The sequence below is a fragment of the Tenrec ecaudatus genome, chromosome 16, assembly GCF_050624435.1.
Source record: "Tenrec ecaudatus isolate mTenEca1 chromosome 16, mTenEca1.hap1, whole genome shotgun sequence".
Lineage (NCBI taxonomy): Eukaryota > Metazoa > Chordata > Mammalia > Afrosoricida > Tenrecidae > Tenrec > Tenrec ecaudatus.
This window is the reverse complement of record NC_134545.1, coordinates 51011211-51153809: the sequence shown is the minus strand read 5'-3', so window position 1 is coordinate 51153809 and position 142599 is coordinate 51011211. Positions and strand designations below refer to the sequence as shown.

At 44.0% G+C, this 142599-nt stretch overlaps 1 protein-coding gene and 1 non-coding gene across 2 annotated transcripts; both read left to right on the top strand.

Moving 5' to 3' along the window:
• The first annotated feature begins 76950 nt into the window (after positions 1–76950).
• MACROH2A2 (macroH2A.2 histone) lies at positions 76951–136656 on the top strand. Its single transcript, XM_075533981.1, has 9 exons — positions 76951–77112; positions 104018–104246; positions 119345–119451; positions 121740–121937; positions 123955–124065; positions 125820–125919; positions 132512–132601; positions 133930–134104; positions 135913–136656. Exons 2-9 carry the CDS (start codon positions 104075–104077, stop codon positions 136076–136078), a joined length of 1119 nt encoding a protein of 372 aa, XP_075390096.1. The 5' UTR covers positions 76951–77112; positions 104018–104074; the 3' UTR covers positions 136079–136656.
• On the top strand, positions 116290–116393 carry LOC142429992 (U6 spliceosomal RNA). The gene has a single exon (XR_012780486.1). It is a non-coding gene; the product is annotated as a U6 spliceosomal RNA (small nuclear RNA).
• Positions 136657–142599: the final 5943 nt, after the last annotated feature.

Sequence of the window (142599 nt, the reverse complement as noted above, 5' to 3'; positions counted from 1 at the left end):
CACACATTGGTGCAGATATGGGCTCTTGACACATTGAATCCAGGACAGATAAGCCCTCCAGAACAGTAGTGGGAGTAGCGATATCACAAGGGTAGGGGGATGGTTGGGGAAAGGGAAGAGGGAGAAAGGGGGAACCCATCACAAAGTTAGATATACAGCCCCCACCCCAAAGGGGATGAATAACAGAAATGTGGGTGAAGGGAGACAACATACAGTGTAAGATATGAAATCATAATAACAATATATAATTGATCAAGGATTCAGGACGGTGGAAGGATGGGAGAGAGGGAGGGAAAAAGAGGAGGGCTCAAGTAGAAAATGTTTTGGAAATGATGATGGCAACATATGTACAAATATGCTTGATACAATTGATGTATGGAATGTTATAAGAGCTGTAAGAGCCCCCAATAAAATGATCTAAAAAAATAGAAATAATAGAGTTGGTCTTCATGACATGAATGGAGTAAAACTTTTAAGAGTTTCCTTCCCTGGTGTGGCATGGCTCAATGAGAAGAACAGCTGCCAACTTCCACGAATAATCTGAACATGGCAAGTGTGGAGTATCAATCGAGGACAATTGGAAGTCAACAGAAATCACATGAAATGTATAAAGATCCTCGGCATTATTGAGCTGAAATGAACTAGTATGCCATTTTTTCATCAGACAGTTAAACGGTCTTCTTTGCTGAGAAGGACAATTTAGAGAGGAGTGGTGCAAGATCCATCACCAAGAAGAACATTTCAAGATCTCTCCTGAAGTACGCCACTGTCAGGGGCGAGATAAATATCAATATGTATAAAAGAATGTTAGCAGCCAAGTACTTACCCACGGGGCCACTAAGGCTCCTTGGTCCATTTATTAAATCACCATACGTACAGTCATTGCACTGCAGTCTGAGAATCTGAGTGAGGGGCTCCTGGAAAGAGAGGTCTCCCCCTGTCCTCTTTCAAAGCATGGGCAGGTCAGCAAGGATCGCAGGAGATATGGGGTCCAGAAGGCTCTGAAGTGCTAGCATTTGGGTGGGCTTCCCCCAGATTCTGTTTCTGACATTTTCTTTCCCGTTGCCAGCTATATTGTTTTCCTTCCCAAGTAGTTGTGAAAGGTAGAAAGATTAGGAATAAAGGGGGTCGTTTCCACCAAGTGCCCATGCTAAACAAAAATTAGCAGGCCATGCCACAATAAAGGGGCGTGAAAGAAATCTGGCACCTATTAGACATCTGTGGGTAAGATCCATAGCTGAGAATTAGGTCAACCTGGGCACGCACACTAGGCACCAGCAACATTGCATCACACATGCACCTGAACTCAGCCACTACGATGGATCCATACCCACAACCATGCCCCCCCTACCCCACCAGGCGGGGCTAGGAGGGAAGAAAGGCAGAGGGCTGCGGGTCTCTCGTTCAGGTGCTCACTTGCAGGTTGGAGGGCGGATCTCTCGGCACACTCGCCCTCTCAGAGCTCACCCTCGTCTTTTTTTGGTTCCGGGACTCCTCTTTTGGTTCTGTGGGCTCCTCTAAACAGCCATTTTCTTATTTTCCACGCACCCCTGAAGTAGCCATTTTGCTCGGCACCCTCCACGCCTCCGCCATGCAGCCTCGCAAGACTTCCAGAGACCGAGTGTGCTGTCTGAGACTGTATTGCCCCAAACTTCCCTTTCCCTCATAAAAATTACCTGGATTTACAAAAGTGCTTCTGCTGCGTGAACTCTTGAGCGTTGAGAAGCAAGAGCGGAGGAACACCATCTAGAAACCTCACAGTTGCACTACCTACGAGATCCTCATGCCACCGTGCAGCGCTTTCGGAGAAGACTGGTCTTTCTGCCCACAGATCAGCAAGCGGCTTCCACAAAGGAAAGAAGCTTGCAGCGCTGTTTTGGTTCAAAGGTCTGAAATATAAAAGGTCCGATTCAGAAGACTCCAGGACGCTGATCTGTGCCCCAGGCATCCCGAAAGGCAGACAGGGGCATTCCCAGAGAGAAGACAAGAGTGGCTGACCCCTTTCCCAGACAACCATGCAGTGGAAACGTGTTCCAGGATCACTTCCCCTGAAAGAGGGTAGAACCATGACTCTCATACAGGTAGAAATATGAACACATCCTGAAGGTCTCATTTTCGTCATAGGATGGGGGAAGCAGATAGGTGGTCTCACCAGTTCTGGGACGTTTAAGGAATGTTGAGGACTTCCAAATGGAGGCGACATGGTTTTTCTGTAGGGAAGGAGGAAGCCAACGAAATCACTGCCAGACGAGGCAGAATTTACAAATCTGTCCGTGACCTGCAATTTACAACATCATAAAAAACATTGCAAAAGAGCTCAAAGGAAACGGGCCTGGAATCTGAGAAGCCAGTAGGGTATGCTGTCGACCATGATCATTTTCCACTGAAGTACAGAAATTGTTTCCGCAATGCTCCACTTTACTTAATACCCAGACTAGTGCTCAGACCTTAAACACACTTATTATTTTCCACACATAGATGATGCTAGTAAAAGCAAGCTCAGGAAAGCCCGTGGCAGTTACTGAGAGAGCCTGGCATTGCAGTGACAGCCTGTAGACGTCTGAGAATTCTCTGAGCCCAGTCCAGCTCTTTATTTTTCTGTCTCCCTGCACTGGTCCCCACCTCACTTACCTTGGGGCTAAGAACTTTGGAAATAAAGAATTAGCTCTGCAGAGCTTATCAAAAGCAGATGTAGTAAAGGTTGCCGCCGCTGGATCTCCTGGTGGAGTGAGCCATAAATCTCCATGCTTCTGTAGCTGGTCTTTCCTCTGAATTTAAGACCCCTGACCCCCACATCTGTGGCTGTTCACTGGGAAGAATTTCTTTACTACTGGTCTCTTAATTCAATGTGCTGATAGTTGGATGCTCTTAGCATAATGATTCGCAGTCCTTTCTTTGACCTCACAGAGCTCAGCTCCAACGATACTTCATGCATAAGCCCCACCTGTCTTTTGAACTGGGCTGACAGAATCACCCTAGAGGAGGTATGGCTCAGGCCTCGAGAACTTTTCCCCAGGAGTAATTAATGGGGTTATTGTAGTCTTGCCACTGCTGAACAGTGGTCTCCTTAGCATTTGTTGGATTATTTCAGGTTAGATAATAAATCAAAATAGAAGTTCAAGATGCGGCACTAAGAAGTCAGGGGTCTTCGCCAGCCTTTCATCTCCCAAGATCTCTATATCTTCAAGAGAAATGAGAACTCTTAATCTTTTCTGATGCTATCACAGTCTACAGTGGTCACTGAAGATCCTTGATATGTCTCATATGAAATGACTCCAGCTGCTGTTTGCATCTGAGATTAGATTTGTAGAATGGGAATTCAAAAGAAGTTGGCTTCTCTAGTTCCAACCAGGTAGGGCTCTCTTTCCCAGCCTATATGCCACGGAATTCCTGAAAATGAAACTCACTGCTCTGAGGTCAATCCTGGCTCCAGGAGGCCCTCTAGGACAGGGTAGAACTGCCCCCGTGGGTTTCCGGGACTGTCACTCTTTCTGGGATTCAATATCTCTGTCTAACTCCAGCGAGTGACTGGTGGTTTGGAATTGCTGACCATGGCAGTTAGCAGCCCAAGGTCTAACCACTAAGCCACCAGGGATGCCATGTCACGTGGCATCTCCAGGGCTGCTGAGCTTGAACAGGACTTTGCATGCTGAATATCTCAATGCGGATTGTTTATCTCTTTGGTTTTCCACGAGTTAAGATAAATTATAACTACATTCTCACTCACTCCCCCGTCTCTAAACTCTCATCAATAACATCGCATATAAGAAAGCAGGGCAGTGGAGAGATGTCCAACAACAACGTGAGCCTCGGCGCTGTCTTTCACGAAGTTTATGTATTTTAATGACGTATATAATTTATTGAAGTGGTCTTCAAATAAAATATTGCAAGTTTCTATGTTACAATACAATATATATTTCTTGTATATATCTTGTCATACATTAGCATTATTTGTAAAATCGAGTTGCCAAGTTATAGAAAGTGTGGTATTCTACTAATGGTGTTGGAAAATTTCCTCATTAAAAGAGATGTTTTCAGTCTGATCAGTCACTGGATTTAAGTGTAAAAACAAAAATGTTTTTAACCCTATAGATCCTAGTAGTAATAAAAATAGTACACACTCTAATGGTGTCTTTCTTTCTTTTTTACTTGTAACTTGATTTTTATAGCACTTTTTCAGTTAATTGAGTATTCTACAAAATTTCATTCAAAATCATATTTCTTTGGTTACATAATCAAAGTAAATTTATTTATTTATTTTGGCTTATGACAATGACATTTTGAAAACTGAGTTTGGATAACTGATCCAGATTACTGAGGAATAAAATAGATTAGAGAGATTTCTTTAACTGGATCCCATACCAGAAAAAAAATTTTAATAAAGTTAAATTCTGAGCAGTTGGTAACATTTGAATATGAAATGTAGATTAGACCATGGTATTTCATCATCATTAAAAATTATCAAAATATTTTTGTAATAGTTACTCTTGAATTTAGAAAATTTGCACGGAAATGTCTAGAACTAAGGGCAGGGTGTCAGCAACTTGCTATCCTTGGCTCAGAAAAAAAGAGAAAGGGAAAAGAAAAATGATCAAATAAATGTGTAAAATGTAAGCAGTTAGAAAATTTGCATGAAGGGAATGCAAAGGTACTTTGCACTATTGAAATACTTTATATGTTTGAAATAATTTCAAAAGATAATGCAGAAAGAACCTCAAAGTTCTTAGAAATAATCACCTTAATTGAAATTTTATGCCTCAATCTACACCCAATCAAACTATTACTCAAGCAGGAGGTAAAAACAAGGGCTTGTTCAGATATGCAACACTCAGAAGGTTTCACAGACATGAACTCTCACGGAAATCACCGTGAGACTGTGGATTTCAGCAAACAACAAGACATGGGTTGCAACAAACTGTTATACACATAAAATCCCAAAATATGTACTGCTGGAGGTGGATAGTTGTGATATGTATATATGAGGGGCTTCAAAGAGCTCAAGGAAAAACCTTATTATTTTTAACTCCATTTCCCCCCACACTTTTTGTTTCTTTATTGTGTGTGTGTGTGTGTGTGTGTGAGAGAGAGAGAGAGAGAGAGAGAGAGAGAGAGAGAGAGAGAGAAGAGAGAGAGAGAATGCCCTGGTGGTGTAGTCATTTTGTGTTGGGCTGCAAAGTCAGCAGTTCAAAACCACCAGCTGCTCCTCAGGCGGGGAAGGACAGGGTTATGTTCTCCCACAAAGAGTTATAGTCAACAGAAGATGTGCACTGGTACAGATCAGAGCTGGAAACACAGGAAGTCCAGGACAGATAAACCGCTCAGGACCAATAATGAGAGTGGAGATACCAGGAGGGGAAGAGGAAGGTGGGGTAGAAAGGGGTAACTGGTCACAAGGATTTACATATAACCCCTCCCTGGGGGACTGGCAACAGAAAAGCGGGTAAAAGGAGATATCTGACAGTGTAAGGCATGAAAAAATAATAATAATTTATAAATTATCAAGGGTTCGTGAGGAAAGGAGAGTGGAGGAGGGAGGGGGCAAAATGAAGAGCTTATACCAAGGGCTCAAGTAGAAAGAAAATGTTTTGAGAATGATGATGGCAACAAATGTACAAATGTGCTTGGCACAATGGATGGATATATGGATTGTGATAAGAGTTGTATGAGGCCCCAGTAAAATGATTTTTTTTAAAAAAAAAGCTATAGCCAAAAAAAATTTTTTTTTAATGTTGTCATCTCAAAAACTCACAAGGACAGCTCTATCCTGCCCTTACAGGGCCCCTATGAATCAGAATCAACTTGATGGCAGTGAGTTTGTGTGTGTGTGTGTGTGAGTGTGTGTGTGTGTGTGTGTGTGGAGAGAGAGAGAGAGAGAGAGAGAGAGAGAGAGAGAGAGAGAGAGAAATTCTCTTGAACCTTTGACCAATGTAATATGTCAAAACTCAATCCATGCTTCTGCCACATTCAGGTGAATTAAAATTAAAGTTACCGAGGCCTGACCTTTATGCCTTTTATCTGGCTAGCAACAATGGGTAGCTAAGGAGATATTTTCTCTGCAGAGAAGTCGGAATGTGGGAGGAATGCAAGCTAAGGAGGGAATCTTAACACAAATACATTTGCATAAAATGACCTTCAAGAAGATTTCTTCCATGTTAGAGATGAAGGAACAAAGTCTCAGGAAAGACATTGGGTTCCATCCTTGCATATAAACCCCTCCTCCACAGACAGCAGGGAAGCTTCTGCTTGAGCGAGCAATTTGTAAGAAAGGGGCTTGGGCTCCAAGCCCAATGCCAGTCATCCCCCAGAAACGTCCAACAGCAAGCTAGGTTTCACAACTTGCCCTGGAAGGTATGCATTCTGTGGCTGCGATGATAAAGCACGCGCCCATGTCAGCTCCTTTCATGAACTCCTATGACAAATGTTTGGATCCCACTCCCAGTCGTAGGCAATTCCCACTTCATCCGGGACCGCAGCTAAGGAGCTAGCCAGACAATTTTGTTGGAATTCCTGCCTTAACCCCTAGATCTGTCCATGTGCTCTGGGTCCCTTTCGGTGGGACTCACAAGTTGACATTTGTGTAGACGTATGACTTCCCCCATTCCAGTGCTTCTTATGCTTTCAGTAAACCTCTTTTTGGAATTTTAAACAAAATTCCAAATAGTCACAACAAGAAAAGCACAGAGACCTGGAGGGAGATACGGTTGAAAGACACCAACTAGCAGCACCTGGGGTTTTTCTCTACATCAGAAAGGTCTGCTATGGAAGCATAGGCGCCTTTATGTAAACAGAGAATCAGGCTGTGGAGCTGTGGTTTCTTGACACGGTCTCTACTTAGAGCTACACAATTCTGACGATGACTGCTGTTTCCACCTTCCTAGCCCAATCCAAAGAATTCTCCACTGATTTATATCGTGCCCCAAGGACAATTTTGACATATTTGGGGGGCTCGCATTGTGTTCTTTTTCCATTTTGTTTGAGTTTCGGGAACAAAAAGCAGTCTGGAGGGCAGGATCCGGGCAGTGGGGTGGATGGGGTGAGGTTTCCCAGAGAGAGTCGACTGGGACAGCCCTCGCTGCCCTCAAAGGGCGATCAGGAACGTCGTCATGATGGGGGAAATTCTTTGGTGCAACATTCCGCCTTTTTCTCGGCAATATAGTTTTCAGTGTTCTTACAGCTCATTTATAACCAACCCCTATGACCATCCTGTGTCTTCTGAGAAAATCTATCAGGATTTCCCTTGGGAACCTCCAAAGAGAGCCGCCATAAACCCCTGAGCTGTCCTTTCTGCTGGGATGTAACGGGCCCAGCAGAGCCCCTCAGAAGCCACTATTTTGACTGGACCTTTTGTTTTGAAGTGACCATAGGAGACAAAGTCAAGTATATATGGTGGGTAATGGGGCTAAGGGGAGCTGATGTCGAGGAGTTCAAGAAGGAAGAAAATGTTTTTAAACTAATTATAGTAGCAATTGGACAATACTGTTGGATGTGCTTGAACTGTGGATCAATGTGATATCTGTACTTGCTCTCAATAAAATGATTTGGGGGGGTGGGGGGAGTCAAGTATCCAACATAGAATGGAAGGAACATGTGATTGTATCCACTGATCACAGAGACAAGTTTAAACACATTTTGCTTGGAATAAATCAGTGCCTGTATGAACTGGAACTGTGGTGGCGATATTTTTTACTTTCTCTTACACAAAAGGGTTTCAAAATGTTGATGGAAAACCTGAATTAAAAAATAATGTAATTTTTCTTGCAACTGTTTGAAGCCTCCCTGAGCCCGTAGTGTACATTAAACAAATCTAAAATAAACAAACTTCCAAATCATCCTAGTCAGGAAGTGCAGAGCCCCGGGGAGAGAGAAAGTCGGAGCATGCCAAGGTTATGTCTGATTACAAGAGGGAGAAAGACAAAGCACTGTGACCATGGAGAGATGACGTGAGTCAAAAGTTACCCAAGGAGACATCAGTAAGAAAGGCAGTCGGGACTGGCATAGTGCCTCCCCCATGAGACCGAGGAGAACACGGCCCCAAATGCCCAGTCAACCTGTTCAGAACTCTGGCAATCAACCAGCGACTGACAGTACTCCGGGAAGCATTTCGTCCAGAAACACCGCTGGCTGTTGGAGAAGACGGCCATTTGTGGGATTTCAACTCGCCGTATTCCGACCTCAGCCTCCTCTGAACCCCAAACCCGCAGGCGGGCCGCCGTCGGGGAGGGGCAGCCAAGAGGTGGGGAGACGTCCCAACAAAACTGGGGCGCACACACAAAGCTACCTTCCCGGAGAACTGCCATCGCTCGACCTGTCTGTGGTTTCCTGGAAGACACCACTTATGGAGCTTGTCTTTAAGACCATCAGTGTCAATTGTTTAACAAGGCAGCGGTCAGGGCGGTGGGAAACAGCTGAGGTAAATAATAGGAGAGGCTTTTTACAAAGCAGGCAAATGCACCGTCCATGGGGACTTTACAAAGCACCGGCATCTTCGACAATCCAGGGCGCGCGCACATGCAGAGGGCGGCGTGCCTGCTCAAGACTTGAGAAGTCTCTGAGTTCTCACCTCTGGCTGACTTTGACGTGAGTGCAAGCAGAAGGTGTAAACTGAACGGTTAGGCAGCTGGAGCAGGGACCAGGGGTGTCTACTGAGCATGCTCCAAATTCAGGCTCGGAGGAAGGAAGGGGTGGTACACCTAAGTGGGTGGGACACCTGGATTGGCCCAATCTAGGCCAGGTGGGTTTAATTCAGCCAATGGGGTCAACCAGTACCATCAACCACACTTCCCAGGGAGAGGTCCTACAAACTGGAACTTGGAAATCACTCCCCTCCACCCCCACCCGTCCTCATCCCCCACCCCCACCCCGCACCCCGCCCAATGCCCTGGCCTTTTCCTCCATGTGCCACGTCTCCCTTTTGGTCCCCAGGGGTGCCATGTGGGGGTGTGCAGTGCCCTGAGGGGGCCCGTGTATGTCACTGTAAAACCTGAAACTGCTTCTAACCTTTGTAAAAACTCATGTGGATCACAAACCAGGCTTTGGCGTGAATATCTTTCTAGTGTGAAGCCAAGAATCGAGGTATTTCCCATCTGAGGAATCTGACAGAATCACCACCACACTTAGCGTAAATCATCACACATTCCAACAAAGAGAAGGAACTCACAGATCAATTCGTGGGCCATGCTGGTTGCCACAGTTTAAAGCATTAATTCCCATCGAGCATCATCCGCCCCTACTATCTGGTGGAAAAGTCAGGTCTCTGAACATTTTAGGATGTACAAGAAGAGACAAGTGAATTTATTCCTTTCCCTACAACCATACAAATCAGAAACTCCTAAAAGCCCTAGACGATTTTCAGAGGATTCAGAACCCAGCAATATTCTTCAGTCTCGACAGACACTGCTGAACTTCCCAGCCAACGACTGAACAATACCATATGCAGTTTGCAGTCTTTCAACGAGGTTGCAACGCATGTACGTTGTAACTACTTTTAAGTCATCTTAAATTTTTTTAAAAAACAAGCTCTGGCCAGTTTTATTAGAGAAAAATATAGCAGGGTATATTGTTCACCAGTCTGTTCTGACATGCCTCTGGTGCTATTGGAATCACCTGGGTCCATGGCCAGTGGGCACCCTCTAGTACGTGCCACACACGGCACCAATCCCATGTGATGGCCACGGTAGTGATGGGTCCTGGTTCTGGCCAACGTGGCGTGGTACTCCCTTCAGATCCCCTCAAGGCCGCCGCTTGTTGGCGAGGATGACCAGGGCGCTTTGCTCTGTCTGATGATCTTCAAGGTCTGCTTGCAGCCCAGCACGTGTTTCTCACTTTTCATAACACGTTGGACCCTGGAGTTGTTCGACTCCAACAACTTCTTTGTTTTCTTGGTGGCCACCATCTCCCTGTCTCAAGTGCAGAGGCCCCCACCTGACAACGCACACAACGTGTACATGTCACCATAGCAACAGAACTCAGCCTCCCACCCCAGCGCTGCCCCATTTCTCTCCCTCTTGTTTCCTTTTTTCTCCTTTTTCTCCCTTTATTTCTTTTGGTTCTCCTCTCACCCTCTTTCCTTCTTTCTTTCATGTCTTTTTCTTTAATTCTACCACCTCTTCTTCATACATGTACCCTTGTTTTCTGGTTGGATTGTTTGCTCACACTTTCTCTTTCCCCAGCTGTCTTTCTTCCTGCTCCCTCCTTTTCCTCGTGACACATGTTTTCTCTGCACCTATTAATTTCACTGTTGTTGTCAGGTGCCATCTAGTTGGTTCTGACCCCCCTTTAGGTAGTCTCCACCTCCCACCACTCTTACCCACAAACACCAAGGGAGGGTACTTGGTCAAAGGGCTCTCTCAGCTTTCCACACACTTAACTGAAAGAAAGATGCTAATTTCCATAGCACTTGCCACTGCACTGGACACCCTCAGACTTAGCTAGGGGCAGTCTGAAATGCGACACTTCTTAAATTAATGGGACATGGCTATGAATATTAAGAATGCAAATAGGTTTGATGCGAACATCCCACTATGGGACCCTCCCTTTCAAACACCAAAAAAATCAAAGTCAACCTACAACACATACACCCAAGACTATTCACTGTGGCATAATTTGTAGTATAAATTTATAGTATCAAAGTAGGGAAATTGTTAAATTAATGTCCACTTTATAGCCACAATATGTTGTATTATCCAACTTAAAAAATAATTAGTTGATCAAATTGACAACAGTAACTTGAAAGATTAGATAGGAAATTTAGGGGTAATAAATTGACATTAATAGAAGAGGAATAACTTTAAAAAGGAAAGTGAGGATGGTTATACAATTTTAATATAATCCATGTTGCTGACTAATCTTTACTAATGTTGCACATGTGTAAACTGTTGAATTGGTGTATTTTTGCTATGTATATTCTGAGTGTGTTAGTCTGGGTACTTTGGAGAAACAAATCCACAGAAACTCATGTATAACAGAGAGTTTTACATAAGGGTTAAGTACACATCAAGAAAATATCCCAACCCAGTGCTGTCCAAGCCCACAAGTCCAACATTAACCCATATGTCCGACACCAATCCACAAAGTCCTCCTCCATCTCACAAAACAGACACAATGATGCTGACTGCAGGAGAAAAGCTGAGTCAGTGAGCATGTAAGCATCTGAGCACTGACAGGGGTCTCCACATGGCTGCTCCAGCACCTACAGCTGCATTGGGGTAGGTCCATGTGGTTTCTACTGGGGATGTCTTGCAAGAAGACAATCTTGCAAGCTGAAGCAGGGAACTGGATAAGGCAGCTGCATCCTGGTCTGACCATCACAAAGCAAGACACCCGAGAACTTGAAAGGCGGGGCTCACTGAGCCATTTATCCCTTCGCCCTTCAATTAACCCCACATGTGTTTATTGGCCAAGTTGGCACAATAAACTTTATCACTGAGTAACATCAAAATGAATACAAAATGTCAATCAACTATTTTTTAGGACAACCCAAAACCAAGGGGGAAAAGTTCTATTTAGAAAACAACAACTTACAACTAACATAATACCTAATGGTAAAAGAATGAATACATTTTCGCTAAGATTAATATCAAGGTAAAGATGTTCACTCTTCTTCAACATAGTACTGGAAATTCTAGCCAGCACAATAACAAGGGAAGACAACAACAAAAAAACCCCATACAGATTGGAAAGGAAGAAATATACTGTTTCTATTTACAGTTATACAACTGTGTACATAGAAAGTCCCTAGAGATCTCCAAAATTTTCATGTAACTAATAAGTCAACAATGTCATAAAATACAAGCTCAACGCCAAAAAATTCACTGCATGTTCCTTCTAACAAGGAACATGTATAGATCAAAACTGAAAGAACAGTGTAGTTTGCAGTGACTCCAAAATAACAAAAGACCCAGGTGGACACATAATAAAGGAGCCTTGGGGGCACCTTGCTGCCAACCGTTGGCAGCTGGAGCTCACCCCGGGCTGCCCCGCGAAGTAAACGCTGTGAAACAGTTCTAATCTGCCACACGGGGTCGCTGTGCAGTATCAACCACAGCACACAACGTATGCAGTCAAACATGTACAAGATCCCTATACTGAAAAAAGACCTGCATGCTGACAAGAGAATGTAAATAAATGAGGAACCACAATATTCATAAACTGGAATGACAAACATAGTAGAGACATCAAATTTTCTCCAAAGTGATCTTAGAAGGTAAATGTAATTCCTATTCCCAGCAATGTGTCTGTAGGCCTACTCACTGCAGGTGAGTCAACACTAACGCATAGTGACCCTGGAGGGCAGCGTACAGTCATCTCTGAAGGTTTCCAAGGCTTTCAATCTTTTCAGGGCCAGAGAGCCTCAAGACACAAAAGCTAAAAAAAGGAAAGGAAAGTTTTTCAACAAATGGTGGTGGAGCAATTAGACATTCATAGGCAAACCTCATGCCTTAAATCTAATCCCGTCTGGCTCAAAAACTTAAACGTAAAGTGTAAAACAGAAGAGAAATCATAGAAAAAATGGTTGGGATCTAGGACTGAATAAAAGTCCTTATATTAATACTACAAATTTGACCCACAAAAGAAAAAGTAGATTGGGCCACATGAAAGTGTTAAACTGTCCTCTAAAATAAAACACGAGAAGAGCAAATACATACTAAAGACGGGATGAAAAATCTTGTAAAACATATCCAACAAAACTATTGTAAGTCTCAAAATTCAACAGGGAAAAAACAAATAGTACAACTAGAAAAAGAATAAGAGACATAAATAAACAGTTTACTATGAAGGATATACAGCTGCAAATAAGCACATGAAAAATAGTCCAAGGGCATTAACCACCGTTGTTAGTTTTCCAAGTCACCATGACCCTATGTGCAACAGAACAAAACACTGCCCAGTCCTGTGCCAGCCTCACTGTGGGTATATTGAACCCCACTGTTGCCGCCATTGTGTCAATCCATCTCACCGAGGGACTTCCTCTTTCTTCGCTGGCCCTCTGCTGTATCAAGCATGTGTCCTTTTCAGGAGACCAGTTTCTCTTGGTAACATGTTCAAAGTACCTGGACAAAGTCTTTCCGTCCTCGTCCTCGCTGATGCCCAAGATTTAACCTTTTCCTTATCAATATATTTTTAATAATGATACCTCATTAAAAAGATCGTTTTCAAAAATATTACTATATGGGAAATTTTGAGTAATATGATCGAATGATTTTTGCACACCATTCCAATTAAGTTCCTGTTTTAATATAAGCCAATGAAAATTTCAATATCACTGTAATGTACCATCTACTCTTCTAAATAATCTATGCAGTTACTATAGAACTTTTAAACGTGATTCATGATATCTGCATGATTTATTGCACCTTGTTCTTCTAGCAGGCTTATACTGTTACGGATAGTTAATGGAAGAAAATTATTTTCTAACCGCTCTTGACATTGAAATTTTAAATTATTAACTTCATTTGCTACTTTGATTACCGAAATTTTGTCACCTTCAATAAGTTTTATAGCATTTTGAAAAAGAGCTGCTTGTTTGTGTACAAACTCTAGCCAAATTTTTCAAGATTCTTTTTCAAAAAGCTCTTCTAAATTCTAGGACACTTATCCTGTGATAGAAAGAAGGATTTCAAAGGATCATATATTTTCAAAATTCTTTCGACAGCTGGCAAAAGAGCTAACCAGCATGTTTTACTGTATCCAAGTATTTTCTGATATTCAACTTCCACAGTTTCACAAAATTCTTTAAGCATTTCAATGCACACAGTGTATATATAGAAATAAGAATATATTTTAATAACAATATTTTCCACATCTATGGGCAACAAATCAGCAGTTTGAATGGCATTATATATTTTATATATTATGGGTGCTGCACAACCAACACCAGTAATGTTTTGATTAAGGTTTTTGTTTAATTTATAAAAAATAATATTTGTACCTCTTCTCACTTTTCCTCCAAAATTTGAGTTTGTGTTGTCTGCACAATATGCAATCATTTTATGTTTTAATTTTTTTCCAAAAGATTAATAATGGAATTGAAAATTATTTCAGATGTTTCACCAAGCACAGACATGAAATCTAAAATTCTAGTTTTTATTCCTGTTTCCAAATTTAAAAATCTAATAATGGTTGGAAATAATTTTATATCCTTATGATTAGATGCATGAGTATATATGGATATAAAATTAATTTTTTCTAGATTTTTAATTCTGAAAATGCATATGGGGAAAGCACATTATACTCAATTTTCTCGGATTTTGTTCTAGCACAGGCAAATTTTTGGTTGAATAACTTTTTTGCCAACTTGTGATGTACAGTCCATAGATCTGAAGGAATGATTGTGATTAATAGCATGAAAAGACATAAGTCCTTCTGCTAATGCCAATTTCTTTTCTTTGTCTCCATAAGTTGTTTTCTGAAAAAAATCCTGCATTTTGGCGGAAGATGCAGCAGTATTTAAATATCTTTTATGTTTCTGTGTCTCCAAGTGCTTTGAAATATCATTCTTCCCATTACCATGCGAAATAGAAAATTCACCATTACAATTCTTACATTTTACCATGTAATTGCTTTTGTTGTTTTTTTTAATAAAAGGAAATTCACTTCTTAGGTCATGGTTGAATTTGTATCCTCTTTTCTTACACATTATGTTAAAAATCTAAAAAAATAATTTTAAATTATATTATAAATTATTATGTACATATTGCTTAAAAACACAGCAAGTAGGTACATAATTACATGAACATATTTTATTGTTAGTTTATAAATTAAGTTAATTTGATTGTTATAAAGTAACTATATATTTTTAATTATTTTAATTTTAATCCTATATTTCTTTCTAAATAACAATACTAACTTGTATTATTTTTTTCTCTGAATTTGCTGTAACGTAAGTTGTAAGTGTCACTTTCAAGGCCAGCACTGGACTTTTTGCTGCCACTATAAAATATAAATAATATGAGTACTATCTGCTAAATTCAACAGAATTTATGTATTTATGAAATAAATAAATTACCTAAATTATCTGAGTAGCTGATTTGTTGACATCACTTGTTTAATGAGCACACAGTACGATGTGTATCATCTGAGAGACAGTTACAAAATGTTTTCGTCGTTGCCAATGCAAAAAATGCCATTGTTCATTAAGTCCAAACAATGGTGGTCGAATTCTAACAACTGATCAACAATGCGAACTTTGATAAGCAGTTCTCGATAATCAGTTCTCAACAATTATTTGTTATTATTAAAGTTTAATATTACAAAATTAACAAAAATAATATAAAACTCATATCCTGGATAAATAGCCACATGGCAGCTGAAAACCGCATATTCCCTTCCCGTTCTCCCACCGTTCTGTAGCTTGTCGTGCATTCTTTCCAAAAATCGGGACTTTTTTAAAACGCCGCGGGACAAATTGTTAAAAATCGGGACTGTCCGGCCAAAAGCGGGACGTCTGGTCACCTTATCCTAGGGTCATGAATTAAGAAGTCACTGGACTTTGGTTCATATCTCTGCTTTTGACATTGCCCGATAATTAGCAAAGTAAGACTAGCAGATACTTGCTATTTTCACACGTTCTTTTGTGTGTATGACATGTCTTAGTCCTGAAGACAGATTTTGCTGTAGTGAATGAGTGCCAATGAAATTTCTGCCTTGTTCCTAACCTTCATTACTTTCTTAGTGTTCAGTGACTTGAGTTCTTAACTCATACAAGTGAACATCCCAGGTATTTTCGTCTGCAAAGTCTTTTTCTATATGTATATTTTCCTTTCTCAATAGTACTTTAAATTTTATACCACTGGCTAGATTAATGATACTATTATTAGAATACCAAATGTCTCATGGAGGTTACTTAACTTTCTCAACGAGCTGATACTGCAGCCTTTAAAGTGAACCGGGGTCTGAGGGGACAGCCGCCCCGCCCCCAAGAAGAATTTACTTGAGAGGACAGCACTGAAGCTACAGCTCAGGGAGAGGGTCATGTCTGATCAGAGCACACAGGAGCAAATGAAGGGGGAGGGAGAGAGAGTGGAGCACATCCTGCCCACCAAGCCTTGAAGAAGATAATCCCACTCAGAGCAGCCAATGCGCACAGAGGACCATATGGCTGGCCCCACTACGAGATGCAACATCCCTCACTGACCCATAGACCTACAGGGCACAACACTGGAGACACAGTGTGGGAATTGTGCTCCATCTGACCCCACCACATTGAGTCAAAACACTAAGGGTGTGCAATGGAACAGCAAAGGGAGCAGAGCAAGGAAGTCCCGGGGGAATACCAAAAATAGTCTTTGAGGTCACAGCTTGGCACCCCATCAGACTCGAGTAGAACACACTCCTAAAAGGTCAAGAAACAGACCTTGAACTATTTACAGGCTTTTCTTTTTCTGTTATTGGGTTTTTTGTTGTTGTTCTGTATTCTTTTGTTGCTTTGTTTTGCTTTGTCCTGTTTTTGTGCATATTATTATCTCTGCAGGCCTATCTAGATAAGATAGGTGGGATAAACAATCTGGAGGAGAAAAGAATGGGACCTACCTTTCTGAGGAGACATGGGAGATGGGGAGGTGGGGAGAAAGGAAGTGGTGTTAACAAACCCAGCGACAAGGGAACAACAAGTGATCCAAAATCAGTGACAAGGAGGGTGTAGGAGGCCGGGTAGGGCTTGATCAAGGACAATGTAGATGAGAGGAATTACTGAAGCCCCAATGAAGGCTGAGCATGATAGCGGAACAAGAGGAAAGTCAAAGGAAATAGAGGAAAGAACTAGGAGATACAGGGCATTTATAGAGGTCTGAATACAGGCATGTACACATGTCAATATATTTATATATGGGGATGGGGAAATAGATCTATGTGCATATATTTATAGGTTTAGTATTAAGGTAGCAGATGGACATTGGGCCTCCACTCAAGTACTCCTTCAAAGCAAGAACACTTTGTTCTATTAAATTGGCATTCCATGATGCTCACCTTCCTGACACGATTGCTGAAGACAAAGGGGGTGCATAAGCAAATGTGGTGAAGAAAGCAGATGGAGCCTGGTTATCAGTCATAATAGTGTGGGGGGTCTGCAATGTTTATATTCAAACAAGCAGCCATATAAGTGAGGTATCAACAAAGGGGACATCAAAGAAGCATATCAGCCTGTGATCCAAAGATGACAATAACAAAATCCAAATAAGCTGAAAGGAAACATAGTAAACACCTAATTTGCAGAAGAGAGTGGAAACCCAAGACCCATCTGCAGAGTCTCTACTCAGATGAGGCCTCTGGCAGACCCCCCCTAGCCACAGGCGAGGGACTCGAAGAGGTTGACCATCAGACAGAGATGATTGTCACCTTGATTAGAATGGTTCCAAGCAAGGTGTAACATGATACTTAGTTGGCTTGCCTCTTGAGCCAACCTGAACTTGGTCTAGGACCAAATAGTTCTTGCTTGTTCCACAAAAGAAAGTTCTTCTGTGGCTGTTTAAATATTGATCGTGATCTGTTCGTTCTTACTCTTTATTTTTATATTCCTCTTTATATTATTATTTTCTTCTTGCTGTTTTGGGTTTTGTTGTTGTTTTTCATTGTTTCTGTTGGGTTTCCCAGTTGGTGAAGCACAGGAGACAATAACTGATGCAATAGTTTATCAGGGACATGGGTGGGACAGGGGAGGGAACTTGAGGAGGAGGGGGCAGGAGAGGGCATTATAAATGATTGTGATGATGTATATACAGCTCTGTTAAAAAGCTATTTAACTATGGAAGGGTATGAATATCATATCAAGAAAACTACTAACACAAATTGTTTGACCAATAGTCGCCATGGATGAAAGAGGAAAATGATTTGTTTAGAGGACATTACGTTTATGTTAATGGTGGTGGAATGATTTGGAAAAGTTATACAATGGTTATACACAGGAAGAATATAATCAATGACACTGAATTATACACGTAGGAGTTGTTGAATTGGACAATGTTTTGTTGTGTATATTTTTGCCACAATTTAAAAAATAATTAGATAAGTAACAATGAGTACAGTGAAAAAAAAGTCCTAGAATTGATTGTGGTAATGATTGTACAACTATTCTTCATGTGATTGACTTATTGAATTGTATGACATGTGGATGAAGTGCCAATAAAACTGTTTAAAAAGGTAGATGGAACTTGGCTTTTAACAAGCAACCATATAAGGGAGGTGATCCTACCACATGGAAGGAGCACACCAGCTTATGTGATCCAAAGTTTGTAAATAATAAAATCCAAGATCAGAAGAGGGAATTAGGGCTAGAATTCTGAGTACCCTGTTTGCTGAAGGCTATGAAATCCCCATGGGGATTAAGCCTCCTAGAATTCCCTCAGGCCATTACCAGGGACCTGAATCTCCTTGCTCTCAGAGTTCATCAGAAAGTGAATTAACGCAGTTAGGTGCTATTTGGTGCTATCACGTTGGTTCCAACTCACAGTGACCCTGTGTACAACCGAAGGAAACACCGCCTGGTCCGGTGCCATCCTCACAATTGTTCTAAAGTTTAGTCCATTGTTCTGGCCACAATGTCTAGGGCCTTCTTCTTTTTTACTGCCCCTCAGCTTTACCAAGTCTGATGTCCTGCTCCTGGGACTGGTCACATGTCCAAGGTGCTTGACATGAAGGCTGACCATCCCTGGCTCTAAAGAGACTTCTGGCTGTTCTTCTTTCAAAACAAATCTGCTTGGGGTTTTTTTTTTTTTTGCAGTCTATGGTTAGGTTAAAATATAGTATATTATCATTTGTTTTCCACTTTGATTCATTTTAATTGTTTCTATTTTCTATTCTACAGTGTTTCAGTGTTTCATTTTGTTGTTGATGGAATTTTATGTTTATTTTTCTTTATGTGAAATTCAGGAGATTAATCATAGTGATAGTAACTAGATTAACAGTTCCTTAGACTGATAGCAGGAAGTTCGGGGTAATGGGTGTTTGGGTCTGGTCTGAACTACGCAGCCCCCGGTTGGACTAAGCTGAAGCAGGTCCAGGCCCTGCATGAGCTTCCCTGCACATCCCCAAGGTCAGCAGCAGCCGGAGCCAGATAAGATAACCAGTGAAACCAGATGTTACTGGCTCAAAGAAAGCAGCAAGGAGTCCACCAGCAATTCTCCTGGTTTCCCCGCCCTATATGCTAATTACCCTACATTCCTCACCACCCCTTTATAGCCCTCGCCCCCAGCTGCTGAGCACGACTTCCCTGACCTGTTGGCCTAGGTCACGGAACCTTGTAATCCCAAGACAGATTTGTTTGTTTTTCTGTCCGTTCAATGGTATTTTCTATTGGAAATACAGCAAGTCCCTGTGGTCTTCCCTATGCATTGTCCAGCTTTATAGCATAACTATGGAGCCATTTGAAATAGCATGACTTGGGTCTGGTGTACCTTAGTCCTCAAAGTGACATTCTTGCACTTTGATACTTTAAAGATATTTTGTGTAGCAAATTTGCCCAATGTAATACATACATCCTTTGATGTCTTGAATGCTGTTTCCAGAGCATTGAATGTGGAGCCAAGCAAAATGAAACCCTTGACAACTTAAAGCTTTTATTTTTGTTTATCATTCTGAGGACTGGATCTTTGAACTTCATGAGTATTTCCAATTCACCTCCATTTGTGTCATCTGCATATTGAAGGTTTATAATAAGCCTTCTTCCAATTCTGATGCCAAATTCCACTTCATATAGTCCAGCTTCTCAGATTACTGCTCGGCAGACAGATCTAATAAGTGTGGTGAAAGGATACAACCCCGACACATACGTTTCCTGGATTTAAACTTTAAACCACACAGGACTGCCTATTTCTTTTCTAAGGATTGCCTCTTGGTCGACGTGCAAGTTCCACATGAGTACAATAGTGTTCTGGGACTCCCATTCTTCTCAAGGTTATACAGTGTTTACTGCAAGCCACACAGTTTGATACTTTTGTATAGTCAATAAAATATAAGTCAATACCTTTCTGATATTCTCTGCTTTCCACCAAGATCCATCTGACATCAGCAATGATCTCCCTTGTGCCGCATCCTCCTCTGCATCCAGCTTAAATTTCTATCCGCTCCTTCTCCATAGACTGCGGCAGCCATTTTGACATTCTCTTTGGTACCATCTTAATTGCAGGTGATGTTAAGGACAGTTTCAATAATTTCCACATTCCATTGGGTCACCTTTCACTGGAATTGGTGTAAATCTGGATCTCTTCCAATTGGTTGGCCAAGTAACTGTCTTTCAAATTTCTAGGCATAGGTCAGGGAGTGTTTCCAGTTCTTCATCAGTTTGTTGAAACATTTCTGTTGATAATTGCTTCAATTCCGGTTTTTGGCTAATGCCTTCAGGACAGCTTGGACTTCTTCCTGCAGTGTCATTGGTTCTTTACCATATGCTATCTCTTGAAAGCGTTGAATGTTGACCAATTATTTTTGGTACAGTGACTACGTATTCTTTCAACTTTCCTTTGATGTTTCTTGAATTGTTCAATGTTTTGCCCAAGGAATCCTTCAGTATTGCAGCTTGAGGCTTGAATTGTTCTTCAGTTCGTTCAGCTTGACATAGACTGAGTGAAATAAAGTCCCAGCTTTCTAACTCCAAGTCTTCACACATTTCATTTTGATACTCTAAACGACTACTAATTGCACTTTTGGACATTTGTCCAAAGAAATGAAAACTTATAACACCTGCAATTAGTGTTCACATCTTCCTCATGTGTCATAGCCCAAAATGGAAATGACCCAGATGTCCTTCAGCAGATGAAGGAATAAGCAAACTGTGATACATATGAGAGGGTATCCAAAAAACACTGAAATTGCGCTGGATGGAGTGGAGCTTTCGTCATATGCTTTTTTTCCCCCACTAGGTGAGCATCCAGCAATTTGCTCTGAGTTAATCCACCCAGTGGTGTCACCTGGGAAGGTTCTCTCTGGTCACAGTGAATTTTCTCATAAAAGCAGTTTCACTTGAACCTTGTTTTTTTTGTGTGTGATGGTCGATTTAAGAGAACAGTATGTGACTGTGAAATTTGGTTTTTCTTCATTGGGAAAAATGCTGCAGAAACTGTTGTGATGTTGAACACAGCTGAAAAGGATAGCGCTATGGGAAAAACTCAAGTGTATGAGTGGTTTTCTCATTTCAAAAAGGCAAAATGTCAATTGATGACAAACCTTGTTCTGGATGTCCATCACCTTCCCAAAGAATGAAAATGTTGACTTGTAGGGTATTTGGAGTTTGTTCCACCAGGTGAGACTGTTAATCAAGCTTTCTACTTAGGGGTTCTGAAAAAAATTGCATAAGTGTGTGACCAAAAAAGGCCTGATTTGTGGCACACAGGGGACTGGTTTTTCACCCACAACAATGCACCTGCTCATGCAGTCATCTCAGTGCACCTGTTTTAGGCAAAAACCAGCATGCCTCTCTTGCCCCATGAACCTGACTCACCTGACCTCACTCCATGAGACTTCTTTTTATTTACATGAATGAAAAGGGACTTGAAGGGACAGCAATTTGATGACATAGAAGAGGTGAAGAAACAAAACAGATGAGTTTGAAAAATGATTCCAATAATGGAATCACAGATTTGGCAGATATATGAAGAGTAATGGAGAGTGCTTTGAAGGTAATAAGGTTGTTTTGTAAAAGACAATAAAATAAAAAGTTTTGAAAATAAATTCCATTGGGGGGGGGTACCCCCTCATATATACCATGGTATACTACTCAACAACACAAAGCAATGATACACACAATTAATTAATGACTTTCCAGAATAAAAGTCTATTCTCTGAGTGAAAAAAATCCCCAAATAATATACTGTAGCACAATGAAATACTTAGTAGGGTTATTCTAGCTGTACTCTGAAACTCTGTGATCTCTGTACCACTTGACAAGCAAGGTAGCGGCAAGGACCATGTGAGGGACAACAAAATAGGCCTTACTGAGGGGGCTGAGAGGAGCCAAGAGACTCATTCTGCACTGAAGAAGGGAGATTGTTTAAGCATCAATTCTCAACCTGTGGGTTGCGACCCCTTTTGCGGTCAAACGACCCTTTCATAGGAATCACCTAAGACCATTGGGAAAATACATATTTCCAATAGTCTTTGGAAATGAGACACTGGTCCTCTATCCATCTCCAGGTGGTCCGCCCATCTGCAGATATACCCACATACAAGTATCTGGCATGATGACATCATCACGCCAACCCCATCACATACACCTCATACAAATACAGGTGTGTTTGACACAGTTGGTGCCATAATGTACTTGTGCAGACCAGTCACACATGTGTAGAAAACAGCTACTGTGTAGAAGAAAGCAGCTGCTGTGCTGAAAGCAGCTACTCTGTTAAAAGCAGCTACTGTGTTGAAAGCAGTAGTATTGGAGGTAAAACAACACTTCATGAACTATAATTACTGAGTAAATGTAAAATCATTTACTATAAAACCATCAACTACTGCACACACAAAATATATCTGTACTATAGGAACTTAATCTGGAGGCTCATTGGTCTTTTTATATTCAGCTGTGGTTGATGTGAATACTGCCCCTTTTTGATAGTAATAGGTATGTTAAAAAAATACAGAGAATAGTAAATCATAGGAAACTTTAATGAACTCTATTGACTGAACTATGCCATGTATCATCTTTTGTACTATTAAAACTATTGTTATATAATATTTTCATTAGCAAACCATCCCATGATAATGGATCGTGTAGAGAAGAAAATACAGTGAAGATTTTTTAAAATTATTTTATTGGGGGCTCATATAAATCTTACGACAATCCAAACATACATCCATTTAGTCAAGCACACTTATACATTTGTTGCCATCATCATTCTCAAGTATTTGCTTTCTACTTCAGTCCTTGGTATCAAGTCCTCATTTTCCCCCGTCCCTCTCTGCCCTCGCCCCTCCCCTCATTGAACCCTTGATAATTTATAAAGTATTATTATTATTACTGTCCGATGTCTCCCTTCACCTACTTTTCTGTTGTCTAGACCCCATGGAGGGGGTTATATGTAGAACCTTGTAATCGGTTTCACCTTTCTACCCCACCTACCCGATATCGCAACTCTCACCACTGGTCATGAGGGGTTCATCTGTCCTGGATTCTCTGTGTTTCCAGTTCCTATCTGTCTATGCTCTGGCCTCACCGATCCTGTAAGGTAGAATTGGGATCATGATAGTGGGGGAAAAGAAGCATTTAAGAACTAGAGGAAAGTTGTTTATTTCATCATTGCTACGCTGCACCTTGACTGGTTCATCTCCTCCCCGCAACCCTTATTTAAAGAGAAGTCCAGTTGCCTATAGATGGACTTTGAGTCCCCACTCCGCATTCCCCCTCATCCACAATGATGCCTGATCCAACTGGCACCTTGTGATCACACAGCCTGCTGTGCTTCCTCCACGTGGGCTTTATTGCTTCTGACCTAGATGGCCACTTGTTTATCTTCAAGTCTTTAAGAACTGAGATGCTATATCTTTTGATAGCCAGGCACCACCAGCTTTCTTCAACACATATACTTATGCATCAGCTTTGTCTTCAGTGATCATGTCGGGATGGTGAACATCATGGAATACCAGTTTAATAGAACAAAGTGTTCTTACATTGAGGAAGTACTTGAGTGGAGGCCCAATGTCCATCAGCTACCTTAATACTATACCTATGAATATGTGCACATAGATCTATTTCCCCATCATCATATATAAATATATTTACATGTGTACATGCCTGTATTCAGACCTCTATAAATGCTCTTTGCCTCCTAGTTCTTTCCTCTATTTCCTTTTACTTTCCTCTTGTTCCATTATCATGCTCAGTCTTCATTTGGGTTTCAGTAATTCCTCTCGTTTACATTGCCCTTGATCAAGCCCTACCAGGCCTCTTACACCCTCCTTGTCACTGATTTTGGATCACTTGTGGATCCCTTATCCCTGGCTTTCTTAACACTACTTCCTTTCTCCCCACCTCCCCCTTTCCCATTTCCCCCAGAAGCTCGGTCCCGTTCTTTTCTCCTCCAGATTGTTTATCCTGCATATCTTATCCAGATAGACCTGCAGAGACAATAATAGGCACAAAAAAAACAGGACAGAGAAAAACTAAGCAACAAAAGAAAGCAAAACAACAACAACAAAGGAAATCATGTAAAGAGTTCAAGGTCTGTTTCTTGACCTTTAGGAGTGTTTTCCAGTTAAGTTTGATGGAGTACTATGCCCTAGCCTCAGTCTATTTTTGGTATTCCCTCAGGACTTCCTTGCTCTACTCCCCTTGCTGTTCTGTTGCATGCCCTTAGTGTTTTGCTTCAGTGTGGTGGAGTCAGATTGGGCACAATTCACCCATGTGTCTCCAGTGTTAGGGCTATGGGTAAGTGAGGGATGTCATGTCTTGTAGTGGGGAGAGCCATATGGTCCTCTCTGTGCATTGGCTGCTCTGAGCAAGTAAATCATCCTCAAGGTTTGGTAGGCCAGGATGTGCCTACTCTCGCTTCCTCCCCCTTCATTTGCAGCCATGTGCTCTGATCAGGCATGTCCCTCTCCCTGAACTGTAGCTTCAATGCTGTCCTCTCAAGTAAATTCTTCTTGGGGAAGGGGAGGCTGTTCACATAGTTGGAATTGGGGCTGGTCCCTGAGACCTCTCTACTTGTTCCCTGCTTCATGTCTGTATGTTGCATTCACTTCTTCTAGGAATGAGACCTGTAAGAATGCATCTTTGAACTGTCTACAGCTAATTTCATTATGCTATTAACCTACCACTTTATTTTTCTATGGCTTCCCTCTCAGGGAAGTGCCTCAGAAGTCTGGTGGGTTGCTTTGGTGTTGCAGAGGCTAGGCAGAGGTTCCTGCAGCAGCTTGTAATGTTGAGGAGTATTGGCCGAGATGCATTAGGACCCCAGGCACACAGACAGGAATTCCCCAGTAAGAAGTTCGGCATAATATCCCCTGGTGGAAGTCAGCAGGGCTTTCTCCAGCCTCGGGTTAGCTGCACAAGGTGGTGCTCATGTGGCTGGGTGTGGCACAGGCATAAATACCCTAGAATAAGGGGAGTGGTCAGCAGTGGAGTGTGAGAGATTAGGAAAGAGACAAAGAGGGGGGGGAATCAAAAAGTAAGCCCACTGACACTGTGCAGGGATATAGAGAAGAGAGGTAAACAAATGTAACAATGTGTCTGAACCCCTGATCCTTGTCTGTTGTGCTCAGGACATCTTCTGCCATTGCCTTTTGTTTCTCCTGTTTTTTTGTTTAGGTCATTGGGGCTGATGGCTGTTAGCATTGCATTGTTTTAGAGGAGCCAGGTGGCATTTTCCAGGGAGTCAAAGAGCATAATGACATGACTAGAAGAAGCAGACACTGAGCTGCCACAGAAAGAAATTTTCAAAATGCTGCTTGAAGTCATAAAGGATATGAGGGAAACCATACAAAAAAGGATGAAATGATAGAGTAGATAAAGGCCATACACCAATGGGAAATATAGGAGCTTTGGGAGGAGATAACAAAAACCAGTAGCAGAAACATGGACCTCGTGAATCAAATGGAGGAAGCACAGAACCGCATCAGTGACTTGGAGGACAGCCAAGCAGACTGTAACAAACACGAACAAAAATCTAACAAGATAATCAGAGAAGCTGAAGAAAACCTAAGAGCTATGTCTGATGCTATGAAGTGGAACAACATTAGAATTATTGGCTTACCGGAGGAAGACACACGAAGAAGTCATCTGCAACAATAGTGAGAGAATTCTTGGAGGAAAACTTCCCCAGCTTAATGAATGAAACCAGGCAACCATTCAGGAGGCTGAAATAACACCAGCTAGAATTAATCCCAAGAAGAAGCCACCAAGGCACATAACAGTTAAACTATCCAACTTTGAGGAAAAGGAGAAAATCATGAGAGCAGCTAGGGAAAATCAAGCAATCACATATAAATATTCCCAAATAAGAATATGCTCAGACCAATCAGCATAAACTAAGAGGAAGAGGAGAGAGTGAAGTAACATATTCCAAAAATTGAAGGAAAACAACGAAAACCCAAGAATACTCTACCCAGCCAAAATGTCGGTCAAGATAGATGGAGAAGTAAGAGCCTTCCCAGACAAGGAAAAGCTCAAATAATACATTAGAAGAAACTCAGCCCTACAAAAGATCCTTGCCGACCTAGTATGGGCAGAAGAACAACACTCACCAAGCATAAATAAGAGATCACCACATAGAACAACCTCATCCAGAGAAAACAGACACCAAGAGAACATTGGCTTAATGATGGAAAGAAGTCAAGAATGATACACACACACATACACATGCACAACAAGAATGATACATACACACACACACATACACAACACTAATGAGAAGTGAAAGTAGGAAAATGCCCAACACAAAAGGTATACGATAACATCACAGAGTCCGCAGATGGAGATAATAACCCTGAACATCAGTGGCCTGATCTCAGGCATTAGAATACTGAGACTAGCATACTGGCTTGGAAAACACAACCCATCAATCTGCTGCCTACAGGAGATACATCTCAAGTATACAGACAAAAATAGGCCGAGAATCAAAGGCTGGAGAAAGGCATACTAAGCAAACAGCAATTCAAAAAAAGCAGGGGTTGCAATCCTAATCTCGGATAAAATTGACCTCAAAGTGCAAATCATAAAAAGAGATAAGGAGGGACAGTATATAATGCTCAAGGAAATGGTAGACAAAGCATTATAAACATATATTCCCCAAATGAGAGACCTGCTGACTATGTCAACCAAACACTCTAAAAGATGAAAAAAGAAATCACAGCCTCAACGATTACAATGGGTGACTTCAATACACTGCTCTCTGAGAAAGATAGATCACAGGAAAATAAACTCAACAAGGAGGCTAGAGATCTAAACACTACAATTAGACGATTTGACCTACTAGAGATTTACAGAGCTTTTCAGTCAAATACAAAATATTCACATTCTTCTCAAGCCCACATGGCACATATTCAAAGATAGACAACATACTGGGGCATAAGGCGAATCTACATAAATTTAAGCACATTGATATCATACAGACCTCTCTGTCTGACTACTGTGCCATAAGGCTGGAAATCAACAAAAGGAAGACGAAGAAAACAAGAGAAAACAATTTGAGAACGAATAACTCTACTACAAGAGGTGTGCATACTGGCAAAGATCAGAGATGAAGTTAAGAAATTTCTAGAAACTAACAAGAATGAGCACACGATGTACCAAAACTTATGGGACACAGCAAACGCAGTTATCAGTGGAAGTTTCATAGCAATACATGCACACCTGAGAAGGGAAGAGAGACTCATGATTGATATGCTGGCACAAAATTTGCAATAACTAGAGCAGAGTCAGCAGGACAATCGTACTAATAGCAAAAGAAAAGAAATAATACAAATCAGGGCTGAGATTCAGGAGAGGGAAAATAAGAAAACGATGGAAAAAATAATGCTGCTAAAAGTTGGTTCTTTGAAAGGATAAACAGAACTGACAGATGGATGGCAAACCTAACCAAAGAAAGGAGGGAGCAAATTTCATTAGCAAGAATAAGGGATGAAAGAGGGGATATTACAACAGACCCTAATGAAAACAAAAGGATAATTACATAATACTACAAAGGATTGTACTCCAATGAATGCAACAATTTGGAAGATATGGACAAATTCTTGGAAAAACAATCCCTCCCTAAACTATCCTCGATGAATGGCAAGTATCTCAACAGACCCATAGCAATAGAAGAAATAGAAAAGGTTATCAAGGGATTATCAACAAAAAAAAAATCCCCTGGACCAGATGGCTTCACTGGAGAATTCTACCAAGCATTTAGGGAAGAACTAACACCAATCCTGCACAAACTTCCAGAACATAGAAAAAAACTGCAAACTCCTGAACTCCTTCTGTGAAGCTAGTATAACTCTGATACCAAAACCGGGAAAGGTTCCTACAAAAATGGAGAACTACAGACCAATATCCCTAATGAACATCGATGCATAAATCCTTAACAAAATACTAGCCAACAGAATACAAAAGTATGTAAAACAAATAATTCACCATGACAAATGGGATTCATACCAGGGATACAGGGATGGTTCAACATGCAAAAGACCATTAGTATTCGTCATCACATTGACGTGAAAAACTTTAAGAACCACATGATAATATCGATAGATGCAGAAAAAGGAAGAGGTGAAACTATCGTTATTCGCAGATGACATGATTTTATATATGGAAAATCCCAAAAGTTCCACAAGGGGAGTACTGGAAGCAATAGAGGAATTTTGCAGAGTGGCAGGATACAAGATTGACAAACAGAAGTCCATCAGACTGTTATACACATCGGATAAGACCACAGAAGAGGAGAAAAAAGCTGGTACCCTTCACAATAGCCAAATACAAATTGAAATATCTAAGGATATACCTGGATAAAAGAAAAAAAGATCTATACGGGGAAAACTACAGAACACTATTACAAGAAACCAAGAGCAACCTCAACAAATGGAAGAATATCCCATGCTCGTGGATTGGAAGACTCAAATATAGTCAAGATGTCAGTTCTGCCAAAAGCACTATATAAGTTTAATGCAATCCCAATACAATTACTCTCATCTTTCTTCAAAGAAATGGAAAAACTGATTTCCAACTTCATATGAAGAAGGAAGAAGCCCAGAATTAGCAGAGAACTCCTCAAGAAGGACATAGTGGAAGAGCATGCTTTACCTGACTTTATCACATACTATATAGGCACAGTTGTCAAAACCGCATGGTATTCGTACAATGACAGATACTCAGACCAATAGAAAAGAACTGAAAACTCAGAAATAAAATCATCAAAATACAGTCAACTGACCTTTGATAAGGATCCCAAAAATATCAAATGGGAAGCAGATGCCCTCTTTTACAAGTGGTGCTGGAAAAGGATATTTACCTGCAGAAAAATGAAGCAAGACACTTATCTCACTCCATGCACAAAAATAAACTCAACGTGGAGCATAGACCTTGAAGTTAAACCCCAAAGGACTAGGGCCATCAATGAAGGAATTGGGACCAACTTGAGAACTTTGGGACAGGGAATACATAGGCTATCAGAATTAGGGAAGGACACAAACACAGACGAGGCACAAATTGACAAATGGGATATACTGAAGATAAAACACCTGTGTACATCGGAAGAATTTACCAAGAGAATAATAAGAGAGTCCACAGACTAGGAAAACAACTTTAGCAATGACACATCAGACAAAGGCCTTATTACTAAAATCTACAATACTCTGCTACCTTCAAAAAAAGAATAAAAACTAATTGCCCACTGAGGAGATGGGCAATGGACCTGAACAGAAGTTTCACAGGGGCAGACATCCAAATGGCCAACAAACATAAAAGAAAATGTTCCCGATCTTTAGCCATAAGAGAAATGCAAATTAAAACAACAATGAGGTACCACCTAACACCTTCACAGGTAGCCCAGTTTTTTAAAAAATCAGAAAGCAACAAGTGTTGGAGGGGCTGTGGGGAGACAGGAACTCTCATCCACTGCTGATGGACTTGTAAGTATGTACAACCACTATGGAAATCGATCTGGCGATAGCTAAAACAGATGGAAATGAAGTTACCATACAGCCCAGCAATCCCCCTACTGGGCATATACCCAGAAGGGGAAAGAAACAAATGAAGGCCAGACATCTGTGCTCCAGTGTTCATCGCGGCACAGTTCACAACTGCAAGGAGTTGGAAACAACCCAAATTTCCGTCAACTAACAAGTGGATTAAAAAGCTGTGGTGCCTACATACTATGGAGTACTATACATCGCTAAAAAGCAGTGATGAACGCATGAAGCACATCGCTGCATGGGAAGAACTGGAGGAAATCATGACAAGCAAAGTAAGCCAAGCACAAAAGGGCAAGTACAACACGAGTCCACTGAGGTAAGCTTTAAAAAAGAAAAGTATACAAAGGGAGCATAGGGAAAAAGCTACTGTACACAAACATTCCTGGGGTGAGAACCAGTTAATACTGCAGGGACCAGACCAAATACAGGGATACATATGGTAGACAACTAAAAAGGAGGTGGGCAAAGGAAAAAAAATAACAATATTTAAAATGGGTAGCATGGGCACAGGGTACTAATCCACTCAAGGGGAGGGCATTGTTTATATCTCCACAAGGAAAGAGGGACAAGATGAAGGGGGAGGAGAGAGTGGAGCACAACCTGGCCGACCAGACCTTGAGGACAATGTTCCCAATTAAAGCAACCTGTCTACAGAGAGGAACACATGGCCAGCGCCACTATGAGACATGATGTCCCTCACTGACTCATAGCCCTACAGGGAACAACACTAGAGACACAGTTTGGGAATTCCACCCGATCTGATCCTGCCACACTGAGGCAAAACACTAAGGGGGTGCAACAGAACAGCAAGGGAAGGGAGCAGCGAGGTCCCCAGGGAATGCTGAAGGTGGACTTTGGGACTAGGGTGTGGTGCCCCAACACACTGGACTGGAAAACACTCCTAAAGGCCAACAAACAGTCCTTGAACTAACTACAAGCATTTCTTTCTTGTGTTTTGTTTTGTTGTCATTGTTGTGTTGTTGCTATTGTTTTGTTATATATTGTTGCTTGGTTTTGCTCTGTCTTGTTTTTGTGCATGTTATCTCCATACAACTGTCTAAATAAGATAGGCTGGATGAACAATCTGGAGGAGAAAACAACGGGACCAACCGTTCTGGGGGGTCATGGGAGAGGGGGAGGTGGGCGGAAAGGTAGTGGTGTTAACAAACCCAGGGACAAGGGAACAACAAGTGACCCAAATTGGTGGTGAGGAGGGTTTAGGAGACCGGGTAGGGTGTGATCAAGGGTAATGTAACCAAGAGGAATTACTGAAACACCAATGAAGACTGAGCATGATAGTGGGACAAAAGGAAAGTGAAAGGAAATAGAGGAAAGAGCTGGGAGGCAAAGGCATTTATAGAGGTCTAAAGGCATGTACATATGCAAATATATTTATATATGAGGATGGCGAAATAAATCTATGTGCATATATTTATAGGTTAAGTATTAAAGTAGCAGAAGGACATTGGACCTCCACTCAAGTACTCCCTGAATGCAAGAATACTTTCTTCTATTAAATTGGCATCCTATAATGCTCACCTTCCTGACACAATCACTGAAGACAAAGCAGGTTAATAAGCAAATGTGGTGAAGAAAGCTGATGGTGCACAGCTATCAAAAGAGATAGTGTCTGAGGTCTTAAAGGCTTGAAGGTAAATAAGCAGCCATCTAGCTCAGAAGCAACAAAGTCTACATGAAAAAAGCATACCAGCCTATGTGATTACGAGGTGCTGAAGGGATCAGTTATCAGGCATCAAAGAACAAAAAAATCATATCATTGTGTGCTCACCTCCCTGATACGATCGCTGAAGACAAACGGATGCATAAGCAAATGTGGGGAAGAAAGCTGATGGTACCCTGCTACCAAAAGATATAATGCATGAAGCAATGTAGTTTACTGTTGTTATATTAAGATTTACCCAAGCTACCCCATGCTTCAAGACAAAATTTCATTTATTTGTAAGTAGAAATAAATATTTCACAATATATAATTACATATTGTTTTGTGATTAATCACTATGCTTTCATTATGTTCAATTTGTAACAATGAAAATACATCCTGCATATCAGATATTTATATTATGATTCATAACAGTAGCAAAATTACAGTTATGAAATAGCAACAAAAATAATTTTATAGTTCAGGGTCACCACAACACGAGGAAGTTTATTATAGGGTCGTGGCATGAGGAAGGTGGAGAACCACTGGTCTAAAGTATCACTTTTCAAAGTAAGCGATACTGCTTCTGGGGATATGGAACAATCCACGGGTGGTCATAGCCTCAGGTGCAATCAGGGGGGAAATTGAATAAAAATAACAGGTTAGTGGAACCATAAGAAAAAAAGACATGTGGAAAAATGATTCATCCATGTTTAATTTATTGTATAACATAAAGTTGTAGTGGTTATTTTCCAAATAAATACACAAAATGCAAGTTATAACCAATTAGTGGTCAAGGCTGCTAACAGGTCTTAACAAGCAAGTCTTGGCAGACAAGCATGTCCTACACTTTCACACTGTCTGGAAGTCTAGCATGCATTGGCAGGATTATGTGCATGTAATGATTTGTTTATAATACAATAATGTATATAGATGTCATGTATTAAATCTACTGTAGATGATTTCTAAATGTGTGACAAGCAGTTAACACTACAGGACGTGTAATAAGTATGTAACTTTTTTTGTTTTTTTTTAAGTATGTAACGTTTTTTATTCATATTCAATACCTTCTATCTTTATGGATTACAGATCACACACAAAACAAATTGTATCATTGTTGTTTCACTAAACAATAATTTACTTGTATTTTTATACATTTTCTTACATATCTATCATACATTTCTGTGTCTTCTAGTGCTTATTACTAATAAAATCATAGCAGGCTTGTGTTGGAACAATATTATTTGAAGTGTATAACCAATATATTTGTCGTATTTTTACAGCAATATTAATGAAAACAAGTAAATGAAATCATTAAAAAACTGTTAACTCTTAACTTTTTATCTCTCAAATCATGTGTTAATTGGTAAATAAAGAGACTTAAATAAGGACAAACTGAATTAAAACTCTTCAATGATTTTCACTGCATATTGATATTATTTCTTAAATTAATTATTTCTTGGAAAATGTACATTTATTTTGGCAATTTTATATATCATATACATATAGAATGCTGAATAAAGACCAAAACCCAGTTTCCTAGTTTCATTAGCCCTTTAGTTTGTTTATCTTTTGCCATCTTAGGTGAAAACCACTGTGTATCCAATGTGGTGGGTACTAGTCTAACAACACATCTACTGCAAAACATTTTGGCTCCAGCAAGAGAAAGTGCACTTTTGGGATTATATAAATTGCTACTGCTCTTGATAATTTTTACCTCTATTTGATAACTAAACACATGAATTTTACTTTTTGTACACGTAAGATCATGACTGAATCTAAGCAAAAATTTAGCCGACATGGAATTGAATATGTGAACTACCGCTTTAGTCTGTCACCTACAAACATTGCTGATGTGCCTGATTTGTAAAAAGTTTTATCAAATGAAGTCATGAAGCCTTCCAGACTACAAGAATATTTGACATAAGTTCATGTTCACATGAAAGATAAAGCCAAAACAAACTCACTGCCATTGAGTTGACGCTGACTCATAGTGAGCCTATAGGACAAGGTAGGACTGTCCCTGTGAGACTCTGAGACTAACTCTTTACTGGGAATCGTAAGCCCAGTCTTTCTCCCACGGAGCAGCTGGGGGTTTCAAACTGGTGACCTTGCAAATCACAGCTCAACTCCTAACCTCTATGCCCCCAGGGATCCTCAGAAAGATGTGGATTTCTTTTCTTTTTAAGCACTTACAGAAACATTTTCGACATTGGCCAGCTCTTTTCAACAAGCTCAAACAAGATGCCAATGGGTTGTGTGCTTCTTACTTACTTGTTCTGAATGGATAAATCAGGAAAAGCATGTCCTGTGAGTGAAGAACTAATTCTAGTGGCTGTGAGTGAGGAAACACACACTATGCTACACACACCAGTGTCTGGTATCACCAAGAACATTTATTTGTACAGAGTCTACAGTACAGATAGGAATTGATTAAATGGCTCAAGATGTTGAAGACTCATTAAAAAAAACCTCCCAGAGAGCTATACAGCTGAATGAGACAACCTGCCAAGGAAATGAAGCCTCACTTTTAGCATAGCTGTGATTCATGAAAGAAGAAAGAAAAATTTGCCAAGAATTATTATTTGCTAAATATTTGCAAACTAATATTAAATGAGAACCAATTCTTTCATGCATTGGAAGAGTTTTAAATTAAAAAAGAACCCCCATTAGTAATAGCTTGTCCATTGCTACTGATGGTACTCCACAGATAGTAGGACACATGGGTATTATTGCATATTTTGTAAAAGAAGATCTGAATGTATTCACTGTGTCGTTCATCATCAATACTTAATTGGCAAAAAAATTTTAGTGAGTGCCTACATTGATCACTATATTACGTCGTTAATGCAATCTATACATCAGAAGCAATTCATTGAACGACAGATTGTTTGGACATCTTTGTGTTGAAAGCAATGAAGAATTTAATCACTTGCTGTTCTTACAAAAGTTCATTGGCTATTAAAAGGCTTCTGTTTGGATTGGTTTTATAAACTCTTTGGCTCAGTGCTTGATTTCTTAGAAAAACAAAGATGATGCTTGAATGAGCTAACTTAATTCAGTCAAAAAATGACATAGCTATTTGACAGAATTGTATAATAATTTTATGAAACAAACCTACTGCTTCAAGGACACGAGCTGAATTTAATCAAAACAACAACTGTTACGTTCGAGTTTGTGGAAAAACTTCTCTATAAGTGATATTTAAGACGAGGGGGATTCAGCAAGTTTCCAAATTGATTGACGTGATGAAGACTTGCTGAGCTATTGTTAGTACTCAGAGGCTCTCCATTTTTATTTCAATCAACGATTTGAGGGTCTTCTTGCAAGGAACATGCTCATTTAGATTTTTGACCCTTTTACAAGTACAGATGCAGGAGAATCATCCAAATGACAAGAACTGATAGAAATGACAACAAATGAGGGATTGAAATTTAAGTTCAAATAAGGCCACCAGTAGCGCTGGCTGAAAACGCAGATCCCTACACTTTATCCTGGACACAAACGCTCTTCATTGCCTTTCCTTTATCGTACTTCGTGGCACCTGGGTCAGTGCACACACAAATCTGCTAACTAAAAAATAGGCTGACTGAAAAGGGCTAATTGCAGTGATTTAAGAATGCTGCCGACAAAAGTAGACCTGAACATTAATAAATTGACAGCCTGGGATCAGATTTGACCCTCTCATTAGGATTAATTTTTGTTCTTGTTTAAATTAAGTTGATTGTTTTTATTGTTTAAGCTGTAGTAATGTGTCTTAAGTAGTTTTGTTGGCATATAAGTCACATATCAGGCAATTCAATAATTCAATCACATCAAGAAGTATTGTACAATCATCACCACAATCAGTTTTAGAACATTTTCTTCTTTCTGGTACTCATCATTATTAGCTCCCCATTTCCCTCCAAACTCTCCTGCAATACTCCCAAGGAACTACTAATCCAGTTACTGTCTATAAATTTCCCTATCCTGAACTACATATGCAGGAGAACACTAACAAATAAAACTAACAAGAATGGCAAAGTAAAACAGATAAAGACCCCAATCAAAGAGAAAACAAAATATTTTTTTAAAAACAGGAAAAATTTAAGTGGAACATAAGGGAGATCAAATGACTGGTTGCTAGATTTTAGCCTAAAAGCATCTGCAACAATCCACTTTTCATTAGGGTTATTTTAAATGTTAATCATGCTTTTTATTTTAATATTATTATTTATCTTAATTGTCTGTGTGTAATGTGACTATAGCAACATCTTTCTTTACTATAATGTAGGATGTAGGGAGAAGTGTGGATAGTACGTAAAAGAATGCAAATTTGTCAATGCATCTTTATGTTTGTTCAATTAAAGAAGGTAGATTTGTAGGGGTGTTGAGGGGTTTTGCTTGTTTGTTTTGTTTTGTTTCTGAAAAGGGAGAGGTAAACCAAATAAATCTGAGATCTTCTAGTCCTAATAGTTTCTAATCCTGACCCCAAGGAGTAGCCTGTTGATTTTGATTCTGAGTTCTTCCCTGTTCCTTCCCTAATAAACCTCATAACTGTGAGGCTAGGATGTGAGTTCTGTGAGGCGATGGCAATAAATGATCTAGGCCAGAAGAGGAGTACGTAGTGAAGCGGGAGAAAATGGCTGGGGTGAGAATTGGTAAAAGGTTGAAGAGAGTAGAGAAAGAAGCATGGAGTAAGTGGTTCTAGAAGGGATACACAAAAGATCCTTGTAGTGATGGACAGGCCAGTATCTTGACTTAAACAAACAAACAAACAAAAACCTACATTACAAGGCCACCTTAAGTAGTTCATAGGGACTTCCAGTAAAAAATAGTACTCCTTCCCTCTACAAAAGAAGACAGAAACTTGAAGCCCTGAATCTTCCGAGGAACTGGTAGATGCATGGGCAGGACACACCTACAAAGAGATCATGGAGCAGAATCCACAAGCAGTCACTGGGGAATTCCCTGCTGGCCAGTGGTGATGACCTGAAGTGCTCCACCTGCAGCAGTGGGCAAGTCCCAGCCAGACATCCAGAAACAGCCAATTGCAAGGAGAACAACTCCTTCCAAATCAGAGTTGACGAAACAGAAGTGGGCACCCCAAGCCCTCCACATGCTGCACACACACACACACACACACACACACACACACGTGAATAGGGGAAGTAAGTGACCACATCTAATGTTCTCAAGGATGGTTGTGCCCCTCCCTTCACATACACAAGTGTGTTCAGCAGGGTTCCCTAGAGAAACAAAACCTGGACACTTATGATTTTATATAGAGATATACAGAATATAGATAGATTTATACAGCAAGAAGGAAGATAACAGCTAATTATTCCACACTGCAGTACAGAGGACTCAGTTCAACTCACTTCTGTGGAACAGTTAACTAGAAGTCCTTCAACTCATGTGGGCTGCCAAGTCCAAGGCCAAGGAAACAGACAGCAGAGTCCCACAGGCAGAAAGCAGCAGGGTGTGTCACCAACAGTCAGTAGCTCCGGAGCTTAGCAAAGCAGGCCCAGATGGGATATCGAATGCAAGCAATGCAAGACAACAGGATCCACCAGCCTCAAGCTCAAGCGATGTACGCACCAGCAGTGTGGTGAAGCAGGTCTCAAAGGAGCCTCAAGGTCAAGTGACATGATCTGTGGGTTGGCCTGGTCCATAGGTAGTGTAGCTCACAGGTTGACGCAGAAAACTAGCTACAAAAGCAGCACGAACACTCCAGTACTTTTGGACCTTCAGAGAGCAAGAGACTGGCAGCAGACCTTGCAGAGCCATTTATCTCTTTGCTCTCCAATCAAACTGCAACCTGATTAACCTCACATGTTCCTATTGGCCAGGTTGGCAAAATAAACCTAATTATCACAACAAAGTAGGAGTACAGCCTGATAAAGTGGCTGGCCAGGCAGGAGTGCTGCTTAGAGTAGGAGTCGTGGGAAGATAACAAAGGGGGAACTGAACAATCTAGGCTTCCCTATGGCTCCCTGTGTCCTAACTTATATACACTACAGATGGCAAAGGCTGGGACTACTCATGAGGCTCCAGCACTGGGCTCTGGCAGAAGCTTTGATATCCTGAATAGTCCTGGAACAAAAAGCAGTCACATAGCTGGTTTCCCAGCCCCTATCTTCCCTTTCACCTGTGTTGATCAATTACTAGCCTCGAGCATGGAGTAATTAACCCTAACACCTACACAACCCGGTGTTCACAGAAGTCAGCCATAGAACAGCAATTTGGACAAAAAGCAACGGCCAGATTTTTTGTTTGTTGTTTTTTTCTTGTAGTTCTCTTATTTTGATGTGTGAAAAACTACCAGGACACAAAGGAGTGGAGAATAATCTCTAATTCCCCACAACCTCTTACTGGCCAGAAAAAAATCATTCTCAGGTACTTTCAACAGAAAAAGTAAATGATTGAGAGTGCTGAAGAAAAAAATAAATATAGCATCTGGGGTCTTAAAGGCTTGAAGGTAAACAAGCGGCCATCTAGCTCAGAAGCAACAAAGCCCACGTGGAAGAAGCATGCCAGCCTGCGTGATCATGAGGTGTCAAAGGGATCAGGGATAAGGCATCATCAGAACAAAAAACAATATCATAGTGAATGAGGGGGGGAGTGCGGAGTAGAGACCCAAAGCCCATTTGTAGGCCACTGGATATCCTCTTACAGAAGGGAGGAGGTGAGCCTGTCAGGGTGTGATGTAGCAACGATGAAACATACAACTTTCCTCTAGCTCCTAAATGCTTCCTCCCCCCCCCCCCCCCGTGCCTATCATGATCCCAATTCTACCTTACAAATCTAGCTAGACCAGAGGATGTACACTGGTACAGATAGGAACTGGAAACACAGGGAATCCAGGGTGGATGATCCCTTCAGGACCAGTGGTGTGAGTGACGATACTGGGAGGGTGGAGGGAGGGTGGGTTAGAAAGGGGGAACCGATTACAAGGATCCACATATAAACCTCCTCCCCGGGGGATGGACAACAGGAAAGTGGGTGAAGGGAGATATCAGACAGGGAAAGTTATGACAAAATAATAATGTATAAATTATCAAGGGTTCATGAGGTAGTGGGGAGTGGGGAGGGAGGGGGAAAATGAGGAACTGATGCCAGGGGCTTAAGTGGAGGGCAAATGTTTTGAGAATGATGAGGGCAATGAATATACAAATATGCTTTACACAATTGATGTATGTATGAATTGTGGTAAGAGTTGTATGAGCCCCTAATAAAACGATAAAAAAGAAAGAAAAAATAAATGAAAAATTAGAAACCACACAAAAATACCAAATAGAAACCTAGAAGATTAATACCAAGGTAATAGAATTGGGCAGCATTTTGCAAGAGCAAAGTAGTAGAACCGAAGCAATGGAAACTGGATTAGTAAGCTTGAAAACAAATCTCTCAATAGTAATTTATGAGGAAAGCAATCAATAAAGAGAGCTACAAAAGAACCCAAAGAAAGTCTAAGAATTATTTTGGATATTATCAAGAGAAATAGCTTATGCCTGTTTGGCGTCCCAGAACAGAAAGAAAAAAAATCCACAGAGAAAATAAGCCAAATCTGACATACTGATCTGGCTTAACACCACAAAAGAAGAAAAAGAAGCTGAGAGAACCCCCAAAGGAGAGACAGCCTAAGAAAATCACTACGAAGTATCAGAGTCAAACTTTGTACTGTCGAGCACAAGAAGAAAATCCTGATAGCATGTTGGGAAAAAGAAAAAATTACCCACAAAGGGTATCCAGCAAGACTAAGCTCAGATTTTTCAGCATTTCATGCAAGAAAGAAATGGAGTGATGCATGTAAAACTTTGAAAGAAAAAAATTGCCAGCCAAGAATCATATCCAGCAAAATTACCCCTTCAAATAAGGGCAAAATAGAGACGTTTCCAGAGAAAGATAAACAAAGGAATTCATATAAGCAAGTCAAAATGTACAATAATACTAAGGTGAGCATTTTGGGCAGAGCATGAACAACATCAACTTGAGATCAACCTACACTACAGAATCACGCAGAAATCCAATCACTTAAAGCAGCACGCAAAACAAAAAAGCTTACAAGAACGAAAATATGTAGCCAGAGATACCATTCTGAACGAAGACAATTATTTGAAAAATACAGGGAAACATGCACTTTAAAAACATTCAAAAGATAAGATAATAAAAACCAACAAAAACACTCAAATGGACAGGAAATCACGTAGTTGACTAGAGAAAACATTGTCTTAAACTTGGGAAGAAAATAATAAATAGCAAGGAAACCTCAAAGATAATGGGGGGAAATCATCAAAACAAAAAAAGAGGAAAATCATAAATACCTAGTAAACAGTAAAATAACAGCAAAGAAAAAAAGATAGAAAACCTACAAACAAGGAATTAGGCTTAGAAAGTTACGAGGGACAAAGATCCAACACCACCACCATACACATGCAGAGCAAAAAACACCCCACAAAATGACAACAACAAATTCACACTGACCATTAACAAGAGTAAATGTAAATGAATTAAATGCAAAGTCAAAAGGTACAGAGCAGCAAAATGGATAATGAAAGAGAGTGTCAATATTCTCTTATAAGAAACAATTTACACACATAGAAAAAATAGACTAAAAAATCAATGGGTGGAAAAATATATTAATCTAATGGCAATCAAAAAAGATCAGGAGTGGCAGTATTAATGTCTAATAAAATAGACTTCAAGTCAAATTCCATCATGAGACAAAGGACATTACATAATGATCAAAGGGACAATTGAACAAGAAGACAACACTACAATAAATATCTATGGAGCCACTGAAAGCCCTCAAAGCCCTGTATTTATTAAACTGCATTAATAAAATTCATAGATTTGAAGAGATAAATAGATCACACTACAATAAAAGTAGAAGACTCCTATGCACCACTCTCTAAAAAGAACTAAAAAACAGGAAAGAAACTCAATAAAGACACAGAATACTCTAAGTCTAAGAAGTCAAGATAAAACAACAGCATTGATCAACTTGACCCCTTAGACAGACACATAACATGCTGCCTAAGAGTAGTGTAATACACATTCTTTCCGGAACACATGGAATATTCTCCAGAATAGACTGTATGTTAAGGCACAAAGCAAGCCTTAATAAATTTAAAAAATCAAGATTTGGCAAACCATTTTCTCAGAGCACACTATAAAAGTAGAAACCAAAAATAGGAAGATCACGGAAAATATTTAAATACATGGAAATGAACTGCTAGAAATTGACTCGTAGTAATTTAAGAAATAAGGAATGAAAGTGTTTAAGTTCCTTTAGTCAGGAGAATGAAAATACAACATACCAAAATCTTTGAAACAGAGCAAAAACAGTACTCAGCAGAAACTTTATAGCAATAAATAAACACATCAAAAAATAAGAATGAATCAAAATCAATACTGTTGCCTAACATCTTCAGCAAATAGAACAAAATCAGCAAAATAAACCTTCAACCAACCAAAGAAAACATACACTAAAGCCTAGAGCTGAAAACCAACCAGAAAAGAGAAATACATTAGCAAAATCAACAAGAAGTTGGTTCTTTGAAAGGATTAACAAAATTGTCAAACCACTGGCAAACTTGAAACGAAGGAGAAGATACAAATATCACAAATAAGAAAGGAAATGGGCAACATCACAACAGAACCAACTGAAAAATTTTAAAAGATAATACAGTAGTTGGATTGTGTATGTAACAAATTAGAAAACCTACAAGAAATGGACACATTTCTAGAAACATACTACATACTTAAATTAATAGAGACCAAGGTGGAAAATGTCAACAGACCCATAACAAAAGAAAAAAATAGAGCAGGCCATTAAAAACATCTACCCACATTCACTAACAAAATAATAAATGAGAATTCAGGGCCACACAGTCTTACCAGGGAATTTTAAATCCTGAATTCATTTCATAAACTGAACTAGCCTGATAGACAGAGACATAACAGAATGGAATATTACAGATCAATATCCTTTATGAGCATAGAGGCAAAAATCCTACCCAAGAGAACTCAATAAAACATCAAAAACAATAAGAATGTAGCCTATGTGATTCAAACAAGGTGTGCAAGAATGGTTCAACATTTGAAAAACAAGCAATGCAATCTACCATATAAATAAAAGAAAAAGAACTACATAATCATATCAATTGATGGAGATCAATTGATCAATTAATATTTTAAAAATTCAGCTTCCATTCTTGAGAAGAGCACTCCACAAAATAAAAGTAGAAGGGAAATTCCACAGCATACTAAAGGCTTTACAACAGCCAACATCCTGCTCAATGGGGGGAAACATTACCCCTGAAAACAAGAACTAAACAAGGCTGCCCTTGATCTTCACGCGTATTCAACACTGTGCTGGAAGTCCTAGCCAGAGCTATTAGACAACAAGAAGAAATCAGAGGCATTCGGGTTGACAAAGAAGAAATAAAACCCTCTAATTTCAGATGATGATTTTATACAACAAATGATAGCCAAGAAATTATTGAAATGTTTCGTAAAAAGGCAGGGTGCAAGATCAAGCTACAAAAATGAATCAGCAACTAATGAAATGAGCTCTGAAGAAGATCTCAAGAAAACTGTACCATTTACAACAACCGCCCCAAAGCTGAAATGCGTAGGAGTAAATTTGTCCAGAGAAACAAGAGGCTTGTTCAAAGAAAACTGCAGAACAATAGACTGTAAGAAGCAGGAGATCTACATAAATAATAGAGTATACCAACAACACTGTAAGAAACACAAAGGAGATCTACATAGATAATAGAAGATACCATTTTCATGGGTAGGAAGATATGTGAAAATGTCAATATTATCTAACGTAATCTTTAAATATAATGCAATTTGATCCCGATCTTAGCATCATTTTTAAAGGAATGGGGAAGAGAAACCCGGGATAAGCAAAGCCCAACTAAAGAACAAAGTAAGAAGTCTCTCATTTCATATTAAAATCTCCTGCACAGCGACTGTTGTCAAACAAGCCTGGCGCCGGTACAATAGATACAAAGATCAATGGAGCAGAATAGAGAACCTAGAATTCTATCCACCGAAAGACAACGAATTTTGGACAAAAGATCAAAATACATTAATGGGGAAGAAATTGTCTCTTCCACAAATGATGCTGGCACAATTGGATTTCCATGTACAGAAGAGTGAAACAATCCCCATACCTCACTCTGTTCACAAAAACTAGCTCAAGATGGAGTAAAGACCTAAAGGGAAACCCTAGACTATAAAAACCGTCAGTGAGAAAATTCGGAACAAACTGAAGGGCCCTAATCCATGTCATAAACACACTATCAAACAGAACGAAACACAGAGGGCAGACGAGCAAATAGAGGACTGGATCCTCCTGAAAAAGACACGCGTAGGCAGCAAAGACTTCACTAAACGAGAAACCACAGAGTGGAGGAAGAATTTTGGCAGTGATATGTCAGATTCTCTAAAATCTATTAAAAACCTTCAAAAGAAAAAGATGAAGACTCCAATTTAAAAATTGGCAGAGGACATAAATAGTTGACCAGGAAGCCATCCAGGCAGCTAACAAATATACTGTATAAGGAAATTCCTGTATTCACGAGACACGTAAGAAAGGCAAATCAAAGCAAGAATGAAATACCACCTCACCCCAGAATTGACAGCAAAGTAAAACAGAAAACAAGTGCGGGAGAGTGAAGAGAGATGGGAACATTCACACACTGCTGGGAATAGAAATTACATGACACGACGCAGCCATCTCTCTACTTGGTAGATACTCTGCAAACATCAGGAACAAAGCAGCAGGGGATGTGGCCACACTCATGTGCATCGCAACCCTTTCACGATAGCGAGACGATGGAAACAACCTGACTACTCACTGGTGGAAACAAATAGACTTTGGTATATACACATAATGGAGTGCTATGCGTTCCTAAAGAAATAATGCCGAAACCCGGAAACGCTTCACGACATGGATAAATTTGGAGGATATTGTGGTGAGTGAAGTTAGTGAACCACAAAATATGCACATATTAAGATAAAGGTTTCCATACCGAAGAAACAGACTGATGGTTATCAGGGACAGGAGGGAAATGGAAAGAAGAGAAAGTGCTAGGCTAAAGGGTAGATAGGTGCTAACTTGCTAAAGGGGAAGGCAATATCCTACAGGAGGGAGGACAACACAAGGAGGGTGGGGGACAAGGCTAGCTACTAGAAATCTGATAAGTTGCTTAAAATGTAGGAAACAAAGATGATTATCTGAAATGTACACCCTACTTGATTCACAAATTTTTTAAAAACCTAGTCAAGTAACTCACTCAAATATTTTTTTCAGACTCATATAAAAAAGCAACCACCATCAAGTCAATTCTCAGTCTACCCCTTACCACTTACATGCCAATGATTTAATATCACGTTTCAAAATTAAAATATATGACATCTTTTGAAATAAAGCTAGCTAGCTATCACGTTTAGAAATACTTTTCTCTGAAGTTCTATGGACTATATTTAGTTTTATATTAGTTTTAAGATTTTACTTAGGTATGTGTTAGTCTGGATACTTTAGAGAAACAAATACACAGAAACTCGTGTATAAAAGAGAGTTTTATATAAAGTGCACATCAATAAAACATCCCAATCCAGTGCTGCCCAAGCCCACAAGTCCAACATTAACCCATTAACGCATATGTCTAACACCAATCCACAAAGTCCTCCTCCATCTCACAAAACACACACTATGATGCCGACTGCAGGAGGAAAGCCAAATCAGTGAACATGTAAGCATCTCAGCACTGGCAGGGGTCTCCACACGGCTGCTCCAGCACCCAGGGCTGCATCGCGGTAGGTTCATGTGGCTTCTCCTCAGGGATGTCCAGAAGGAAATGAGCCTTGCCAGCGGAAGCAGGGAAGTGGATAAGGCAACTGCACCCTGTCCAACCACCAGAAAGCAAGAGATCCGAGAACTATAAAGGCGAGGCTCATCGAGCCATTTATCCCTCCGCCCTTCAATTGTGCCAGGCTGATGATTGTGGCACAATCATCTTTTGAGTTTATCATATATATATATATAAAACTCCTTTTAGTTTGTCTTAGAAAGAAACATTCACTAAAAATGCTTGATTAAAATATTTCAACAAAAATAACAGGCTGATGAAAATACTAATATTTCAAAAGTAGATACAACTGGACTAAAAGAAGATTTCTAACACTTTCATGAAAAACTCGTAGTTTTCCAAAGTTTGTTGGCCCAACGTTACATGAAAGTGAAATAAAATATGTGAAACTCCGGAAGGGGGAGTTCAAGCAAAAACATCATTCTTTTAGCTCCATTTTTCCTTGAACTTTTTAAAAGTCCCCCACCCTCATCTACTATTGTACTGAACTAACCACACACAAATATAAATGAGTCCAGGGGAATTATGAGTAAGCTGGGTGGATTGTGATGTCAATATCCTGGTTGTGATACTGCATTGTTGTTGTTGATTGTTATCAACTTGCTTCTGACTAGTAATGAGCCTGTTTGATAGAGCAAACCCAGCCTGGACCAGACGGCCAGGCCTTTTCTCTCAATGAGCCAGTGGGCGGTACGAACCTTTAGGGGCTTCAAATCTTTTAGTCAGCAGCTGAATGTTTTAATCATTGTGCCAACAGACTGTATAATTTTGCGCTCACACACATAGAAAATTACCTTTGAGGGAAGCCAGCTAAAGAGTACACTACATATCATTCTGTGTTATTTTTACTCATGTGTTTCCACAATCAGCCCAATAACAATTTCAATTGAAAATAGAGATCAACCAACTAAAATCTTTCAGATAATGTACTTGAAGGCATTTTTGCTCATTTACATATGATTAATAATCACATTCAAAATTCTAGAACTGCTGTGTTCACAGCTTCAATTCTCTTTTAGGAGCTATATTATAATTCCCTTAACAATGTATGTAATATTATAATTAGGCAAAATTGCTTGCTGAATAATTTTGAGTTCTTAATCGATTTGAGTTAATAGCTATTTACTGTGAATAGTTTTAAAAATCAATCATATCCCTATATACTTTGAATAATTGTGTGGAAATCATGTATAATTGATCCAAAGAAATGAAATAATTAGGTATAAATCTAACAAAACACATACAGAATCTGTCTACTGAAAATTTTTATAAAATGTTAACAAAGAAATCAAAGATATAAATAGATGTTAAGACATACTATGCTCATTCAAGGTAGTAAAGTTATCGATTCTCCCCAAATTGATCCATAGGTTTAATGTAATACCTAGCCAAAATCTCAGCAAAATTTTCATGGATATAGATAAGTTTATTCTAGAATTTATACAGGACACAAAAGAAGTAGAACATCTAAAACCATGTTCAAAAATAAGAATTAAATGTGAAGAATCACTTCAGCTAGGACTAAGACGTACCATACAGGGGTTGCTATGAGTCAGAATCAACCCAATGCCAGTGAATGTGGTTTGGTTTTATACAGGGACGAGGGAGGAGCCCTGCTGTCTAGTGGTTTTCCATTGAACTGGTCACAAAGCACAGAGTCAGCACTTGCAACCCACCAGTGGCTCTCAGGGACAAAGGTGAAGGGTCCCCTACTATAAACACTAATTATATTTAATGATAAAAATCTAGGAAATCTGAAGAGGCACTTGTATCCTATCCTATCGGGTTGCTTTGAGTCTAAATGGACTTAGTGGTGACGGGCTATTTTAAAGAGTAAAAGAGCCCCAGAGGGACTGTCAAGTAAGTGTTGGACTGCTAGCCACAAGATCAGCAGTTCAAACCCACCAGCCACTGTAGGCAAGAAAGATGAGGCTGTTCCTATAAAGATTTACAACTATGGAAATCCTATCTAGAGCCAACCATGAGTTGGAATCAGCAGGCGGCTGATAAGTAAAAAGAAGTACTAATACTAGGTTCCAGTCACACGTGCACATTTAAAAAAATCATTTTAAACCTGTCTCTGTGATGAGTGGATAACTGCAGACAAATTCTCTCAGTAACACGCTTGTCTTGGTCTCATCAGGGGGCCTTCAAAGTCCTATCAAAACAGTGGCTTCCAAGGGCACCTGCTGAACAAGTTACATTCAAGGCAGCGAGATCAGCTCAGAAAGTTATGGTGATGTTTTTTAAATTCAACAATGGTAGTCTCATAGAACTTCTTGAAGAGCATAGGCCGATCACAGGGGCTTATTAGGAACAAGTTTTCAGAGTTCTGAGAACTACACTAGTGAGGGGGAAAGGCCATGAAAATTGCACCAAGAAATGTTTTCCCATCACGACAATGTGCCGCTCATTTTGCAGGAGGAGCAAGCACCATTCTGAGAACTTCAGTGGGAAATCTCACTCTAAATGCCCGATAGCCCTGAGATTGTCCCGCAGACTTCCTTTCGTTCCCAGAGCTCAAAGAACAGTGAACAAGGACACGATCTGTGTCTCTCAAGGATGCTGAAACCTCTTTTGTGATGTGGTATAAATTGAAGAATGCAGAATTCATCTGGGGCTGAGTTAGAGATATACCACCTTCAGAAGTGTATGGGCCAAGATGAAAGGCAATACATTCACACTATGATATATGATAGTTTTGTTCAAAATCATAAAGATTTCTATGGTTTTGTAACAGTTTTCTCCTTACGTTCAGATGATGACTGTCCAGAAAGAAGGGCCAGTGAGATGATCAAGAGCAGGAGGATGGTTACAGCAGAACATTGACAGGGTATGCCAGAAATGCAAGCCGGATTCAGAGGACGACGTTGGAGAGAGAGATACCATTGCCAATGTCAGGTGTATCGTGGCTGAAAGCAGAAAGATGTTTACCTGTGTCTTATAGACTATGCGAACCTATGGAAAGTATAACGGATGATGGATAACATGGTGAACAATGGGAATTCCAGAACATTTATACTTGTGCTCTTGCAGAGGCTAGACACAGACCGAGATGGTCAAAGAAGTCAAGAAAATGCTGCATGGTTTAAAATCAGGAAACGTGTGTGTCAGGGTTGTATCCTTTTACCATACTTGCTCAATGTGTATAGTGAAAAATAACATCTGAGAAGGTGGGTTACATGGAGAATGATGCATCAGGATGAGAGATTCAATAGCAACCTGTGCTGTGTAAATGGCATAGCACTGCTTGCTGGAAGAGAAGAGGGTTTGAAGCACTTGCTGATGAAGACCAAAGACTATAAACTTGAGTATAAATTATACCTCAATGTAACAAAAACAAAAAACCTCCCAACTCGACCAGTAAACACCATCACAACAAACAGAGAAGAGATTGATGTTGTCAAGGACTTCATTTTACTTGAATCCATAGTCAACACCCATCAAAACTAAAACTTACTACCTTCAAGTCGATTCTGATTCATAGCTAGCCTACAGGACAGGGTAAAACTGGCCCTGTGGGTTTTTAAGACTGTATCTCTTTACAGTCTTTTTTTAAAAATCATTTTAGTGGGGGCTCGTACAACTCTTATCACAATCCATACATACATCCATTGTATCGAGCACATTTGTTCATTTGTTGCCATCATCATTCTCAAAACATTTCCTTTCTACTTGAGCCCTTGGTATCAGCTCATTTTCCCCTCCCTCCTTCCCTCCCTGAAGAATCCTTGATAATTTATAAATTATTATTATTATTGTCATGTCTCACACTGTCCAACATCTCCCTTCACCAGTCCCCCAGGGAGGGGGTTATATGTAGATCCTTGTAATCAGTTCCCCCTTTCTACCCTACCTTCCCTCCACCCTCCCAGTATCGCCACTCTCACCACTGGTCCTGAAGGGATCATCCACCCTGGATTCCCTGTGTTTCCAGTTCCTACCTGTGCCAGTGTACATCCTCTGGTCTAGCCAGATTTGTAAGGTAGAATTGGGATCATGATAGTGGGGGGCAGGAAGCATTTAAGAACTAGAGAAAAGATGTACAGAAGTGGAAACCTTGTCTTCTCCCACCGAGCAGCTGTTGGTTGGAAGCTGAAGACCGTGTTATTAGCCGCCCAACGCATAACCACTATGCCCCCAGGTTTCCCGACTCAACACCCCAGGGAGCAGCAAACACGAGGTCAAAGGCAAATTGCATCGGGCAGAATTGCTGCACAAGCCCTTTCCAAAGTATCGAAGAGCAAAGACGTCACTTTGAGGACTCAAAGGCCTGACCCAATGCATAGTATGTGTACTTGCATGCTAAAGTTGGGCGATGACTAAGGAAGACCAAAGATCTGATGCCTTTGACTTACGGCCTTGATGGAGAAGAGCAACTGGACCAAGCAATGCCAGAAGAAGGAGTAAATCTGTCTTGGAAGTACAACCAGATGCTCCTTAGAAGCGAAGATGATAGGACTTCATCTCACATGCTTCAGACATGTTATCAGGAAGGATCAGAGCCTGGTGAAGGACATCATGCTTGACGAAATATTTGTTGTGTTCTTAGGTGCCGTGGAGTGATCCTGACTTGCAGCAACCCTGTGCCCAACAGAAGGAAAGACTAGCTGGTCCTGTGCCATCCTCACAATTGTTCCTGTGTTTGTGTTCGTCATTGCAGCTACTGTGCCAATCCATCTCGTCTTTCCTTTTTCTCGCTGCCTCTCTATTTTACCAAATATGATGTCCTTTACCACAGATCAATCCCTCCTGATCTCTCAAAGTAGGGAGTCAGCAAAAATGACAATTGACACGCTTACCTGAAACATCTAAGCCAAAGGAAAAACCAGTATAACTAATAAGAAAGATAGTAAATCATCTCCTGTTCATGAGCAAAAATCAATTAACAAATACAGTGAGAAAAAGAGCTTATTTGTGTCAGCAACCAGATATTTAAAATAGCAAGAAATAATTTTAATAAAACCCTTTGAACCATATTTTAAAAACTATAATGTGTTTCTAATGCACAAAAATAGGAATCTGAATAAATTGATTGTATATTATGGTTCCTAGAATGGAACACTCAATATTACAAAGATAACAATTCTTCTAATGTAAAATAGTAAATCCATTACAATTCAAATAAAATTTGTAAGGAATTTAATTTTAAATTTTTAAAAATGTTTGGGCTAAAATGTTTAGAATTTATTAGGAATAATTAGTATGCAAAAGTAGGTGATATATTTGAAATAGCAATAATAAATTCATATATAATATGAAACATAAATTCATATAAAATATAACCAATTAAAATGTACTTGACATTCTAACAGATAACTATAAAAAAATGAAATAGTGTAGTCCTAGCACAGGAATACATAGACAGATTGATAAAAAAGAATAGAAAAACTAGACTGAGCTAAACTCAAATAAAAGTTTAGTATATGATAAAGGTGATTTTTAAATCATCAGAGATATAATGAATTAGTCAATAACTGGAGTGGCAACATTAGAAAACTTTTAGAAAAAAATACAGATAAATCATTACTTGGAATCAATCTCCACAATAAATTTCACAAAGCTGATATGTTCTTATGAAAATATGACCTCATAAAAATAACTATTAAAATTATATCGTCTTTATTGACATATAATCATATCATACAATTCAATGATTTAATCACATTAAAAAGAGTTGCGCAATGACCACAATTTTAGAACTTTTTGTTCTTCCTTGTACTCATTTTCATTAGCACCCCAATTCCCCCCAACTACCCTGTCACAAGCTTAAGAAACTATGGATCCAGTTACTGCCTCTAAAGATTTTTCTATCCTGGATTTCATATCCAAAACAACACTAACAAAATACAAGAGAGAAAAACCTAAGCAGAGAGGAAATCAGAAAATATTGAAAACTAGACCAAATTGAGATGAGTCAAAATGGAGAACAAATGATCAGATACTCAATTCTAATCCAACTACATCTGCATTAATCCACTTTCCAATGGACTCTGGAAGCAAGCCTATTCACAGCCCTGGTCAATGGTCAGAGAGGATTCACTCTGCATGCATGCCCCGCAAATGGATTGAGGGCTTTCACTGCCATCCATACATAGCCTTCTGCAAACTGGGTGCTCACATATAATCTTGTAATAATGGCAAAAATCAAAGACAAAAACGAGAAGGAACATAATACAGATGTCCAATAAACAGCAACAACAAAAAAGTAATTGTTACTATCAACCAAAGAAATGCAAATTCAACCAGTGAAAAACTCCTTCTTACCTATAAATATTCAGGTTTATTATTATATTATTATTATTATTATTAAATAAAATAGCAACAGGGAATATTAGAAAGGCTATAAAAATCCATCAACTCACAAACGTTAAAGGAACAAATATAAATCTGTACTAATTCTCAGGAGAACAGAGGTCATTTATTCTAAGAAATAATGGAGCTGCATAAACGTTCATTTACATAAATACACATTACAATGCCATTGATAAGAGCAAACGATTTGGAATCACACTAAAAGCTTTTGTGTCTGTTTTTTAAGCCTAGGTCAAAAGATTATGGGACATCGTACACAATAGAACATTATGTAGTCACTAGAAGTTTAGAAGAAGAGTTAGAAAAATACGCGGCAACTAAAGGGCTATAAAACACTCTTCTGAATAATTATTCAAGCCAGGGGGGCGTTCCAAGCCAGGTAGGGTCTGAAAGGGAGGCTGGGTGACAACCTTGCACAGTGCTGCTGCCACCCACAACGGGTGGCAATGGGCGAAGTACGAGAGCCCTTATGGAGTGTCTAGTGGGGGCAATGAAAATATGGTGACAGTGGTGCAATATTGTGACTATACGAAAAGCCACTGGGTTTTATGTACATTAAAATGGTTCAAAGGTTTATTTTTATGTTAGGTGAATTTTACCTCAATTTTAAAAGAACAAAACCCATGGAAAATATCAATCCAGGTAACATCAAAAGTCATCCAACCTAACCGAAAGGATCTGTGTGCTCTATTGGTTTTAATTATATCTCAAAAATTGTAAAACTGAATGATACGGTATCCTCCCCCCACCCAAAAAGAAAATCATTTTGGAAGAAAGAGCCAAGAGGCACAGACTTGCACGGTAGCAGAGTCAACATCTCACTGCCATCGAGTCAGTACTGACTCATAGCACCCCCCTGTGGGTTTCCAAGACTGTAATTGTTCACGGGAGTAGAAAGCCCAGTCTTTCTCCCTCAGAGCTGCTAAGGGTTTTGAACTGCCAACCATGAGGACTGTAGCCCAGCCTGTGACAATTACACCATGAAAGCTAACAACAGGGCATCTAATGAGCCCAAGAAGAGGAGATTTCCCAGATCCTGGGGTTGAGAAACACATGGAAGACACATCTGCCCTTCTCCAGGTACACAAGTGGGAAGGACAATCCCAAGGTTGATTTCTAAGAGACAGCAGTCACACACACACTCTACCTTCCAGCTTTCTTTACCGCATTCTGACACTTATCATCCCTCTCACCCACTCCAATTCTCTGAAGGGTTTAATCATCTGTTCCAATGACCACACATTATCCAGACAGCACGTACTGTGTGTGTGTGGGGGGTGATATTTGAAAAGTTTACATGTTACAAGTGTGGAACAGAAAAGATTCAAGGTACAGTTCTTGTGCCCACAGTGCCTCTTCTCAGTCATGCCAGCAGGTCTCCCTATGGTCCTTGTCCTCTCAGCCACTTGGTCCCTTCCTTGGCCTCTGTCCTGCTCAAGCAAGTTTTATAAAACTCCTTTAACACTAATACGTGCCCAAAGGCATCCGCACTCTGCAAGCCTGCCTTCTGCTCAGAGGTACTCAATCTCCAGGTGCCTTAGCCCATCGCTTTCTCTGCTCCCTGGCTTAATACTCCCTTTTTATATCTCAAAAGAAATTGACTCAAGATTCACCCTACATTGATCCTGCTTTGTTAACATAACAAAAACAGCCCATTCTCAAATGAGATCCTAAAACTGTGGGCAGAGAGGTTAAATACGTATTTGGGGAGGACATAATCAATCTGTAACAGACTTCTTAGGGAAATCGCTGATCCCTGGTTTGGGGTAAAAAGAATATGGGCTAGATGAGATTGAAACATCTTGCCAAACTAGGTAAAGAAAGAGTTTAAAACAAACAAGATATTAAAAGAAATGAGCCCAACCTAATTTTCCCATGAGCCAAAGATGGGAAATTTTGTGCCTCGAGAAGAAGAATTGCTATGATAGGAACCATCAATCAGTGAGTTAAAAATCATACTAAAATGATTTTTCAATCAAATTGGTCACCTTCAGAGAATGATATGAACCCAATTCATTATCTTGAATGAAGGACTTATTCGGCCTCATTATATAAACTGTACCAGGGGTAATCAAATAGTAATGAGTAGAAATGTCTCCTATAAAGGTACTTTAATAAATGAAATAATTAGAATATCATCATTTTGCAAGTCCCTTAAGAATTAATAAACATAAGTATTTAATAGCTGCTAACATCACACGGAGACACTCAGACACAATATGCCTCCATAACAGCACTGCCATCTTGCCAACTGTAGTGAGTCCCCTTTTGAGCTTCTGTAAAATACAAAAATTAGAGCAGTATACTGAACATCACAAATATGCATCAGTCAAATCAAGCTCGGAAAACCATAGCGATTAAACAGTCTAATTATTCAGCCAATGAAATGTAAGGAAAAGAAAGTGATAGAGAATCTGTACATGGAGGTGTCAAAAATGCCATAGAAAATTCCATTATCTTTTAGTTCCATGCTTCATTCAACTCTTTGCAGCCCACTTAGATATTCAAAGAAATGTAAAAGATGTAGAGTATTTTTAAATGAGCAATATTCCACTGTAATGTCTACAGATATATAAGTGGATGACAAAACTACAAAGTGACATAAGACAACAGCCACTATAAAGGTCAGTGCAGTGTCTTTCATTTCTAATTAGCATGGAGTAATAGAGATATTTTCTCTTTCTGCCTGAAATAGCTAAAAAACTAGACCAATAAAAAACCAAACCCCCACTTTGTGTTCAGAACATTAAATATGTGAAGGTATAAGAAAGTGATTCCCAAGATAAGGAAATAAATTAAGTAAGCCCTATAATTTCCCCAGACTACTGCCTGGAGTAGACATCAGTCTTCAGTGCAGAAAGAGAAACCCTAGCATCTCCCTGAGTTGAGATGACAAAGCTGGTAGCTCAAGGAAGGCAGGTGGCTAAAGAGGCAAGATGTCCACAGAGAGAACTCCAGCAATCTGCACAAAATGCGCTTTCAGTCCTGATTTGCACGTGAATTCAAGGGAAATATTCAAATCTGGGAAATGAATTGCTCCAGAGAAACAAGGTGACTAATATCTGGAGCTCACAAGTACCTGGAAATAACGCCTGGTCTTGCCAACCAGAATGGAAAGCCTCACCGTTCGCGAGGCACTATCTAATGAGTTGAAACTAGCTTGAGAACAAAGGTTGCTCTGATATCACCTAACAAAGCTTAAAAGTAACCCTTAAGATCATCAGATGTTTCCAAGTAATTTAGGTGTGTCCCATAACCAAACTCAAGAATATTTATAGGATTCAAAATAGCCAACATTCTACCAGGTAAAAATCACAACTGAAAAATCACCAGGCACAGAAAGGAACTAGAAAATATAACAATAATAGGAAAAGAAATAGTCGACAAAAACAAACACAGGGAAAAAAAACAAACAAACACAGGAATGGTACAGGAAAAAGAATAAAAACATGCAGGGATTAAAACAGTTACTCTCATTGTAGTCCATGTATTCCAGAATGCAGCGGGAATATCCAGTGTGTAAATAGAGATACGAATGCTGCATTTGTACAAGACCCAAATGAAGTTCCAGACATGAAAACTACAACTTGTGAAAATCAAGGAACGCCTGGAGTAAATTGGACAGCACACACATTGCAGAAGAAAAGATGGGTGAACGTGAAGACAGAGCTATAGAAATTATTTTAAATTAAATACTAAAAGAAAGACTATTGGAAACAAACACACCAAAAAAACAGCAACGAACATAGCACCACTGAGCCGTGTGCCACGGGAGTCTGCAAGGGGAAGAGCAGGGATGTGGGAACCAGGGCGGGCTGTAGGGTCTCCTGAAAGGGGAGGAAGGAACGGGTTTAGGTTTTGTTTTGTTCTTTGCTTTGCAGGGAATGGTGGTGGGGGGGGGGGTGCTGCGTTTCCATGAAGAATTCTTTAGATATTAAAAATAAGGATGACCAGATGTAAATTTAATGGGTGGGTCGATTAAGGAAGCTATATATGCACTTTTAATGTGTAACGTTTGTATGCTGAGTGATATATATACATATATATGCCTTTGAGGGAATTAATAAGGTATCATTAATTGTGTCTTAACTCTTGAAAGAATTCTTAAAAGACAAATGGAGGCAACTGGGATGTTTGAGACAACAGTTTAGAAAAATGTCCTTGATTATAGTTAAATTGGTTTGAATTTCAGACACTCACTTTTGAATTACTTCCTGTTCGGAGATGCCGCCTGAACAATACAGAAATCTTGGGCAGGCTACTCTCCTTCTAAAAGAGTGAACTGCTAATACTTGCCTGTGGGGTGGGCACATTGAAGGAGGAAATCCTTAGAATATGTCAGACCGCTCTAGGAAACTCCCTCACCCTCACCCCTATTTGCTCAGTTATTGTCTCAGTTACTGTACTGACATTGTGGATGATGTTGAAATTCTGCATAATGTGAACAGGATACACTATTTATATAAAACTGTTAAAAAAAGAAATAATGGCTAAAAGTTTTCAAAATTTGTTCATAATTAGTAAACCTGTGGGGAGAAGGATGTGGTGAGCAGATGGCGCCATGGAGAGGGGAACAACTAGGGAATTGAAACCAACATCTAGGAGGGTGTAGAGATCCTGTGGGTATTACAGCAGCGCCAATCTAGCTGAGAGGAAGTACTGTGAGGTTGAAGAAGGGGAACATGATGGTGGGGCAGGAGGCAGAAAAGGAAACAGAGGAAAGCTCTAGGAAGCAAAGCTATAGATTAGAGGTATTAACAGAGGTGAGTACTTATGTAAATACATTAATCCATAAAATAGAGGTATTGGCCTATGTCCATATATTTAGAAGGCAATACACTGAAGCGGCAGATGGGCCTTGGGCCTCAGCTCATACCCTCCCTCAATACAAGAACATTTTGTTCTAACAAAATGGCATTTTGTGATGCTCACCCCACCCCCGACACAATCGCTAAAGACAAAATGGGTGCATAAGCAGATGTGGTGAAGACAGAGGATGGTGCCCAGCTATCAAAAGATATAGCGTCTGGGATCTTAAAGGCTTGAAGTTAAACAAGCGGCCATCCAACAGGTAAGCAACAAGCCCACAGGGAAGAAGCACACCAGCTGGTACACGCATGAGGTGTCATCAGGACCAGGAAACAGGCATCAGAATATTCATAACAAACAAACAAACAAAAACACATTGGGGAGGATGAGGGGGGTTGGAGGAGGGACCCAAAGCCCATCTGTGGACAATGGAGCATCCCCCCACAGAGGGGTCACAGGGAGAGGATGACTCAATCAGGGTGCAGTAGAGCACCAATGGATGACACACTATACCTCTGATCCCTTGAGGCCTCCTCACCCCCCACTGTCATGACCCCAGTGCTGCTTCCCACTCTGGACTGGATGGGAGCACGTACATAGGTACAGTCAAGAGATAAAGCTCAGGACACAGGAAACCCAGGAACAGGAATGGGAATAGTGATACCAAAAGGGTAGGAGGAATGGGGAAGGGGGGGGGAAGGGGGTATCAATAGCAATGAATGGCATATAACCACACACCCCCATCCAGGGGGAAGAGCAACAGAAACCAGAGGGGAAGGGAGACAGCAGTCGGTGTGAGATATGAAAATATTAACAATCTCTAATTTATCTAGGGACCATGGGTGGGGGGGGGGAAGAGAAGCTGATCCCAATGGGGGCTCAATAAAAAGTAAATGTCTAGAAAAGAACGATGGCAAGATATATACTAATATAACAGATACAATTGATGTATGGATTGTAACAAGAGTTGTAAGCGCCCCCAATAAAATGATTTTTTTTTAATTATTAAACCCACAGTTCAAAGGAACTCACTAAACCAAAACCAAGAAAATTTTACTAAGGCATACCATACTCAAATTTCTCAAAGCCAGTGATAAAATTAAAATTTTACAAACAACCACAAGATCAAAGGTAAGAATGGAAATGAACTTCTTAATGGAAACCAGGGAAGCCAGACGATAATGAGCACCATTTCTAAACTCCTAAGTGAAAAGGAAAGAAAACAAAACAAAAGCCACCAGCCGACTGTGCTGTTCCTTCATACGGCCCTCAAAAGGAAGAGGGAAATAATGACGTTGTAGGCAGAAAATACAAAATAGAGCCGCTTTTCAGGAAATGTTAAAGGAATTCGAAGTTTTAGGAAGAAGGAAAAATATAGCAGACAGAAATCTGAATCTACACAAAGAAATACAGAGCCCAAGAAACGTGAATAAACATGAGTGCTTTTTTTTAATAGTTTTAAGTATCTTTAAAATATACTTGTTAAGGGTTCATGAGGAAGGGGAAAGCGGGAAAGGAGGGGAAAAAATGAGCTGATGCCAGAGGCTTGGGTGGAAAGTGGATGTTTTGAGAATGATGAGGGCAATGAATGTAAAATGTGCTTTACACAATTGATGTGTGTATGGATTGTGATAAGAGTTGCATGAGCCCCTAATAAAATGATTTATATATATAAATAAATAAATAAATATATATATATAATTGTTAAAGCAAAGTTAACAGCAATGCACTATGGGATTCGTAACACATTTGGAAGCTATAAGTGATGTGGTATTGATGATATAAGTAAGAATAAACTCCACAGTCATGAGTCAATTTCCACTCAAAAACCAAAACAAAACTCACTGCCACCGAGTTGATTCTGATTCATAGCAACCCTATAGGCAGAGTGGAATTGCCTCTGAGGGTTTCCAAGGCCATATATCTTTATGGGAGAGAAAGTGCCATCTTTCGTCCACTGAGTAGATGGTGGGTTTGAACTGTTGCCTTTACAATTATTAGTCCAACCTGTAACTCACTGCACCAGATCTCCTCCCCATTCATAGTGAGCACTGTTCTGAGTTATCACAACTCTTAAAGAGTCATGATGGCACTGGGCCTGAGCCAATGGGCTTCTGGCTGCAAGACTGGTGGTTCAAATCTACCAGACACTCTGCCAGAGAAAGAGGAGGCTCTTTGGCCCCCAAAAGGTTTACTGTGGGTTTGAACCACTGACCTTGCAATTTAGCATCCAAATGCCCAACCCACAATGCCACTAGGACTCCTTAAAAGTAAGACTTGCAGTTACTTTGAAGGAAATGAGGGAACTGAAATAGGAATAGGACAAAGTTTGAATGATTGCTAATGTGGCTGGTAAAATTCTATTTCCTTATATGGATATTACTTACCCTGTGATAACTCTTATTAAGCTCTGCATTCGGATTTTTTATGTATTATAAAAGTTTTAAATAACACATATTAAATTATTCCATTAAAAAACTATATACACATTCTTAGAAAAAAAGACAGGAAGAAGAGCCAATAAAGTATTAACGGTAGTCATTTACGAATGCCGATTAAGGAGAAAGATCACTTTCCCCTATATTTTCCAAAATACTGACAGAAAACTCATTGCCATTGAGTCGATGCTGTCTTACAGGGACCCTCCTGATAGGGTTGAGTAGAACAGCCCCTGGGAGGTTCCAGGATGGATCTTTACGGGAGTAGAAAGCTCTTTCTCCCTTGGAGTGACTGGTGGTTTCAAACTGTTGACCTTGCAGTTAGCAACCTCACATGTAAACACTGCTCCAACCAGAGGGCCTATAGACTTACTTTTGTAATTGGAAAAATAAAAACAAATGTTTTTGTATGAAAATACTTGGTCTAGAAATTGTATATACTGATTTTAGAAACAACATTCCCACTTTGGGACAGGTGTTACTAGGTCTTTGGTTGTTGCGCCATTTCGACTAGGTAAGTCCTGTGTGCTCCTCCATAAGTCGCTGTGTGGGCTGTGTTAGCAACCAGCATCTAGTTAATAGTAGGTACTTGGAAAGCATTTTCATGTGTTCACGCGTAATTATAGCGACATTAACCTTTGTTTCAAGAACTCGCTGTTCTAATTCATAATAACGACTGACCAGGAGGTGGGTCGGGAGGGGTGATCCTTGCAGAAGGCAGAGCTGGGAATCAGCACCCCCATAGTGCAGAGTATCTGGTAGATTTGAAATCAGCAGATTTCTTCAGGGGACTCTGGCATGGTTCAGAGGACTTCATGATTATGTCGTAAGTGAGGAGACGGGAGGATAGCTTTTACAAATTCTGTAGAAGCATCCCTGTGGCTTCGGGATTCCAAACAGTAACAGAGAGTGCTTCCAAATTTCATCTGACAGAAACCTTATTCCTGCGTTAGCTGTAGCGGAGAACAAGAGCAAGCTGAAACGGAGACTGACACAAAGCTTGACCGTCGCAGAAAGACTGCGTCCCCGGGGAGGAAAAATCAGCACAAAGAAAATACCAGGTTTGACTAGAAACCTGAGGATCTGATAAAGACACAGCCCACTGCAAACTTAATTGTTCACAGAGCAGGCAGGAGAGTGAAAAATATACCACTAACATCTGTTGTTTGTCAATGAGAAGGGTTGAGTCGAGTAAGATTAGCCGCACAGAATCTCAACGCGACAGCATTTCCCAGGAAAACACCACGTGCGTTAGATTAGCAAAGGGACTGGAGACTGCACCCACTCACACATGCAGAAATGCTCAGCTTGACTATTGGTTTTTTAAAAAATTTACAAAGGTGAAAAGAAATGTGATGCGGCACATGGGATGTCTTATACTGCCACTAAGTATAATACAGGATTTGTTTTATGATAGCTGAATTCAAAAATTGGGAGTTTTTAATCTAGCCTTTGGGCCATGTAAGAAAATTTTATATGAGTCCAAAAGCATCATCAGGGGCTATTAATCCAATGGAATAGCTAATCCACGTGAACAAAAGGTTATCTGAACACCCATTCTGCTTCGGAAATAGAAGCATGCACACGTGGGGTTTAGCCTGCAGAGTTTAGTCTAAAATAAATCTGCGAGACTCTGCTGGGGGAACATTTCCTTCTTGGGGTTATGTTCGCTAATGTCCCTGACATAATTTTCACTACAAATGACTAGATGGGTGACTGAAGCAAACGCACACATCCCTGCAACATTCCCTCGGAATAGGTGCAATCCTTCTCGCCAACCCAATGACGTACAATGTAGAACCAGAATCATTTCCTAGGCAGAGGGCCACTAGCAATTCCCCTTAATAACCCAGGTCCCCAGTGACACATTGAAAGCCGAATTCCTAGAGCCTGCATTTCAGCAGCCACAGTGGAATGAAATAAACGCTTGGAGTCGAGCAAGAAGCCCTGCTGTTCAAATGGGCTGGTTCTGAGCCACTGGTTTCTCATCTCAGTGAGCAGCAGCTGTCATGGCCGATGTGCAGGGATGTCTTTTTGGAAGTTCTTAAAGGTCTTAATTGGAATCGTCGCCTCTAGCCCCGTATAACGTTCCTCCTGCTCACGTGTCATATAATTTGGGAGCACTCAATGTTATGATCATCAGCAGAATAGAACACTCTCGTTTAATGAGCTGGATGAACAGAGCAGCCATTGATGGGGCAGCAGGGTGTGCTAGAAAGAGAAATGAGCCACAGGACAAAACTGGGTACCAATGACAGGCCGTGACCTTGTCCAGATGAGATCATTTTTCGTGGTCTAGCAGTCATCAGATCTTTGAATATACTATAGGATGCAAGGGTCACCTGCCTGAACTGCCTCTCTGAAGGCTCTTTCCACCACCTATGTGTCGCTGTGATGCTGGAAGAGATGTCACTGGTGTTTCAAATGCCAGCAGAGTCACCCAAAGGGAACAGGTTTCAGCAGAGATTCCAGACTACGAACGGACGACAAAGAAGGTGGTGGCTGTCCACTACAGAGGAATTAGCTGCTGAAGACATGATGTGTAGCGTTGAAACATCGTCAGATAGGGAGGTTCTAGTGAGTAGAAGTAGAGCACTGTCATCCATGGTGCCGAAGGTGAGCCCCTCGGGTCAGAAGGCACTCGAAAATGACTGAGGAGAGCTGCCTGCTCAAAGTGGAGTCGGCCCTGATGCCGTGAATGGAGCAACCCCTGTCTGAGTAAAGCCGGCAAGACCTGCATTTGCTGACGGTGCACAACTCAAAATGAAAAGAAACAGCCCTAAACATCAATTAATAATCAGAACTTGAACTATACGAAGTATGAATCTAGGTAAACTGGAAGTTGTCAAAATGAAATGGAACACACACAGAAGGATATCCTGGGCCCATGTGAGTTGAAATTGGCCATTTTTAATTTAAAAAAATCATATCATTTACTATGCTAGGAATGACACGGTCAAAAGGAATGGCATTGCATTCACCCTCCAAAAATGGGGAACTGATAATGGGTACAAAAAGGAAGAGAATGCTCTAAAATTGATTGTAGTGAGGATTGTACGACTTTCTTGATGTGATTGTCTGAAATGTGATTTAACTGTTAAAAAAACAAAACAAAATGACATTTCAAGATCTATCTTGAAACACAATGCTGTCTATGATAGGATTACATCTATCTGCATTCAAGGAAATCCAATCAAGACAACTATTATTCAAATTTATGCACCTACCACTAAAGCTAGTGTTAAAGGAATGGAGGAATTCTACCAATGTCTTCAGTCTGAAATTGATAAAACATGCAATCAAGATGCATTGATAATGATTGGCTATTGGAATGTAGAAGTGGGAAACAAAGAGGAAAGAACAGTGCTCGGAAAATATGATCATGGGGAAAGAAACGAAGTTGGAGAACACATGATAGAATTTTGTGGGACCAACGACCAGCAAATACCTCTTTCACCAACACAAATGGTGACTATATACATGAATTTCCCCAGACAGAATGCACAGAAATCAAATTGACGACATCTGTGAGGAGACCATGCAGAAGCTTAATATCAGCAGCTAAAACTAGGCCAGGGGCTGACTGTGGAACAGACCACCAATTGCTCATCTGTAAATTCAGGTTGAAGCTTTCGAAACTTAAAATAAATCCAAGAGAGCCACAATGGGACTTTGAGTTTATCCCACCTGAACTTTGAAAAGATTTACTTCATTGAACATGGAAGATCCGGTGAGCTGTGAGAGAACATCAAGACCATCGTTCATGAAGAAAGCAAAAGGTCACTAAAAAGACAGGAAAGAAAGACAAGATGAAAGTGGATGTCAGAAGAGACTCTGAAACTTCCTCTAAATCATAGAGCAGCTAAGGCAAATGGGAGAAATGACGAAATCGAAGAGCTGAACATAAAATTTCAAAGGGTATCTCGAGAAGACAAAGTAAAATATTATAATGAAACGTGGACAGCCCTAGAGTTAGAAAACCAAAAAGGAAGACACACTCCACACATCTTCAACTGAAAACTCAAGAAAACGGTCCTGCGTTGAGCTGCAAATTTGAAAGGTTCTAGGGGACATTATTGACTGGTGCAGAAAACATCAAAAGAATACAGAGTCACTGCACCGAAAAACACTAGTTGGCGTTCCACCATCTCAGACGGCAGCATAGAGTAAACACCGATGGTGCTGATGAAGTTGCAGCTGCACTAACAGCATTAGCCGAAACCAAGGCCCCAACAACTGAAGGAATATCCATCGAAATGTTTAAACAGGCTGATGAGGCGCTGGAAACACTCGTCTATGCCAGGGAATGTGGAAGACAGCTACTCGGACACGTGCCTGGAAGAGATAAGAATGTGTACCTAGTCCAAAGAAAGGTAACTCAACAGAATGCTCAAATTACACAACGATATAATTGATTTAACATGCTAGTGGAATTTTGCTGAAGATCATTCAATGACAGTTGCGGCAGTACGTTGACAGGGAGCTGCCAGGGAGAGGGTTCAGAAGAGGCCATAGGGCAAAGGATATCATTGGGGATGTCAGCTGGGTCTTGGCTGAAAGCAGAGACTATTAGAAATATGTTCACTTGTGCTCGACTGTATGGATCATAACAAACTATGGATAACCCTCAAGAGAACGGGTATTCCAAAACAATACATTGTGTTCCTGAGGACCTTGTACATGGATTAAGAGGCAGTTGTGCGAACAGAACAAGGGAATACTGTGTGGTTTAAAATTAGAATGGGTGTGCATCAGGGCTGCATTCTCTCTGAGCAAATAAGTCAGAGACGCTGGCTTCTATGAAGAAGAATGTGGCATCAGGATTGGAGGAAGGTTTATTAACAACGTGGGATGTGCAGATGACATAACCTTGCTTGCCGAAAGCAAGGAGGACTTGAAGCACTTTCTGATGAAAATCATAGGCTGCAGCCCCCAGTCCTGATTACAACTCAATGTAAAATCCACACAACTGGACCAATAGGCAATATCATGATACATGGAGAAAAGGTTGAAGTTGCCAAGGATTTTGTCTTGATTCTCTTGGGCCAACCATCAAGGCTCATGGGAGCAGTAGGTAAGAGATCAAAGGGTGAGCGGCATTGGGTAAATCTGCTGCACAAAACCACTTTTAAGTGTTGAAAAGTAAGGTTACTTCGAGGACAAAGATACACCTGCTCCATGCCATGGTATTTTCGATGGCATCATGTGCATGTGAAAGTTAGTCATTGAATAAGGGAGACGAAGAATGAATGTATTTGAGTTATGGTGTAGGCAAAGAATACTGAATGTGCTGTGGACTGCCAAACGAACACATCGATCCGTTTTGGAAGAAGTACAGCCAGAATGCTCCTCAGAGGCCAGGACAGTGAGACTTCGTCTCTCATACTTTAGACATGTGGTCAGAAGAGACCCGTCCCTGGAATAGGACATCATGCTTGATACAGTAGAGGGGCATCAAAAAAGAGGAGGATCCTCAACAAGATACATGGACACTGGGGCTGCAAGAATGGACTCAAAAGTAAGAACAATTGTGGGAGGAGCAGAACGAGGCAGTGTTTTATTCCGCTGCACAGAGTCGCTATGAGTCAAAACCAACTCAGTGGCACATGACGACAACAAAAAACTTGCAACTTTCTTATGAAAATTAAAATAGTTGCCATCAAGTTGGTATCAACCTGAGTCTCAGCAGGTGTCTGACCCTTAGGGTTCTCCATGGCTAGCTCTTCAGATAGATCACCAGGCCTTTCTTCCAAGATTCCTGAATAGACTCACCTGTAACCTTCTGAGTAGCCACCATCTGAGGAACAAGTAGGTCCGAAGAAAGAAATGGAGCTATTTTCATTTCTCTCTATGAAATCCGATTGTAAGATGGTTTGGTCTCAGAGTTCGTGCGAACCTTGTGTGTTGTCGTTGTCGTTGTTGTGTGCCATGGAGTCAGCTCTGACTCATAGAGACCCTGTGTACAACAGAACCAAACACGCCTGGACCCTCTGCCACCCTCACCATGACTGTTCTGTCTGGGTCCATTGTGAAGCCACTCTGTCAACTGTCCCATGGAGGGTCTTTCTCTTCTTCAATAGCCCTCGACTGTGCTAAGCATGATGTCCTTGTCCAAGGATTAGTCTCTCCTGATAACATGTCCAAAGTCTCATCTTGTCTTCTAAGGAGCAACCTGGTTGTACTTCTTCCCAGACAGACTTGTCTGTTCTTCTGGGGATCTGATGCTGCTTTCATTATTCTTTGCCAACACCAAAATTAAAATGCACCAATTCCTCTCTGATCCTCCTAACTCCTTATTCATGAAAATACCATGGTGTGGGTCAGGCACACCTTAGTGCAAGTGATGTCTTTGCTTTGTAACACTTTAAAGAATTCTTCTGCAGCAGATTTGCCCAATGCAATGCATTGCTTGATTTCTTGACTATACTTCCACGAGCCTTGATTGTGGCCACAAGTAAAATGAAGTCCTTGGTACCTTAAATCGTTTCTGTTTCTCATGATGTTGTCCATTGGTTCAGTGGTAACGTATTTTTATTTTCTTTACATTGAATCATAATCCATACTGAAGTCTTTAATCTTCATCAGTAAATGATGCAAGCCTTCTTCACTTTCAGCAAGTAAGATTGTGTAATATGCATATCACAGGTTTTATGCACCTTTCATGTGTGTGTGTGTGTGTGTGTGCACGCATGCATATGTGTGTGTTTTCCTGGGGGAATATCTGTTGTCTTTATTTGCATAGTTTTATTGATATATTTATCACAGAATTTAATTGTTCAATCATAGTAAGATTTGTACAATCACCACAATCAACTTCAGAAGATTTTCTTCTCATTCTCTTGTTAGCTCCCTATTCCTACCCCCCATCTTCCCCTGCCGTGCCCCTAGGCAATCATCAATCCAGTTACTCCACCTATACTGGATTTCATATGCAGAGAATCATACAAAACACAAACAGAATCCCATAGCCTTCCAATTCCATTTGGCCATGAACTTTCTGAAGCCTGCACGTGTAGAGTTGTGCCTGGGATTCACGGAGGCTGTGGGACGCAGAGGAAGAACCTTGGGGCCCAAAGTCTGATGCTACCCTGCTACTCCTTGATGAGGCTGGAGCCAGGGTCGGCAACCTGTGCCTCTCAAGACTTATGCAGCTCTTTCGGTAAGTACTTGTGACGCTGAAGTAAAATTGAAAATGAAAATAAAACTGTCAAAGTTTCATTGAAAGGATATTATTCAAATAATGGTGATTTCATTTGTAAAAACATATTTACGGCTCTCGAATCATTTTTAAATTGTGAGGGACAGGATCGACTTTGCTGTCTCAAATTTTTGCCAACCCCTGGGTTGAAAGAACAGTTCTCATTGAGACTGGGAAGTCACTGAAGACAAAACGTGTGCATAAGCAAATGTGGTGAAGAAAGCTGATGGTGCCCAGTTATCATTGCATATATTGCATCTAGGGTCTTAAAGGCTTGAAGTTTAATAAGCAGCCATCTAGCAGAGAAGCAACAAGCCCACATGGAAAAAGCACACAAGCCTGTGTGATCATGAGGGGGCCATGGGATCAGATAACAGGCATCAGAAGATCCCCCCCCCCCAAGAAAAACATATTATTAAGAATGAGGAAGGTCGGAGCAAAGACCCAAAACCCATCTGTAGACATTGGGACATCCCCTCACAGAAGGGCCACAAGGAAGGGGTGAGTCAACCAGGGTGCAGGATAGCACTGATGAAACACACAATATTCCTCTGATTCCTTGAAGCTTCCTCACCCCCCACTATCATGACCCCAGCCCTGCCTTTCACATCAGACTAGACTGATGTACACAGGTACAGATAAGAACGCACAGCACAGGGAATCCAGGTCAGATAAACCCCTCAGGAACAGAAATGGGAGTAGTGATACCAGAAGGGTAGGGGGAAAGTGGGGAGAGCAGGGGAGAAAGGGGGAACCAACCACAATGATTAACACATAACCACCCCCACAAATAACAGATACCATGGGGGAAAGGTGATAGCGGAAATAATAATTTATAATTTATCAAGGGGTCATGAGGGTTGGAGGGGGAAGGGAAAAAAGAGGAGCTGATACCAAGGGCTCAAATAAAAAGTAAATGTTTAGAAAATAATGATGGTAAAAAATCACATCATTGTGAATGAGGGGGAGTGCAGAGTGGAGACCCAAAGCCCATCTGTGGGCAACTGGACATCCCTTCTAGAAGGGTCACAGGGAGATGACCCAGTCAGGGTGCAGTGTAGCAACAATGAAACATAAACTTTCCTCTAGTTCTTTAATGCTTCCTTTCCCCCCGCCCCCCCAATGTCATGATCCCAATTCTGCCTTACAAATCCAGCTAGACCAGAGGAGGTACACTGGTACAGATAAGAACTGGAAACACAGGGAATTCAGGACAGATAAACCCCTCAGGACCAATAATGAGAGTAGAGATACCGGGAGGGGAAGTTGGGGTATAAAAGGGGAACCGATCACAAGGATCTACATATAACCCCCTTCCTGGGGAGATGGACAACAGAAAAGTGGGTGAAGGGAGATATCAGACAGTATAAGATATGACAAAATAATAATAATTTATGAATTATCAAGGGTTCATGAGGGAGGGGCACCAGGGAGGGAGGGGGGGAAATGAGGAGCTGATAAGCACTCAAGTAGAAAGCAGATGTTTTGAGAATGATGATGGCAACAAATGTACAAATGTGCTGGACACAATGGCTGGATTGTGATAAGAGTTGCACGAGCTCCCAATTAAATGATTTTTTTAAAACAGAAAAGAATGATGGCAGCATATGTACAAGTATGCTTGATAGAATTGATGTATGGATTATTATAAGGGCTGTACAGCACCCATTAAAATGATCTTTTAAAACAAAGAACAAAGCTCGATCCATGGAACTACTCAAACGTATGAGATGTAAATTATGTGCCAATAAAACTGTTGGGGGGAAAAAATAAGGTTGTGTCATATGCATAACGAATGTTTCTAATAGACCTTCTATCACTCTTAATATGCATATATACTTTAATGTCTATTGTTCTTTAAGGAAAAGAAATTAGGCGTGTGGTAGTATGCCGATGGTTCATCATTCAACTGAGAGTTATGGCTCCTCCTCCCCTGCTTGCCATTTCTGGGCCCTTTATTTCCCTTATGAGAAAAAGAGAAGCAAATTATATTCTATGTGCAATAAAGGATCATTTCTCATTAAACATGACAGACTTGACCACGTGCAATGTATAGATTCCACACCAGAAATAATAGTTATCACAAGTTCACTGCCATGGAATGGATGCTGACTCACAGCGACCCCGTAGGATAGAGGAGACTGCCCCTGTGGGTTTCCCAGGCTGTCACTCTTCACAGGAGTACCACAAGAGGCATGCCTTCACCCACAGAACACATCTGACCATTAGAAACCAGGACTGACTCAGAGTCCTGCAATGTTGGAGGCCCAGATTCCTTTTTTCTCACTGTTCAGCCTTCCCAGGTATAACTTCATCTGCATGGTTAAGGATGGCTCAGCACCACAGATGTGCTCCAGGCAACAGGAAGGATAAAAGAGAGGTGTGCTTCTTGCCCCTGAGATCATGACTCAATATGTGCAGAATTTCGTTCCGTTGAATTATATCTAGCTGTCAGAGGTCCTGGAAAAGGTAGTCCTTATTCAGGCTATCTAGATCAATGGAGATGGGTCCATTAATAAAACAGAGAGAGATGTTGCTTTTTTAAATATTTGGTAAAGAAAAATTAAAAGTAGATTTTAAAAAAACATTGTGGGAGAATCTGCACTAGTTTGTTTTAAGACTATTTCAGAAAACCAAAATGCTACTTAGGAATGGTGTCCAGTGTAGCTGCCCCTTCCCCCAGAAGAATTTATTTCAGAGGACAGCACTGAAGTGGCAGCTCAGGGAGAGGGACATGTCTTGATCAGAGCATACGGGAGCAAATGAAGGGGGAGGAAGAGAGAGTGGAGCACATCCTGGCCCACCAAGCCCTGAGGACAATATTCCCACTCAGAGCAGCCAATATACAGAAAGAACCATATGGCTGGCCCCACTACAAGACATCTCTCACTGAGCCATAGCCCTAGAGGGGATAATACTGGAGACACAGTATGGGAATTCCACCTGATCTGATCCCACCACATTGAGTAAAAACACTAAGGGTGTGCAACAGAACAGCAAGGGGAGCAGAGCAATGAAGTCCCCAGGGAATACCAAAAATAGACTTTGGGGCCAGGGCTTGGCACCCCATTAGACTTGACTGGAAAACACTCGTAAAGAACAACAAACAGTCCTTGAACTAACTACAAGCTTTTCTTTTTTTGTTGTTGTTTTGTTTTGTCATTGGCTTTTTGTTGTTTTGTTTTCTTTTGTTGCTGGGTTTTGCTGTCTTGTTTTTGTGCATGTTATTATCTTTGCAAGTCTGTCTAAATAAGATAGGCTGGATGACCAATCTGGAGGAGAAAACAATGGGACCGATAGTTCTGGAGGGGGAGGTGGGGGGAAAGGAAGTGGTGTTAAGAAACCCAGGCACATAGGACAGAGGTTGTACACTGGTACATATGAGGGCTGGAGGTACAGGGAATCCAGGGTGGATGATACCTTCAGGACCAAGGGTGTGAGGGACGATGCTGGGAGAGTGGAGGGTGAGTGGGTTGGAAAGGGGGAACTGATTACAAGGATCCACATGTGACCTCTTCCCTGGGAGAGGGACAGCAGAGAAGGGGGGAAGGGAGACTCCGGATAGGGCAAGATATGACAAAATAACGAGGTATAAATTACCAAGGGCACATGAGGGAGGGGGGAAAGGGGAGGGAGGGGAAAAAAAAAAGAGGACCTGATGCAAGGGGCTTAAGTGGAGAGCAAATGCCTTGAGAATGATTGGGGCAGGGAATGTATGGATGTGCTTTATACAATTGATGTATGTATATGTATGGATGGTGATAAGAGTTGTATGAGTCCCTAATAAAATGTAAAAAAAGAAAAGAGGAGAAAAAAATGATTAGGGCAAAGACCGTACAGATGTGCTTTATACAATTGATGTATGTATATGTATGAACTGTGATAAGAATTGTATGAGCCCCTAATAAATTGTTAAAATTAAAAATAAAAAAAGAAAGAAACCCAGGCACAAGAGAACAACAAGCGATTCAAATCAGTGGTGAGGAGGGTGTAGGAGGCCTGGTAGGGCTTGATCAAGGGTAATGTAACCAAGAGGAATTACTGAAACCCAAGTGAAGGCTGAGCATGATAGTAGGACAAGAGGTAAGTAAAAGGAAATAGTGGAAAGAGCTAGGAGGCAAACGGCATTTATAGAGATCTAAATAAATATATTTATATATGGGGATTGGGAAATAGATTTATGTGCATATATTTATAGGTCTAGTATTAAGGTAGCAGATGGACATTGGGCCTCCACTCAAGTACTCCCTCAATGCAAGAATACTTTGTTCTATTAAACTGGCATTCCATGATGCTCACCTTCCCGACACAATCACTGAAGACAAAGCAGGTGCATAAGCTAATGTGGTGAAAAAAGCTGATGGAGCTTGGTTATCAAAAGACATAGCATCTGGGGTCTTAAAGGCTTGAAGGTAAACAAGCGGCCACCTAGCTCAGAAACAACAAAGCCCACATGGAAGAAGCACATCAGCCTGTGCGATCACAAGGTGTTGAAGGGATGAGGTATCAGGCATCAAAGAACAAAAAAAATCAAATCATTGTGAATCGGGGGTAGTGTGAAGTGGGGACCTAAAGCTCATCTGTAGGCAACTGGACATCCCCTTACGGAAGGGTTGTGGGGAGGAGAGGAGCCAGTCAGGGTGCAGTGTAACAACGATGAAACATACAACTTTCCTCGAGCTCCTAAAGCTTCTGCTCCCCCGCCCCCCACTATCATGATCCCAATTCTACCTCACAAATCTGGCTAGACCAGAGGATGTACATGGTACAGATAGGAACTGGAAACACAGGGAATCCAGGACAGATGATCCCTTCAGGACCAGTGGTGAGAGTGGCAATACCAGGAGGGTAGAGGGAGGTGGTGGAAAGGGGGCACTGATTACAAGGATCTACATGTGACACCCTCCCTGGGAGACAGACAACAGAAAAGCGGGTGATGGGAGACGCCGGACGGTGTAAGATATGGCAAAATAATAATTTATAAATTATCAAGGGTTCATGAGGGAGGGGGAAGGGAGAGGGAAGGGGTGAAATGAGGAACTGATGCCAAGGGCTTATGTGGAGGACAAATGTTTTGAGAATGATGAGGGTAATGAATATACAAATGTGCTTTATACAATGGATGGATTATGATAAGAGTTGTATGAGCCCCCAATAAAATGATTTAAAATAATAATAATTAAAAATTTTAATTTATAAAAAAGAAAATGGTGTCCAGTGATAACTACTGATCCTCACTGACCAGTTTTCATGGATAATGTCAAGATAAGCTCTGGTGTCATAGGTTACAGATTGGGTTGCTAGCCACAAGGTCAGCAGTTCCAGGTCACCAGTCACTTCTCAGGGGAGAGATGAGGCTCTCAGTTCCCATAAAGATTCACAGCCTTGGAAATCTACAGAGGCAGTTCTCTTGTGCCCCACAGGGTCACTGAAAGTCAACATCAACTTTGTGGCCGTGAGTGAGTGAGTTAGTGAGTGAGATCACTAAGAGGTATCGGTCAGATAGACTGTATTCTTCTCAAGAGAAATGTGTCTCTGTATCTCTCATATGACTGATCCTAGTTTCATCGAGAGAAATATTAGAGTACTTAAGAAATATTAGATCCCAATCTAGTAGTAGAGACATACGTAATAAACATTCTTCTACACGAACGCGTCTCCTACTGGTGTGGAGAGAGTGGGGAAGTAGGAGGCAATGTCATACTTATCTTTCTGTTTCTCCCACTCTAGAAATCTAATTGTTTATAGTAAAATAAAGTCTGTTTGTTTGTTTTATTGAGAGATGTCAGCAGTGGCCAGGGTCATTCAAGAGTAACTTACCCTCTTATTCTACAGAAAACATCAAGGGCTTCAGTACTTTTCCTTCATTTGTTTCCCTCCAGGAGGAACATGATTCTCAGGCAGTGATCTTAATAAATGCAACCAGGCTTCTTTGCTGGGCTTAGAAGTAATGAAAAATTAATTATCATACTTTACAGGTAATAGTTTCCACTCACAGCACTCCTTTAGAAGTAAATATATCATAAATAGTTACAGTTATACCATGGGCTGGTGGATTGGGCAGCCCGTCGTCCATAAATCCTTCTTCAACAGACATGTTATTTCTTCCAGGGAACAAACAGATTTGTTTTAGATCAGAGAGTCAACTGACAGATGGCCTTTGTGAAAACAACCATTTGTATAAATAAGTGATCTTTTTTTCTACCAGGATATTTTGCTTTTGGTGGATCAGGGAAATCAGCATTCGCCCGCCCCCCACCCCCCACCCGCGCCCCCTCTACAAATGGGTCTAAATTGCAAAAAGCAGTTCTGTTACGATGGTGCGAGGCCAAATGGAACAGATCTCCCAACACGGATGCCAAGGACCAGACTCTCTAGATGTCTGCTGTCACCTCCGTCACAAAGAGCTCAGCCTGAAGGTGATGGGAGGTCTCTGGGGAGAGCGCAGCCATCGAGCAGAGCAAGTTACCGCATGCTTCCCTTCGCCCTCCGTTTCCTTTCCTTTAAACGGAACCGCGCCACAGGCCTCACTTTCCTAACCTCACACACCTGGATCTAGTGATGCAGCCCATTCTCTGAAAAATCGGAAAACTTCCCTTTGCGTTTACACTATAGCTCGTGGTTAAATGGGACCCGCCGGGGGATACTTGCAAGTGGAAACCAGACTTAACTCTGAACCTACTGCAACCTCAGCTACAACCCATCTTTTTACATAGATACCTGTAACAGGCATATCTGAAACGTACCTGTCCATGTATACCTGTGCACACAAAAGTATGCATTTAAACATGCGTGCTCACTCATGTAAAGCCTCTTTCCCAGAACGCATGGGCCAGGAAGCAGCATCCACACGACATCTTTTCTTGTTGTCTGGAACGAACTGGAATGACTCCAAAGTCTCCTTTGTTGGAGACCACCATGCTCACGCAGTAAAGGAGGATGAGCTTTGCCGGCATGACTGTGTCTGCGGCCTTTACTTGAGGACATCATTTCTTCGCTAAGGGATGAAGATCCCCAAACCATCCCCTTCTGATTAAGAAAATAAAAGTTCAACACCAATCATGTTTACTGTTTAAAATACAACAGAGAAGACTGCGTTTTTCTAACGAAAGAAGAAAAAATTAAAACCAGGCTCTTGAGTCTTTTCCTGGTGATAAGGTGCTGTATTTAATCTCTAGAACACTGGGAACTGTTGAACTTGCTGCTTGTGGTCACATATGTGTAACCCCGGGTCCTCAACTCGCATCCCTAATTTATACCCACAGAAGAGCTTACGCTAATTATATCCTGGTCTTTATACTACTCCAGGGGAGCCCTCATGCTGTAATGGTTACGAGTTGGGCGGCAATCTGCACGGTCAGTAGTTCAAAACCACCAGCAGCTCCGCTGGAAAAAGACTGGGCTTTCTAATCCTGTAAGGGGTAAGAGTCTGGGAAACCCACAGGGGGTCGCTTTGAGTCAGCACTGACTCGGTGACAGTGAGATGCTGCTCCCAGGAAATCTAAGGCTACTTCAAAGGGGAACAGAAGTTCTCAAAGTTAGCCTGGGTCTACATGTCTTACCCACATCTATTTAGGCACGTCAAGGAACCCTGGTCACTCTGGTTATGTGCTTCGAAAATGTCATCAAGTCGAAGCAGACTCACAGCGACCCTATAAAACAGAGGAGACGTGTCCCTGTGGGAGTCTGAGAGTACCTCATTTATGGGAGTAGAAAGTCCTGTCTGTCTCTGTCGGCATGGCTGGTAATTTACATGTGCTGACTTTGAACCAACAGCCCAGACCACCATCACTACACCCCCAGGGCTGGTCAGTGGTTAGAATTCATCAGGGGTGGGAGGAGAAAACCCTGAAGCTCCGCTCGTTAGGACAACCCAGCTATGGAAACCATCTGGGGCAGTTCTCCTGTCCTACAGGGCCACCAGGGGCCAGAACGGACGCTTCAGCAACCAGTTTAATTCTCAATCTATGTCTGCATGCACATACATCACGCTAATCCTTTTGGAAGAGAAGATGAATAGGGTAGTTGTATATCAAGTGTAAAATGGTCACAAATTATAGTTTTTAACTAATTATGATAAAAAATCCAACCAATTCACACATTGTCAACTGGGATTTTGAGGGGAAAAAATAATGGTTTAGGAAGTTGCAAAATTGATAAAGCTGGGGCTTTTTACTGTAAAAAAATGTATAACACAACACAGCAATGATGAAGCTTATTTTTTAAATAGATGATTTTGTCATTGAATTACATGGCTCAATTAGGATTTAAACTAAGTTGCATGGCCACGTTATTTGATGCATTTTTTAAAAATCTCTAAATCATGCTACATGCTTGGCCCTAAATGAAAAAGCAATGCATCTTTCATCTCAATGAAAGTTTACTAGACATCCTAGTTGCTAATACAGTGAATTCACGATCAATACACCAAAACATATTATGCGCATAGATACAGCTCCGTATACTTAAAACATTAAGTACATGTTTTCAATCCAACTGCAATCACCTAAACCTTCTGAAATTAGGCTTTTGCTGACTCCGCGAGGGTATGGGACTTTTGATCATGTGCCCAAGAGCAAAGGTCCTTTGCCAGAAGCAAATGGGTAGAAGGGTCCTAAAATGTCCTTATCATCCGGTGAAAGCGGTGACCTGACACTTTCTAACTGTGCAACCATGGGCAGGTTTCCTCATTCAATCTCTGCCTCAGTTTCTCCATCTGTGAAAGGAAGACAGAGCGCCCAGCACAGAGCGCTCACTACTGAGGATACATAGTAAGTGTGCAAGTGTCCTTGTTGAGTGCCAGGGAGACCAGGGTCAACTCATGGTGACCCCATGTGGCAGAGTAGAGCTACCTGCCCCCCCCCCAGGGTTTTCTAGCTGTACATCTTTAGGCCTTTCTCCTAGAGCCTCTGGGTGGGTTTGAAGTGCCAACCTTTTGGTTAGCAGTTCAGCACTTTACAAGTGGTGCAGCCAGAGCTCCTTGTAATAAATTTAAGCTTTTATTATTGTCCTTACTTGTTATTTAGCATGTCAGAAACGCCCTGAGGTGACGGCCATTGAAGAGATCAAGATGAGTGATGATGAACTTATAATCATATTGATTATTTGAAGTGTCTATTAATTATACAATTAACAACTGGGGTATCATATAATTACATAAATGCCTATCAATATTTAATTTGTATATTCATGATATGTATTAATTGTACACTATTTATCATGTTAGACATTTTGTCTGTGGGTAGATATGTATACCTTATTTGTGATGTGCATATTACGTTGTATCTTGGTACCCTATATGGCCTGAGAAGCCCTGGTGGCACTGTTAGGTAGGCGTTAGATTGCTAACCACCAGGTTAGTAGTTCAAACCCATCAGCTGCTCTGAGGGAGAAAGTTGAGACTGCTCTCATAAAGATTATGCCTTTGGAATCCCACAGAGGGTCCCTAGGAGTCAGAATTGACTAGATAGCAGTCGCTGGGCTTTGTATGCCCTGAAGAAGTAGGGAAATTGGGGGAAAGTAAACTAGGTTTGGTAACAGGGAATGCATTGGAAGCTCTGCCACCTGTCTGGCCTGGGCTGAGCCACTTCGCCCATCCGAGGACCTGATTGGACCTGATGGACTCTATGATTCCTTCTATTCAAAGAGCCAACGAGCTGACATCCTAATCGATTCTCTCCATTGAAATTGAACCATCTATTTGAAGTATGAAAAGGGAGAATTCGGATGAGCACACTTCCCAGATCCAGCCTTTCACATGGAAGTGTGATAAACCCACAGTGAAAAGTCCATGTCTATAATTTTTATTGTAGTTATAATGAGTGTGAGTCTAAAAGACGATTCCACAGTGCTTCCATCAGTCCGGCTCACTGGCTCACAGCGTAGGAGTATTTCTCAAGCAGCCCAGAAGGTTCCCATCTTCTGGAATGCTGGCCTGCAGGTTATTTCGAATTACGAACATTGTTGTTAGCTATGTGCCTTTGACTCAGAATTCATGATGACTCGGCGATGGTACCCTCATGCTGCACAGTATAAAATGCCACCAAGTCCTGATGGATTGCAGACCCACAGGCTTTCACTGGCTGATTTTGGCAGTAGAGAGTCAGGTCTATTTTCCTACTCTTAGTCTGGAAGCATTCATGAAACCAGTTCCTCATCACAGCAAGACACAAGTCCCCACTGGCAGGCGGGGGCTTCCCAGGAGGCACACTGACCAGAAATCCATCCTGGTTCTCCAGCATGGAAGGTGAACCACCACTGCCTTCACCCCACCCTGGACCAAGAAGAGTCACCAAATATCCCTAAGAAGGGAGGTGGATGATCTTCTAGGAAGGGAGAAAGCCCTGTTCGCCTTATGGTTACATATTGGGTTGCTCACCACAAGGTCAGCAGTTCGAAACTACCAGTCAACTCTGTAGGAGAAAGATGGGGCTTCCTTGTCCCTTCCAGAGGTACAGTCTTAGAAACTCACAAGGGCAGGTCTACCCTGTCCTATCTATCGGCTCACAATGAGTTGGAATCGACTCGATGGCAGTGATTTTCATGTTATGTCCCTGAGGATGAAGTGAAGCCCGTGAAATACGTGTCCTGGGGAAAGAGGGCTTTGTCCTGACTGGACTTCTGGTCCAGCGGTACCTTCAGAAGCAAAGACTAATCTAGAGATGGGAGGGAAGTGAGGGAAGTTGCAATACATTGAAACCCTCAGGCCGAGGAAAGCTTGAGAAGCCACAGACAAGAAAAGAGGCTTAAGTCTGGAAGGGCTTATTCATGCTTTGATGCTGGTATCCATGTTTGTTGGAGAGAAGATGGCTGGTTTCTCAGCAAAACACTTGTTTAAAAACACATTATGTTCTAAAAGCACTATCTAGCAGTGCTGGCAACAGCCCTGACGAACACGTATACATCCAGACAGCACTGGGCCCCGGGGTCCCTCCTACTCAGGCAATCGGAGGCTTTCCGTCACCCGAAGGGCTCCCCATTGCCTAAATATTTATAAGTTGAGAGGAGCAAACACACATATGCGTCTGTTACCAAATGAACAGCTTACAACAGCATCCACTTGGCCAATGCCGGCGATGCTCTTGTGCATGGGTTTCTCTTTTTGACAAGATCAAAAAATCTGCCTCTCACAATCCTCTGACTCATAAAGAAGTCACAGGAAGGAAGCAGGGCTGTTTTATATAGCAAGTTAGCATTTCCCACTCAGATCCCACCAGCCAGAGCCCTTACCAACAGCTTCCTCACCTGACAAAGGCGCCCCATCACCTTCCAGCAGGAACACATGGAGGCCACCGGCTCCAGGCCACCACCCCAGCCCACCCCTCAGAAATGTGTTTTCTAGAAACGAATAAGAATTGATCCGTAAGACAATAGCCTCACACTAGTCTTGATCTCTACGGGGCCTCCGCAGGCTGACACACTAAAAAGCCAACCGTAGGCGATCCAGGTCCACGCACGCCGTTCTCTGCCACCAAAACGTGTGTCTGCTCCTTCCGCTGTTAGGCAGCGCTGAGTTCTAAATCTGTCTTAGTTTATAAAAAGCCAATCGATATGAATATCCGTCCTCCGTTCTCGTGGCGCTGAGCGTTCTCGCCCAGGTGGTGGACACGTACGCGAATGTGCTTGTGATTATTTTAAGACCCGGCGGCATCGAAGGTGGCATTTTCTTTTTCGGCTTTCCCCTTCTGAGGCTCTTCTCCCCACCCACCCACCCCCTCCCAAAGACGGCCCGATGGACGCCCCCTCCACCCTCTCTCCTGCCAGCCGGCGCCGCGGTCGTAACCACAGCACCTGGGGTCCCCAGCTCTGGGGCCAGCCTGGTCTTAGGCGGCCCCGCTTGCGCAGCCCGCAGCCCGCCGGCCGCGCGGAGGCCGAGCGCTTCCATCCCTCCAGCTCCAGGAGGACAATAGCGCGTCCAGCCCCGCCGATCGGCCCGGACCCGTCTCGGCGCGGCGCGGCGCGGCGCGGGGGCTGGCGGGGCCGAGGCTGATGGACTCCTCCTAGAGGTGGCTATGTGCAGGAGCATCCCTTCTCCCCGCTCCCTCCTCCTCCTCCCCCCGCTGCTCTCCGCGCGGCCCGAGGAGCCGCCGCTTGCCGCCATTGACACGCACGGAGAGCGCGCAAAGAAAGGCAAAGAGTCCTGCCCGGCACCGGCGCCGCGCGGGCCGAACCTGCGCCAGGGGAGGGGCGCGCCGAGGGCACGGCGGCCCGGAGCAGGCGGCGCAGCACCAGGTGAGCCCGCCGGGGCCAGGGCCATGGCATTGTTGTTTCGGGGGGCTCCGGGGTCTGCAAACAAAACGCGCCGCTGGGGCCGGAGAAGCCACCTCTGCTCTTCCCCGCAGCCCCCGCGGGCGCGACCCCCCAAACCGATCCCCGCAGCCCCCCGCGGAAAAGAAAAAGATGAATCCATCAAACTGCCCAACTTGCTTCCTCGGGAAAGAATGGGGGGGTCGCTAACGTTTCCGCAGGAACGTTTCCGCGGCCGGCCCGGGGCCGGGGGCTCCGGGGGCTCGGAGGGAGGGAGCGGGGTGCGGGCTTCCAGCGGCGGACCCCGGGCGGGGAGGGAGCGGAGGGATGCGGACTTTGGGGCGCCGCGGGGGCAGGGGGGAGGCGCCCGGCCGCCAGGGGGTCCGGCCGGGGGCGGGGGTTGCGGAGCGGCCGCGGGAGCGCGGGCAGGGCGCCCGGGGGCCTCCGACGGGGCCGGGCTGGGGCTGACCGCTCCGAGATGACAATGGAGGGGCGCCGGGCGGAAGGCTGGGGCCGGGCCCGCGGGCGGGCGGCGCCGAGGCTGGTCGGGGGCCGCGGGCGCCGGGCGGCGGCGGGAGGACGGAAGGCTGCTGCCCGGCGGGGGCGCCGCGGCCGGGCGTGAGCGCCCCGGGGCCCGCGCAGAGGGGGGATCGGGACCAGGCACCCCTCTCCGGTTCCCTTTCCGGGTCGCTGGGCGCCGACGCGCGCCGCGTTGTCGCCGGGAAATGGCGGCCCCTCCACGGCTCTCCGGGAGTCTCGGATTCCCTTTTTGCGCGGGAAAAAGGGAGGCAAAATAAAAGGAATAAAAGTGAAGCGGCCGCCGCGCACGACAGGGCTGAGCGGGGCGCAGCGCGAACGCGTGCAGAGGGCGCGGCGGGCTGGGGACCTGCCCTGCCTCCTGGGATCGCAGCCCGGCCTCCCGGCGCGCTCCCTGCGCCCAGCCTCGCCCGCCTCCGGAATCGCGCCCGCGGGTGCCTTTCCCAGCCATTCCTCCCGGGGGCGCCCTCAATTCCTGCCCCTCTTTGTTCCTTACAACAATGGCCGGAGCGCCACTGAGTCCCCTAAAGGGCCAAGGGAGCCTCCTTCTCCGGGAGTTTCCACCCGCTGGTCCGTCCAAGCGCGAACTGGATCCGCAGCCAACGTGACATAGGCTTTGCCACTGCTCGGGCTTCTTGGCAATGGCTTCTGAGAGCCCCCACTCCAGAAGCCCCCCACCCCCGAGTGGGCCCAGGGGTGGGAGAGGGAAGAAGAACCGGCTGGGAACCCCAAGCCCCAGATCCCTGAGCCTTTCAGGGGGTGAGGTGCGAAAGAAGGCAGCGCAGCCCTAATGAAAGAGCAATTTATTACACGGTGCTGGGCCAGCCTCCGTCCAGCTCAGGGGGATTCAAAACAAGGGGCCCTTTTTAAGTTCCCCCTTCCTGCAAGCAGACCTCAAGAACCCAACCTCCTCGGGGTAATCGGCAAATGGTCTCCCTTCTCATTTGATGTGTGTATTGCCTTCAGTGCGCTGCGCGGTCCCTATTCAAACCGTTCAATAGGTGTGTGGGGAAAGGAACCGTATTAAGGGTGAAAATGAGCGTTCGTCTGTGTTGTTTCTGACTTAGAAACCATTCCTTAGAAACCATTCCTAAACTCCAGACAACTCCTCAGTAACGGGAAGTTATCCCTTAACTCCTTTGTTTAGAAAACTCTTCTAATTTGCCAACTAAACGTTCAAAGCTCCAAGGTTTGGAACCAATCGTGCTGATTTTTAGAACTGTGCTATCGCAAGATTATCATTCAAATAAATCCGGGTGCTGCCCCCGATCAAAAAGCTGATCTTGAATCACATAATCCACATCTTTAAAAACCTCTGTTTCCTGTGTCCACATTTCCTTTAAAAACCTACCCGGTTCTCCTCTCCTTGTTTCCGCCCTGTCCCTGTTCTGTTCATCTGCATCCATTTAATACCATGCTTTAGAGATTATTAATGGTTTCCTCTGTTCAGACCTCTATAAAAGAATTTACCTCCCTGGGTCCAAAATGTTCCCAAGAGTCTGACCCTACTCCCACACCATTCCATCTTCTGTCTAGTTCCCAGGGCAACCTAGGGCCTTTGGTCTGCCGTGGCCCAGCGGGTGGTACACCCTGCCAGCTACTGTCTGGGCCAACCCTGTCTGCAGTTCCCTGTCCCCTGCCAGCAGAGCAGGAGGTAAATCCTGTCTAGGGCAACTTCAAACGCAAGATATCTGTAACTTGTCCAAAGAGGGAGGGACGAGCACAAACTCAACCATCTTTTTTTAAAAGCGTGTTTCATTCTTAAGAAATGACCTCCGAGGCAGATGCAGGCTTGGTAAACGCCTTGGAACGTGGTACATTGCTCAGCGATGGGCACAGGAGAGTCGCTCAACAAACCTACCTCAACTCAAAAACTCAGCTCTCACTGCCGTGGCGTTGATGCCGACTCATGGGGAGCCCGTAGGACAAGCTAGAACTGCCCCTGTGGTTTCCGATGCTGACGCTCTTGACTGGAGTAGAGAGCCCCCCCCCCCCTTTTCTCCCTCAGGGCGCTTGGTGGTTTCGAACTGTCCAGTGCGTAACCATGACGCCGCCAGGGCTCCCAGGTAAAACTACCTCAAGCACCAATTGTTGATCACCTCTAGATAGTAAGAATAATGTAAACGGGAGGAAAATACGGGCCCCACTTCATGCAGTTTACAGCCCCAAGCTGACGAGCTAACGTATACCTGCAGACAAACAAGGTCAAAATGATCGGTATTGGCAAGTGAATAGGAAACCTGTTCACGTGCTGCTGATTCAAAGTGTAAGTGGACACTGCCGACCCAGAGGACAGTATGGCACTATCAAAATTAATCAAGTGCTCGTCCTGTGACCCGCAGCTCCCTTTGTTGGTCTGCATCCTAGAGGAACGGGTGCTCAGAAGCACAGAAGGCCACCTCCCAGCCATCACGAGGAGCTGGCTCCTGGTTAAAGCTCTCAGCTGCTAACTGAAAAAGCTGGAAATTGCAGGCCACCGAGAGGCCCCTTGGGAAAATGGCCTGGCGATTTACTTCCAAAAAACCAGCCACTGAAATCAGCGGGAGCTGCAGATAGGCTTCCAGCCTCCTTCTGCCGGGCTTCTCTTTCCCCTTCTCCATCTAACCACTGCTCCATAAAGCTAGGCGAGTTTCCTCCCTTCCAGCTGAACTTCTATCTTCAGAAACGACTGTAGCATTTTGTGATTTTTAGCTACACATTGCCAATCAGTTTTAATCTGGTTGTCCGTAATTATCCCAACAATATAGAAATGAATTCCGATTGTAAACTTTAAAATATCATAAATAGCGATGAAGGAGAGAGGTGGGAGAAAGATGAGGCTTTCTACCGCTGTAAAGTTACAGTCTTGGAAATACATCGGAGCGGTTCTGCCCTGTCCTGTAGGGTCACTGTGCGTCAGAAACAACTCGAGGGCAGTGTTTGGTTTCGGAAGGAAGGTGAGGATTGATAATATGGCTAAAATCTTCCTTGACAAGCCAATCTTATTCTTGTCTATTTTAGTAGGTGTATCCTCGACTTTCTCTGTGTGTTTAGATGTGCATTTTTACTTCAGAAATGTATAGTTTTGTCTTATTTTTAAATACATGGTACCATTCACCCCCTATAACTTGTTTTTTTATTATTAATAATGTCTTGGTGATCTTTCTGTCTCAGTACAGATACGTTTGCCTCATTCTTCTTAAGTACTTTCTAATATCTCAGAAAATCAATGCATCTGAGTTAATAACGCCACCAGTTGCTGCTGTCTTCTCGACTTCAACTCGTGGCAGTCCCAGGTGTGTCAGAGCAGTAGTAGTACTGTGACCAGAGAGTTGTCAATGGTTGATTGTTCAGAGTAGATCGCCAGGCCTTTCTTCTGAGGCACCTCCGGCTGGGCTTGACTTACCAACCGAACTCTTTCAGGAGTGGTGGACTAAATGATCCTTCAAGTCCCTTTTAGTCTTAGCTTGTGACTTGATGAGATCTTCTACATCTAAAATAGTGATTGAGAATTCCCAGGCAGATAGCATTTTGCCACTTTGTTACTAAAAGTGGAGTTAGGAAATCCAAGATTAACTTCATAGGGACCCCAGAGCGCCCAACCTTGGGAAACAACAGACGTGTCCTTATCCTGTGGGCTCCCAGGAGACATCATGTCTCCCTGAGTGTCCCCAGATTTGACATTTCATTAGCACTCCTTCACAACAGTCTCTACGGGCAATAAATGGAAGAAATAGAAAGAGGTTGCTAACCTTGAGCCTCACAGAACCACACCACCATTGTATAGTATTTCGTACTTGCTTTTGAAATGGGGGGAAGAGGAGGCCGAAACATGCTCAAGAACACGTTGGTTGGTTGCTTTATTTGGGGTTCTCTAGAAAAGCAGAGCCGGTAAATGATATGCAAAAATCAACTAGCGTCAGTCCAAAAGTAGTGCTCCGCGGGCTCTCCAGTTCATATGCGCGCGGGTCGACACCAAACAGAACCTATGTACACCTATCTCTGGAACCGGCGCACGGCTGCAGAACGTGTTCTCGCGGTCAGACTCGGGTCTTAGTCTCGGTAGAGCGCCTTCCACACAAAGGGTCAGCCAAACCAGGGCCTTCCAAGGGGGCCTGCTGAGCCAGCCAAATTCTCCGGTTATGGCGACTTCATTACGGTCATCTTGGTACAGTTTCTCAAAGGGCAGAGGACGGCCGTGTGGACTTGTTATGAAGAAAGGATTGTTTTTAAGATGTTACACAATTGAAAACTGCGTTGGTGAGAAGTCCAAGAAAGTCGCACGGAGGAATTGTTTCCCATCACAGCAGTGCGCCTGCTCACTCTTTTTAGGGTGGCAAAGGCTGCTCTCTGAGAATTCCCTGGCAAACCTCACCCCCTCCCTCCTTCAGCTGTGGTCTTCTGGCCACTTCAGACTCTGTTTATTCCCCAAACTCAAAGAGTGTTAGAAAGGGACCCACTCTGAGCCCCGTGAGAAGGTGAAAGCTGCGTTTCCCCCTGGTGTACATCGAAGAGAACGGAATTCCTCGGGAAAGGGTAGAAAGGCCCCCTTCGGCTCCAGGATATGCCAAGAAACAATAACATCACATTTTAATATTTGGTTTAATAAAAATGACTAGTTTTTTTAACTCTTAGATATGCTGTTGGCGTCTCTTTTGATTTGTGGCAATACAATCTTTGTGTGGCTGTGAACTTACAGAAGCAGTTTGCCAGGCTTTGCTTTCCAAACTCCTCTGGGCGAATTCAAACTGCCAGCCTTTCTGTGAGTGGTCAAACATGTGCCCATTTTTGCCACCAAGGGAACCAATAAGCCCTTGGTTTGTGAAAAAATCCCATTATCTTTTCATTCCATTTGTGCAGGGACTTCTTAAAGTGTGTGTGTGTGTGTGTGTGTGTGTGTGTGTGTGTGTGTCTATATATGGAGAGAGAAAGAGAAAGGCTTGCTTCAAGGTATTGATGCATCCATTTATATGGTGCTGTGATGTTCTGGACACTCCCACTGGCTTGTATCCTAGGTCAGACAACTAGAAAAGTGAAGTGGAAAATCTGTCAAAAGAAATCTCTTTATTCTATGGGGACAGAAGACACTCTTGGGAACTCCCCCTTTGCCCTTCAGTCTTTCAACTGAGTTGATTGATTGCATTGCATTGAATTACATTATGGACTGTAATTACATTATTTTATAGTGCATTGCCTTAGATTTCATTAGACTATATTATGAAATTTAATCTGTTTTACAAAGGACAGTTGATTTCATTGCATGTAACTATGTGGGACATAGTAGCAACAAGACTAGTATTTGACCAAACAACTGAGAACCATAGCGCAGCCAAGTTGACACATGAGATTACTGTGAAAATAGTTCTCAATAGTGTGTCATGTGTGTGTGTGTAAATAAGGTCATACTAGCTAGTGTGTGTGTGTGTGTGTGTGTGTGTGTGTAAGCAAGGTCCTACTAGCTAGTATTTTCTAAATGTTACCTGTCAGGCACTGTTACCTGCCAAAGCACACTACGTGGTAACTCATTTACTTCTTACAACAACCGCGCAGGTAGGCACTATGATTATACCACGTTATAGAAAAGAAAGTCAGGACAGGGAGATGGGGGAACATAGCAAAGGTCCCTATAAAACTGGCAGATGGTGGAGCTAGGACCCAGCAGACAGCCTGACTCCACACAGCCCCGTGATCCGTACATCCCAATGGGAACAACAAGAAGCTTTCTACTGGCATTCCAGGTTGTGTTCATTTCAACACTTATATGTGCAATTTTTTATTTTGAAAGACGCTGATTTACATCAATACCTTACCAAATTACGTCAAAAGAAAAAACCAAGAGGATCAGATGGGGGCATGGAGCACTGTTCTTTAAACTGTCTTGTCACTAAGTGCTAAATAAGATGAATTTGGTGGTTTCTCTGAGGCCCATACTGTTCATTTATGCATCTTGCCATCCATCATACTTTTCCCGATTTATTTGACTGGCATTGCCAATTTGGACTTGGAATGGAGTAAGTAATTCAAGTCAGACTTCTTACGCAGTGACAGAAATGGGTGTGAGAACATGTGTAGCACCGCCAGCCTCAAGTGCACGGGCAATTTAGGTCAGCTGACTCCATGGTGCTAGAAAAGTTAGAGAAAGTGACTGATTTTTTTTTCACCCAACACCACCTGGTCTGGCCAAAGATTTGGGGGCCATTTCCAGATAGGAGAACAGTCTTAAGGACATAATTTAGGTGCCCAAATTTGGTCTATTTCCATGCTAACAGGAGGGGGGAGACAATGAAACTCAGATTCATCTTGACCCAGAGTTGACACTACCGGGATTCCTTGTGGCGCCTACATACAAACTTTATCGTTTGGGCGGCTTTTGCTGTCCAATGAAACCATGAAAATTAAAGAGTGGTGGTAGACTATAAAGAGGTAAACTCCACTGACTTACAGACCATGCAGCATACACTTTTAGGTCAGATGATAATGCACAGGAACCCTTAACTTCCAAGTTGATCAGGCTTTTAGAATTTCAATGAAATGGTAATAGACTCCAGAGTAGCCGCTGGCTACTACCCAGTCTTCTCCGCTGTCTGGTGGGAAGCAATGCAGGTCATTGTCTGGGATGGTGAAAAGCAACCCAGTGGATGAAATACACATCTATCACAAAGCACCTCTTTCAGGTCCAGTCTGTGGTGAGTGTCAACCCTAACAACCAAGTCTGCTCCCCTGAGCCCACTTGCGGGGGCGCAGAGTGAAACTGCTCTGCGAGGGGGGGGCCGGTTCAAAGCTGGAGTGGAAGCCTTGCTCTCCTGGAACCCTGGTACTACAGGTCGGTGCAAACCACCAACCTTTAGATAAGAGGTCAAGCCTCTTGCCCCACACCCTGGGGCTATGGTTATAGAGTGATGAAATAAAGATTTTAAATGGAAGGAAGATCACCTTGATGTCGATTCTCCCCAACTGCCCCATCGCTGTAAATGTAACTAACAGATGAGGCTCAGAAGGGGGTCGTCCTCACTTGAGCATCCTCATGGAATCTCGGGCATGTTGACATGTTAGAAAGGGCCTTCAGAGTCAATGGCACGATGGTTCTCTAGTGGAGCTCCACAAGGTCCGCTTTCCTGAATGGCCTAAAGCAGGTAAGAGAGAGGGCAACACGAGCCAGGAAACCTGCCCACCCCAACTTGGACGGCTCCCCTGTTTTATATAGAAGAGACCCTCAATGGTTTTGTTCAGAAGGGTTCTGAACTATCAGCTGATCTATCTGCCTGAAGACCAGAGCTCGTGGGAACACCCTTCTCCGGTTCCCAGTACATTCCATTTTACCAACATGCTGCCTCGTGGAGATCTAGCTGGGTTCACCCACAGGTAGAATGTCTATATAGTTTACTACCACAATAAAAATTAACAAACAGCTCACCGTGTGCTGTAATAACTACCAAAACCCAAACCAAACTCATGGCTATTGAGTCCGTGCCAACTCAGAGCGACTCTATAGGACAAGGAAGCCCCTGGCTCCCTCCCTTGGAGCAGCTGCCCCAGTGAGGAGTAACTACAGGAACCCTAAGCCCCCCCCCCCCCCCATCGCCTCTCCCCTCCGGTGCTCCGGCCTCCATCTTCTCAAGAACCAATGAGCCCACATCCTCGCATCTAAGTGACTGGTGGCTGCGCTTCCCTCGGGCCCTCCGGAGCAGTTCGGTCATGGCTAGCAAAGGGAAATTGGAACCGACCAGAATTTTCCCCCCATTTGGATGAGGTAGAATGCTAACCCGAACAGGAAGAATTGAGAGAGGTGGATGTAGTGAGTTCCTCGAGGAGATTCCATTACTGCGAAGGCTCCGAGGGGCAAACACTGCGAAAACAGTGTGGTTGGCTGCCATCGGGAAGGGGGCACTAGTGTTTTTTGATGCTCAAAAGATTTGCTTGCTCTGTAACGTACAAAAGCGCTGCCCTTGATTTCGAAGAGGGAGGCGGCGTTTCCAGAAGAGCACAGACCCTGTGCCTCCCCCTGCCCACCCCACCACCTTCTCTGGTTATTGTTTCAGTTCGCCCACACTTTACAAGTTGGGGTCCATTTGGTTTTGTTTGATCAGCTTTGACTTAACTGTGAGGAATTCATCACAAGTCCTGCTTCCTGCTAGATTGTCCTCCACAGCATGATTTGAAGTCCTTTTTTAAAAAAGGGAAATGATTTGTTATCCAATCATATAATTTAAATAAACTGGGTTAATGCTTGGCTCTAACATTCATGGTTGATTAATTTGGTTAATTTGATCCAAGTGTCATTTCGATGAAATTGCATTTGATGTAGCTCTTTATGTTATAAACTGTTAATGTGTGTTAACATATATGGCGAGAAAATTATTGACTATTCTCATTCACTTAAAGGTGGCCTTGAAAGAAAATGGCTTGGAAAGTATTGCTCGTGCAATAATGACTTGCCCTTGGAGCTCATAAATGGAAGTGTAATAGAGCAAATGATCTACTTAGAATTACTGAAAATGGTTTTTATAGCTAGAAAATAATGCTAACAAACTGTTATTATTTTAATACCATACTTAGAATAGTACACCAAAATATATTAGAATTCTATTAAGTGTGATACTGTCTAAGAGATGTTTTCTATACTCTTAAAAACATATTTCTGCATAGAGTTAATGTATTTATATTGAAATTCCCTTATGTCCTACTGAGTTCTATATCATCTCCTTTTATTCTCCCAAAGGATAGTTCTGGACTGACAGAGTTACAATGCTCTATTGAAAAGCCTACTTCATTTTTCATAAATATTTACAATATTAAAATAGTCTAAAATACAGTGTTACCAACTAGAGAAATATCCTAGGGAGTCTAAATGAATAAATTGAATATACTTTATCAATTTTAAATAAGACATGAATCCAAAAGAGGGTTTTTTCGTCTTCCTGAACATTTCAGAAACAGTATTTAAAGTGTTTTTTTAATTCATTGTCATCATTAAAAAGCTATAGTCCCTCATATTTCTAAATTTCGAATAATATATATATGAAAGCATTTTTATGGGTGTGCTTCTGGAGAGAATGACCTCAAAAATGTACTTTAGGCTGTCTTGAAACTCCAGGTCAAGTGACTCATTGGCCTCCCCAGACCTCATCTGTGACGCACACTGGCCTATAATTATTACTCCTAGCCCTCCAATAACTGACTGTGTTTCCTTTTTAAAAGCCTCTTTGTAGAAGCTCAGGGGTCCTGGTGGCATAGTGGATTATGCATTAGGCTGCTAACCAGAAGGTCAGCAGTTTGAACCCCCAGCTGCTCTGCGAGAGAAAGATGAGGCTTTCTGCTCCCATAAAGATTTACCACTTCAGCAGCTCGGAGGGGCAGTTCTACCCTGTCGTCTAGCATCTCTGTGAGTTGGAATCGACTCAATGGCTCCGAGTTTTGGTTTGGTTTTGCAGAAGCTCGACTGTAGAATTTCTGGAGGCTTTGCAAAGAGTGTCAGATTCCTCCAGCTTCCATAAAATAAAAACTGCAAGTTGTTTGAGGCATAAAAAATGGTTTGCTCTTTAAAAATAACTTCTTTGAATTAAAATATTGGTCTAAAGAAAGCAGATTATTTAGTCCTTGAAGGCAGCCTGTGTAGTAAATGAACCGTGGAAGTTTCTCAGTGGAAGCAGCTCACTGGGTCAAAGGGCAAATGCGTACTATAGCCCTTCCCTCCCTCTCCTCATTGCTTATAGGAATGTCGCCTGCTCCAGTCCTGTAAACACAGACACAAGGGATGTGATGTTATTATTTTAGGGAGTCTTATAAAGCCTCTTGATGACAGCGTTGATAACGCGCTACTGTATCTCTCGCTCTCCTCGTTTCCAAGCACTCGCCCGGTGGTGAAAGTGGTCTGACTGTTCAGCATTGCTATTATTAAGTTCCAAGACAACTGAACGATTTGCCTTTCTAACATACTCATTTCTGGGTTCATGTCCAAAATTGTCTTTGTTAAGATGTTAAATTAAAATGGTTCGATGCCATCCTTCCCTACATCCCACAGAAATCATAGAAAATAAACATTTCACAGAAGAATGGGCAGAGGCCCGTGTTGGCCATCAGTGGTGGAGCTCAACAAAGTTCTGAAAGACTGAAAATGTGAGGACTTCAAAGAGTTTGTGGAAAAATGGAATTCAAAGATAATGGAATTGTCCCCATGAATTTCTGAAGCATGTTGTATTATGCGGAGCAAAATGAGTCACAAATGAACAAATACCATGTGATCTTACGTATATGAAATACGCCTACACATGGGAACCACAGATTATTATTGGCGACAAGGTGTGGGAAGAGGGAAAGTGGGGGTGTTTTTGCTTGGGGGACACTGGGTTTGTGTTAATGATGGTAGAATAGTTTAGAAAGGATGGCGGGGGTGGCACCGTATGAAAATGCTCTCCGTGTCATTAAATGTACATTTGCAAGTCAGGTTGACGATTGTTTTGACGTGTATAGTTTCACAATTAAAAAAAAAACCATATCCCCAGACATTTGAGGGAAGCCAACATGAGGTGGAAAATGAAGACAAACAAAGAGAACAACTTATTCTGGACCAAACCTTTTAGAAAACAGAAGCTAGCATTGACTTGTTTCAACGAATTTCAGAGAGATTTGAAGACACAGTACAGGGATAAAGGAAGAGGCTGCTTTGAGATCGGGACAACCAGAGAACATGAAGATGTACTCAGGAAGTACGAATAGCACCGCCAAAATGTAGCTGTTAAACAAAAAGACTGAAAAGTAAATGGAAGACAAAGTTACGAAATGGAGGAGCAGTTCCAGAAGACCCACCACAGGACAGACAGGCCACCCCTGAGGAAGCGCTGGGGGATACATAAGAACTTGAAAGGAAAAAGAAGTCCCAGACTCTGGAAGGGTAGAAAGCTCTTTCTGGGGTGCTCCTCCGTTTCGTAACTTAGGGAGAGAAAAGGAGGTAAGAGCTTATCCTATTGACCGGAGTCCACACTTTCGAAAGGTGAAACCAGATTTTAGAAAAAGAAAGTAGAATATGCAAATGATGGTGCATTTGGGCGGTCACCTGGGAAGGAGAGAAGGAGACTGTTGCTTTTTTGATAGGCATCCTTGTACTTAGAAAAAACAAAAACCACGCGCTGCGCATGCCGGATTCAGGTCTGAAGGTAAACGATGCCACAGTGGGCGCGCCAGGATGGTGCCAGGCCGGGGCGGCACCTCACAGTGACAGAGAAGCAAACTAACAAAATTAGCTTCTGTCGCCTTCTTTCTTTTCCTCGTTTCAGGAAAACGGTGGAAGTTCACAAACGTTCTCAGTTAACCTTAGAATCCTGCTGTCCCCATCTGCCATTTTGTCTCTAGAGTTCAATTTATTCAATGGTTCGGTCCAAATAACATAACGAGCATTTATACCCTGGCCACTTTGGAACTGTTTGAAAAAGGAAGACACAAAAAGAAAAAGTAAGACACACGCATGGGTTAAATAAAAGATTTTATAACAATCTTTTGATTTCATTCTTAATCGCAAGCCCGTATCAATAGGATGCTGGCTCCCTGCTGGGTGCCGCACAACTGCTTCCATCTCGGGGCCGCCTTTCGGTTCCACTGGGTTCACCGCACTCACATGCCTCACGCAGCAGCCAAACACCCAGCTTTGTAACGTGATGGCATCATCCGAAGGGGCGTAAACAGCAGGGGATGTAATGAATGACCGGGAACTGGGCACATTAAAATCACTGGCATGGCAAGTTTTTAAAAAACAGGTTAACTGTTTTATTATATTCAGGGCTTGCCCACCTCACAATGTGCTACAGGAAACAGATTGATCCAGAGTCCTACCTCGGTAAATGCTGTCCTCGCTCCCAAACTCACTGTCATTGAGCTGCTTCCGACTCACAGCAGGTCCTACTGGACGGAGCGCAGAACTGCCACGGTGGCGCCAAGACTTCCTACCAGGAGAAAGTCTCGTATTTATCCTGCCAAGCCGCCAGTGGTTTCGAGCTGCTGACCTTGCAGTTAGCAGCCCAACTTACAACCCACTAGGCCACGGAACTCATGTAGCGCTGACCCAGCACACACCAACAACTGGCAGTGGGCATGTCCAGGGAGCTCCCACGCAATGAAAAACTCCCGTTGCCTCTTGAAGGGCAAGATCATTAGTTAAAGACGACCATTTCCGCTCATTCTCGCCTGAGTCCCCACAGCGCTCCTTCATCAGGGGACCAATCACGAGAAGCCTTGGAGAAGACCTACCGCAACTCTAGAAGAGAAGATAGAACTGCCCCTTTGGGGCATGGGAGCAGACAGCCTCCTCTTTCTTCCAAGGAGTGGTCGGTGGATTTGAACTGCTGACCTACCTGCTCGTTAGCAGCCCTGTGGGTAAACCTGTTATACCACCAGTACTACAAAGCATAGGGAAAGCTTCATCAAAAAAACAGTTCACAAGGTAAGAATTACATTGAGTTAAAGTTGACTTTGAAAGTACTAATACCATGGAATGGCAGGTGTTGTGTTATAGATATTTCACCACAATAATTTAACAAATTTTTTATAAACAGAAAAAGTGGGGAGGGGAATGCAGTGCAATCTACCAGGAGTCGAGACAGCACAGTAGTTCAGCTCTGGGCGGCTGAACCTCTCAAAAAAAAAAAAAAAAGCAAACTCACTGCCAACGAGTCGATGATGACTCGCAACAACCCTATAGGACAGGGTAGAATGTTCCCTGTGAATTTCCAAAACTAACTGTTAGCGGAAGTAGTAAGCCCCCTCTTTCCCTGGAGGAGCACCTGTGGTTTCAAACTCTTGACCTTCTGGATCACAGTCCACCATGGAAACACTACCCACCCACCCCCACCCCTGGGGGGCTCATTCCTCAAACCCAAACCAAACCCACTGCCATGGCATCGATTTCCGGACTGTCACTGTTTACAGGAGTAGAAAGAGCAGCTGCGTTCAAACTGCAGACCATGCAGTTTGCAGCCCCACGCTCACTACTACACCGCCAGGGCGCCTTCCCAGAGGGTGGGAATTCAAGTCCGGCCAGCGGCCCACAGGAGAAAGCCCTGCATCTGTGAAGAAGAGGATCGCCACGAATAACCTCTTGCACTCTTTTGCATGGGGCTCCTCTGAGTCCGCAAAGGCTGCAGCGAGAGTGAACTCAGGGGCGGGTGATTCGCATTCCCTGGAAAGGTTAGGTGGTGCTGCGGTGCTCCTGTGAGGTGGCTCTTGTGCTCCAGCGTCTCAATACACCCTTTGGGACCCAAAGCCTTAGCATCTCCTTGGAACGTCATGATGATCTACCTGCAACTTCACTGGGAAAACATTTGAGGACAGGCCATCGGGCCTCCTCCTCTCCCCTAGGTACAGTCTGCAACATCTGACTTTGTGTCTTGTCCAGTGACAATTGCTCCACAAATACCGCCTCTCACCTGATCTGTGATGGCATGGGCTGCAAGAGGCATACTGGTTTCTAGAGACTGGAATGTTGAAAAGGAGAACATCGTAAAACCAATGAAGTACAGTAGCTATTTGAATAGTCTGGGCTGAGTTTATTACCCATGTCGGAGTCAATAGTGCAATTTAATATTTACTCTTGTGTTATCTATAGAATCTAACTCGTGGGTGTCTTTATGGGCAGAAAATCCTTCTGTGGAAATAAAGTGTGAAGACAGAGGGTCTGAATATGCCCACATCCCACGCCACAAAGCCGTGATGGTCTTCAAACTGCTGTGCTCCCAGGACCGAAAGGGAACACTGCGTTCTGCCCTCCACACCCCTGAGTTCCGTGTTTTGTTTTCTTGTCCCCCGCCTTTAAACCCCCTTAAAATAAAACAAAAAATCAATGCAGTCAAGTTGGTTGTGACTCATAGCCAATCCACAGGACCAACTGGCACTGCCCTCACAGGGACTCCGGGTGGGGCTGTTGCTCTGACTAAAGCAGATGCACATCTGTCTTCTGCGGAGAGGCTGAGGGTTCAAAGCTATCTGTTAGCAGCTGAGCACTTACACCACTTTGCTACCAGGACCCCACTTCCCCACCATTCGCATCCTTAAAGCTCCCAGATTCACTTTGGAAGTGTTGCCACGCTGGATAGCTCGGTCTGTCTGATATGAAAGGTCAGGTAGGCTGCAGACTTGGGTTGCATCTGGTTCCTACTTCATCTTAAGGGACCGCACACCTCCACCTTGTGGAGGCTGGGGGTCATCGGAGCACAGTTCAGCAGCCTGCAGGGCAGACCTGCAAGGTGTGCATTGTTGGATGCCAGCAAGCCCGTCTCATAGCAAGCCCAGGTGAGAGAAGAGAGCAGCTCCACAGGGTGTTCTTGGTGGTGATCGCTACCAAAGGGGAACAACAGCTTTTTCTCCCACAGAGCCACTGCATGGGTTTGAACTGCCAACCTCCATTGCAGCCAAGTCCCTAACCATTGTGCAACCAGGTGGCCTTGTGAAGTATGTAAACTCGCTCAAAGAACTTCATCCTCGCAGGCTTCTTTTACCCACATAAGTGGGTATTCTAATTAGGCATTGCCTAATAAGAGCACATTTATTTCAGTGCAGAAGGCCAATAAACATGAAGATTAAGGATTAGCCTAATTACCGGAAATCTAGCTGTAATGGTTCTTTGCTCTTTAGATGAGTGGACTCAAATCCATAGGGCACAGGTTAAAACCTGGCCGTGTTTTTAACTCCTTACGCTTCAAGGCTGAGTAGACTCGGGCACAGAGTTGGCCTGGGAATAGAGGGAAGCTGCTAGCTGCTGATGGAAAGCCCGGGAGTTTGAGTCCGTCCGGAGGCCCCTCCGAAGAAAGGCCTGGTGATCAACTTCCCCCAGATTAGCCACTGGCAGTCATGTGGACACATGGGCTCCTGGCGAGCCCGAGCTGACTCCCCGGCAGCTAACGGCAAAGAGCGTATTTCTCCCCGTGCTGTGCACATAAAGTGCAGGCTTCCAGGGAGGGCGGGGGGGGGGGGTGTCAAAGCCTGGGCCTTTATGCATTTCTTCTTTTTACTGTGGTTTCAGGCAAACGTTTAGAAAACAAATTTCGACAATTTATTTCAACATTTGCTAAGGTTCACTGATAAAAATTTGTTTTAATTCACTCTCATTGCCTGGAGTTGGTGCCGACTCATAGTGGCCACCTCAGTGGGTTTCTGAGATGATAACGGTTTACGGGCAACGAACGCCCCGCCTCTCTCCCAAGGAGGGACTGGGGGTTTCTAACTGCCTACCTTGCAGATCACAGTCCAACGCATAACCCCAGCGCCTCCAGGGTTCCCAAATGTTCACTAACGGACCTTCCTACTGTTGGGCTGTAAGGTGGTCTCCACGGCTTCGATTCTAAGTTGGAAAGATGTTCCGCCAGTCTCCCAGAGCAGTCAGTCTGGTCTTGTATATGGATTTGAACTCCGTTCTACATTTAGCTTTCACTTCTAGTATGACCCTGGTCAGAGCCACTGCCTACTTCTGCCCTCAGGCTTATGCCTCGTGTGCTCCATGCATCCTCTGCAGTAACGGGGTCCTGAGTGGGCTGGGGAAGCACAGCATTCCCTTCCATCTGTGGATTGTTAGTGGTTTCAGGTTGGTCTGCAATCCGCAAGGTCAGCGGTTCAAACCAACAGCTGCTCCTCAATAGAAAAATGGGGCTTTCTACTCCCGGAAAGGGTTTAAATCTTGGAAACCCACAGGGTGATTCTACTCTGTCCTATATGGTCACTATGGGTCGGCATTGACTCAATGGCAGTCAGTTTGTTTTTTGTTTTAATGGAGTTACAAAGGTGTAGCGTGTCAGGTCCCAGCAGCCTCCTCCTTACTCCGCTAGCAGCTCCCAGATGTGCTCTGACTCTTCCTTACAGGGTCTGGGGGCCGCCCGAGAAGGTCATTGTTGCAGTGGCTGCAACAATGGGCTCAGCGTAGGAACAACTGTGAGGGTGGCACAGGGCTCGGCACTGCTTCGTCCTGTTGTGCACAGGGTCGCTGTGGGTCGGAACTGATTCGATGGCACCTGACGACAACAACAATGAATGACTCACTGCAGAAGAACGTCACCTAGACATGCTCCCAATATTAGCAAGAGGCGGTGCACACTGTCCTAAAAAATTGGGGTCAGCAGAAAGAGAAAAACAAGAGACTAAGGAATGGGTGCCTAAAACACGCATACAGCTAAAATAGCGGGGATGTCACTAGGGGACACGGGAGAGCTGAAATCAAAGAGTTCCAGCGGAAAGAAAATGTTTGGAAACTGATTATGGTAGCAACTGTGCAATTATGCTGGATCTAATTGAATTATGGAATGTTCTAACATCTGTAAGAGCTGCCAGTAGAATGATTAATTAAAAGAAAATAGAAAGCAGCAGCAGGAGAGAGAAGCGTGTCCTTTGGACTCCTAGGTTGCTACGTTCTGAACCTCGATCTAGAAGACAGAGAGCTGTGACGAGAGACATGGCCCAGCCAAAGCAGGAACGCCAAGGGCCTGAGACAGATCGGGGGTTCCCCAGCCCTCATGGAGCAAGAAAGTTGAGTGGCTCCTTTCAGGAGGCACACTTTCAGAGTGGGGTGCTCCAGACACGTTAGCAGTGGGGCTAGGTTTTCAGACCCACAGAGCGAGAGCTGAGCACTTTGGGCTGAGGCTAACTTAAGGTGGAGTGGAGTGCCTTTGGGGCACTTATTGGCAGAACTAAAAAACCTTGTAACATTGCCCAAGCAGGGCAGTGTCCAAGGAACTGTCATGGCAAGAGAAGCTGAGATCCTGAGAGAGGCATGCCTGAAGGCACAGCTGGGAAGCTGTCTTGACCAAAGAACTGTATCCTGAGGAGTTCCGATTCTGAATTGTAACCTATTACCTTCCCTAATATACCCTGTAATTATGAGGGGGAGCAAAAGATGGGATCAAGTGGAGAGACGAGCTAAAGATGGTACAAAAGTTCAAAGTGTAAGGCCCACCCCACCTATGGCACTTGTGACCAAACTTTTCTTCCAGATGTTCCTCTGGGTCAGGGCCTTAGATGAAGTTAGGGAATACACCTGTGCCTGAGCTTCAGCCTGAGACCGACGGTCACTAGGTGCTTTCACGGGGCTGAGCATTTTTTTGTGCCTAGAGATCCTGTTTTCCGGGCCCCTGTGCTGAGTTTAAAAAGCCAGGCAGTCCGTCTTGTCAAGCACTTTCTTCTTTTTCACTGTCCCTCTACCTGGCACCATGCCCTTTTCCAAGGGCTGGTCTCCCCTGACAACATGTGCAAAGTATGGAAGATGAAGTCTTGCCATCCTTGCCTCTAAGGAGCACTTGGGCCCTACTTCTTCCAAAACAGATGTGGGTGTCCTTTTAGCAGTCCCTGGTGCTTCCAGCACTCGTCTCCAGCACCAGAGCACATCGATTCTTCTGGGGTCTTCCTTCTTCAGTGTCCAACTTTCACAGGCATGTGACACAATGAAAACATCACGACTCGGGTCAGGCGCACCTGAGATGCGACTGCTGGAGAGAAAGTGATGTCTGGTGGAGGTGCCTCCCTTCTGGCTTCTGTGCCTGGTGTGTTGGCAGGGGATTACAGCCATCTAGCACACACTGGATCCACAGGGCACATCCATCCTGGGATAGGCTTGCCAGGTGGTTTCCTTGGCAACCAGAGTTACTAATCCCCAACAGCCTCCACTTACCAGTAATGGGGGGTGGGGGGGGTACACATAATTGGATTAGTGAAGTCTGTGTCTTTATGAATGTGCAAAGAATCTTAACTCTTTAGAACTGACTTCTTAAAGGGACTAAGCCTCTTTTTCAGACCAGTAGGAAATGAATTAAAAAAAACAGACCGTTTAAGGCCAGCAGGATCAGGATCCTAAGTCGCCTCTGTTGTACCATTGACGGCACTGAGGTCCAGAGGACTTCGGAGCGCATATCACTAGTTATGGAGACTCCCATCCTGAACTCTACACCAAGAGCCACTTCCACTGTCTGAACACCACCCTGCCTGCAGACCTGTACGCTAACTCTCGGAGGACAGGGACTATATTGTATGGTTTTGTGTGTACCTTCTCCAGAGGGACGGTTCTGTCCAGTAGCAGCTAATCCAAATATTTATCACGTCCTGACCTATGTCTCTTCGACCAATATTTATGATTATACTCTTATAAGCCCCCTGGCAGTGTGAATAGTTTAGTTAAGCTTGCCCCAAGAAGTTGACAATCCCATCTCTGAGCCTGGCTGCTAACCAAAGGCTGGGCCTCCATCTAACAGCTCCACGAGAGAAGGACTTGTGACCCGCTGCTGTAAAGATTGCAGCCTGGAAAATTATATGGGGGATCCTACTCTGTCACCTGAGGCCACTGTAAGTCAAAAATCAGATGCTTTTAGGAAACTGAACTCCATTCATTCTTTCATCAAGAGGAAATGAATCCTCACTGTGCGCTGACTTTGTATTGGCCATTTATCCCTTTGCCACTCTGTTCCACCCTCTCCATTCATTTTCCACTTTCTCAGTTCCCTTTCCCAGATGTTATGGCCACTGAGAATGCCATTGCCCTTGGCGGCAGGTACCATTGTCCACAATTCTTATGCACTTGAAAGTTGGACAAGGAATGAATAAAATAGACGAGAGAGAAAGCGATGTGTTTGCATTGCAGTGCTGCCACAGAATGGTAAATACAGTGAGGACTGTCCGAAGAACAGACAAATCTGTCTTGGGGAAGTACAGCCAGAAAGCTCCTTAGAAGTCAGGACGGTGGACGTGCCTTTCATACACGTTGGACGTGTTTTCAGGAGAGCCTCGTCCCAGGAGAAGGACCTCGTGCTTGATCAAGTAGATTAGCAAAAAAGAGGGAGTCCCTCCGAGAGGGGAGCTGACACGATGGCTGCCGAGTGGCAGAAGAGCAGCCAGGGGCTCTGCTGCTGCGCACGGAGCGGCTGTGAGTTGGAACGGACTCAACAGCACCTGACAACGGCAGTAGCCAAGTGTGAGCGGCTGAAACAACTTTCTGCTGGCTGAAACAACCCACTGGTGGTGTTTTTGTCAGAGCAGCACTAGAAAATGAAGTCAATTTTCTTCCCCAGGGACTGATCCCTCCTGGTAACAAGTCCAAAGTTTAAGAGATGGCCTCTCACTATCCTAGCTCCTCTACCGAGACAGATTTGCTCATTCTTTTGGCAGTCTGTGGTAGGTTCAATGTTATTCACCAATGCCGTAATCTGGCTGGGCAAAAGATAATGCCCTTACATCACAGGACTTTATCTACAGCCTTCTCAGGGAATGTGAGGTTGGGAGGGAGAGAGAGAGAGAGGTGCACACCACCTAGAAAATGTGGAATTGTTCACTACAGATTAGTCGGTAAGCACTTGGTTTACCATAATCCAATGCTGTATATGCACCCCGCCCCCAGCTATCCCTAGGTTTTAACAATCTTGAATTTTAGTGTGTGCGAATTCTGAAATCTCTCACCAAAAAAAATCCTAGTTTCCTCATTCTTTGGAGTACACATCGCTTTTAATTTGCTTTATTTGGATCCTCTGAATTAGCATCATCAACAGAACTGCTTCTGCTTACTGCTTCCATCTTTAAGAATGCTCTATTACTGGGTAATTCAGAAAATACTTCTATTTGAGATGTGCACATGGGCTCTGAGTTATGTTGGTGCTTCTCTAGAGAAGCAAAGACGGGATACTTTTATATATATATATATATTTATATATATACATATATATGATATGTTTATATAGCAAAAAGTTACATAACAGCAAATTAGTCCACACAGCAGTACAGAGAGCTCAGTCCAACTCACTTTCGTGGGACAGTTACTATACTGAAAGTCATTCCAACTGATGCGGCCAAGGAAGCAGGCAGGAAGATGAAGTAATGAGGTATAGCAGAGGCCAGCAGAGCAGCAGAGCAAAGCAGGTCCCAGTGTAGCAGGTCACAGCCTCACGGGGTAGTGATGCGGAGGTGTAGTGGCCTTTAGAGTGGTGGCTAGATGAGTGGTATTGGCCCTCAGGCATCAGACAAGGCAAGGTGGGGGTGACGCCACAGCATGGAACAGCACAGGACACAGTCCACCATGGTCCACCGGTTGGCTCTTCCCATGGGTAGCACAGCACACGGGGTGAGGCAGGGCTGCTAGCTCAGGTAGCATGCTGGTCCAACCACCAGGGAGAAAGAGAGAGGGGCTGGTCTCCAGCAAGCCATTTATCTGGGTCACATTTCCAAAGGTCAGCAAGCTGCAACCTGATTGACAGGCTGAGCTCCACACATTCTTCTCAGGGCTGCCATGATGGCACAAAATTCACCATTACAGCTGGTTAAAGCTAACCTTATCCCTGTGCCTCCCTGTAAAACGACAATCTTGCCAGGCTCTGTGCTCAGTTTTACTTATACTTAATGTTGACAAATGCCTCCTTCTTTGGGTCATCAAACAAATATTGATTAAGAGAGCAGTCGCACTTAAGGACGTCAGCTCCCGTGAAAGGGCCCTGAAGATACATGAGTGCTGCAGCAAAGCGTGGTCAAGAAATCAGAGGGAGCATCCGAGTCTTAAAGGCTTGTCTTAAAACAAGCAGCCGTCTAAATGAGGTGTTGGCTAAACCCACGGGGAAGAAGCACATCAGCCTGTGTGATCCAATGATTGTAAGTAATAAAATCCAAGATCAGATCAGAGGATGCTATGAGAGCTTGCAGACGATGGCTAACAGAGAGAGCCCAAAATCCACTTGCAAACTCCTCACAGTGAGTAAGCTCCTTGAACTGCATCAGACCGTTGATCAGGGGTGTGACCAGCCTTGGCCTCAGACAAAGGGCTTCAAAAGGTGAATTAATTCAGGATGTTTAGGTTACGGTCTAATATCATTTATTTCCGTACTGACCCAGTTTTCATTTGTTCCAGTTTCTGGTATTGCTTTCTTTTTGGAGGTTTTTCTGTATTTTGCTTTGCTGTTGTTGGGATTTTCTTGGTTTGTTCGTTTGTTTGGGGTATGCATCTCTTCCCATGTAATCCAGGATAGGTATCGTATATACTTGAGTATAAACTGACCCAAATATCAGCCAAGGCACCTAATTTTATCACAAAAACAGCATTAAAAATGTGCTGAAAAACATGGCTTATACATGAGTATATATGGTAACTCTATAGATAAAAATCACTATAGATTAATAGTTTCCTAGGAGTGTAGCACAGGATGTTAGGGAGCTGATCACAATGGAGATACAAGAATGAAAAAAAAAGGTTCTAGAATTGATGTGGTGGATATTGCACAACTCCTTTTAATGTAGTGGAACCATTGGACTGTGTGATAAGTGAATTATATGTCAATAAAACTTCTATGTCAAAAATAAAATGAACTTGAGAAGAAAATTAACTAGATCAAGAAATAAGAGAGCAGTAAATACAAATTAAAGTAAGTCAAACATAATGCTACAGTCAAAACTATTAAAATGTGAAGCTACTGTTTCTGGGCATATCCTCCCCCCAGGTCTAGACACTTCTGAAGGCGATGTTTCCATCTCCGTCGTCCTTTCCCCAAAGACAGCTGCACGCTTCCATTTCCACCACAGCCAAACAACAATCTTGTCATCCTTGAGTGCTTCCAATTGTGTCCTTTGAATGTGTGGAACAAAATGAACTCTGAAGGGGCTGCTAGATCAGGGCTCTCAGGTGGACAGAGAACCCTGACCATGGTTTCCCAACAAAATCCTCAAAGGCCTTGCAGATGCATTGTCCCGATGGGAAAAGTTCCTTGGCACAACTTAACTATTTCTCACCGATGCAATTCTCAAATTCAAACTTTTTTTCCTGAAAATTTATTAATATTATCCCTTTGGAATAAACAGTCACCAAGCCTTCTGAGCTGCCTCTCTACCTTGAATTTGGTTTTTAAAGATCATTTTATTGGGGGCTGTTACAGCTCTTATAATAATCCATACATCAATTGCATCAAGCATATTTGTATATCCGTTGCCTTCATCATTTTCTTCTTTTTTAAAAATCATTTTATTGGGGGATCCTACAGCTCTTATCACAATACATACATGCATCCATTGTGTCAAGCACATTGGGACATTTGTTGCCATCATCATTTTCAAAACATTTTCTTTCTACTTGAACCCTTGGTATCAGTTCCTCATTTTCCCCCCTCTGCCTCTCTCCCTTACGAACCTTTGATAATTTATAAATTATTATTACTTCTACCTTGAATTTAAGTGGCCAAGCATACCCCGTTGGAAGCAAGCCACTGTTATGTCTGGACCATTTTTTGAAGTCACCCTAATGAAACTGACTCACTTCTATCAAGTTGGCGCCGGCCCATAGCAAACATAGGAAAGGATAGAACTGCCCCTATGAGCCTCTGAGATTGCAACTCCTATGGGAGTAGAAAGCCTCATGTTTCTCCTGAGGAGCAAGTGGTGGTTTAGAACTGCTGACTTTATGGTTAGCAGCCCAACTTATAACTATATCACCAGGGTGCCTTAAGAAGACAAGTGAATTAATGAGAGAAATTGTCTGCAGACATTGCAGACACAGTTTCTTTGGAGTAAACCCAGGCATGAATGAACTAAATTCTAACAGGAATACTTTTGATTACCTTTGTATAGCATTTAAATAGTCTTATACTGGATTCTCTAGAGAAGAAAAACCAGTGAAGTATATGTGTATATATGTATATATATAAGTATATGTGTATATATGTGTATATATATGTTTATATATAAGTATATATATGTATATATAAGTATATGTGTGTATATATGTGTATATGTATATAAATTGGCATTCTATGATGCCCACACTCCCGACACAACCGCAGAAGACAAAGTGGGTGAATAAGCAAATATGGTAAAGAAAGCTGATGGTGCTCGGCTATCAAAAGATATAGCGTCTGGGGTTTTAAAGGCTTGAAGGTAAACAAGCGGCCATCTAGCTCAGAAGCAACAAAGTCCACATGGAAGAACACACCAGCCTGTGTGGTCACGAGGTTCCAAAGAGATCAATTATCAGGCATCAAAGAACAGAAAATCATATCATTGGGTGCACACCTCCATGATATGATCACTGAGGACAAACGGGTGCATAAGCAAATGTGATGAAGGAAGCTGATGGTGCCCCGCTATCAAAAGGTATAGCATCTGGGGTCTTAAAGGCTTGAAGGTAAACAGGCAGCCATCTAACTCAGAAGCAACAAAGCCCACATGGAAGAAGCACCACACCAGCCTGTGCGATCACGAAGTGTCAAAGGCATCAGGTATAAGGCATCAGAACAAAAAAAAAATCTTACCATAGTGAATGAAGGGGGAAGTGCAAAGTGGAGACCCAAAGCCCATTTGTCGGCTGCTGGAGATCCCCTCGCAGAAGGGTCTAGGGGAGGAGATGAGTCAGTCAGGGTGCGATGTAGCACCGATGGAGAATACAGCTTTACTCCAGTTCCTAAATGCTTCCTCCCCCTGCCCCCCACACCAACTACCATGATCCGAATTCTACCTTGCAAGTCTGGATAGGGCAGAGGATGTACACTGGTGCAGATAGGAGCTGGAGGCACAGGGAATCCAGGGCGGATGATACCTTCAGGACCAAGGTGTGAGTGGCGACACTGGGAGGGTAGAGGGAGAGTGGGTTGGAAAGAGGGAACTGATTACAAGGATCTACATGTGACCTGCTCCCTGGGGGACGGACAACTGAAAAGTGGGTGAAGGGAGACATCGGATAGGGCAAGATATGACAAAATAATAATTTCTAAATTATCAAGGGCTCATGAGGGAGAGAAGAAGGAGGGCGGGGAAAGGGGACCTGATGCCAAGGGCTTAAGTGGAGAGCAGATGCTTTGAAAATGATGAGGGCAATGAATGTACAGATGTACTTTACACGATGTATGTATGGATTGTGATGAGTTGTATGAGCCCCTAATAAAACGTTTGTTTTAATTAATAAATAAACTGTAAATAAAGAGACTGGCTAGCACAGTTGTAGAAGCAGGCAAGTCCAAATCTGGGCAGTTTCTAAGTGTGTGGGCCAGGTGTTAGCTGCAGACTTCTCATGGTTTGCATAGCTTCAGGAGCTGATGACCCCACCTTGGTAGGAAGACGACAGGCTGATGGCTACAGAAGAAAATGAATCTAAGGTCAGCAAGTCAGGCTTGTGGCTGCAGTGCCAAATGAATTTAAGAGCAAAAGGCCAGATGGCAGGTCACGGACCACTCCTGGGATCAGCAGGCAGTATGGAAGGCTATTGTCTCAAATCTAATGAAGTATAGGACAGTGAGCCAGATGCCTAATAGAGACCCAACAAATGGCAAGCAAGTTTTCCCACAGCATCCACTTTCATTGGAAGCAGCCCACCCACTAGAAGAAACCGCCTTTCAATTCACTGCATCGGGATTTGACTAAGGGTGCTGCACCTCGCTCTAATCCAGCGGTTCTCAACCTGTGGGTTGTGACCCCTTTGGGGGTTGAACGACCCTTTCACAGAGGTCGCCTAAGAACCTCAGAAAACACATATTCCCAGTGGTCTTAGGAACCAAGACACCAATCTTCTATCCATCTCCAGGCAGGTCCACCCACATGCAGATACACCCATGTATGAGTCCCCGGTGTAAAGACCATGCTTCAAGACAAAATTTCATTTATTTGTAATTAGAAATCTATAATTACACAATCTATAATCACATAATGTTTGTGATGAATCACTACGCTTTGATTATGTTCAATTTGTAACAATGAAAATACATCCTGCCTATCAGGATGACAATTCATGACGGTAGCAAAATTTCAGTTATGAAGTAGCAACAAAAATAATTTTAAGGTTGGGCGTCACCACAACATGAGGAAGTGTGTTAAAGGGCCGCGGCATGAAGTGGAGAACCACTGCTCTAATCTTTTTACAACTGATGGCCTCCCCTAGCAGATCCCACTATAGAGGTGATTACACTGTGTTAGGTCACGTTTTGAGGCCTTACCTGCCCAGTCACTGAGAATCCGGACCCGGCCAAATGGACAAGCCACCAAGCTATCACAATAATGGATGGAGCCCAGGTGGTGGTGTGTTGCGTGTTGGGCTGTGAGTCACAAGATTGGCAATTCAAAACCACCAGTGGCTCCTTGGGGAAACGATGGGGCTTTCTACTGCCGTACAATGTTACAGTCTTGGCAATCCATAGCGGGGTATTTCTACCCCATCCTACAAGGTCACTCTGAGTGTGCATCGACTCTGTGGCATTGAGCTTGGTTTGAGCTATCGCAGTCATGTATATGGGGAGCGATTAATGAATGCGGCATGTGTAATTCATGTCCAGGTTCACGTCATTCATCCTGGGTGTAGTTTTAAACTAGGTGCTGTTGAGCGGATTCCAACTCATGGGTGACCATGTGACGTCAGAACAGAACTGTGCTTGGTAAGGTTTTCAATGGCTTAGTTCTTGTAAGTAGATCATCAGACCTTTCTTCTGAGGGGCTCCTGGGTGGACTCAAACTTCCAACTTCTCGGTTAGCAAGCTAACACTTTCACTGCTTGGCACCCACTGTCGTGGAGTAGATGCCAACTCCTGCTCAGCCTCCTTGGGGTTTGTGAGGCTGTACATCTTTACAGGAGTGAGTAGGCTCGTCTTTGTCCCACAACAAGGCTGATGAGTTTGAAATGCTGACTTTGTAGCTACCAGCCCTATCCATCACCCACTAAGCCATCAGGGCCTCACACCCTCCATAGCAAGTATAGTCATAGTAAGCAGGCACTGTGTATTAAAATCGACAGAAGCCATTCAGGACCAAAAGGCAACTCTGTTCACTTTCACTTTGCTTCTGTGCCACATCACCGCAAGCATATTGACAATACACAACACAACTATATTCTTCCGCAGTTCCGGAGGTCCGACGTCAGAAATAGGTTGCCCTGAGCTAAAATAAAGTATGTCGGCAGAGCTGGGGCCTTCCAAGTAGTGTTCCTTCCCTTGCCTTTTGCCGCCTCCAGAGGCTGGCTGCACGCATTGGCTCATGGCCTCTCCCTGCACTGCTGCATCACATCTCAGACTCTGATCTCCAGCCTCCCTCTGAGAGGAATGGTGAGGGGATCACTTGGACCCACCCACATTAGTCAAAGTAAAATCCTCGATTGAATCACATTTGCAAAGTCTCTCTGGCGATGTGAGATGCCATTTACAAGTTCCTGGGCATCCCTGGGGACCACTCTTCAGCCTGTCATAGGAGGCATGGCCACTCTCAGCTGAGCCAGTTTCCTTTTGCCTCTCCTCTGGGGTCAGCTGGCTTGAGGGAGGTGGGAGGACACAGGCGGTCCTGCAATTGCCCTGCAAAGTGTCAGTGTCGGGCAGGTCTTCCGCTGCCTCCACCTGGTGGTCAGTCATATGCCCTGGGGCCACTTCAGCCATTGTCAATCAGCCACCCTAAACCCTGCCTTCTTTCTCCCTTGTAGCATCCTGAGTGCCAGGAGATCACAGTGTCAGGAAGCTGAGAGGCAAACGAAGGCAAGATGTCGGGCCGGAGTGGGAAGAAGAAAATGTCCAAGCTGTCCCGTTCATCCAGGGCGGGCGTCATCTTCCCCGTGGGGAGGCTGATGCGCTACCTGAAGAAAGGGACGTTCAAGTACCGGATCAGCGTGGGGGCCCCCGTCTACATGGCAGCCGTCATTGAGTACCTGGCAGGTAACGCAAACAGACCTTGGTGGGTGGGGCATGATCTCAGAATCCCGCTCGCGTGCCTAGTCTGGGGCAGCATCCATCACCCTCCGGGCCCTGGGCAATAGCAGGCAGGCGGAGGTCGGGTGGGCAGGCCTTGTCTGTGTGCTTTCCTGCCCTTTCAAGATTCCATCCCCACACCTCAGACTGGAGTTGGGAAAACAGACTTGGAGTCTTGGAAAGCTGGCTCACTCAATCTATGGGCTCTGTTACCTTGAGCTAACAACTTAAGCTGTCTGTGCCTTTGGATATTTCCAGAGCAAGCTTATGCCCTTGGCTAAAAGAGCTAATGTACGTAACATGCCCAGGGCAAAGAATGCATTCCATAAATGGCCAATCGTCTCCTCTTCCTTCCCTTAAGAACTGAGAGGATTATTGGGGCAAAGTGTAAATGACTAATCTGGTGAAGGTGTTGTATCTTCAAGCTGTATTTGCATTTTAATGAGACACAAAGAGCCCAGCCAATCAAATGAATCCTGACTGGTGGGATTGAATGGCCACTACAAATAAGTAAAAGGAGCCCTCGTGGCACAGTGATTAAGTAAACCCCAAAAAAGGTCAGGGTTCCAACCTGCCAGTCGCTCTGTGTAGCCAATGTGGCGGTCTGCTTCTGTAGAGGTGGACAGCCTTGAAAGGCCTGTGGAGCAGTCCACTCTGTCCGGTTGAGTTGCTAGAAGTCAGAATCTGTCCCAAGGCAGGGCAGTGGCCAGGGAGGGGTGAGGGTGGGGGGCTTGGATGGGTGAAGGGGTCGGCATGTTTGTAAGTTTGGGGTGGCTGTTAGTATCTCCTTTGGGTCGTGTTTAAGGAAGGGAAGTCCAAAAGTGGAAGCCTCCTGTCGTCCTTGAAATGACTTTCACCATTCATGAAGCCTCCTTTGGGTCAGGCCTGGAAGATGTAGCAGAAAACAACCCTGCTAATCCCAGATCAAACACACCAGTCACTCGTAGGGAGAAAATGAGGCTAACTGTTCATAAGGATTTCCTATATAGGTTCTTGGAAACCCTACATAGGGTGGTTATGCACTGGGATTCATTCAAAGGCAGTGAGTGAGTTTATTTGGAGGCATTAGGACTGCAGGTGGGTAATGGGGATGATAAGAAAGAAGGGACAGCTTGGGAGACGGGTCGAAAGCAAAATCAGCTGTGCTCCAAAAATGGTGAGAAAATGGCACAGAGGGGTGGCCATATCTGACCTTCCCCGACTGCCTGTTGCCAAGAGGCAGGGGTCTGTAATCCCTCCACCCGCCGTCCTTCCTTACCCTCCTGTGGCACCAACCGTCCTCCCAGGGCACTACTTCTCTGCTGGATTCAATCATTTGTTGCAACGGCCGCACAGAACTCAGACCACACTCACAAGTAAGGGGCTCCGTAAGGGAGTTAACAGGTGACCACAAGCCAGGATTAGTAACCAGTAAAGATACAGGAATTGGTCCACGTCAGCACCTCTCCTCAGCCAGCAGCCAAGTCTCTCTCAGGGACTCAGACTCTCGGTCAAGTGGCCCTTGGCCTTTGACTCCATGGACCAGGAAGCCAACCCACTGCTCTGCCCCACAGTCTACACAGACTGTGCTGCTCTGCTGTTCGGTTTCGGGGTCCGCTTGCTTCACCCACTGATGCCTCTGGTCTTGGCCTCCGCCAGCGACCGGAGATCTCAAATGTGCTACACTGGTGGCTGCTCCTCAAATGGTCTGGGAATTTCTCTCTTTTCCTGCCAAGACAGCTCATTCTTCTAAGCCGGGGAGTGGCAACTAAAATGGACCAGTCCCCTCTATTCGTGTTACGCATACCTTATTTGCAGAGTCCCGCCCAGTAACTAGGTGGGGATTACAGAGACATGGACAGAAGAGCCACACTAAGACATTTCACTCCTTTACAAATGGGTTGGATAAAGGGGAGAGGTATCAAAGGTGACCTGAATCTTCCACATTTGGGTTAACTACTTTCTTTCAAGCCAGGCCTCCTTGGGAGCGGGGGGAGGGGACAGAAGATGAGACTCGGAGTCAAGAGTACTGGAGAAGCATGTAAGGGTTGATTAAGAGGAAGAAGAAAACGCAGCCGGTGACTGGAGATGGCGCCTGTAGGGCAGTAGGAACAGTGCAGGAGGTACGGGATGTGGAGTTTAGGGCATCTGTGAGACATCCAGCAGAGTGGAGTAGTTTGGAATGTTGGCTTTTGGACACTCCAAGCGAGATTGTCGCCCTGCCACACCGCAGCTAGGAACCAGTGGACACATGGCTTTACTACTCTCTGTGAGACACGCTTAAGGTAATGCCTGAAAAGTGCTTTGTGGCCTTCGGTCACATGGTCCCCATTGCCTTCCAGTCAAATGTGACTCACAGAGGCTCTTTGGGACACGGTAGAGCTGCCCTACCGAGTTTCCAAGCCTGTAAATGTTTACAGAAGCACACTTCCACATCCTTCTACCCCCAAGTATCCGGTGAGTTCCAAGTGCCAACCCTTCAATTCACATGGGTCTGGGGGACCCCGTAGACGGCTTCCCATGTGCAACACGACAAACTGCTGTTGTTAAGTCGAGACCTCTTAGGTATGGCTGGAGCCCAAGAGAGCTGAGGGTTAATGGTGTGGGTGTAAGACCGTGGAAGGGAGTGAGGTCACCAGAGAGATGAAGCCCCAACTAGCACCACCGTGTTCTAGTTTATGGCCAAGTAAAAAGGGAAGCGGTGGCACAGGTGGCTGAAAAGAATAGCGAACATTTCAGGGAGGAAAGCAGGTGAATGCACATCCAGAAGATGGAACAGGGTGTATTAGCAAAGGCAGGTGCTCCTGCAAGGTCACAAGGATCAAAACCAGACAGGAACCCAAGGCTTAGCCACCTGCAAGGTCATGGGTGAGCAATATATGGGTGGTCACGCCCAAAATGCAGTGAGCTGAGGGGTGGGAAGTATGGACTCCAGATTGGGGGAAGGGGAGGAGTTGGCTCAAAAGAGAGGAAGAAAGGATGGTGGCTGATGGAGTAGGAGCCAGGGAAGAGGGAGGAGGGTGGAGCTACTTGAGGCGTCAGCCTGAGCAGTTTCTTAGCCTGAGATCCTCAGCCCCAACGAGGTCCATGAACATGGATGAGAAAAGTACGTCTTTATTTCACTAACATTCCCTCACAGTTAATCTCTCTTTCCTTTTGAATGTGAGCAACGAACCACAAGTAATATCTTCAATACTTGGGGTGTTATTATTTAATGTGTTAATAAAGAAGAATATGCATTATTATGTACCAGATATTTTTAATATCTTGAAAAATAGATTTCAACTTAATTGGGTTTTTTATTTATTGAAATACAGTTAACCATTGAATATTCAGTGGGTTGTGCAACCATCACCACTATCTAATTCCAGAATATTTTCATCATCCCAAAAAGAAACTCTGGGTCTCTTAGCAATCATTCACCATTCCTTTCTCCCTCCTAGCAATAATGACTCTACTCTCTGTATCTATGGATTTACCAATTCCAGATATTCCATATAGAATCTTACAATATGTGTCTTTGAGCCATATTCGTTCCTTCACCTAACATAATGTTATTCTATGTGCTGTATTTTAGTCATTTTTAAAGCTTTCTTTAAAAAAGAAGAAGAAGGTTCTTCTGACCGCTAAGGCAGAGAAAGAGGCTGGAGACACTGAGATATGGATCTCTCTGGGGAAGTGGGTGCCGGTGGATCCAAACCCCAATGCAGGCTCTAGTCCAAGAGGAGAAGGTACCTCCTTCAGGTCCCAAGAGGGCAGGGGCATCGGGAACAACAGCACACCAGGATGCCCTCCTGTGGGGACGTCAGCCTCTGAAGACCCCGGCTCTGTCACACAGTATTATCTGCACAGCCCTTCTTGTCTGACCCTCATAACAAGGGTTAAATTGCAGCAATCGGCTCTTATCTTCCCCAAATCCCAGCAGTGCACTGGAAAGCAGCCAGGGATGGGGGGTTTCCTTGGATCATTTTTCTTTTCCTCTCAGATCCAAGTCTGTGGTCTCTAAAAGGTCCTCTCTCAAAACACAGCAAAAGGACAGTAGCAATTATCTATGAATAATTACACAGAATACAAATGGATTAATTACACCAATCAAGAGAGAGAGAGATCAGAAGAATGGATAAAGAAACATGGCCCGTCAATATGCTGCCAACAAGCAATACGAGTTAGGCACAAAATAAAAATAAACTAAAAGTCAAAGGATAGGAAAACACAAATCAAGCAAATACTAGCCAATAAATACCAAGAGTGGTGATATTAATTTATGGTAAAATTGATTTTATGGCAAATGCCTGCATGAGACAAGAAAGGGCATTCTAGGACAAAAAGTCAATAAAGTTCTATACACCCAGGGAAAGAGCCAAAAAATTAAGCTTTAACAAAGAGTTAAAAGAGGAATAGATAACTCCATAATAATAGTAGGAGACTTTCATATGACACTTTAGATGCAGGGCAGGTTAACTAGAAAGAAACTCAGCAAAATGCAGAAGTTCTAAACAACACTAACATGTTGGTGTTCTAAATTAACCAACTTATCCTCATAGAAATATACAAAATATTTGATCCAACCATGTAGGAGCACTGGTAATATAGTCTTTACTAGTTGGGTTGTGTGGTAGTTATACAATTTCATGTCAACTTGATAAGTGTAGGGGTGGAGTCTATCCTGTCAATCAAATCAGCCTGATGATGCCTCCTTGTGGGCATGGCCTTCTCATAAGGATTCTGAGAACTTCCTCTTTCTCTGCCTTCATCTTCCTCCAAGCCACATGGAGGCTTGCTGAGACCTATTGAAACAGCTGGAAGAGCCACATGGAGACACGCGCCAGCCCTGAGATGCTTCTACCACCATTGGATCCACAAGACTTTTCACCCACCAGCCCATGATCTTCCTGCATTCAGCAATATTGCATATGCGGCGTGAGTCTGAAGGGGAATTTATGGACTAGTATCAGACATATGGGCTACTATCAGACTTATGGACTTGATCTGGACTGGGCTGAGATGTTTTCTCAATATACAAATGCTCTTTGATATAAAGCTCTCTATTACACACATATGAGCATCTTTGGATTTGTTTCTCTAGTCAACCCAGCCGAACAAAGGCTGCTAACCACAAGGTCAGCAGTTTGACCTCACTGGCTTCTCTGAGGGAGGAAAATGAGGATTTCAGCACCCTTAAAGATTTTTCAGCCTTGGAAATCCAAAGGAGCAAATCTGATCTGTCATATAGGGTCACTATGTCACCACTGACTAGATGGCAATGCAGTATTTTAGTTTGTTTGGTTTGACCCAACAACAACGCAATCTACATTCTTTTCCCAGTGTACAAGGAACATTCTCAATGACAAACCATATAAGGTTTGAAACCTTCAATAAGGTTTCAAACATCCAGATCGTACAAAGCATCTTCTAAGATCACAATGCCCTGGAATTAGAATATCGATATCAGGGAGCATAAGGAAAATAAAACAAAATACATGGAAGTGGAAGAAAAGTAATATCCTGCTTTAAACCTAGGGAGTAATAGAAAATGAAACTTTAAAATTTATGAATCAAATGAAAATAAAATATACTAAATATAACAATACACATTCACATACAAAAAAGGGGAAAGAACGCAAATCAACACCATAAGCCACCATTTCCAACAATTAGAAAAAGAGAAGCAAAACAAGCTCAGTCGGCCGAAGAAAGGAAATATTAGAAATAAATGGAGCAGAAAGAATTAACAAGAACAGAAGTCAGTTTTTTGAAAGAACTAATAAAATTGACAAAGCACTGGCAGATATAACAAAGGAAAATATGCAAGTTACATGAATAAGAAATGAATGGTTGGTGGCCCAACAGAACCAACAAAAATAAAAAGGATATTAACAGAATATTATGAAGGTCTGTATGCCAACCAATTTGAAAACCTAGGGGAAAATGAACATATTTTAGAAACACACTGTCTACCTAAAGTAACACATAACAGACCTATCACAAAACAACAAGTAGAACAAGTCATTTAAACCTCCCCCTCCTCCCAAAAAAGTCAAGGTCCAGGTGCCTTCAGTGGCAAATTCTACCAAATACTCAGATAAAGGCTGACACTAATTCAACTCAAACTATTCCAGAGCTTAAAAAAGATGAAATGCTTACAAATTAATTCTCTGAGGTAAGCATAATCCTGATACCAGAGCCAGGAAGAGACGCCACTGAAAAAGAAAATTATTGGCCAATATCCCTCACAGATATTGATGCAAAAATTCTCAACAAATACCTAGCTAATAGAGTCCAACATCATATCCAAAACATACTACATCATGACCAAGTTGGATTCATATCAGGTATGCAAGGCTTGCTCAATATTAGAAAAGCAATGAATGTAATCTACCACATAATTAAAGCAAAGTAACTACATAATTGTATAAATCAATACAGGCATTGGAAATATCCAGCCCCATTCCTTTTTGTTTTGTTTTAAACTCCACCTATTAGGACTAGAAGGGAAATTCCTCAAAATAACTTAGTACACATACACAAAACCAAGGGCCATTATTTTCAGTGGAATGAGAAAAAAAAGCATTTCACTTTGTTTCTGGAAACCAGGCAAAGATGCCTTTTATCACCACTCCTTTTCAATAATGTATTAGAAATCCTAGGCACAGCAGTAAAGAAAAAGAATTAAAAGGCATCCAAAGCAGTGAAGTAGTAAAATAAGATAGTATACATAGAAAATCCCAGAGACTCAATAAGAAAACTATTGCAACTAATAAAAGGATTCAGCAAATGACATGGTGCAAGATCAACATAGAAAAATCCATCAGATTCCTCTACACTAACAAAGAGAACTCTGAGAAGTAAGTCAGGAAAAGAATACTACTTATAGTAGCCAGTGGAAGAGAGTTCCACAATGGAAACTCCAAACACTACTGAAGGAGCCAAAGGAGACTTGCAGGAATACACCATGCTCATGGATAGGAAGTCTAAGCATTGTGAACATGTCAGTACTACCCAAAGTGACCTACAGATATAATTCAATGCCAATTCAGATTTCATCCTTTCTCTAAATAGAGGGGAAAACAGGCCACCAACTTTATATGGAAAGAAAAGATCCCATATAGGGAAACACAAAGGGCCAAAACTCATTAAAGGGAGAAAAGATAATCTCTCTAACAAATGATGCTGGTGCAATTGGATATCTATGTGCAGAACAATGAAACAGGACCCATATATGACTCCATATAAAAAAAAGCTAATTCAAAATGAGTCAGAAACCTAAATGTTACACAACAGTGTCCTTTCCATAGCATATTCAGTACAATGTTTTTTTCAGCAAGAGCCCTGCTGGCATACTTGGTTAAGCATCAGGCTGCTAACTGTCAGGTCAGCTATTCAACCCCACCAGCCTCTCTGCGGAGAAAAGACCACTTTCTGCTCCAGTACAGATTTGTGGCCTTAGAAACCCTAGGGAACTTTCTACTCTGCCTTGTAGACGCATATGAATCAGAATCAACTCGGTGGCAATGGGTTGGGTTACCAAGAATAGAATGCTTTTATTATGAAAATGTCCAGCAGATGGTAGTAAAGGCTGTCTTGTTCTAAGAAAATCAGAGAAGTCAAGTGAGGAAGGGACAGCTTTTTCCAATTTGTCCAGAGCTTTCTTTGGAGCAGTTGTGGCATCATTGGCATAGATCTGAGGGAGGACAAAACTAGGGGCAGGGGCCCTATGAGACACGACATACCTCATTGACTCATAGTCCTACAGGGGACAACACTGGAGACACAGTATGGGAATTGCACCCAAACTGATTCCACCACACCAAGACTAAAACACTAAGAGAGTGCAACAGAACAGCAAGGGGAACAGAGCAACGAAGTCCCCAGGGAATACCAAAAATAGACTTTGGGGCCAGGGCTTGGCGCCCCAACAGACTCAACCGGGAAACACTCCTAAAGGCCAACAAACAGTTCTTGAACTAACTACAAGCTTGTCTTTTTTGTTGATGTTGTGTTTTTGGGTTTTTTTTTTCTGTTTTGTTCTTTGGTCATTGGCTTTTGTTGTTGTTTTATTTTGTTGCTTGGTTTTGCTCTGTCTTGTTTTTGTGCATGTTATTCTCTCCGCAGGTCTGTCCAAATAGGATAGGCTGGATGAACAATCTGGAGGAGAAAACAATGGGATCGACAGTTCCAGGGGGACATGGTAGTGGGGAGGTGGGAGGAAAGGAATTGGTGTTAATAAACTCAGGAACAAAGGAACAACAAGTGATCCAAATCGATGGTGAGGAGGGTATAGGAGGCCTGGTAGGGATTGATCAAGGGCAATGTAACCGAGAGGAATTACTGTAACCCAAATGAAGGCTGAGCATGATAATGGGACAAGAGGAAAGTAAAAGGAAATAAAGTAAAGTGCTAGGAGGCAAAGGGCATTTATAGATGTCTAAATAAAGGCATGTACATATGTAAATATATTTATATATGAAGATGGGGAAATAGATTTATGTGCATATATTTATAGGTTTAGTGGGACCCCACTCAAGTACTCCCTCAATGCAAGAAGACTTTCTTCTATTAAATTGCCATTCAATGATGCTCACCCTCCCGACACAACTGCTGAAGACAAAGCGGGTGCATAAGCAAATGTGAAGAAAGCTGATGGTGCCTGGCTATCAAAAGTTATAGCGTCTGGGGTCTTAAAGGCTAGAAGGTAAACAAGCGGCCATCTAGCTGAGAAACAACAAAGCCCACATGGAAGAAGCACACCAGCCTGTGTGATTATGAGGTGCTATAGGGATCAGTTATCAGGCATCAAAGAACAGAAAATCTAATCGTTGTGTGCTCACCTCCCTGATACCATCCTGAAGACCATCGGATGCATAAGCAAATATGGTGAAGAAAGCTGATGGTGCCTGGCTATCAAAGGATATAGCATCTGGGGTCTTAAAGGCTTGAAGGTAAACAAGCAGCCATCTAGCTCAGAAGCAACAAAGCCCACATGGAAGAAGCACACCACCCTATGTGATCACAAGGTGTCAAAGAGATCATGTATCAGGCATCAAAGAACAAAAAAAAAATCATGTCATTTTGAATGAGGGGGAGTGCAGAATGGGGACCCAAAGCTCATCTGTAGGTAACTAGACATCCCCTTATGGAAGGGTCGTGGGGAGGAGAGAAGCCAATCAGGGTGCACTGTAGCAACGATGAAACATTACAACTTTCCTCTAGTTCCTAGATGCTTCCTTCCACCCCACCCCCGCACACTCCACTATCATGATCCCAGTGCTACCTTACAAATCTGGCTAGACCAGAGGATGTACATTGGTAAGATAGGAACTGGAAACAGGGAATCCAGGACAGATGCTTCCTTCAGAACCATTAGTGAAAGTGGCGATACCGGGAGGGTGGAGTAGAGAGGGGGAACCGATGACAAGGATCTACATATAACCTCCTCCCTGGGGGATGGACAACAGAAAAGTGGGTGAAGGGAGATGTCGGACAGAGTAAGATATGACAAAATAATAATTTATATATTACCAAGGGTTCATGAGGGAGGGAGGAGCGGGGAGGGAGGGGGAAATGAGGAGCTGATGCCAGGGACTTATGTGGAGAGCACATGTTTTGAGAATGATGAGCCTAACGAATGTACAACTGTGCTTTATACAGTTGATGTACCTATAGATTGTGATGAGTTGTATGAGCCCCTAATAAAGTGATTTTAAAAAAAACTAGGGGCGGGAACCCATTTACAATGACCTGGACAAGAAGGAGGAAGTCTTCACCCAGACAATGACAATCAGCATGGAGAAGAGGCGCAAAGCTGCATGAGGTGGCGGGCGACGGGGAGGAGGTGGAAAACAGAGGAGATCTCACAGGAGCAGCGGGTGAGGGGGGCTAATCCTAGCAGGGGTAGGTAGGACAGAAGTTTGGGTTTCCCCAACGGTGGAACCCCAGGGAGGCCGTCTATGTGATGGGATGGCAAAGCTGGAGCTACAGACTGTGAGCGGGTGGGTGGAAGCTGACGTCATGAATTGAATGGGGCCACCCCCAAAGTTGGCATTGACTGAACCCCAAACAGCAGAGGTCACACACTTCCTCCTGGATTTCATTCCAGTGTGGGTGGAGTCACCAGGAGTCAGGGGCCAACTTGCTGGCCGCTAACAACACTGTCCCAACTAGCATGCTGGTACTTCTCAAACTCCATTGCCCCAATTGATCCAGAAAACATGGTCTCGGAGTAAATGAATATCTGATAGCAACAGCGGTGCCCCATTTCTTTTTCTTTCTTTCTTTTTTTAAGCATAAAACACCATGTTCACTGCTTCAAACCTGAAAATAATGATGTAAAAATGAATATGCCATGACTTAGCACGTTTCGTTGTGGAAAAGATATAAATATTTAACTCTAATGTTTATTTTATTCTAATGTTCTGTTAATCACATTTTCTTAGTTAACATAGTATACTTATGCCAAGTGGTTATTATTAGTATTAGCATTTTCTGAATGATGGCAATTTCATGTGCTATTTTATCTGAAATATAAGTGATTGTAAGGACTCTTGCAGAAGTCCGTTAATTTTCGAGCTTCGTGTTTATGTCATTATACAGGCACCTCTCCCTGAACACACACCCCCACCAAGACACTCCCCTCACATATTGCCTGCATCATCCCTCTGAGAACACATGGCATACTGACGTTAGCTTCCTAAGGGAAGGACAGTTTTCTGAGACTCGCTGAGATAGTTGTACTGGCATCTAAGCTACATAGCTTACTGCTTCAGCGTCATATGAAGAAGTGTTGTGCCGTCATCACCCCACTGCATTTCGGAACATTTGCTCGTATCTCATACTAATTGTTAGCTCCCCATTTCCCCACAGCCTCTCTGCTTTGCCCCTAAGTAATTATTAATCCTATCTAGATTTGCCTATTTGAGATTGCATATGCAGAAAATCAGACAAAACACAAACAAGAAATAAACAAAAACAATGACAAAACAAAGAAGAAAAACCTCAGGCAAAAAGAAAGCAGAAAATATTAAAAACTGAAATAACTTTAAAATAGGTCACAAGGGAGATAAAAGGATAAAGTATTCGTTAGCCCAACTACACCTGCCATAATCAACTTTATAATGCAGGTTGTCTGACTCCAAGGCCATTCGCGTCCTTAACTGTGATCAAGGGGATTCAGTCGAGGCTCGTGTGGGAACTTGCAAATGGATTCAGTGCTTCTGTCATCCAGAGCCTTCTGCAAACTCGGTGCTCACACTTTAAGCTCTGATCCCGTTCCCTCTTTCAGCTTTGGATTTTATTATTTACAATCCATGGATCACACAGACTGATGTGCTTCTTCCTGGTGGACTTGAATTTCTAGTAGGGTTTGCTTTATCACTTTTGTAGAAATGTCTGTTACTCTGGGGTGGTCCTAAAACAATGTTAGATGGCAGCAACTCATTGGTCTTCTCCCTCATCCCCTGTCACTTGACCCCGCTGAAGTGAGACTTCCTCTGTCGGAGTGGTTTTTAAGAGGTACAAATAAAGGGGTTCCTGGACACTAGGCAGGCGCACCACCTCATGGTTAGGACCCTTCGCCTTAGTGTTTATCCTTTCAGGAGTGGATTCATACAGTATTTGATGTTTTGTAATTGACTAATTTTGCTCAGCATAATGATTTCCAGGTCCATTCATGCCATGAAGTGTCTCATGGTTTAATGTATAACATTCCATGTATAAGGTATAATATTCCATGGTGTATATGTTTTAGGAATGTATAATATTCCATGGTGTGTATGTTTCTTTATCCGTTCTTCTACTAATGAGCATTTCAGCTGTTTGCAGTTTCTTGCTATTGTGAACTGTGGTGTAATGAACATGGGAGAGCATACATGTGTTCCTGCTCTGTCTCTTATTTCTTTGGAATATATAACAGCAAAGGTATTGCTGGGTCATATGGCATTTCTATTCCCAGTTGTTTTAAGTAGCACTATATTTCTTTCCCCAATGGCTATACCTATTTACAAGCCCGTCATGAGTGTATAAGAATTTCCAACTCGTACTCGCTTCGGCAGCACATATACTAAAATTGGAACGATACAGAGATTAGCATGGCCCCTGCGCAAGGATGACACGCAAATTCGTGAAGCGTTCCATATTTTTAAAAAAACATTAAAAAAAAGAATTTCCAACTCTCTGTGCCCCTGCCAGTATTTGTTGTTAAGATTTTTTTTTAATTTGTCTATCATTATGAGTATTCAGTAACTTATCGCATAATTGTTTCATTTGGAATCTTGGGGAAGGCTAGGGATGAGCATTTCCCTGTGTTTGTTAGCCATGGGCCTGTCATCCCTCATGAATTGTCTATTCGTGTCTCTTGCTCATATTCTAATTGGATTAGTTGTTTTTCTTATTGATATGTTGTGAAATTCTATAGATTTTAGTAATTAGTCCCTTGTCCATTGTGTCATTGCTAAAGATCTTTCCCCGATTTGTGGGTTCTTGGTTTACTCTTTTTTTAAATCATTTTATTAAGGGCTCATACAACTCTTATCACAATCCATACATAGATCAATTGTGTAAAGCACATTTGTAAATTCATTGCCCTCATCATTCTCATAACATTTGCTCTCCACCTAAGCCCTGGCATCAGCACATTTTTCCCCTCCCTGCCTGTCGTTTTATTCTTTTAATGAAGTGTTGTATTTTTCACAGGTCCCAGGCATCTCTTTTGTCCTTCACTGTGAGTGTTTCTTTATTATATTTGGTGGTCTGTGTATGCCCTGCAATAGGGCCCTTAAGTTGTTCCCAATTTTCTCATTAAGGATCCCTATAGCTCTTGGGCTTACATCCATCTTGAGTTTGTTTCTGTGCATGGCAAGAGGTATGGTTCCTGTTTCATCCTTGTGTATATGGAAATCTAATTTTCCCAGCACCATTTGTTTAGGAGAGTATCCCTTTCCCGTGGAATGTCTTTTGATCCTGTGTTGAAAATCAGTTGGCTGTATAGGTGAATGCTTTTATTTGTGGGTTTTCTATTCTGTTCCATTGATCTATGTATCTGTCATTGTATCAGTACTAGACTGTTTTGACTACTATGGCTGTGTAGTAGGTTTTGAGGCCGGGTAGTGCAAACCCTCCTGCTGTGTTCTTCTTTTTGAGAAGTTCTTTGCTTATTCTCAGCCTCTTCCCTCTCCACATGAAGTTGGTAATTGGTTTTTCCATTTCTTTAAAGAATGAAGTTGGGATTGGATCAGAATTCTGTTGTATTTGTAGATTGCTTTAGGTAGTATTGACAATTTTACAATAGTAAGTCTTGCTATCCATGAACACATGTATTCTTCCATTTGTGTCGGTCTCTCTTGATTTCTTGTAATAATGCTCTATAGTTTCCTTTGTACGGGTCTTTTGTTTCTTTGGTTAGCTTTAATACCAAGTAGTTCATCTTTGGTGAGGTTCTTGGAAATGGTATTGTTTTCTTGATGTCTTTTTGGGGGGCTCTCTTCACTGGTACTTAGGAATCCAATTGATTTCTTCCTGTTAATCTTGTATCCTGCTACTTTATCAAATCTCTCAATTGTTTCCAACAGACTTTTGTGTAGTCCTTGGGGTTCTCTCGCTATAAAATCATATAATCTTCAAAAAGCAAGTGGTTCACTTCATCGCCCAATTGCATTCCATTGATTTATTTTTGTTGTGTAATGCTTTGGGCTAAACCTTCCAACATGATGTTGAACAAGTCACTCATACATTTAAAGGCAGCCAGATTTGATTTAACAGAACATCCTCATAAAAGCAAGGTAGAAAGTAAAATAATAAGGCAGAAGACATATGGGAAAGACACACAAATGTTATAAAATTCTGAGCTGGATTTTTAAAAATTATTTTATTAGGGGCTCATACAACTCTTATCACAATCCATACATACATCAATTGGGTAAAGTACATTTACATATTCATTGCCCTCATCATTCTCAGAACATTTGCTCTTCACTTAAGCCTTTTTTTTTTACTGTTGACACAAAAAAAATTTTTGGATAACCCATAAAATAGTTTTTTTGTTTCCTCACATTTACTATTTATTAAAGTCAGAGTCACATGTAGGTCCTGAGGAACAGATGGAAGACTACGGACCCCAACATCCTTCCTTCTAAGGAATTAGGGGCATCCCCATTAGTAATGCACTTTCTGGGTTAGGCGTTTCCTCGCCTTGTAGTGTAAGTCAGTCCTTCCTATTCGAGGTGCTTTCAGATAGAGCAGCCTGGGGTGACAATGCAGAACAAGAGCAAAGGAGGAAAGGGAATTAGGAGAGTGGCCCCCACAGACCTGAACAACAGACCTGAGTGACAACATAACTATTCTTTCCAGAGACGGCCCTCCTTTCTGTAGGCTGAAGGAAATGCAGGCCCTGTGGTATGGTTCTGAGTCAATTGGAATTACAATGGCAGAAGACATGTGGGACACACAGTGCAGGTTAATGAGGAGGCTCCCCTGTCATCAGCGGCTCAGGCTCATTCCATCTTGAGATCCACAACTTCTTCCTATTGGTCAAAGAGGGCTGCTCTAATTCCAATGATCTTGCTCTCTCGGCCGGGAGCAGGGCACAGCCCCTTCGTTGAGGGATCCTTCCCAGTAGGATTGTACAATGCAAGTGCTCATCTCCCATGGCCAGAACTTAGTCTCGTGACCACATTTATCAGAAAGGGAGGCTGGGGGGTGTGGTCTTTGTTGCTATGGTAATAAGCTCAGCAAAAGATCAGGGATCCAAATATATAATAGGAGTCCAGAGGATATGTGAGGGGGGCTTTCAATAGTTCGTGGAAAAATTCCATTATCTTTTAGTTCCATTTTTCCATGTGCTTCCTGAAGCTCATCTGTGGACAGATAACTTGGAGATTTTCTCATAGGTCATTTATCAGGTCTTGCTAAAATACCCTACTTGTGTGTGACCTAATTCCTTTCTGTTTTCTAAATTTCTTTCCAGATCCAGGCATTAAAAAAAAATCATGAATGACTACAAATGATTGAACTCAAAGAGAGTTTCTAAAGAAACGTTTTTTAAAAGCTCAGACTCCATTCTATAGTTGCCTATTAACACCCTCTTGTACTTTCAGCGGAAATTCTGGAATTGGCTGGGAATGCCGCAAGGGACAACAAGAAGGCTCGGATAGCCCCGAGACACATCCTGCTGGCCGTGGCCAACGATGAGGAGCTCAACCAGGTAACGCTGAAGGCTCAAACCAGACACACAGTCCCTTTGTCCAACAAGCTTCTGCACGGGGACCCAGCTGGCTACATCCTTCCTTCTACAGCCCCAACAGATATGTGAAACAGGAAAGACACAAAAACCAAACTGTATGAGTGAAGGCCACGTTCCGTGAGCTTTATGATTCAGATTCGAACCAAAACCGTCTCTGGAATAGACCGTCATACATTCTGGGTCTGGCTAGTTCTTTTCCTCTCTGAAGGCAAAACTCCATGTGCTGCCAGGAAGGAGTGCACCAGGCGTGTGAAATGCTCGTCTCAGTGTCTTCACCCAAAGACCAGTTTATTTTGATGGGGCAATGGGATCCTTACTTATGTATAGGAACAGGAACAGACTCTGCCTTGTAGCACAAATCAGCCATCTCCAAAGTAGAGTGCACAGCCCCTCTGAGGGTCTGCAGGGTGGCTCTCACTGCCGCTGAGGCACTTCTGACTCATAGCGACCCCAGGAGCCAGGAGAGAACTGCCCCTGTGAGTTTCTGACACTAGAACTCTTTTATTTTAATTGTTTCATTGGGGGCTCTTATAGCTCTTATCACAATCCATACATCCATTGTGTCAAGCACATTTGGACATTCGTTGCCATCATCATTCTCAAAACATTTTCTATTTGAGCCCTTGGTATCAGCTCATTTTTCCCCTCCCTGCCCCACCCTCCCTCCCTCATGAACCCTTGATAAATTATAAATTATTTTCAAATTTTACATAGTCCACTGTCTCCCTTCACCCACTTTTCATCTCCCTGGGCGAGGGGGTGTTATATGTCCATCATTTTGGTTGGTTCCTCCATTGTTCCCCCAACTTCCCCCCACCCTCATGGTATCATTACTCTCATTATTGGTCCTGAGGGGTTTATCTGTCCTGGATTCCGTGTGTTTCCAGCTATGATCTGTACCAGTGTACATCCTCTGGCCTAGACAGATTTATAAGGCAGAATTGGGATCATGATAGTGGGTGGAATTATTTCAGAACTAGAGGAAAGTTGTATGTTTCATCAGTCTATAGTGCACCTGACTGGCTCATCTCTTCCTTGTGACCCTTCTGTAAGAGGATGTCCAATTGTCTACAGATTGACTTTGGGTCTCCCCCTCATTCGCATCGATATGATTTTCTGTTCTGGGTCTTTGAGACTGGAACTCTCTACGGGAGTAGAAAGCCTTGTCTTCCTCACCATGCAAGGTGGTAAGCACATAAGGTTCAAAGGTTTATGTCAATTTACTTTCGGATCTCCTGCTTTTTAAACCTCTGTGGTGAGGAAGCAGCTCTTATTGTTTCCAAATCAATTTCATGTTGAACAATGCAATGAAAAGGAATTATTTCAAAAAATGAAAAATGTTCAAGTAACCTATAAATCTAAGGCCTGATGATGGGTCATTAGAGCCAGTGGGTGAAGAAGAGCTTTGTCTGCTATCAAAGTTCCTAGACTCTTTAGTCTCTATTGCTACGCATTTTTTGTCCCAGGCAGGTAGAGCAGCCTTGCTCTGGGGCCTGCAGGGTGGATCAGTGTGGCATGACTGCACACAGTATGAACCACTGGGCAGGGAAGCAGCTGGCTACTAACTGGAAGGTTCTAATCCACCCAGAGGTGCCTCAGGAGAAGTCCCACTCATCAACTTCTGAAACACCACAGCCATTGCCAACTCTGCGGAGGACAGTTCTCGGTTCTACAGTGAAACACTGGGGGTCTCTGTGCGTCAGAATTGGCTCAACGGTGGCTGGTGGGCTAAGCCTTGGCTGCTCATCCTATATAGAAACACTACATAGGGTCCCTGTCCGCGGGGCTTGGTGTTGGGATTATTGGCAAGCCACGGTGTATGGTTGAACATATTTCCCTGATAAAAGGCGTGGTGAGAAGAGTGCGGAGACTGCTGGTCTGTGGTTAAGGGAGGCTTGTCCTTGCTGTGACCTTGAGCCTCATTGCTGTCCAGCTGAGTTCCCCACACGGGAGCCCTTTATCCTCACTTGTGTCTGAAATTCCAGAGCTCCGGGCAACAACCCTGGTGGCGACCTCTGTAACTCTCTTATTTTCCTTTGCTTTGTTTTGCTTTCGGTACAAGATCACGGGTGCCTTGATGCCTGCCAAGAAACACTATGCAAGGAGAGAGCCATTTCGACTGAGTATTACACAATTTCGTTAGGAAACCAAAACCAGGACTTCAGACGTGTTGCCAGAAGCTGGAGTGAGAGTCCGTCTGGAACTAGAAAGCCCTTCCCTGACCGAGCTCACGTGTTTCTCTCTCGCAGCTGCTGAAAGGTGTTACCATCGCCAGTGGAGGCGTCCTGCCAAGAATTCACCCTGAGCTGCTGGCCAAAAAGCGAGGGAGCAAAGGCAAGTCTGAAACGATCCTCTCCCCTCCCCCCGAGAAAAGAGGAAGGAAGTCCACATCGGGCAAGAAGGGGGGCAAGAAATCCAAGACTGCCAAACCACGGACGTCCAAAAAGGTGAGCCAACGTCACACCGTGTGAGCCAGGGATACCCCCCACCCCACCCCCACTTAGAGCAAGCTGAAGGTTCAAGGGCCGAAAAATGGAAAGATGATGGCAGTGCCAGCTTCTCTGAAGGGCTGAGAAGCCTGTACCTTGATGGGGGAGGATATCATGAGAATGTGAGTAGAAAAACAAAACTTTGAAACAAGAATTCACATCATCAAACAGGGGCCACGAGAAGTGTGGGGCGGGGAGCTTTCTGTGGTTCCAGATCCCCCTCCCCAACCCCCACCAAAATCTTAAGATGAGAGAAGATTACCTGGAACCCTAATTTATTTTTTAATCTTTTTAATTATTCATTTTATTGGGAGCTCTTACAGATAGTATAACAATCCATAATTCAATTAGATCAAGCACCATTGTACGATCGCTGCCACCATCAGTTGGAACGCTAATTTATTTTTTTGGGGTTTTGTTGTGTGAAGATTTATTTGCGTTAGTTATGTTAAAATCTTATTCCATGGGTATCCAGCCATCCAGCTAGCTCTCAGCAGGAACTGGCATGGTTATGATCATTACAAATCCTTCAGGTCTCCAAATATGAAGTCTTATATCCTATCCTTTTTGTGAGAACTCATTTCCATCCGCTGTAGCAAAAATCTGACTCTTCGCATCTTTTAAAGCACTCCAATGTGCACCAATTAAGTGGTGGAACGCTAATTTTTATGTCTCTATAGAAACCCTGGTGGCTAGCGGTTATGTGTTGGGCTGAGATCCGAATGGTCGACAGTTTGAAACCACCAGCCACTCCACAGGACAAAGACTGGGTTTCCTACTCCGTAAACAGAGTCACGGAAACCCACAGGGGGGTCCGATACGAATCAGCCTGGCCTCGGTGGCAGTGAGTTTGGTTTTGTTGAATAGAACTCCCTGGGAAAATCGCTGGTCTCCCGTAAAAAGTCTGTTGAGTTGGGAGAGCTTCACCTGATAGGAGCTGTCACTCTGAGAGGCCATTTGTGGAGCAATACTTTGCCGTGGTACCTCGTCGGGGAACCACTAGCCACCCGTAGCTATGACGGTCTGAATCCAATGTAAAACCCACGTATTAGTTGCACCCACTGCGTTTCAAGACTGCGACAGCCCTGGAACCGCAGCCCTGGGCCATCCCCATGGCCGGGCTGCACTGCCTCTGTTGGGTGCAGTCCGGTCGGTTTCTACTCATAGCGACCTCAGGTACTACCGAACAAAACACTGCCCAGTCCCATGCCACCCTCACGGTTGTTCCTATGTCTGTGCCCATGGGTGGAGCCACTGTGTTAGTCCAGAGCATCAACGGCCTCCTTTTTCGCTGCCCTTCAACTTTACCAAGCATGAGGTTCCTCTCCAGGCACCGGGCTCTCCTGACAGCCTGTCCAAAGTCTGTGAGATGAAGTCTCACCGCCCTTGCCTCCAAGAAGCGTCGGGCTGGACGTCCCAGGACAGAACTGTTTGTTTTGTGGAAGTCCGTGGTACTTTCGTTACTCGTGGCCAACACCAGAGTTCCAACGGGCCGATTGTTCTTCCATCTCCCGTGTTCAGTGTCCATCTTTCACAGACGAAGAGCCGATGGCCTCCGAAGGTTATCGTTCTGCGGCTCTTCATGGTAAACAAAAGATGCCACAAGTTGGCCGTACCTCCTCCGCTCCGTCCCAGAGCAGTGTCCTGGGAGCCATCCCCCTGAGGGCTTGTGGAGGTCCCACCAACTATAGTCACCGGGGAAAGCAAGACATCATGATGTGCACGCGTCTAGCTTTGGGCGAGGACTAGAGGCACGGGGGCGGGGAGGGTGCTTTAAACACACTTGATTTCCCACAGAACCCTGGCCATTTCCGTGTGCCTGTCCTTCGCTGCTCTCAGTGGAGACGTAGGAGGGCCTGATGGCTAGCTTTTTCATTTTGTCCCCAACTTGTAGCGGCCATGGGAGGTGCTCCATAGCCCACTGAGGGCGTCTGGGGGGACTCTTCCCATCTGTCTCTCTGTTTTCTACCAACAGTCCAAATCAAAGGACAGCGATAAGGAAGGAACTTCGAATTCCACCTCGGAAGACGGCCCAGGGGAGGGATTCACCGTCCTGTCTTCTAAGAGCCTTGTTCTAGGGCAGAAGGTAATAAAGACGATTGTAATGTGCCACAGCAAAACATGACTGCATTTTTATAACCTTTTGTTTACAAGAAACGGTGCCTCCATCGTCCCTCGCTCCTGCGATACAGCTTTCTCGCGGTCCTTGAATTATTCATGTTTCAAACCAACGAGCTTCGGTGGTTTCTCCTCTGTGAGTGGTAACAAGCTCTTTCAGGTGGGGAAGTTGTTGATGCTGACCTGTCGGCTGAAGGTTAAGCACAGAGAATCTTTCCGATCAGTAGACAGAATGGCCTCTGATTTTCCTGGGGATCCCCTCCGCCTCAGTTATTTCTGTGCCCAGCAGAACCACCCAGAACTGACTTTCCAAACACCCTGCCTATGTAGTCCAATGCCATGTATCAAAGAATGAAATGGAAATCTGCTTCCTAACATCCCTGCTGTTAAAGAGAGGAATTCTTCACCAATAATTCAGCCTGCACTCCTTTTGAGGCTGCAGAAAGAACAGACGGGGCTATGCACGGCGGCAGTCCTCAGCAACACAGCACCGGCACGGCCGGCCATGCAAATAACCCATCCCTATGAGTGTGCAGTTGACCGAGCAGATGACTCCCCTGCGGAGCCGATTAGGGTGAAATACATTATCCAAGCAGTGTCTGTTAATCATCTCTCTGCTGGCTGCATGCTGGCACGCCGACAATCGTGTGACCTCCATTCGAACAACTGGGCATAAGAAGGGCATAAATATGGCGGGTCCTAGTTCACCTGGAGAGCAAAGCAGCAGAATTGCTGCTCCCTCTAGGACAGTGGTTCTCAACCTTCCTCATGCCGCGCAACCCTTTCATACAGTTCCTCATGTTGTGGTGACCCCCCCAACCATAACATGATTTCCGTTGATACTTCATCACTGTACTTTTCCTACTGTTGTGAATCAGGCAACCCCTGTGAAAGGGCTGTGTGACCCCTTAAGGGGTCACAATCTGCAGGTTGAGGACCACTGCTCTAGAGAGTATCCATGGGAGTCCCTGGGTCGTGCACCTGGCTATGAACTGAAAGAATAGGGGTTTCTCGTCTACCCAAAGCATCGCAGAAGAAAGATCTGGCAAACTACTTCAGGAAAAACAAACAGCCATTAAAAGCCCCACTTTATTCTGAATGCACAGGGAGGTTACAATGAGTCAGAATCAACTCAGCCGTACCTGGTTTAGAGGATGAGGCCATGGGGGAAAGCTTGCTTTCATTTATCTAGTGGGGGATAGGGAGACGACCCCTCCATTCCACTAGGCTACAAACACATAGGCAGCAGGGCACAGGGTAGCCCCAAGGATGTGGTCACCAAGGGACAAGGTGGCCAGACCTTGGCTGTTCAGACTCTGAGGATCACTATCACTTAACAGCCCTGCCCCCAAATCCTGATTGGTACTGCTGTAAGAAGAGCCACAGAGCCGTGGGCTCCCCTTGCAGGAGCTCCTGAGGGTGACGTACCAAAACCAAGGCCCCTCAGCTTGGGAACCAAAGACAGGAGCTACAGGGAAACACATGGGAAGGTGGCCCCACTAGTGGTGCAGGAAGAGGCGTCTCCAAATGAAGGTCAAGTCCCCTGAGTTCCAGAGAGTCTGCTAAAACCTGGATGTCAGGAAACGAGGCTATCGCTCCAGAAGCAGCCTCTTCCCATCAACATTCTGTAGAATTCAGAGGGTTAAGGGAGGGAGACCGCGTACGAAGGTTTTCAGTGGGGTTTGATCTCTCCCAATTCTGCATCCTTTCTCCCTGACGCAGCTATCCCTGACCCAGAGTGACATCAGCCATATTGGCTCCATGAGAGTGGAGGGCATTGTCCACCCAACCACGGCTGAAATCGACCTCAAGGAAGAGATCGGTAAGGTCCTGCAACTTCATTGGCGGTGCCGCAATGTCACGCTTGGGGGAAGTTGGTCACTACTGACTTGCGACTGGCTCGGGGTGCTTTGTGTGTATCCAAACAGCTTTACCAGACTGGACACTGGTTCCTTCTGCACTTTTTCAATCGGGGCCACCATGAAGAGTGCTGCTATAAATATTCATGTCCGTGTTTGGGATAAGATGCTGCATGTGTTTTGATTTAAAGATTGAGGATGTCGTTGGTAAAAAGGAAACATGCATCTCGAATAAAAAGGACACATCTTCAAGGCTGTGACCATTGAGTTATGTTATCGGTGGTACTCTGAGAGAGGGCAGGGGAAGTTACCGTGGACATCAGAAATACATGTGAAATGGCCACCGCCGCATCCGATTTTCCTCGACAGAGCTGCCTTCAACTCTGTTGACAGTCACATGAGTAAAGGGCTTTGTCCCTGGGATCCAGGGCTCATCTCAGGATTATTGCTGGCAGCTGGGCCTCCTTTGGTAGCACTAGCCGCCCCACCCCCTACCCCTTAGCCCAAACCCCCCCAGGCTTCCAGGTTTGCATACAGTTCTGTTTGGCAGCCAGCTAGCTCTCCTGAAAAGAGAGAGTATTTGTCACCGCCCAGCATGAGCGAGAACCGGGTATTTTCTTGTTGGAAAACAGGCCATGAAAATGACCCCTTCACACTTCAAACCCACACCTTATTAGTGGTCATGAGAGCTCCCCTCTGGGGAAAGATGCCTTCTAGTAAGACCTTTAATCTCTTCTTTTCCTTGAGTATTTTATTGTGGTTTGGGTGAAAGTTGACAGTTCCCCATTCAATCCGTGATACTCCTCTTGTTTTGAGACCTTAATCGCAATCCCCTGAATGCCACGGCTCTCTCCCCCTGGGCTTCTGGTTCCCATCTCTCCTCCTTTCCTGCCCCTTCCTGTCTTCTGAACTCTGTTTTCAGCAAATGTTGCCATGTTGGTCTCACGGCTAATTGCGTGAAGGCAGGGGTAGGGAATCATTTTTCTACCTCATTTGCCGGTCATGGAGCCCAACATTTCATTTCCTCACCCCTAAACTGGTGAGGCCCGGCATGTTGGTTGTATTGATTTAGTGCGCCTTAGACAGCCTGAGGGCCCCACCGACATTCCCCACCCCTGCTGCCATTGCCCACTGTTTACTACAGGGTCCTCCGGCCCAGAGAGGGCTCAGTGCCAGGTTTAAAGGTGTCTAGGACCGTATCCATAGGGGTTCTGACAGTTTCTATCAGACGAGAAAATGCTGGCGTTTGCTGTGATTTTGAATTTCCTTCTACATTTTCACCCGTGCTCTGTCTGGGACCCTCGATTATGCTCTCCATCAAAGCGGTTGGTAGAGGTTCTCGGCATCATCTGGTTCTTCACGGCATTAGTCACCCCGACAAGCTTTCCAACCCCTTGTCTTTGTGGACTATGCTAGGTGGCCTTCATCTTGAACTTGGTTTGCCTCTCAAAATGGCAGTGCTCCTGCTTTACATACAAGGCTGTGCCCAAAAGTATTGCTCCCATCGTTGCAGTGCAGACATGCACAGGCGTGTTTCAAACAAAACACGTTTACACGTGGTTCTGAGATCAGTGGGTAAATACAGACATGTTGTCTCAGTAATACAAAATGGAAGTCCACGGGGCCCCCTGGAAAGGGACGGAGGTCCAGTGGAATGGGCTGGAGACGCCGTGACCATGGGCAGAGGTGGAATGTGGTATGCCCAGGTCCAGTGCGGAGAAGCTGGAGTCTACGGGAGAGACATGGATAGTGAGTCGCGTGGAGACCCGGGGGTCCTTGGGAGCCCGGCACCGGAGAGCGAGCGGGAACCTGGCATCGGGAGTTCCTCCAGGGGAGTGCCGAGAGACAGGGGAGCAGAGGAGAGACACTGGGACTCGCTAAGGGAGAGAAACTGTGATTCAATGGAAAGAAGCAGAGGATTCGTGGGAAGAAGTGTTCTCCTGGAGAGAAACGAGAGTCAAGTGGAGAGAAATGGGGGACTGCGGAGAAGCTGGGGACCAGTCAAGAGCAACTGGGGGGCAGTTCGGAGAAACGGGATCAGTCGGAATGAGATGAGGATGGCTCGGGAGAAGTTGGGGAGCATAACTGAGAGAAATGGGGGGCGTGAAAGACGTCATTGAGGAAAATGGTGAGCGGGTCACTGCTGCCGCCTCGGGTCGGTGGCTCAGTAGCATTCAAAGATGGTCCTTCAGTGCTGCACGGTTCAGTACACTCGGGCTCATGGGAGATGACACAGACAGGAGAACGAAGATGTCGTGGAAGCCATAAGGCTTCCTGATAACCCTTGCGATGACCCGGTGTGTCATACATATTAAGAGAGCCTTGGACCGGACCACGAGGCAGATCTTGCCTAAAGAGCAGCGGACAGAAATACAAGGAGGACACAGTCTATCTGGATCCGGATCTGAAGGAGGTGATTCGGGACGGACAAGAGAGAAGAATGGGCATAGACTTGGCACACCATTAACATCTGTGGGTGCCACTGTCCTCAGAGTATTTTTATGCAGTTGGTTCCACCGGAAATGTAACATTTAAAACCTATTCTGGGCTGCAAATGTATTGCCTTAAATAAATGTCTACTGTAATCTTTTTTTAAAAAGAAGAGGTCCTTGATAGTGGAATTGTGATCGAGATTCCTGGTGACAAGGAGGAAATCCTTTCTGAAATGGTGGGAGGGGGCACTGCAGAGCAGACAGACGACAGAAGGACTGGGCACTGGAAGAAAGGAAGGGCTGTTGGCCAGCGCGTTCTGGGGCAGCACCAGCGTGAGAGAGACGAGGACAGAGAGAGACGAGGACAGAGCTGATGCAGGAAGGGCAGCAGATGCTGCAAGGAGGCCTGAAGCCAGGCGTGCGATGACAGGAGGAGATGAGAAGGAGCCAGGAGAGGCGCTGAGCCTGAGACAGAGGGGATACAGCTCCCCAAAGCCCATCGGTAGGCCACGGGACAGCCACTGACAGAAGGGTCTCGGCAGGGGATGAGCCGGTCAGGGTGCAGGGTAGCAACGATGAAACACACTTTCCTCTAGTTCCTAAATGCTTCCTCCCCACCAACTATCATGATCCCAAGTCTACCTTACAAATCCGGCTAGGCCAGAGAAGATCTGGTACAGATCAGAGCTGGAAACGCAGGGAATCCAGGACAAATACACCCCTCAGTACCAAGAATGAGAGTAGAGCTACCAGGAGGGGAAGGGGAGGGTGGGGGAGAAAGGGGAACCAAACACAAGGATGTACATATAACCCCATCCCTGGGGGATGGACTACAGAAAAGTGGGTGAAGGGAGACACTGGTCAGTGTAAGACACACAAAACAAATAATAATTTATAAATTATCAAGGGTTTGTGACGGAGGGAAGGAAGGAGAGAGGGAGGGAGGAGGGGAAATGAGGAATTGATACCAAGGGTTCAAGTTGAAAGAAAATGTTTTGAGAATGAAGATGGCAACAAATGTAGAAATGTGCCTAACACAATAGATGGATGGATGGATTGTGATAAGAGCTGTATGAGCTCCCAATAAAATAATTTTTAAACGGGGGGGCTAAAAGCTAATGTAAAAGGAAGGAAGAGAGAGAAAGAAACAGCCACCCGAAGGAGGTGAAGAGGCAGAGCAATGGGCGCGAAGGAGACTGAGTGTGTTTTGAGGCGGGCGAGCACCTTTCGTGACACAGTGACAGGTAGAGGAAGGATAGGTACTGGGTTCTTGGAGAAAAGCATGATTATAAGAACGTTTGAGGCGATGTTTCGGGAGGGAACGGAGATGTGGAGCAGGGTGAAAGAATGACGTGGCCTGTGGAAGATGCCGCCACAGGAACCAACCACGTGCCTGAAAGATTCACGGTCTGAGACAGGGACTCTGCAGAAGACGGAGAGTGCCAGCGTGACAAAAGCAAGAGAAGAGGAACTAAAAGTCAAGTGAAGGAAAGAAGAAAGGCCAGACCCCATGGTGGCCTGAATTCAGGATTGAAGAGCTTGGCTTGCCAGCCCGGCCATTGGTCCGTCCAGACCCACTGGTAGGCTTCATCCGGCACAAACCACCAGGCCTCCTGGCCTCTTAAGAGACGCATGACGACTCCAAGCCCACGCAGCTAGCCTTGTGCCTCAACCCTCTTGAGACAAGCCTACCTGCCTGAGAAGCTCTTGGACTGCGGTCACCACGGTCACCACTCCCAGGCCCACTGCTGGCTGAGAGGCCAAGAGTGGCTTCGTTCTTCATTTCCATCTAAAATTCCACCCCCCAGACTGGGCCCATCCCATTGGCTGTAGGAGGTCACCCTTGGGCCAGAAGCCCTTTCCTCCTGGGACACTGAAACAGAACACAGGGTATGGGCCACCCACTGCTGCAGCCAATGACAGAGACCGGGTGAGAATCGGCGTACCTTCTAAAAGTCGGTGGGATAATGCTCCAAGACAGCCTTGTTTCCTTCCACCGTTGAGGGGGATTTGACTTTCCTGGGAGTTAGCACATCCATTGCTATCATTTTTGTTGTTGTTACTCTAAAGTCTTCGTGATAAGAGTGTTCTAGCACTCATTTACTGAGCTCAGACTCCTGGAGTACATTCCAGGGCAGGAGGGGAGGGTAGGGGGCGTTTCTGCAGCTGTAGGGACCAAGCCTAAAATGTGGTGCATGTAGCGAGCTTGTCGGGAGTCATTAGAGGTCCCTCTCTCACGATCAGATAGCCCCACCGAGATCACCGGGAAAGCCGAGATGCAGACACTGTGACAGACGTCAGCAGTCTAAGTATATTGATTGTCGATCACACGGGGAGCTGGAACTTTCGATCGATAATGTCCCTTCTCCTCCTGAAGTGGGGGAGACATATTGAAGGAAGTGGGGGTCCTGGGTGGATTGATGGGGTTTTCCTACCTGGCTCTTTCCTTGGAGGCCTGGTGGCGTAGTCAGTATGCGTTGCCTTGCTACCTGGGGTTCAGTGGTTCAAACCCACCAGCTGCTCAAAGGGAGACAGATGAAGCTCTCTACTCCCCACAGAGTTATAATCCGAGAGTCGGGATCAAGTTGATGGCTTTGAGGGTTTGGGGTTTTGGGGTTTTGTCCTTAAGGAGCCCTGGTGCCAATATGGGTGAGGCGTTAGACTGCTGGCGATATGTTGGTGGTTCAAGGCCACCAGACTCACCCAGGGAGAAAGAGGAGGCCGTCTGCTCCTGGAAGAGTTGCAGGCTTAGAAACCCTCTAAAGCAGCGGACCTCAACTTGAGTCAAGACCCTTTTGGGAGTCGAACGACCTTTTCACAGGGGTTGCCTGATTTCCAACAGTAGCAAAATGACAGTTATGAAGTAGCAACGAGAATCATTTTATGGTTGGGGGTCAGCACCACATGATGAACTGTATTAAAGGTCGCAGCATGAGGAAGGTTGAGAACCACTGCTCTAAAGGATTGCTATGAGCCTGAATCGACTTGATGGCAGTGGGTGTGTTTTTTGTGTTTGTTTGTGTTCTTTGTTTGGATGTGTTCAAAGGGAAAACATACATATGTTTTCATATGACCCTGTACCTGCTGATCCTTCAAGGGCAGCACAAACTGTCCAGAGACCGTTTCGTGGAGCCTTCCTCCATCCAGCGTGCAGCCCCAGTCTTGCCCCTTCCGTCTTCCTTTTATCCTGACAACTTGAAGATCATGAAAGGGGTGGTGCTCCTCTGTCCTTGCGGGTCACTGAGAGTTTAACAAGGCTCAAAGCACTCGGTGCCATCCAGTAGAAAGCATCATCTTTCCCCAAAAAGCAGCTGGTGCTTTCCAGCTGCCGGCCTTGGGGTGAGTCGCCCAACTTGTCCCTCACTGTGTGGGGTTCTTACCGGACCAGAAGTAGAAACCGCTAACTCCTGGGGCCAAGTGGTCTCTGTTGAGACAAGACCCCGAGGAAGGACATGTCCTGACATCAAAGACTCAGGAACCTTCTAGCAGGCAGGTAGTCAGAGATAAGACACTCTAATCATTGGGAACGGAGGCCCAGAGAACATGGCAGTGGCCAAGACCTGTGATCCCAAGAACCCACTGGTTGGTAGTGGTGCCAAGGTGGGGACAAGCCTGCAAACAGCCCCCCCCCCTCCATAACTCCAGAGGCTCCTGCTGAGCCACCTGCCTGGGCCTCCACTGTGGCTCCATATCCAGGGGCAGCTTGGGGACCAGCCCAGGAGAAGCCAGCGGCAGGGTCTCTGAGATGCTTTGCTGCATGGGGTGCAACTACTCAGGCACCAAAACGCCAGTTTAACCAGCACACTGTGGGGATTTAATCTACAGGACAAGATGCTGGAGTCTGGTTTTAATTTTTTTTTAAGTCTTTTCAAAATTATGTCATCAAACTTCTTTACGGTCAAATCACCCCCTAAGAAGCTTCTGTGTGTTGTTTTCATCCCAAGCCTGGCTAAACAGAGACATTGACCACCAGTGAGCACTGATAAACCAGAATTTCAATGGTGGCATCTGATCGCTAGCCTCTAAGGGTAGCTTGTGTTTTTCTGGCCGACTCCCTGTGTCAAACATTGCCATGACATTAAGTAGAACAAGCACAATGGGCTCCCCTTGTTCTCCTTCACAGGTAAAGCCTTGGAAAAGGCGGGGGGGAAAGAGTTCTTGGAAACAGTCAAGGAACTTCGTAAATCCCAAGGCCCTTTGGAAGTTGCAGAAGGTAAGTGTGGGATTGGGCCCATGATATGTAGCCTCAATGCTGTCTTGCTGTCGCCAGCCTCACTTGCTTCATGCACATTCCATGAGTGGAATAAAATGTGCCATCGTTGACCAGGAAGCAGATAGTTAAAACAGGCCCCTGCGGGTTGTTTCATAGGCTCTGGGGAGTATAAAGTACCTGGACTACTGTATAGTTCGAGAGGCTCACAAATCCAAAGCCAGTTGCACTCAGCTAAAATCCAGATGCCAGCAGAGCTACATTCCTCCTGGAGATTCTAGGGGAGAAATCCTTTCCTTGGCTCTTCCGGGTTCTAGAGGCTGCCTTTCTTCATTGGCTAGTGGTTCCTTCCAAAACTAGCAGCGTCTCACTCTCTGCCATTGAGTCCATTCTGCCTCAGAGCTACCCCATGGAACTGCCTGCGTGGGTCACCAAGACTGTCTCTGAATCTGCCTCTCTCACATGAAGCTAGCTGCTTGTGATCATAGATGGTAGGCCCCAGGCAGCACCCTTGTGGCATAGTGGGCTACACAGTGGAGCTGCTAACTGCAGGTCGGTGGTTCTAACCCTGTAGTCTCTCGATGGAGAAAGATGACGTGTTGCCTGCTACTGTAAAGATGTGCAGTCTCGGGAACCCAAGGAAACAGCTCTCCTCGGTCCTACAGGGGCAGTTTGGTTTGGGGAGGTGAAGCAGCTGGTTAAGCTGCTGGCCTGAAGGTGGGCCTTTTGAGCTCACCCAATAGGTGCCTCAGAAGGCCTGCCAGTGTGCTTCCAAAAGATCAGTGTCTTGAAACCTCATGGGGCGCAGTTCTGTTCTGCAGTACATGGGTCGAAACTGACCCAACAGCCAGAGGTTTGGTTTTTTTATCGTCTTATGTTTGGGTTTTGGCTTGGTGGGTTCAACCCCACAATCCAGGAGAATCTCCCCATCTCGAGACCCTTAATCACATCTGCAAAGTTCCTGTTGCCATGTACGGTAACAAGGATAAAAGGTAACCCATTTGCAGTTCTGGGAGTAGGAGGTGGACATTTGGGGAGCTCCTTCGTCAGCCTCCCATAGCCCAATAGATGATCCTGCTGTGCACCTCTGAAGAGGAACTACTTTGAACAGGTAGCATAACCTAGTGGCAAGTTTGCTTTTCAGAGATGCACCTTATAAAGGTGGCACGCTGTCCCATCAACACCAAAGGTTGTCTGCAAAAGCGGTTCTGGTAAGTTCTGGTAAACTTACCTCCGAAGCCTCATGGGAAGCGCACACCTTGTCCAGTTAGCTTCTCTGCCCCTTCTTGGCTTCAGGAAATAACACCCAGCATTTCTCTGTCACGTCCTAGCTGCTGTCAGCCAATCCAGCGGCCTCGCTGCCAAATTTGTCATCCACTGTCACATCCCCCAGTGGGGCTCTGACAAATGTGAAGAACAACTTGAAGAGACCATCAAAAACTGCTTGTCGGCAGCAGAGGACAAGAAGCTAAAGTCAGTCGCATTCCCACCTTTTCCCACTGGCAGGTAAGATGCGGTGCTCCAGACTGGCGGCGTACCGTTTCTCTTGGTGGCCTCTGCCCTGGGAGCCAGCTGCCCCCCACCCCCAGTATATTCATCTGAGCTGGGCCTTCCATGAGCAAAGGCTTCAAGGACAGCCAAACACGTTGAGTAGGTGGTATCGCAAGCCAAGTCTCCACCCCTCACACAGAGAAACAGGCCAAGAGGTTCTTTGGGAGGCTGGTCTCATGGCTAAGGCCAGCTCCCTGCCTGCTTGGCGTGAAAACCCTGGGGGAAAGCAGCCTCAGGGAATGGATAGGAAGTCCAGAATAGTCAGAGGCAAGGTGGTATATGAATTTTGTTTAGCCCTTTTGTTTTAGAAAGTTCTGGGGTGACATAGTTTAAGCTGGACTGCTAATCTCAACGTTGATGGTTCAAACCCATCCGGCTGCACCTGGGACAAAGGCCAAGCCATCCACTTTCCATAAAGATTACAGCCAAGAAATCCCTGTGAAACAGTTCTACTCTAATAACGTCACCATGAGTGAGAATTAACTCAGTAGCAATGGGTTTGGATTTTGTGGGGAGGGGTGCCATTTTAAGACCCAACTGTCTCTCTTTAGAACGTGTCTAGAGCCCATGGTCCGAAACCATCGGGCTAGTCTACGTGTGCTCTGTGATCCAGCAGCAGAGCCCTCCTGGGAGCTGGTTAGAAACACCGAGTCGCAGGCCTTCCCAAACCTCCCAAATCAGAATCCCCGACTGAGTCCTCCGGTAGAGCCAAGTAGTTGAGGGTTTGACAAACATTCAAGAGAAGCCAAAGGCTTGCTGCAGAGGGTACTGGGAAATTATGGTTTCAATTGTCACCGATCCCAGAGAGCAGTGTGTCAAGTAGATCATGACATCTGTCCTCACACACAGCATTTCTGCTCTCAAGTGCCAAGCCAAAGCCATATATTGCTTTCATTTTGAACACCCTCTCGCTCTGAGATGTCCTTCGTTAACAGATAGGACTTCCACTTAGATGTTTCCACTTGGAGCCCGGTTCAGGAGAAGGCTCTGAAGGGAAAAAGACCCAGTTTCCTGCTGTGATCATGTCCCAACCAATCCAGCCATGCTGAGTCTGAGCAGCCAGGATCCAGAGGCCCTGAGGTCTGCACTCTGCACAGCGGGAACCACACGCTGGGCAGCCCATCCTAAAGCCATATAAGAGAGCTTGCTGGCTGACCCTACATGGCCTCCTATGGTTTTGTCCCTATGCTCTGGCTCAGTGGCAAACAGCATTGACCTCGCTCTCAGGTGCTTGGGTTCTTAAGCAATTTTCACTAGCCCAGACGTGCTCCGTCCCTGGATGAAATGACAGTGGTGTGTGCATGTAGGTTAATGAGAGTGGCACTAACTGGAAAATGAAAACCAGAAGTGATAAGCAATGACGGGCACGGCTTTGGAGGATACATACTTGTCCTGCAGGAATGACTTGTATAGCACGTCAACCAGCTTAAACATATTTTCAATGGCGAATTACTAGCGTTTTTAAAGGCAAGCTAGACTGAGTCCAGCAGCATAGATACAAGGGCCCAGGGCCACCATCCTGCCAGCTGGATGGCCCTGCTGAAATGAGTGTACGTCCGAGTCAGTGTCAATGCTGCCCACGTGGGAAAGGCCCTTTGCCTGTCCCTTCAGGCTGTCACTTATGAGTAGAAGCATGCGTGCACACAGGGAAAGCAAGGACCCAGGGCCCTCCACCCCTCTCCGCCAGCTCCCGAGAGCGTTGTTCCCATGCGCTCCAAGGATCAACATGTCAGTGACGTGCATTCTCGATCCTTTGTGTCTAGGAACTGCTTTCCCAAACAGACAGCGGCCCAGGTCACCCTCAAGGCCATCTCGGCCCACTTCGATGACTCCAGCGGGTCCTCGCTGAAGAACGTTTACTTCCTGCTTTTTGACAGCGAGAGCATCGGCATCTACGTGCAGGAAATGGCCAAGCTGGATGCCAAGTAGCTGCATATCCAGGTTCACCCACAGAGGACGAATTCAGTCCTGAGTGGGGTTTGATTTTTCACACGGAGGGTGGAAGGTGCCACCAGGGGGGCAACCGTAGGGGGAGCTGGTCCCCCGGCCAAGGCGCCTTCGCATTTTATATTCTGGTTAAAAAGGCCTTGGTATGTCACGAGCCAGGTCTCCAGGTGGGTTTTTTTTCCCCCGTGTATGTGTTTTGGGATTTTTTTGGGGGTTTTTTGTATTTTTCCTGTTTTTAGTTTTTTTTTAAACAACAAACCTCGTTTTAGATTTCTAGCATTGACTTTTTACACATACATACAAATTCTTTCAACATTCCTAAAAGTTTCTGTTATTCCTCTGCCCGCCCCCACCCCCACCCCCAGGAAGCGTGACTTGGGCTTTGTTTGTTGTGTGTTCCATGATGGAAACTGGTGCTTTTCTGTTTCACTGCCCCCTCACCCCCGGCCCCCAGGCATATCTATAACGACTCCTAAAGTGGTGTTACTTCCGTCTTTTTTTGTTGTTGCTTTCTTTTTTAAAGAAAATGAAAGAAAAAAAAAGATTTACTGTCTTTCTTACATCATGTTGTCTCCGTATTTTCTGTTTGAAATACAAGGATCTGTCTGCATGGGTGGAGACTTGTGGAATGGCACTAAATGGAGTAGACACGGGACAAAACGAGGGCAAGGAGGGCACAGGGCCAGTCTCAAAGCTGTGCCCCCTTCACAACTTCAAGCTAAATAGACACTAGTGGTCAGCAGAAACACCGCCCCTTCTCAGGCTGCCTCAGCTTGGTGCCTTTCAGCGTATTGTGACGCCTTGAAGTTCAAGCCTCATCTGGTGCTGCCTTGACTTTCCCACAGGGAAGACGCGTCCCCTCCTGTCCACCCTCCCTTCCCTCTCCCCTCTGCCTCCGCATGTCTCCTGTGCTTGAAGCAGGGCATGGGGCGCACGGATTCCTATGAAGAGAAACTGCTGCCATTGCTTAACTCCGCCTCCAGTTAGACCCCCACCGCCCTGGGCCCCGGGTCAGAGAGCACCACAGTGGCCTGCTTCTTCCACAGTAAGGCTTGCTCCTGGAAAGATGAGCAGTCTTGTCCACAGGCCCTGGACACAAGTCCCCGTCCACAGTGCCTCTGCCTCTGGCCTGGGCTGAGGCGGCCTTTCTTCAGGCCCTGAGGCAACAAAATGGAAAGGACTTTGGGCAACAGGCTGAGAGCCGCTGTGAGGCTGGCATCCCAGGAACACTGGCAAATGCCCAGAGGCCGCCCTCAAAAGCCGGCAGAAGGAGCAGACCCGGGTGAGGAGGGCCCTCACTTTATCCAGATGAGGTCACCAACTGCTCCTGCCACCGAGGGTCTACCCTGTGGTCCAAAGCAGGGTTCTCACTGTCAAAATCTCTCCCAGACATGCCAGTAACAGTGGCCATGAGGTACATGGCCACTCACGATAGCCCCTGGTGGGTCAGAGTAGAATGTGCTCCACAGGGTTTCCAGTGGCCGGTTTTTTGGAAGTAGGTTGCCAGGTCTCTCCTGTGTGTGACCAAGTGGACTTGGTTAGCAGCTACGCACTTGACCATTTATGACACCAAGGAATCCCCTCTCAAATATACCAATAACAGAGGTTAAGCTAGTAGGCACACTGGTTAAGCAACTGGCTGTTAACCGAAAGGTCAGTTGTTCAAACCCACCAGCCACTGTACAGAGGAAAGATGTGGCAGTCCCCTGGGGTAAGATGTCGGCCTTGGGTACCCTATGGGGCAGTTCTCTGTCCCACAGGATTGCGATGAGTCAGCGTGGACTAGACCCAACAGAGCTGGCTTGGGTTTACTACTGATCTCATTAGTCTCCTGATTCTAAGCATGTAGAAAGTATACTGAGAGACTTAAGATCATCTACTGCTTCTTTAAACCCATTAAACAAAATGCATAAGCTCTAACCACATCAATCAACCACAATCATTTCCACAATTTGTCAGAAAAGAGTCACCTAACTAAGTTAGCCCCTATTGATTTTACTTTATCACATCATCCTGCTGTTCCCCATCCACAGGGGAAAGGAATCATCCACGGGCTCCAAGTAGCTCTCGGAAGCTTATCCGCCACCAGATCATGAAGCCCCTGCCGAAACAGAGACCCTCTGCCACCAGGTCACCACAGCCACCTGCCTCTCTCCGCTCTCCCAGGGGCCCACCTGCTCTGCCCACAGCCCTGGTCAGCAGCCCAGCTCACCTGCCTCACCATGTCCTCGTAGGCCTGGATGGCGGCCCGCTGGCTAGAAACCTGGTTAAACTTGCCAGGGAACGGCACGGTGCTGCCTGTGGCCAGGATGAGATGGGAGAAGAGCAGGGCCTGTGAGGGCAGAGAGAAGAAAGGGGGATGTGGGACAGGCTTCTGCCCCCCAAACCAGCCCCTGCAATGCAAGGACCACCAGGTGGGAACAGCCCCTCTGAGCGCACTGAGGCAGCTCCAAGGCCGGCCCTGAAACCACGGTCCATCCCTAAGGGAGCGGCTCATCCCTCCTGCTGGGAGAATACCTTGGTGACCAAAACCACCCACGTGGACACCGGGAGGCAGAGAAGCAGACACCCCAAAGTGACGTGTGGGGATAAGCAGGAGTCTGGCCCTCAAAGTGGAGGGAGGGGAGGGTCTCCTGGGAAGGGGATTTCTGAAGAAGCTTTTCACTCAATAGATCCTCCTCCCCATCGCCTCACCTCCCAAAAATAAAATCAACCAAAAATCTTGTTCAGGGCTAAACACAAACAATTGAGCAAAACAGAGCTGTTCTGATAGGGGTAGAGGATTCTGGATAACTCGGGCCCGTTCTCCCCCAGAGAGCCAGAGAGACCCTCCAAGGGCCCCTGCAGGGCTCTGTGAAGCAGGGCTGGAACCCAGGACTAGAACCATCCTGGGAATCTTTCCAACCAGGGCATTCTTTCGCCCTAACAGTAAGTCAAGAGAGCGTAGTCACACTAGCTCCCATAGTCCTTCACGGTAGGAAGGCGCTTTTTTCCCGATTCCCCGGAGCTCTGAAGGCTGCGGGGGGCTGGGCCTCGAGGTGACCCTCAGGAGGGGTAGGAGGGTGGCCATAGTTCACTGTTGGCCTCCAGTCAGTGCATGAGGGATCTGTAGGCCAGGGGACATACATGAAGCCCTGGTGTCCTGGTGACTATACAATGTGGACCCATCAGCCACCCCATGGGGAAAAGATGAGGTCGTTAATGCACATCAACTGCACTGTTACTATTACTCGATTTATCCAGTCCGGATTAGAACTGCATGTAAGAAAGACCATCAGTCTGTCTTGGAAAAAGGCCAGAGTGCTCATCTTATGTACTTTGGACATATGGTCCTCATCAGGAGAGGGCATCGTTTTTGGGTAGAGCGGAAGCTCCTCAATGAGACCGATTGGCACAGTGTGGCTGCATCGATGGGCTCAAGCAAAGGAACAATTGTTACAATGGCGCAGGACCACGCAGTGTTTTATTCTTTTGTGCACAAGGTCACTGGCAACTAACAAGATGGCACCTAGCGATTTGTACCTCCTGGTTCTCAGGGCCTTGTGTAATTTCTGCCCCTTGACTATGCGATGGCTTTAGTGATTTTAACTGGCCGCATACTTTGGACACAGTGTTTCCTTCTGTCGTGCATAGGGTTGCTATGGGTTGGAGCGGACACAATGGCACCTCACAACAACAAAAGAAAAGCCATGTATGCACATCCAAAGACTTCCGCAAAAGAGAGTCCACAACACGGGGGAGGGACTATTAATGACACGCTGGATAAGGAGCTAATTACTAAAATCTGTAGAATTCTTTTTTTGTTTGTTTGTTGAAATTTTCTATTTTGTGTGCTAATGTGGATTTCTGACTCTCAGTAAAAAATATCCTTTCCCTCTTTTGTTTTCTTTTAAAAAAATTATTTTATTGAAGGGCTCTTACAAATCTTCCAACAATCCATCATTCAATTGTATTAATCACACTGGTACGTATATTGCCATCAACATATCCAAAACATTTTCTTTCTACTTGAGCCCTTAGTATCAGCCTCTGTCTCTCTCTCTCTCTCTCTCTCTCTCTCTCTCTCTCAATCATTCTATTGGGGGTTCATACAACTCTCATCAAAATCCATACATACATCCATTGTGTCAAGCACATTTGTACATTTGTTGCCATCATCATTCTCAGAACAGTTTCTTTCTATTTGAGCCCTTGCTGTCAGCTCCTCTTTTTTCTCCTCCCTCCTTCACAATTCTTTTTTGTTTTTAATAAACGTGTTTGTCACTAAAGACTCCAAGTCTATTTCAGTTTTACTTCACACCCTTGTTTGTTTGTTTGTTTGTTTGTTTGTTTGTTTAGCCCCTCAGGCCATGATTTGTTTGGGAGATAAGGAATCTGGAGGGAATTTTTCTTTTTTAGTTGTTAAAGAAGCGTACTATGTATATTATCAGAGCCATTTCAAGAAATTATATCAACATCAATCACCCATTAAACTGCTCCATAGATGTGGTTCTCTCGTTTTTAAACTATAGAATTCTACAGCACCTAAATAAGACAAAAGCTAACAACCCATTGGACTAAAGACACGAGCAAACAGTTCACCAAAATGATAATTAACAAACACGAGAAAATGCTCACGATCACTTGCCACCCAGGAGATTGCTAAGCACAACAGTGATCTATCACCTTGTACCCAATTCAAGAAATCAGAAAACAACACATGCTGGAGAGGGTGCCAAGAGATTGAAAGTCTTATGCACTGCTGGTGGGCTCGGTGACCGTACAGCCGGGGTGGAAAATTATGTAGCCCAACCTGAAACAACTGAGAATAGGAATCCCACACAACCCAGCAACACTCAGCTGGGTAGATACTGTAAAGACGTGAAAGGCAGAACATGAACAGACAGACGTACGCTCTCCCATGCTCACTGCAGCACAGTTCAACTAGCAAGAACCTGGAAAGAGCCCAGATGCCCATCAGTGGAAGACTAGGTAAAGAAACTCATACACACACACACAAGGGAATACTTTACATCCCTAAAAAACAGTGATGAAACCACTCATGGCACCTGATGGCATGGATGGGCCAGGAGACCATTATGCTGAGTCATTCACCAAAAGGCCAGTCTGAAAGGAGAGCACTCGTACAAGGACAAACACCAAGACAAAGGCTTCTGTGCTCGGGTCACGGAATCTTCTGATCTCGCCTCCCCAACAGCAAGGTCTTGTGCCTGCCGAATGCTCATGAACCGATATCCGCCCCCACCTCGACTGTACAGCTTAGGCACCACTTCAGCAAGGGAGGCCTCACCTCAGCTGTGGTCAGTTTCTCAAGTTGAGGACAGAGGGAAACGGCTGACCGGTGCCTGCTGTATGGTTCTAAGGTCACCCCAAGCCAGCATTCCCTCAAGGGTGTTTAGTGAACTTTACATTCAAGCCCATAGTGGCAAGGGGTGGGGGAGACAGGGACATATCTGTTTTGGAGATGATTCCACCTCTGCTGTTGGATAAGTGGAGCAACCTACCCTCGGGAAAGTGCTTACCTTTACTTACATAAACCCGGTACCTGGTTGCTTCTGTGGATACTTTTCAACCAGTTTCTATGCAGCCCTTGGTTACCCAGACCAGGTGCTATGGAGAATAGAGTCGTTTATAATAGTTTTATAATGAGAAAATGCTTTACTGTAAATTTAATTGAAATGACCCTGTTGAATTACTGTAATTGGTTCTCAGCCTTCCTAATGCCAAGATCCTTTAATACAGTTGTGGTGACCACCCCACAACCATAAAATTATTTTGCTACTTCATAACTAATTTTGCCACTGTTATGAATCGGACGACCCCTGTGAAAGGGTCATTCGATCCCCAAAGGGGTCGCAACCCCCAGGTTGTGAACCACTGAATTAGTGTCAAGGAAACACACACATTTGCCAGATAATTGAGGTCTAACACCAAACATTTTACCTAGTGTGGCAGTTAACACAATTTCCTGTCGACTTGTGAAGGGGTGGAGCCTAGCCTATCAATCAAGTCATAGTCAAGTGTGGGCATGGTCTTTTCCTGAGGGTTCTGGGAACTCTGGTCTTACTCTCTGGAGGCAGGACACACACTTTCTGCTAGATATTCCTGTTGACAAACCATGTGAAGTACTCTGATGGAGCCAGAGCCCTGGAGCTGGAGGAACTACATGGAGACGCACGCCAGTACTGAGATGATCCAATGCCACTGGATCCACAAGACTTTCCACCCACTGGCCTGTGATCTTCCTGCATTCGCCATCACTGCATGTGTTGTATGAGTCTGAAGAGGAATTTATAGACTAAATTATGGGCTAACATCAGACTTAAGGACTTGATCTGGACTGGAATGGGATGTTTTCTTAATATACAATTACTTTTATACAAAGCTCTTTCATACACACATATGAATGTTCCTGGCTTTGTTTCTCTAGTCTCCCCAGACTAACACACCTACTAATTTTCCTGCTTTAGATTTTCATTTTGAAATGATCACTTTGAGAACCC

Bases quoted from the DNA above. Each gene is read 5' to 3' on its own strand.
- MACROH2A2 (XM_075533981.1), top strand. From the start codon at position 104,075: ATGTCGGGCCGGAGTGGGAAGAAGAAAATGTCCAAGCTGTCCCGTTCA. The intron at 121,938-123,954 runs GTGAGCCAACGT...TTCTACCAACAG, and splicing joins AACCACGGACGTCCAAAAAG to TCCAAATCAAAGGACAGCGA. The intron at 124,066-125,819 runs GTAATAAAGACG...TCCCTGACGCAG, and splicing joins GCCTTGTTCTAGGGCAGAAG to CTATCCCTGACCCAGAGTGA.